The sequence below is a fragment of the Sminthopsis crassicaudata genome, chromosome 1 (genome assembly GCF_048593235.1).
Source record: "Sminthopsis crassicaudata isolate SCR6 chromosome 1, ASM4859323v1, whole genome shotgun sequence".
Taxonomy (NCBI): Eukaryota; Metazoa; Chordata; class Mammalia; order Dasyuromorphia; family Dasyuridae; genus Sminthopsis; species Sminthopsis crassicaudata.
The window spans coordinates 215,357,043-215,501,221 of NC_133617.1; positions in this window are offsets into that span (position 1 = coordinate 215,357,043).

The following is a 144,179-nucleotide window of genomic DNA, read 5'->3' on the forward strand; positions in this document are numbered from 1 at the left end:
AAAATAATTGTTAATTAGCTTTGATAGAGAAGTTTCCTTGCCAAAGTATTCCTTATATGAATAAAATCACAGGACCAGAAAAGAAAAGAAATGAAAACTTAATTTACCATATATATTCTGAAATGCTTTCTCTTAAAGAGAATGTAACTAGGCTTATATAAATCAGAGAACTAGATTTGAATCAAGAATAAGAGGTCCCAATCTAATTTTCATTCAAATGTTTCTTCTTTCAATCTATATATGACATTTATTTGTAAAAGAACATTGTTGCTATAGACATAACAATAGTTAATCAATTAATGTTCTGTATTTTTATTTCCCTAATGACAATGATTTTAGCATCTCCTACAACTGAATGTCATCCTCACACTCTGAAAATAGATTCTAGTACCTGACCTGTTAGGTCATAGTTGATCATATCTAAAATATATTTTAAAATACCATTTAAATTCATAACTATGCCTCTGCCATCGAAATATATTTTTGTAGATTAATATAAGTGCAAATGATGATTATAGAAAATGAATTTGTAGTAATCATGTAAATAGCAAAGGTATAAATATATAAATCTTAGCAATATGTGGGTATGTTTTAAATGAATTAAAACATTGTATTGATAGAAATGGGAAAAGAAACAATATTGGTTCAGGTATAATTTATCTACATTTATAACAAGGGATGTATGTATTCCCTGAATAATATGTATCTTTGTTGAGTCATTTCAGTTATATCTGACTCTCCATGAACCCACTTGAGGTTTCTTGGCAAAAATACTGGAATGGTTTGCCATTTCTTTCTCTAGCTAATTTTATAAATGGGGAACTGAGGAAAACAGGATTAAATAATTTAGTCAAGTTCACATAACCAATAAAATGTCTAAGGGTAGATTTGAATTTACTTTCTCCTGACTCCATAGACAATGTTTTTTTTTCCATCCTGATACCCATCTGCCTCATAATCACATACCTATCATTGGTGGTCTTTGAAGAAAAAAAATCCAAAACCCAAATTAAGATCAAATGAACGGGTAGGATGAGAATTTATTGCCTCTGCAAATACTCTAAACCCCATGTAAATATCCCTTGTTTCCCAATTTCAAAACCCCTGGTATTTGATTCCTTTATAGAGCTGATAGTTTTTATTTGTTTTCTCTTACACTAATTTAATAATTTTAAAAGTTTCAGGTATCCAGATATCATCATTTTTTATATCATTAAACTCAATATTGTTTCCATCCTAATTCTCACTTCCTATAATTTTTCCATTTCAAGAATGTTAAGGAGCAATGTTGGAATCATACTGAATTACATCTCAATGTGTATTTCCCTATAGAAATATTTTCTACTTATATCCTTGTGGAATTAAGCTAGTATCAGTTTTATGCATCAGGCATAATACTGGTTAACTTTTTGTGGCATTAACAGAAGTCTACCTTTCATTTATAGCACTCATTTTAAGAGGGAAAATATGTTTTTTCATCTTTATGAACTTTTACAACTGTCATGAGAAATTGCAGAATATCTATGTTCCTAAATACTTGCTCAAATGGTGATAACAGCTCTGCTCTAAGGTAGGGATTAAATAAATATTTATCTAGAACATTCCCCCCCTCAAAAATAGGGCATTAATTATCCATGTGATATTTAGAATATTTGCAAACACATAGAAAAGAATGACTTTGTAAGTGGTGATGCATATTTGTATTTGGTTGGGGTAGAGGAAAAGAATAGGAAGAAACCGCCTGTACCTTTTTTCCAGTTGTAATTTCCAAATCACTTTTATTAAAATCCCCCCTATTCTTGTCTCTGCCTAGTTTCTGGAACATACATATAGATTTCATGACAAACACACAGTGCAAGGTGAAACAGAGATGACCATTTGGCCTTTATTTCATTGTAGAATGTTCCTACAATGTTTGCTTTTGTTCTATTGTTTGCTTTTGGTTAAGAACTGAGCCCTAGAGGTTCACAGAGATATGCCCAAGAGTATGCTGTCCTTCCATCTTATCACCTGGCATCAATAACTGTATAGTGTAATTAAAAGTCAATACTAGCTTTTGGGATACAGACTCTAATGAAAGAGTCATCTGAAATTAGGACTTAAATAACGATGGGTTCAGAGACATGGAAGCTGGTATTTGCTATGCATTTTAATTTAAGAACTTTGCAGTTAATTGGAAGCTAACTAAACCCTTTGGACACATCTCAAGGCACGTTAGTGTTTTTTTCTCCCCAAGGAATCTGATAGGCCATGCAGCTTAGTACTGCCTTTTTCTATCTTAATTACCACATTGAGTTGTGCTAATATGGCTTTACTTTAGAGACATGTGTTATGATTATAACCATGGTGAGAGTTGTTTTGTCTTTTTTATCCCCTTTTGTGGGCATTGGCATCTAATTTATCCTTATAAATAAAACAGTTATGAAAAAGGTAAGTTCTGAAATTATTTTGGAAGAATAGCTATGACAAAGATGATTTAATATTTTCTGCTATAAACAACTTACTTTACAAGGAGATCAATAGAAACCTCATGTTTAATAGGTGGTTAGTTTGGTTTTTTTAGGCACCTTAAATTTTTATAGATGAGAAGTTCTGAATATAATCAAATGACTTACAAATACATCCAATATTGAATATGCAGAAACTAACAAAAAATTACATTAAAAATTAAATGAAAACCTTATTCATAGTATCAGTCACGCAAATGACATGCAAAACTTATTTTCTACAGATAGAATTACATGGGTATTCTTGGAAGAATTTTACTATGACAATCTCTCATATTCATAAGCTAATCCTTTCAAAATTGAGAGAAGTGAGACATGCTAGTCTAAATACATTTCTAAATATACTATGCCCATTTTTCCTCCTCACATTCTAGTTTAGTCTGTAACAGCTAGCTGAGACATAGTTGTAAAGAGCTTGGTCAACCATTACTTTCCAGTTTCTACTTGATCAACAAGATCAAATGAAAACTATCTGAAACTGTGCAAACAAAATTCCTAAGTTCAAAGGATTTGAAGGCTCATAGGAGTATTTACTTTAAAACAGAGATGTCAGATAAAATAAAGCTAAAATTGCCCCAGATGCATGAAAATATATCCCATTTTTAAAGTTCTACAGAAAAGACCATCTTTCATTTCAATGCTAAGCAAAGGTTTTCAGTATTTCCTAGTTATTGTTTCTAGCCTTCATTTCTTCTACTCTTCACTATTTAGTTATTCTTTTTTAAGGTTTTAGGTTTTATTTTATATGTAACTCTATTTTTATGATCAAAGGAAATATCAAGATTCAACTAGCCTTCTATATTCATCATAATTCTCTTCTCTCATATCAAATACTGAAAATTGCAGGAGAATATGACTTCGTGCTGGATTTCTGTTGTTAAGTCATGTTCATTCTTTATCCCAACCCATTTGGGGTTTTCTTAGCATAGATGATAGAGTGATTTGCCATTTACTTCCCCAGTTCATTTTATGGATGAGAAAGTGAGGGAAATGGGATAAGTGGCTAGTACAGGATCACACAATTAGGAAGAATCTGAGGCCAGATATGAATTCAGGAAGCGAAGTCTTCCTGAATTCAGGTCTAGCATTCTATGCACCATACCATCTACCTTGATTTCTATATCTTCCTAATTCTAAAAGATTGCAGATATTACTTCATTACATATGCTAATAAGGACTAGATTTAATTGATAGAGAAAACTCCCAGGTAAAGAAATTCTCTATATGAACACAGTATGTAATTTGTTTTTCTACAAATTACAGCCATAATGTAATTTTGTCTAAATCACTAAATTGGGAACTAATGCCTGGAAAGAAAAATGATTTGTCTAGAATCACACAGAAAGTCAGTAAGAGAAACATGACTTGAAACAAGGTCTTATAAAGTTCAAAGTCATCTCTCTATCCATTTCTTCACACTGCATTTCTCATGCATTAGTAAGAAAAAAATAGTTACAAATAAAATAATCCCTCCTACTATAATTTAGTACTAGTTGTTTCCCAAGTCTGGAATAGGTTTTTTGGCTGTCTTCAAGTATCATATCAAACATTATCTTCTGTAATAAGTCTTTTCCATTCTCTCTAGTTGCTAGAAATTCTTATTTAATGTTGCCTATATCTCCTTTACAAATATTTTTGAAAGTACAAATTCATGTAAATGTTATATACTAGCATTTGAATACAAACTCCTTGAGGGGAAAAAAAAAAATTGTCTTGTATATACAATACTTAATAGCGTTCTTAGCCTCCCTCTAGTAAGTATTTAATCTTTCCAGATTGAATTGTTAAGTGCACGACTTTTTGCTTTTTGTTTATTTTGTTTTATTTTTTTAAGTATTTGGCACTTTCCATTTACAATGAGCATATGTAATAATTTCCTGCTTCTGCATCATTGCATTCTACATCCAGTGTGTCCAAGATATCTTCTTCTTCATCATGGCTACATATAAAACATTTATTGTTCAAGATACATTAACTTGAATCTCTTCTTTCCCTTCAAAACGCTTTCTTTAGACTTTCTATGAGACAAAATCTCTCCTATAAACTCTCATAGCATTATTACCAGATCTAGGGACTTTTAATTTTTTTGAGAATCAGAAATGTTCTAGCATCTTTGCATGCTAATATCCCTCTAAGTAAGTTTGAAAAGTTATTTGATGAAAATTTATGCAATATATTTATTGATATTCTTTCCATAAATACTCAATTAGAAGCAATATATTTTCTATAAAAATGGAAAAATGTGCACAGTTTAAAAAGCAAACTAAAATAATTCATATTATTTAAACCTCAGAATCTTTAGTTAGATGCATACTTTCATTTCTGAGTAATTCTTAAGAGAATAAGAGATAGATCAAAAATATGTTTTGTGGAATATTCCAAAGCACAGTGGCATGTGACTTTGAAATTTGAGGACTGATAGAGTGATGCTAACCAAGTCAACACTTTTCAACCTTAAATTCAACTGCCATTTTTTAAAAAATGATGGTAAATTTGGCATATATTCACAAACACACAAAAAATATGATCATAAAATTCAGTCTTAGGCTTGTTCTGGAGTCAATAACTCAAAGAATAGAAAAATAGGAACCAGAACAAGAATCATATATTTACAAATTTTGCATGTGTCAAATTCTGTTCATATTAATTTCAGGTATGTAATAAATGAACTGAAAACAGCAAAAAAAAAGATATTTAAGAGATCACCTGATTTAAGATTAAAAAACAAATTTCAAATATGATAAAAAGAAAAAAGAAAATAATGTTATTTATTCTGCAAGACAATTATCAGTTTCTCAGTGATACAAAGTAAGGGAGAGGATAAGATCAATGATGCCTATTTTGTCAAAATGTAACATATATTTCATTACTGCATTTCATTAAAGGTCAAAATATGTATTTTTTTAACCTGTGGATTTGTCACTGTTTTAAATCTCAAAATGCTTTCCTGGATTTATTTATGAGGTAAAACTTAAAAACCATTTCATTTAGTCCTCAACTATGATCTTTTGATTTATGTGTGTGTGTGTGTATGTTATATTTAAAACCATAAGTAAGCATCATGTGTAATGGGGATAAACTGGAACCATTTCCAATAAGATGAGGGATGAAACAAGGTTGCCCACTATAACCATTACTATTCAATATTATATTAGAAATGCTACCTTTGGCAATAAGAGTTGAGGAAGAGATTAAAATAATTAGATTATGTAATAGGGAAACTAAATTATTATTCTTTGCAGAGGATATAATGGTATACTTAAAGAACCCTAGAGAATCAACTGAAAAGCTATTACAATAATCCACAACTTTAGCAAAGTTGTAGGACACAAAATAAATCCAAATAAGTCATCAGAGTTCTTATACATCCCTACCAAAATCCAACAGCAAGAGATACAAAGAGAAATTATATAATTTTAAAATTATTATAGCTTTTTATTTACAAGAAATATGCATGGGTAATTTTATAGCACTGACAATTGCCAAGCCTTTTGTTCCAATTTTCCCCTCCTTACCCTCATTTCCCTCCCCCAGATGGCAGGTTGACCAATACATGTTATATATGTTAAAGTATGAATTAAATACAACATATTTGTCCAAACAGTTATTTTGCTGTACAAAAAGAATCAGACTTTGAAATAGTGTACAATTAGCCTGTGAAGGAAGTCCAAAATGCAGGCAGAAAAAAGGGGTATTGGGAATTCTATGTTGTGGTTCATAGTCATCTTCTAGAGTTATTTCACTGGGCATAACTGGTTCAGTTCATTACTACTTTATTGGAACTGATTTGGTATAACACATTGTTGAAGATGGCCACTTCCATCAGAATTGATCATCATATATAGTATTGTTGTTGAAGTATATAATGATCTCCTGATCCTGCTCATTTCACTCAGCATCAGTTCATGTAAGTCTCTCCAGGGCTTTCTGAAATAATCCTGCTGGTCATTCTAACAGAACAATAATATTCCATAATATTCATAAACCACAATTTAATCAGCCATTCTCCAATTGATGGGCATCCACTCAGTTTTCAGTTTCTGGCCACTACAAAGAGGGCTGCCACAAACATCCTTGCCCATACAGGTCCCTTTCCCTTCTTTAAGATCTCTTTGGGATATAAGCCCAATAGTAAAACTGTTGAATCAAAGAGTATCCATAGTTTGATAACTTATTGAGCATAGTTCCAAATTGCTCTCCAGAATAGCTGGATGTATTCACAATTCCACCAACAATGTATCAATGTCCCTCTTTTTCCACATCTCCTTCAACATTCATCATTATCTTTTCCTGTCATTTTAGCCAATCTGACAAGTGTGTAGTGGTATCTCAGAGTTGTCTTAATTTGCAGAGAAATTACATTTAAAATAACTATCAGTAGTATAAAATATTTGGAAATCTATTTGCCAAGGGAAAGTCAGGAAATATATAAGCACAACAACAAAATATTTTCCACACAAATAAAATCAGATCTAAGCAAATGGAAAAAAAATCAAGTGGTCATGTATAGGTCGAGTGAATATTAAAAATGATAATACTACATAAACTAATCTATTTATTTAGTGCTATAACAATGAAACTCCCAAGAAACTATTTTACTAACCTAGACAAAATAACAACAAAATACATGTGGAAGAACAAATGGTCAAGAATCTCAAAGGAATTAAAGAAAAAAAATCAAATGACGGTGGTCTAGTTGTACCAGATCTAAAAGTATTTTTATAAATCAGTGATCATTAAAACCATTTGGTACTGGCTAAGAAATAAAGCAGTGGATTAGTGAAATAGGTTGGGTTCATAGAACAAAATAGTCAATAGCTATTGCAATCTAGTGTTTGACAAACCCAAAGACCCCAGATTTTGGGATAAGAATTCACTATTTGACAAAAACTGCTGGGAAAATTGGACACTAGTATGGCAGAAAGTAGGTATGGACCCACACCTAACACTATATGCCAAGATAAGGTCAAAATGGGCTCATAATGTAGACATAAATAATGATATTATAAATAAATTAGAAGAACATAGGATAGTTTGCATCTTAGATCTGTGGAGGATGGAGGAATTTGTGATCAAAGAAGAACTAAATATAATTATTGATTATAAAATAGATAATTTTGATTATATTAAGTTAAAATTTTTGTACAAATAAAACTAATGCAGGCAAGATTAGAAGGGAGATAATAAACTAGGAAAACATTTTTACATTCAAAGGCTCTGACAAACACTTAATTTCCAAAATATATGGAGAATTGACTCAAATTTATAAGAAATCAAGCTATTCTGTAACTTATAAATGGTCAAAGGATATGAACAGACACTTTTCAGAGGAAAAAATTGAAACTATGTTTAGTCATTTGAAAAGGTGCTCAATTACTATTGATCTAAGGAATGCAAATTAAGACAACTCTGAGATACTACATACTTCTCTGGCTAAGATGACAGAAAAAGATAATGATGGATGTTGGAGGGGATGTTGGAAAACTAGGACACTGATACAATGTTGGTGGAACTGTGAATGGATCCAAACATTCTAGAGAGCAATTTGGAACTATGCTCAATAAGTTATCAATCTGTGTATACCCTGTCTTCTAGCCGTGTTTTTACTGACATTATATCCCAAAGTGATCTTAAAGGAGGGAAAAGGACTTTTTTGTATTGGCTACAAATTGGAAACTGAATGGATGCCCATCAATTGGAGAATGACTGAATAAATTATCGTATATGAATGTAATGGAATATTATTACTCTGTATGAAATGACCAACAGGACGTTTTCACAGAGGCTTGAAGAGATTTATATGATTTGAAGCTAAGTGAAATGAGCAGAACCAGGAGATCATTATATATAGCAACAACAAGAATATATGATGATCAATTCTGATGTATGTGGTTCTTTTTGACAATGAGATGATTCAAACTAGTTCCAGTTGTTTAGTAGTGAAGATAACTAACAGTCAGAGAAAGGACTATGGAAACTAAGTGTGAACCACAATATAGCATTTTCACTATTTCTCTTATTGTTTGCTTGCATTTTTGTTTTCCTTCTCAGGATTTTTTTCCCTTCTAGATCCAATTTTTCTTCTGCAGCAAGATAACTGCCTAAATATGTAAACATATATTGGATTTAGCATATATTTTAACATATTTAACATATATTGGACTACCTGCCATCTGGAGGAGGGGGGTTAGGAGAGGAATATAGAGTACTTAAAACTTATTTCACAAAGAGATAGAAGCTCCCACACAAAATTTGAAAGTTCATGAATTTATACAGGAGAACTTTAAGAATTACAGTGTTTACTGAACATTACTACCGTAGGTCAGAGAAAAACTCTGTACTAACAGTGAGGAAAGACTATTCCTCTAGCACACTAAATCTTACAGCTACAGAGGGGTGAGGACACTCCTAACAGTTCCATGGCAGAAAAAAGGGCTTATGATCGGATGCCTAGAAAGATCTCTGAAAACAGCTGCACAAAATTTTTGAAGCTTGGGACAGTGCACCATTCACTCTGGAAATAGTCTTAAATTAACAAAGATTTAAAAGCTAAGGGTTAGGTTAGGAAAATGAGCAGACAACAAAAAAGATTCTGACTATAGAAAGTTATTATGGTGACAAGGAAAATCAAAACATATACTTAGAAGATACAAAACTCAAAGGTACTACATCCAAAATCTTCAAGAAAAATAAGAATATGTTTCAGACTATGAAAAAAGTCAAAAGGAAATCTGAAAATCAAGAAAGCAAGATGGAGGAAAATTTATGAAAAGTATTAAGAGTGGGGCAAAAGGAAACATAAAATGCTAATGGGAAAAATGCCTTAAAAGCAAAATTGTTCATCTAGGAAAGGAGGTGCAAAAAGGTCACTGAGGAAAATTGTTATGGCCCAGAACTCTGAAACAAGGATTCTTACAAGATGTTAAGTCAGTAGAATTGATGAGACAATGGTTATCTAGTTTAGCATAATGCGTAATAGTTCTCTAAGTTCAGTATGATTGATTTAATCTTACAACAAATACTGGTTTCCTAGTGATATAATGGCTGGTTTATACTCAGTTAAGAGCATATGAGCTGGGAGCCTCAGCCAGATTCATTCAGAGCAAAAGGAGACAAGTGGGCTAGAGGGTGAAACACAGATCTTTGGACTCATATTCACTTCATCTCACCACACCATGGTGGCCTATCCTCCTTCATTTTCTCCCAAGTCTCCTCTGAAGGCCAGGCCAAGGAGACAATAAAACCGTTTGGACTTTAATACCTTGTTATTCTTGTGGTAATTACCCTGCTGATACAAAGTGCCCCAAAGACCTCCAGAAAATTGAATCAAGAACACTATAGAAAATAATCCCTTAAAAATTTGAATTGATCAAATGAAAGCTAATGAATTTATGAGAAATCAACAAACAATAAAAGAAAACTTAAAAAAAACTTTTTAAAAAATGGCAAAGAACTGATCTGGAAAATAGATCCCAAAGAGATCATTTTAAAATTACTAGTATAAAGATTAGAAGGGAAGCAACAAACTGGAGAAAAATTTTTTACATCCAAAGGATCTGATAAAGGATTCATTTCTAAAATAGATAAAGAATTGACTCACATTTATAATAGGTCAAGCCATTCTCCAATTGATGAATGATCAAAAGATATAAAAAGACAATTTTCAGATGAAGAAATTGAAACTATTTGTAGCCCCATAAAAAGGTGTTCTAAATCACTGTTGATCAGAGAAATACAAATTAAGATAATCCTGAGATACCACTATACCCCTGTCAGATTGACTAAGATAACAAGAAAAGATAATGACAAATGATATAGGGCATGTGGGAAAACTGGGACACTGATACATTGTTGGTGGAGCTATGAACAGATTCAAACATTCTGGAGAGTAATTTGGAACGATGCTCAAAAACTTATCAAACTCTGCAAACCCTTTGATCCAGTAGTGTTTCTATTGGGATTATATCCCAAAGAGATCCTAAAGGAGGTAAAGAGACCCACATGTGCAAAAATTTTTGTAGCAGCCCTCTTTGTAGTGGTAAGAGACTGGAAACTGAATGGATGCCCATCAACTGGAGAATGGCTGAATAAATTATGGTATATGAATGCTATGGAATACTATTGTTCTGTAAGAAACAAACAGCAGGATGATTTCAGAGAGGCTTGGAGTGACCTATATGAACTGATACTAAATGAAATGAGCAGAACCATTGAAAAGAGATGAATTGAAAGAGATAAATAAAACTTGAAGGCATATTAGAATGTGAACCAGTATCCAATTTAAAAAAGAAAAATTAAAGACTTGTTTAGAAGAATTAAGAAAAAATTCATTTTTTGAAGTAATCAAATAAGCAAAATATCAAAATACTTTGCAATTATTAGTTATGTAATTTATGTAGTATTTTTTTTTGCCTAGTGATAACAGATTCCATGATAAATTATGATCCATTCAATGTCTTTTTTCCCCTTAGATAGAAAGTTAAATATCATTTTCTAGATATACTCAGAAAATTACATCAAAAGTATCAAGGAGAAATCTTATTGATAAAAACTCAAATGTTGGAATATTATACTTCTCAAAAAACTGGAATGTTTTTGTTTTTGTTCCCCTACAATTACAAATTGTTTTAATTAAATGTAAATATTTTATTTCATATTTTTATTAAAGCTTTTTATTTACAAAGCATATGCATGGGTAATTTTTTCAAACATTGATCCTTGCATAATCTTTCATTCTAAATTTTCTCCTCCTTCCAGCTACCCTCTTCCCTAGCTGGCAAGTAGTCCAATACATGTTAAATATATTGAAATAAACATTAGAAGATATATATATATATATATATATATATATATATATATACATATATGTATGTATATAGATAGATATACATTTACAAATATTTATATGTTTATGCTGTTATCTTAATGCATAAGAAAAATCAGATCAAGAAGGAAGACAAGAAAAAAACTCTTTCTAGGTGTAGATGGCTCTCTGTATCATTTTCTAAGTGGAACTGAGTTGAATCATCAGAACTGATCATCATATAATCTTGTTGTTGCTGTGTATAATGATCACCTGAGTCTGCTCATTTCACTTAGTGTCAATTCATGTAGGTCTCTCCAAGCCTCTTTGAAATAATCCTGCTGGTTATTTCTTACAGAACAATAGTATTCCATAGCATCCATATACCATAACTTATTCAGCCATTTTCCAATTAATAGGCATCCACTCATTTTCCAGTCTCTTGCCACTACAAAGAGGGCTGCCACAAATATTGTTGCACTTGTGGGCCTCTTTTTCTCCTTTAGGATGTCTTTGGGATATAATCCCAGTAAAAACAGTGCTAGATCAAAGAGTATGCAGAGTTTGATAAGTTTTTGAGCATAGTTCCAAATTGCTCTCCAGAATGGTTGAATTTGTTCACAGTTCCACCAACAATGTATCAGTGTCCTAGTTTTTGCACATCCCCTCCAACATTCGCCATTATTTTTTCCTGTTATCTTAGTCAATCTGACAGGTGTGTAGGAGTATCTCAGAGCTGTCTTAATTTGCATTTCTCTGATCAATAGTGATTTGGAGCACCCTTTCATATCCCTACAAATAGTTTCAATTTCTTCAGCTGAAAATTGTCTGTTCATATCCTTTGACAATTTATTAGTTGGAGAATAGCTTGATTTCTTATTAACTTGAGTCAATTCTCTATCTAATTTGGAAGTGAGCCCTGTGTCAGAACCTTTGGATATGAAAACATTTTCCCAGTTTATTGCTTCCCTTCTAATCTTGTCTGCATTGGTTTTATTTGTACAAAATCTTTTTAACTTAATATAATCAAAATTATATATTTTATGATCAATAAAGATCTCTACTTCTTTGGTCACAAATTCCTTCTTCCTCCACCAATCTGAGATGTAATCTATCCCATGTTCTTCTAATTTATTTATAATATCATTCTTTTTGTCTAGATAATGAACCCATTTTGACCTTATCTTGGTATATGGTGTTAGGTGTGGATTTGTGCCTACTTTCTGCCATACTAGTTTCCAATTTTCCCAGCAGTTTTTGTTAAATAGTGAATTATTATGCCAAAAGATGGGAACTTTGGATTTGTCAAGTACTAGATTGTTATTGTCATTAGCTATTTTGTTCTGTGAACCTAATCTATTCACCTAACCTATTCCACTGATCAACTAGTATGTTTTTTAGTCAGTACCAAATGGTTTTGATGAATGCTGCTTTATAATAAATAGCTTTAGATCTGGTACAGCTGGGCCACATTCATTTGCTTTTCTTTTCATTAATTCTTTTGAATTTCTTGACCCTTTGTTCTTCCATAAGTTTTTTGTTTTTATTTTTTTCTAATTCAGTAAAAGAGTTTCTTGGGAGTTTGATTGGTATAGCACTAAATAAATTGATCAATGTAGGGGATATTGTCATAGTTATTATATTTGCTTGACCTGTCCATGAGCACTTGATGTTTTTCCAATTTCTTAGGTCTGAATTTGTGTGGAAAGTGTTTTGTAGATTTGCTTATATAGTTCTAGACTTTCCTTTGGCAGAAAAATTTCCAAATATTTTATATTATCAACAGTTATTTTAATGAAATTTCTCTTTATATCTTTTGACATTGAATTTTGTTAGTGATGTATAAGAATGTTGATAATTTATGTTGGTATATTTTGAATCCTACAACTCTGAAAAAATTGCAGATTATTACTAATAGCTTTTCAGTAAATTCTCTGGGGTTCTCTAAGTACACCATCAAATCATCTGCAAAGAGTGATAATTTGTTTTTCTCATTACCCACTCTAATTATTTTAATCACTTTTTCTTCTCTTATTGCCAAGGCTAGCGTTTCTAATACAATATTGAAAGCTGTGGTGATAGTTGGTAACCCTGTTTCACTCCTAATCTTATTGGGAGTGGTTCTAGTTTGTCCCCATTACATATGATGCTTGCTGATGGTTTTAAATAGATACTACTGACTATTTTAAGGAAAAGTCCATTTATTCCTATACTCTCTAATGTTTTTAATAGGAATTGCTTTTGGATTTTTTCAAATGTTTTTTCTGCATCCATTGAGATGGTCATATAATTTTTGATAATTTAGTTATTGATAGTCAATTATCTTAATAGTTTTCCTGATATTGAACCAGCCTTGCATTCCTACTTAGTCATGGTGTATTATCTTGGGTATGATTATATGCTAATATCTTATTTAAGATTTTTGCATCTATATTCATTAGGGAGATTGGTCTATACTTTTCTTTCTTGATTTTCATCCTATCTGATTTAGGATGTGCAATGCACCAATTTTCAGATGAAGAAATTGAAACAATTTGTAGCCACATGGAAAAGTGCTCCAAATCACTATTGATCAGTACCATGTCTCTGTCAAAAAAGTAATTTGTTAAGAGTCTTTCATTCCCTATTTTTCCAAATAATTTATATATTATTGGAGTTAATTGTTCTTTAAATGTTTGATAGAATTCACATGTAAATTCATCTGGTCCTGGGGATTTTTTCTTAGGTAGTATAGCTTTCTTATTTCTTTTTCTAAAATGGGACTATTTAAGTAATTTATTTTCTCTTCTATTAATCTGTTATTCCAGACAATCTATATTTTTGTAGGTATTCCTCCATTTCACTTAGGTTGTCAAATTTATTGGCATAAAGTTGTGCAAAGTAACTCCTGATAATTGCTTTAGTTTCCTCTTCATTGGTCAATAATTCTCCCTTTTCTTTTTTGAGGCTAAGGATTTGATTTTCCTCTTTCCTTTTTCTAATCAAATTCACTAAAGGTTTGTCTATTGTGTTGTTTTTTTCATAAAACCAACTCAGTTTTGTTTATTAATTCAATAGTTTTTTTTTTAGTTTCAATTTTATTGATTTCTCCTTTTTTTTTTTTTTTTTTTTTTTTAATAATTTCAACCTTGGTATTTGATTGGGAGTTTTTAATTTGTTCTTTTTCTGTTTTTTTTTTTTTTTTGTTTTTGTTTTTTTTTTTTTTTTTTTTTGTTGTTGCAAGCCCAATTTATTTATCTTATCTTTTACTATTTTATGCAAGTAAATATCTAGAGATATAAAATTTCCCCTTAACACTTTGGCTGCATCCCACAGAGTTCAGTATGTTGTCTCATTATTGTCATTCTCTTGGATGAATTTATTGATTGTGTCTATGATTTGCTATTTCACTCATTCATCCTTTAGGATGAGATTCTTTAGTTTCCAATTTCTTTTTGGTCTATTTTCCCCGGACTATCTATTGAATGAAATTTTATTGCATTGTGATCTGAAAAATATACATTTACTATTTCTGCCTTTTTGCATTTGATTTTGAGGTCTTTATATGATCAATTTTTGTATACGTTCCATGAACTCCTGTGTCCATTCAATTTTCTTCAAAGATCTATCATATCTAGTTTTTGTAATATTCAATTACTTCTTTAACTTCTTATTTATTTTGTGGTTTGATTTATCTAGTTCTGAGATTGTGAGGTTGACATCTCCTTTTGCTTTCTATTTCTTCTTGGAATTCTCAACTTCTCTTTTAGGAATTTAGATGCTACACCACGTGGTGCATATGTGTTTAACATTGATATTGCTTTATTATCTATAGTACCTTTAGCAAGATATAGTTTCCTTTCTTATCTCTTTTAATCATATCAATTTTTACTTTTGCTTAATCTGAGATCAGGATGGGTATCATTGCTTTTTTTTTTTTTTTTCCTTCACCTGAAGCATTAATAGATTCTGCTCCGGACTTTTACCTTTACTCTGTATCTATCATTTTGGTTTAAATATGCTTCTTGTAAACAACATAGTATAGGATTCTGGCTTTTAATTCAGTCTGCTATCTGCTTACATTTTATGGAAGAGTTCACCCCATTCACATTTACAGTTAAAACTACTAATTCTGTATTTCCTGACATCTTATTTAACCTAAATTATACTTTTTCCCTTTCCTTTTTCCCTTTCCCTTTTCCCAGCATTTTGCTTATAAACATAACTTGCCTCAAGCAGTCCTTCCCCTGTAGAGACCCTCCCACTTTCCCCTACTTTCCCCTTTCTCCTTTCCCCTACTATTTCTCTTTTCCCTTTTATTTAGCCTAGCTCTTCCTTTTCCCCATTCCCCTCCCACTTTTCTATAAGATGACAGATATTTCTCAGTTGAAACAAATATATCTAATATTCTTTCTTTGGACCAAATCTAATGACAGTAAGATTTACACAATATGCCTCACCTTCCCTTCTTTCCCTCAGTTATAATGTTTTCTTTGCCTCTTCCTAAGATGTAATTTCCCTCATTTTATCTCCACCTTCCCTTTTTTATATTATAATCCCCTTTCCATTTCTAATTTTTTTTAATATAACAGTAAAATCACATTAAACATGTTCTTTCAATATATACCCATAACAGAAATACAGTTCTCAAGAGTTTGTTTTCTTTTTTCTTTCTTTCACTTTTATGTTTTTCTTGAGTTCTATGTTGAAGGTTAATTTTTTTTTTTTTTTTTTTGGTTTAGCTCTGGTCTTTTCATCAACAATAAATGAAATTCACCAGTTTCATTGAATGTTCATCTTTTTGCCCGAAAGAAAATGTCCAATTTACCCAGGTAATTTATTCTTGGTTGCATTTCAAATTCCTTCAACTTTAAGAATATCAGGTTCTAGCCCCTTTGATCCTTTAAAGTTGAAGCTGCTAGGTCTTGAGTAATCCTTATTATGGCTCTTTGGCATTTGAATTGTTTGTTTTTGGTTGCTTCTAATATTTTTCCTTGTTCTCATAGTTCTCAAATTAGGCACAATATTCCTTGGGGTTTTAATTTTGGGGTTTCTTTCAGGAGGTGTTCAGTAAATCCCTTCAATGGTCATTTTACTTTCTGATTTCATAATATCCAGACAGTTCTCTTTGATGATTTCCTGAAAGATAGTGCCTAGGCTTTTTTTTTTTTTCCATCATATATTTCCATGAGTCTAGTAATCCTTTGATTGCCTCTCCTAGATCTATTTTACAGGTCAGTTGTTTTCTCAATATAGGTATTTTACTTTTTTTTTCATTTTTTGGATTTGTTTGACTGATTCTTGCTGTCTCATGGATTAATTCATTTCCATTTGTTCACTTCTTAATTTTAGTGAATTATTTTCATTTACTTTTTACTTATTCTTGTATTTGTCCAATTCAATTTTTAAATGACTTGTTTTGTTCTACGGAATTTTTTCCCATTAAATAAATTCTGTTTTTTAAGGAGTTATTTTCTTTTTCTGTTTCACAAATTCTGTTTTTCTGGGAGTTGCTTTCTTTTTCCATTTTATCAAATCTATCTTTCAATGATTTACATGTGTTTTTTTTTTCCCATTTCACTAAGTCTATTTTGTAGTAAACTTTCTTCAGATAGTTTCTCTTGCCTTTTTCAAATCCCCTTGCAAATTTTTCATTTCCTTTCCCCATTTTTCTTCTAGTTCTCTTTTAATATCCTTTAAAATTTATTTTAAGAGAGCTTTATTTGATGGTAACCTGGTTATATTGCCTTTAGGGGCATCTCTGGAGACAATCTGCCTTACTCTCCTCAGGGTTTGAGATCTGTGCTTCTCTTTCTTCATAAAAGCTATCATCATTAGACTACTCTTTACTTTTTTACTCATTTTTTTTAAAGTTAAGGTCTACCTTTAGGTCAGAGGAAGTTTTCCAACTGGCCACAGCTGTGCTGGGTCAGTGTTGATTCATTCCTGATGCTGGGTGGGCGTGGCCAGGTCCTGTGAATTTCTGGTGTTTTGGGGTTCACTGTTGATCTTTTGTGTTTGTGTTGGATATTTTATAACTTCTCTGTTGATCTACTTGCTTGCAACCAGGGCATAGTGGTCAACACTGCTGCTGATTCCTCCCTATAGATTCTCTGCCATGTGGAGTCTGCCCAGCTTTTCCACGTTTGTGATCAACTGTTTGTGTTAGGCTACCTTCCTACCCTTTCCAAATGAAACAGACCTTTTCTGGTCTGTTTCCTCTCTGTAGATTCTCTTCCACATGGAGACTTTACCACCCTGGGACTCTAAGTTGTCTGCACTCAGCTGCTTACATTGGCTGCCTCCCTTTCATTTCCAATTGGAACAGATCTTTTCTGGTGATCTTTGAAATTATCTTCTGCTGATAATTTGTTGCACTCACAATATGTGTGGTTTATGCTGGTCTAGAGCTAATTCAGAGGCTGGATTTGATCATTAGTGTGAGGGTTGTAGAGAAAGAAAATTTAACATTTTCTTTCAGGCAAGAAGATGGACATTCAATGAACCTGGTGAACTCCATTTATTTTTGATGAAAAGACCAGAGCTAAACAAAAACTTTAACCTTCAAACATAGAACTCAAGAAAAGCATAAAAAGGAAAAAAGGAAACATATATTGTCTCCACCATCTTGTCTCAATAATGTTTTTTAACCCATTCCACTCTACCTTATCTTCTATCCCATATGTTGTTTTGAAATTAGCATTTTATAATTTGAAAACTTATGGCCTTATAAAAAGTAGTTTTAAATTCATTAATTTTATAACCTTTTTTTAGATTTTTCTGCATAATTAGTATTTCTTGCACCATTAGATTATGCTATTGAACAATATTGCTATTCTTGTTCTTCCTACCCTCTTTAAAGCTTCAAATTTTAAATTATTTTCATGTTGACCTTTAGAATAGTGTCAAAGTGTACAAATGTCTGCTCATACATTATACCATGACAAACTCAAGAGATCAATCCATATTCATACAAATGAAAAATCTAATTATTTGAATGAGAAAATAAATAAATGAATGAGGAAAATAAAAAAAAAATAGATGAAAACTGTAATAAGGGAAGAGAGGAAAGAGAAGGAAAATGAGATGATTTGTATGTGTGTGAAATTCATCTATTATTTCATTTCTAAATCATTATTATACCTAGAATTATGTTTTCAATAAAAATAATAGTACTCAGTAAAATTGATCAAATAGTGTTAAGGAAGGGAACATTTCCTTCTAGTATCTTTAAAAATAGACTTGTGATGATTTGTTTGATTTGTAATTGATAAATGATGTGGATTATTGATTGTTGTGCTTATTGCTTGTTATATATTTCAAATTTAGGGATAGAAGTAGGAAAGGAAGGGAGGAGATAAAGTGATATTTACAATATGTCCTCAATGAATTGCAAGAGGTCTTTAGTTAATTATAGTAATGTGGGATGTTATTAAGTTGTTGCTTCTCATAGATAAGGAAAATGTTTTAGTGAATAAGAAGTTTCTAAATTGCTGTCAAAAGAATGAAATAATCTTTGCCTATAGCCAAGAGTTACCTGGAGCAAGCCACTCAGGGTCTAATTTTTACATAGTATGTGGAAGCCCAAGAAATGGTGGCATAATGATTAATTCCATATCAGAATTTGCTTTTAGTATGCATTATCTTCAGGGCTTTGGCATCTAAAGGAAGCTATCCTTATAGTCTCCTAATGGGCAATGGTTTTCTCTTTTTCTTCACAAAATTGTTCTTTGAGGAAAGGTGAAAAAATATTTTAATCTGATACCAAAATATAACATGTTATTAAAACAAATAACTGTGCTTCGACATGGATATTTAAAATCAAAAGTACCTTGCTGATTCAAATGCTAAACTAAAATGAAAATACTTCATAAAAGCAATAAAGTAGGCTATTTAATAAGTAATACTCTTCAAAAACTGAACTTTTGGCTGACTTGAGTAAACCATCTCTTTGTTTTCTCCCTAATTAACACCCACTGATAAAGAAAATATAGTTGTTTTTTTTTTTAATTTTCCTTAGATTATATTAAGCAAATATTGGAGGTAAATTTATATGCTAAGAGCTGCACTAAATATGTTTGATTATGCAGGAAAATTTTTGTTATTCCATTCTTTAATAAAGAAAATAATTTTAAATTGCTTCCATATTCCACAGTTTGTGTTTTTACAGTAATCTGTTAAATATCTATAATGTTATTGCTTAGATTATTACAATTACAAATCTTATCCTAGCTAAATATTTCTTGAGACAGATATTGATCCAATTACTTCCCCATGTACACACAGGTAGTATAAATATACTAGTAATCCCTAAACCTAGTGTTTAAACCTAGGTCTTCCAGACTCCAAGTCAGGAATTCAGTCAGCCATTTTAAAAATAAAATAAGTGTCTCCAGTTGCTAACCATTGTGCCAAGCACTAAAGATAGCAAATAAGACAAAAGATAGTCTATGCTCTCAAGGTGGTAAAACAGAGAGATAATATCCAAACAACTATATGTACAAATATATACAGGATATATCAATTATACCTTTTTATTATAAAAATCAGAATAAGAATCCATGGGCATCATTCATTCCACTTAAGGATAAGTGAGCATATGTTTAAAATTTATTGTACTTAGTCTTTTCTTGTTTGTTGACTAGTGTATAGTGCAAAATTAATTTCTATGGCTAAGTGGGAATCTTTCTTATTAAATATGCTTTAATAATATCTTTTTTTTTCTTGTGAAATCAAGTATACTTATTTATGATTGGTATCTAAGACCATCAACAATGAAATTACAACGTAATACTTTGCTCCTCTTCTCACATTTTATAGTTTAGCCAAATTGGCCTTCTTACTGGTTCTCATACATAATATATTATCAACCCACTTTAAGAATTTTAACTCATTATTTCTCATAATTGAAATATGGCTCCTTCTCATAGCCATGTCTTGAAATCTATAATTTTCACCAAAACTCAGTTTAAGCACCAACTTCCAGAGTAAGCTTTTAATGAACTTTTAAGCCCAGCACCTAGGATCTTACATTTTCTATTTATTTCAGTCAATCACAATACATTGTGTGTGTGTCACATTATCCAAATTTGAACAATGAACACAAGATTTTTTTCAAACTTAGCTTAATTTCATTGATCAAATCACTAGAAATATCTAAATCTTTTAAAATTACTTATTTAATGATTTTAGTCACAACCAGGATGTATGAAAAACTCCATTTTACATTCTTATCTAAATATTTATATCTAGTTATTGATATACAAATTATGATTATTCTATTTATAGCAAAAAATAGGCATTTCTAGTGCAGTACTTGTGATTTGATATTTCCTTAGCATTAATGACATATATGTTGCAGAATGACTAAAGTAACTGCATCAAACTGTACTGATGTTCAGAAAACATGAATAACTACAAATGTTATTCCTGGATTTATGCCCATCAGTTCATTTTCTATCCTCAAATTTAGTAGAAAACAAAGTTGAAGAGGGTGCCAAAATACAGTTTTGTAGTGTTCCTATATATCATGTGAAGCCTCAGCATCAGATGATTTTTAGTTGATTTTCAGAGGAGTATTTACCATGGCAAACTCGATATAATGATATAAAGATTATAACTATGAGTTAAACACAGTAATCTTCTTAGACAGTACTAATAACAAAGAGATATTTTAGGTCATAGCAGTTATTTCTCATTTACTTGTAGATTATTATTCAAATTACACATATAGGCAAGGTAGTTTTAAACAAGTTACAGAAAAATCTATTTTATAGAATTCATGTTGACATCAAAAATTAGAAACTTAAAAAAAAAAGATTCATATGATGATGGCTTGGTATTTGGTCTTCAGTATTAAAAAGATGGGCCTCACTTTAATGGGTCCCAAATTTAGCTATTTTAAATATGTACTCTATAAGTTTCCATACAAGTGATAGGCCATGGAAGATCCAACTATATGGAAGTATATAGAAAATCAGAATCTCTTTTTACAGTTATTAAATCATTAACTACTTTTTCTCTGTGCTCAGACATGTGCTTTGTAATGATTTTTTGCCATTAACAAATTATCAGGTAAATTTTTTTATGGCATTTTTATCTCTCTAACCTCTGAATGTTTTTTAAATCATTTATTTTTGGTTGACTACTCACTACATTTTTATCTTGTCTGTTTCCATTTATCTTATTATCAATCCTTCTCCAAGTAATTTTGTTTAAGTATTTGGATTACATTTGGGAAAATATCACCTTTTATGTAATGTTGTCTTCTGCCTTTAATTTTATCCCTCATTGATGGAGAAAAATGCCAACTAGATTCACTTGAAAATTATTTCTGTTCCTTTATTTCATCAATTGGCTAGGAAGATATCATGCACACATTAGTTTGATTATGACAGGTATAGTAAAATGTCTATTATTATTTGTATTTACATTTATGTAGAAAATAAATTAACTTTCAAATTAAACCATATTATTAAACAAAGGATACTCAGAGAACTCATTGAAACGTGAGAACTTTGAAGTAGGAACTAGCAACTGAGAAATGCTCTTGGTATAAACTAAAACTACCACTCAGAAGTTTTGGTCTATGCTGAAAGAAAATCATGGAATATGAATTTTGCTGATCCTGGTATTTATTAAAAATGGTATATGTCAGTGTGCATATACAAAGTTTGGCATATCATATTATAAGTATTCTTTTTTTCCTAAAGAGCACTTTATATATCTAATTTCAAGAGTGAATGCAAAGCTTTTAAAATCTGTATTCTACAATCTTCAAAAGTCTTCCCAATCTACTTAAGGTTACAATATAACCAAAAGATATAGCTTTTTGGGGATATATAGAAAATACATATTTTTGGGCTGGTGTCTTCTTTTGCTTTATCTTCTTTTAAAAAAAAAAGATTTCTAAATAAAGATTGTCTTAAAAACGATGTCTATATGATTATCAATACCTATATCTATGTCTTTATTATAGTTTTCTAAAAAGAAGGATATAAGGTTTCTAATTTCCATAATTTCATATCTGAATATCGAGGGTATCAATCATGAAGACTGAATAAAAAAATGGAAGCAATAAAAAACAGATCTGAAATTATAAAGTGCTTTTCCTTTTACAGATATATATTTAAAATAAATATTACTTCTTTTCATATTTATTCAGATGGTTAGGAAATGTTGCTGTTGAAAAAGTATGTAAGAGAAAAAACAAACAAACAAACAAACAAAAAAACAACAGTAACCACTATAGTACAATTTTTGGTTGTATTTTGCATGTTAACCACAAAATTAGCTCCGTATGCCCCCCAAATAATAGTATATGTTTAGATAAAACCAATACACAAGTTTATTTATTTATTTGTTTAGCATCAGTTTATAAATCCAATCAAATGACTATAAATAGGGAAAAAATCAAATTAGGAGAGGCAAAATAGTACTTACTGAAGGTTAAAGATTTTTTTTAAACTTCTCTGTGTCAAAAATTCTATGTAATTTCAATTCCAAAAATTGCAGTTAATTCTGAGGTATTGAAATGTGCACTTACTGAGAGTACTTGCATTTAATTCCTATAGGTCTCTGTAGCTGAGTCCAGTTTGGAGCGTAATCACAATTACCAGGAAAAATAGCATTGTCAACAATTGCCTAGCTTGTGATTAGGCACTTATCTTTTGATGTTCAGTTACCTTCTGCTTGTTAACCTTGTCATGGAGGGGCACTGCAGAGAACACAGACCAAATGAAACCCAAAGTAATTACTGTAATTCAGGGAGAAATATATTCACTAGAGGCAGGCAGTTCTACCCTCACAATCAACCTCTCTGCATCTCAAGGAAAACACAAACATGGCCTGGCTCAGACAAATTAGGCATGAACAAATGTTTCACATTAAATGAGTTAAAGGACCTTGCTGAAAATTACAAGGCCTGTTTAGGGAAGCAATGAATCCCATTAAGGCAGAAATAGGTCTAAAAGAAAGAACACTGTATAGGGAAAGTCACACATATTCACAATACAGTTTCCCTAGCTAGGATTGTTCCAGTTTCAGGAACAGTTCTGAAATGCATCAAAACTGATAATGGAACTAAGACTCTATGGGAGGCATAATCAAAGAAGAGAGAAGGAAAATTATTTCACTAAAAAGAAAATAAGAAAATAAAATATTGTCATTAAATGGATTTAAGCAATTTTGGTTTTTAAATATTTGGAGGAAAAAAATTCAGTTCATGTCAAATGCAATTTTTTCTTGGACTTTCAAGATATAAATTCCAATAATATATTTTAGAGCATATGTGAACATCTATAGCTAAGCAAAGAATTATTTCCACTTTACTGTAGCTAAGTCTGGTGCATCACTATATCTGAATTGCTCTGTCTGCATGAAATACTTGGTTTTAATATGCATTATCCTTTACTCCCACTGCATTGGAAGGAGGGCTGCTGTGGGTTATTATACTTTAAACTCTAATGAGAATGGGCTCTGCTCCATTTCCCACTTTTTTGCAGTTTTGGTGGTAATGTAATTCATAGGAAATGTTATTAGGACACCATTTTTTCTGCATTTTCTAATGGTGTGCTACTCCCTGAAAAAGGGAAAAGAATTATTGAAGTACATTTAGAATGAATAAAAAAAGGAAAGATGAAAGAAATTGAGATGGAAAAAGCAGTAAAGGAGATCTATGTGGGAGGCATTCATAAATATATATTTAAATGTACACATTTTCAGAAGAATGGGAGGTTATTAGGAAGCTGAGCAATCCACCTTTTAATATAGTACTTCTAAATATTACAATATACTTGACATATTTGTCAAGACATTCATGGAGAAATCTATGCTCTGTAAAAACAAACAAAACAAAACACCAAAGAAAAAAGCCAAATAAACTAGTTTGTTAATTAATGTCATATTTCAAATGACACAAAATTAAGAGAAGCCTTCATAGAAACTCTTTCATATAATTTACATTATCATAGATGATAGAATCATAGATTGTTCCTTGTAAAGATCCTAGAGACCATCTAGGCCAAGTCCATCATATTTCCGAGTAGACTACTGATGCCCAGATAACTCAAGGCTAAAAAGATTGAATATGGAAGAGCTAAGATTAAAAATTAATTCCTATTACCCCACATTTAATATGCTTTAAATAGTACCACACTGTTCCTGACATTTACAAATAAAGAAAGGGGCAGCTAGGTGGCACAGTGGATAGAGCACCAGCCCTGAAGTCAGGAGGACCTGAGTTCAAATATGATGTCAGATACTTAACACTTCCTAGCTGTGTGACCCCTGGCAAGTCACTTAATCCCAATTGCCTGAGGGGGAAAAAAAGATAAATGTCAAAAAGACAAGTAAATATAGAGACAAACACAAGGTAGTACAGAGTTCAAAGGAACTATATGCAGGTTATAAAACCTGTCTGCCGGAGCCAGTGCATCTTTGTCAAAAATTAGAAAATTAATGATATAGAGAACTAAATTTAGAAGTTCCCTAGGGCTACCTGTGGCTGCTGTTTCTTTTGTTTTTGGAGGAGTGTCTTAATGTCTCTGTTTCTTCTCTCTACTATTGCCTGACCTTGTGGATTAAAAGGTATTCCAGTAATGTGCAATATCTTATACTGGGCACAGAATTGTGCAAAATGTTTAGAACTATATGCAGGTCCATTATCTATGCCTATTTTTTTTTTAAATTTCAGCATTAGACATAGATCTTGTCCATAACATTAAAGTGTAGGGGGCGGAGCCAAGATGGCAGAGAAGATACATGCCACTGTGTAAGCTCCTTTCTTCCCTCACAACCAACTAGATTTAATCAGCCTCAGAAATAGCATTGGACTGATAAAATCCACAAGGACTGGAAGCACAACTTACCAGCTGAAGAGAATCTGGAGTTTCAGCAGGAAAGGTCAGCTCCCAGGGGAGGAAGAAGAGAGGCCACCATAGACGGTGGGGTAGTGGCACACTGTGCCGGTCGCGCTGGGGAGGGCTCTGGGATCAGAGAATCCACTGAGATAAAAGAATCTGGCACAGGCTGTTAGCTCTTCTCTGCTTATAATACAGCAGTTCAGAGGAGAAATATAAGCCACTGTAAAATTTAAAACTAGATTGGATCTTCCTGGATCCCAGGGGTGACTCAGCAGATCTCGGCACCAGGGGTGTGGCCGACATAGGCAATCCAGACATTTACCTCAGGGTAGTTAAGAGATTTAAGAGTGGGCGGGGCGGTAACTCATAGTGCCTGGCTTGGCTGGCTGGAGGCTGTGGAATGGAAGTCCCAGAGAAGCGGAACCTTTGAACTAGGGACCGCGGTTCCTGGCAGACACTTCCAGTTTGAGCGCAGGTGCGTTTCACATCACCTGCTGCAGACATCCACGCCCCACCGGGACGCATTGGCTAGGCTTTGAGTCGCCTTTACTGTTCAGTCTCAACCTCAGGGAAGCCACTAAAACACAACGTCCTCAGGGCACAGCAGTGCTGATCAGCTCTGAGGCACTTCCAGGGAGGGGGTAGGGAACTCTCTCCAAAAGCTCTCTCTTAGCTCAGGTGCAGGGGCCGCTGCATCCATCCAGTCTGGGAGGAAGCTGGTAAAGAAATAAATAAATAATTTCCTACCCCAGGGACAGACTCCAAAAGATTTTTTAAGTATGAGCAAGAAGCCCAAAAAAACCATAGATTCCTTCTACACAGAGAAAGAGCAGGTATCCAACCCCGAGGAAGTTAACAGCAGAGAGTCAGCAACCTAAAGGGGAACGATTCCTGCCCCCCAACACATAACTCTCTCCTTGAAGAGACTATTAAAAAGTTAAGAGAGTTTGAAGAAAAATGGGGAAAGGAAAGAGAAGCTATGAAACGAGTTGGAAAAAATAAAGAATTCACAGGAGATGCAGGGAAACAAAATTAGTGAATTAGAAAAGGTAAAAAAAATCACAGGAAAGTAGGATTTCTGAATTGGAGAAGATAAAAAAGTCCCAAGAAAATAGGGTTTCTGAATTGAAAAAAGAAAATAATTCTCAAAAAAAAAATTAGGGAAATGGAAAAAAATTCAATAGAGCAAAATAACTCATTTAAAAATGAAATTGGGCATTTACAAAAAGAACTAAAAACTGTGAATGAAGAAAATAATTCCTTAAAAGTCAGGATGGAACAAATAGAAATGAATGATTCATTGAGAACCCAAGAATCAGTCAAACAAAACAAAAAAAAAAAAAAAAAAAAAAAAATGAGAAGCTGGAGAACAACGTCAAATACTTACTGGGAAAATCTATAGACCTGGAAAATAGATCTAGGAGAGATAATCTGGGGATAATTGGACTTTCCGAAAACTATGACCAAAAAAAGAGCCTAGATTCTATTTTACAGGAAATTATCAAAGAGCACTGTCCAGAGATAATAGAAACAGAGGGGAAAGTAAATGTTGAAAGAATTCATTGAACTCCTTCTGAAATAGACCCTAAAAAAAGAACACCACGGAATATTGTGGCTAAGCTGCAGAATTACCACACAAAGGAGAAAATCTTGCAAGGAGCTAGAAAAAAACAATTTAAATACCAATGTGCCACAATAAGGGTCACACAAGATCTGGCTACCTCCACATTAAAAGATAGAAGGGCCTGGAACCTGATATTCCAAAAGGCAAAAGATCAAGGATTGCAACCAAGAATAAACTATCCAGCTAAGTTTAGCATTTTTTTCCATGGAAGAAGATGGTCATTCAATGAAATAGAGGAATTCCATATGTTTCTAAGAAAAAAAACAGACTTAAACAAAAAATTTGATCTACATCCATAAGACTGAAGAGAAACAGAAAAAGGTACACAGAACCCTTGAGAACTATATCTCTGTTGTGGGTATATAGAAAGTATGCATGGATAATTTGATTTTACTGATATAAAAGAAAAAAAAAGGAGGGGGTGTAGTAAAGGGAAGCGGGTAGTATCAGAAAAAGGGGAGGGAGTGATATAAAGAGGGAAAATACATCCCAGGAAGAGGCATAGAAAATACACCATATCTGAGGGAATTTAGAGAGGGGGAGAATCATTGTGTAAATCTTACTCTCATCAGAAGAGGCTGAAACAGTAAATAATTGTCATATTTGTTTTTTAGAGAATTCTCTCTCACCACATTAAAAGGGGGGAGAGGAAAAGGGAAAAGGAAAAGGAGAATAAGGGAAGGGACGTGGAGGGAGAGGGGAGGGATACTAAAAAAAAAAAAGGGAGAGCTGTGCGTCACAAGGGGGGTCTATAAATTGAATACTGGGGAAGGGGTTCAGGGGGGTCAAGGGAAAAAGCTTAATCTGGGAATAATATAATGTCAGGAAATACAGAATTGGTAATTTCAACTGTAAATGTGAAAGGGATGAACGCTCCCATCAAATGGAGATGGATAGCAGACTGGATCAAAAATCAGAACCCTACAATATGTTGTTTACAGGAAACACACTTAAAGCAGGGAGATGCATATAGATTAAAGGTAAAAGGTTGGAGCAGAATCTATTATGCTTCAGGTAAAGCCAAAAAAGAAGAGTTAGCTAGCCTTATCTCAGATCAAGCAAAAGCAGAAGTTGATCTAATTAAAAGAGATAAGGAAGGAAACTATATCCTGCTGAAAGGTAGCATAAATAATGAAGCCATATCGATACTAAACATATATGCACCAAGTGGTATAGCATCTAACTTCCTAAAGGAAAAGTTAATAGAATTACAAGAAGAAATAGACAGTAAAACTATAATAGTGGGAGATCTCAACCTTGCACTCTCAGATTTAGACAAATCAAACCACAAAACAAATAAGAAAGAAATTTTAAAAAGTAAATAGAACATTAGAAAAACTAGGTATGATAGACCTATGGAGAAAACTGAATGGCAATAGAAAGGAATATACTTTCTTCTCAGCAGTTCATGGATCCTATACAAAAATAGACCATATATTAGGACATAAAGATCTCAAAATTAAATGTAGGAAGGAAGAAATAATAAATGCCTTCTTCTCAGACCACAATGAAATAAAAGCTACATTCAGTAAAAAGTTAGGGATAAATAGACCAAAAAGTAATTGGAAACTGAATAATCTCATCTTAAAGAATGACTGGGTGAAAGAGCAAATTATAGAAACAATTAATAATTTCACCCAAGATAATGACAATGATGAGACATCATACCAAAATCTGTGGGATGCAGCTAAAGCAGTAATAAGGGGAAATTTTATATCTTTAGAGGCTCATTTGAAGAAAACAACCTTTCCCAGTAAGATCAGGAGTGAAACAAGGTTGCCCACTATCACCATTACTATTCAATATAGTACTAGAAATGCTAGCCTCGGCAATAAGAGCCGAGAAAGAGATTCAAGGAATTAGAGCAGGAAATGAGGAAATCAAACTATCACTCTTTGCAGATGACATGATGGTATACTTAGAGAACCCCAAAGACTCTGCTAAAAAGCTATTAGAAATAATTCAGAATTTTAGCAACGTGGCAGGATACAAAATAAATCCACATAAATCCTCAGCATTCTTATATATCACCAACAAAATGCAACAGCAAGAGATACAAAGAGAAATGTCATTCCAAACAAATGTTGAGAGTATAAAGTATTTGGGAATCCATCTACCAAGAATAGTCAGGAATTATATAAGAAAAATTAGAAAACACTTGGCACAAAAATAAAGTCAGATTTAAATAATTGGAAAGACATTCAGTGCTCTTGGATAGGCCGAGCGAATATAATAAAGATGACAATACTCCCCAAACTAATCTATTTATTTAGTGCTATACCAATCAGACTCCCAAGAAACTAATTTAATGACCTAAAAAATAACAACAAAATTCATATGGAAGAATAAAAGGTCGAGAATTGCAAGGGAACTAATGAAAAAAAAGTCAGAGGAAGGTGGTCTAAGTGTACCTGATCTAAAGCTATATTATATAGCAGCAGTCACCAAAACCATTTGGTACTGGCTAAGAAATAGAACGGTAGATCAGTGGAACAGATTAGATACAAAGGACAAAAAAGGGTACATCTATAGCAATCTAATCTTTGACAAACCCAAAGATACCAACATTAGGGACAAAAATTCATTATTCGGAAGAAACTGTTGGGAAAACCGGAAATTAGTATGGCAGAAATTAGATATGGACCCACACTTAACACCATATACCAAGATAAGATCAAAATGGGTCCATGATTTAGGCATAAAGAATGAGATCATAAATAGATTAGAGGAACAGAGAATAGTCTACCTCTCAGACCTGTGGAGGAGGAAGGAATTTATGACCAGAGGAGAACTAGAGATCATTATTGATCACAAAATAGAATATTTTGATTACATCAAACTAAAAAGTTTCTGTACAAACAATACTAATGCAAAGAAGATTAGAAGGGAAGTAACAAATTGGGAAAATATTTTTAAAATTAAAGGTTCTGACAAAGGTCTCATTTCCAAAATATATAGAGAACTGACCCTGATTTATAGGAAACCAAACCATTCTGCAATTGATAAATGGTCAAGGATATGAACAGACAATTCTCAGATGATGAAATTGAAACTATTTCCACTTATATGAAAGAGTGTTCCAAATCACTACTGATCAGAGAAATGCAAATTAAGACAACTCTGAGATACCACTATACACCTGTCAGATTGGCTAAGATGACAGGAACAAATAATGATGAATGTTGGAGGGGATGTGGGAAAACTGGGACAGTGATACATTGTTGGTAGAGTTGTGAAAGAATCCAGCCATTCTGGAGAGCAATTTGGAACTATGCCCAAAAAGTTGTCAAACTGTGCATACCCTTTGACCCAGCATTGCTGTTATTGTGCTTATATCCCAAAGAAATACTAAAGAGTGGAAAGGGACCTGTATGTGCCAAAATGTTTGTGGCAGCTCTTTTTGTTGTAGCTAGAAAGTGGAAGTTATATGGATGTCCATCAATTGGAGAATGGTTGGGTAAATTGTGGTATATGAAGGTTATGGAATATTATTGCTCTGTAAGAAATGACCAGCAGGAGGAATACAGAGAGGCTTGGAGAGACTTAAATCAACTGTTGCTGAGTGAAATGAGCAGAACCAGAAGATCACTATACACTTCAACAACAATACTGTATGAGGATGCATTCTGATGGAAGTGGAAATCTTCAACATAAAGAAGATCCAACTCACTTCTAGTTGATCAATGATGGAAAGAAATAACTATATCCAGAGAAGGAACCCTGGGAAGCGAATGTAAATTGTTAGCACTACTGTCTATCTACCCAGGTTACTTATACCTTCGGAAGCTAATGATTAATGTGCAACAAGAAAATGGTATTTACACACATATATTGTATCTAGGTTATATTGTAACACATGTAAAATGTATGAGATTACCTGCCATGGGGGGAGGGAGTGGAGGGAGGGAGGGGATAATTTGGAAAAATGAATAAAAAAAAAAAGATTAAAGTGTAAAGCTTAATTTGATTCCATTAGTGAAGAAAAACAAAAAACAAAAAGAAAGAAAACATTAGCTAGGAAAGAAAGGAAGAAACAAAAAGAAAGTATTACAAATAGTGAAAATAAGAAAGGAGTGGGGAAAATTACATTTTGCTTCAGTGTCACAGTGTTTTAAAAGACAAGTTCTGCTCAGAATGAAGAGAATTAAAATGAAAATTTGCCTTCTATTCAGGATTTTACTCCACATATATTTTGTATATATGTGTGTCTGTATTGATTCACACACACGATTAATGTGTAACTGAGAAATATTTAACAAAATAAATAAACATATTTAATGCTAATATATAGCTTTTTAACTCAAAATAAATTCCATAGGGATCTTTATTTGTGGTTGGGGGTCCCTATGTCTATCTGACACCACTGTGCCAGAGTAGCGCTTTAGAAACTTTATTTTTCATCTCCAAAGTCATCCAAGTAAATAGTAAGACATATTAACACTATGCCTCTCATAATTTGGGGATAAATAGTACCAAAGAGAGAAAACTAGCACCTCTCTGACTGTAATTTATAATATTCTTATTACAATAAAATAAAGGAATTACCTACTTAGAAACTAATAGGTGTTACCAATATGGAATAAAATGTTTTGATAGAGTCAAATATTCATCTTAGATATATTGATTCACCTTAGGTAATTACTTTTCAATCAGTATGTCTAGCATACTACCCTTTGCAAGACAATCTTTTTTTTTGTTTATCAGTTTTTCTTTTCATTTATTTTATTTAAAAATCTGGATTAGAAAAAAGAAAACAAGAGAAGGAATACAAAATAATAGTAAACCAAAGAGCACATTGTCATGTGCCAAGCAGATCACCAGGAGATAGTCAAAATATATAACAGCTAATTACCAGTTCAAGAATATATATATATATATATATATATATATATATATATATATATATATATATATATATACATATATATATATGTATACATATATATATATACACACAGAGACACACTTACATATATGTATATATATTAATAAGAGAAATTATATCCATGAGTGTCCATCTTTCTTTGTTTCCTTGTGAACTATTCATTGTTCTCTGCTGTACACCTTTTAACTTTATTCTTATTTCCCTCTTTCATACATACCCAAACAAAAGTAGGCTATAGTTAAGAGAGAATTTATTTATGTATACATAAATATATACATTCATACACATTTGGCCATCAACTTACATACACACATATCTTTCCAATCTCTGATAACTTTTTTGTATATTACATTTTATTATAGCTTTTTATAAACAAAATATATGCATCAGTAAGTTTTCAACATTGACCCTTGCAAAAATATCTGTTTTAACTTTTCCCCTCCTTCCCTCCATCTCCTCCCCTAGAAGGCATTTAATCCCATACATGTTAAATATGTTAAAGTATATATTAAATACAATATATGCATATATATTTATACAGAATCTTGTTGCACAAGAAAAATTGGATTTAGAAAGAAGCTAAAAACAACCTTAGAAGAGTCCCTACTCATTTCCCAGTGTTCTTTCTCTGGGTGTAACTGGTTTTGTTCATTACTGATCAGTTGGAACTGATTTGGTTCATCTCATTTTTGAAGATGGCCATGTCCATCATAATTGCTCATCATATATTATTGTTGTTGAAGTACATAATGATCTCCTGATTCTGTTAATTTCACTTAGCATCAGTTCATATAAGTCTCTCCAAGCCTTTCTGTATTCATCCTGCTGGTATTTCTTATAGAACAATAATATTCCATAACATTCATATACCACAGTTTATTCAGCCATTCTCCAATTGGTGGGCATCCATTCAATTTCCAATTTCTAGCCACTATGAAAAGGGCTGCTACAGACATTTTTGCACATATGGGTCCCTTTCCCTTCTTCAATATCTCTTTGGAATGTAAATCTAGTAGTAAGACTGCTGGATCAAAGGGTATGCACAGTTTGATAACTGTTGTAGTATAGTTCTAAATTGCTCTCCAGAATGGTTGGATGCATTTACAATTCCACCAACAATGCATCAGTGTCCCAGTTTTCCCACATCCCTTCCAACATTTGGCTTTATATTTTCCTGTCATCTTAGTCAATCTGAGAGGTGTGTAGTGGTATCTGATAATTCTTTTTAAAAAGTTTATTTATTTTGTATTATTGAAGATTTTATTTTCAAAGTATATGCATAGATAATTTTAACATCCCCCCCATAAAACACTGTGTTCCAAAATTTTCCCCTCCCCTAGATAGCAAGTAATCAAATATATGTTAAACATGCAATTTTTCCATACACATTTCCACAATTATTTTGCTGCATAAGAAAAAATTAGATCAAAAAGAGAAAAAGGAGAAAGCAAACAAAACGCAAGCAAATAACAACAAAAAAGTAACACTTACATATTTACACAGTCCTCCCTCTCATACAGATGGCTCTCTTCATGAAAAAGCCATTGGAACAGGAACAAATCATTGTTGAAAAGAGCCACATCCATCAGAATGGATCTTCATATAATCTTGCTGTGCAATGTACAATGTTTCCCTGGGTTTGAATTACAGCATTTTTTCTTATAAACAAAGTGACCTTAGGGAAGTTACTTAATATCTATGAGTCAGTTTTTTCATCTCTAATATTTATGAATTAAATATTAATTTGTAAGTATTTCTTGCTTTGCATTTGTGATCATTAGGTATATTTCTCCTTTCTTTTGAAGCTCAAGAAATTTGAGGAATATTATATTTCCCAACATATTTTGCTAATATATTCTCAAATATATTTGCTAAGCATAATTATATATATATATATGTATATATGCATATACATGTGTTTATGTGAATATATACACATATGCATATATATATATATATTTATACTTTATCATTAAATCCTTTGTTTTGTCATGTTTTAATCTATTCACTCTTTTTCACTTACATTTTTGTATTTCATCTTCTCCTATCTTGTTTTCTGCTTTCATCTTTTTTCCTCTCCTAGCCTACCTTAGCCTGTTCTATCCAAATTACAAAATTCAGTTTTTACTAAAGCAAAGCAAAGTCTCATCTTTTCGTGCTTCTCTTCCCTTACTGATGTGAAAAAATTCTAACTATTGCCCTTTATAAGTAATAAATTTCCCCTATTAACATTCCAGTACAGAAGTGAACATAAATTCTAATAAATGTAGAGTTTTCAAAGACATAAATTCAATAATCAATGCTTTCAAAGTCTATCTGTCTATTATTCATATTTTCCTGTGGAAGTATGTGGAATCTTCATTTTATTTATATAATATAATTGAGATATTAATGATATGTGGAGGAAGTTAATTAAATTTTGATTTCCCTCTATAGAAAATTATATTTTAAAATTTGATCCACATATTTTCAATCTTTATAGTCATACATATTATATTTATGTGAGAATCATATCTAGTTTCTCTAGTGTTGGGAATCTAAGAGGTAAATCCTTAAATTCTTAAAAGGATAATATGTAATACATGGTTATGTTTTGAGCTGTGATTTACTTGTATTTTGGCTATTTTGTAGTGAATTAGCGTCCCATTTTTCTCTCATCCTCGCCAACATTTATCATTTTCTTTTGTCATACTAAACAGTCTGATAAGTGTAATGAGATACCTCAGAATTGTTTTAATTTGCATTTTTCTAACTTAAAGTGATTTATGGAACTTCTTCATATATGTATGGATAGTTTTAATTTCTTGAGCTGAAAATTGACTATTTATAATCCTATGATCACTTGTTAATTGGGGAATGGTTTTTATTTTTATAAACATGACACAGTTCTTTTATTTCAGAAATGAGATATTTACCAGAGACACTTGTAATAAGATTATTTCCCAGCTTTATGCTTTTCTTCTTAGTTTGGTTGTATTCGTTTGGTTTGTACAACACCTTTTTATTTTCACATAATCAAAATTATTTAGTTTGCATCTTGTATAATCTCTATCTCTTGTTTGACCATGAATTTTCCCATTTCCCATAGTTCTTACAGATACACTACTCTGTTTCCCTGATTTGCTTATGATGTCATACTTTATGTCTAAAACATGCACCGATTTTGACATTATCTTGATATAGTTGTGAGATGTTGGTTTATACATAACTTGTATTCCACTGTGTTCCAGTTTTATCAACAGCTTTTGGTGAAATAATGAGTTATTATCCCAACAGCTGGGGTCTTTGGTTTTATTAAACACTATGTTACTTTGGTCATTTATTCATCTTATTTTCAGTACCAAATTTATTCCACTGATCCACCAAATTCAGTCAAAAATAAACAAGAAAGAAATTAAGGGGGTAAACTGAATATTTAAAAAGTTAAATATGAGAGACCTTTGGAGAAAGTTGAATGAGAACAGAAAGAAATATAACTTTTACTCAGGAACATGACAACTTCACAAAAAATAGACTAATAGAACATTAATAGGGCATAAAATAGACTATCTAGTACCCAAATGCAATATGTAATAAATACATATTGTCCCTTTAAAATTTTAAGGATTTGCCTTTTAGATTTGACACCTCAAAAGCAAATGTAAAAAGGCAAAAATATTCTAATCCTACTTTAGCAATTTACTAGCTGTGTGGTTCTGGACATATTAATCTTTTGCAGTTTTAATTTACTCATAATACTTCCTACTTCAAAAGTGTATTGTAAAAATTTCGTGAGAAAACACATGTAAATTGATTTGGCCAACTTTGTAATGTAAAGGCCAGCTATGATGAGCATTAATATTATTACTTTCAAACATTTGAATTCTTTAAAAAAAAAATCAAGAACTCCTAAACGCTACTTTTTATGCATAGTACAGATCCTAATCCACACACATCTTCTTAACCTGAATGCTCAGTCCACATTTTACATGATCCTTCAAAAATTACCCAAGCAAGATATTAGAGACTTTTCTGCAGCTTTATCTTTGTAGCTTGTAGTTGTAAGCATCATCTTCTCATCTCATTATGGTCCCATTTCTTTTCAAATCATTAGTTTATTAAATAAATGATTTTTACCAATTCTTTAGCAATATTGGAAATGTGCTGTGGCCTTGTTCTACACACCATGCTTCATTATGTTGTCTTTTGGATCACCAGCAATTTTAATTCTTTTTTTTCAAATTTAATTTATTTGAAGAAATAGAATAAGAGAAAAGAAAAACATAAAATCAATGCAAAACAAATTGAATAAAAAAGAACATTGCTATATTCTCAGCAGAACATTAGACATTCAAAATATGCAAGAATACACATTTAAGAAAGAACATATATTTATAGTAGAAATTATATTTGAGTGTTTATCTTTTCTTTACTTCCTTGTAAATTATTCTTCTGTTCTCTGTACCATTTTTATTTTATTCTTTTTTTTCCCTTCTTTCATCTCCCTCCTCACTACATCCAAGCAGGCTACAGTTAAGAAAGGATATATATACACACACATGCACAAACATATATTTCCTTTTCATCTCACCACTCCAAAGCTACAGTTAAGAAAACAATATATCTCTGTATACATATGTAGATATATGCATACATACACACAATTGCACAAGCACATTCCCACACAGACACACATACAGATGCCAGACATATACACATGCCTTTCTTATCCCTGCTGATTCTTTCATTAAATTCTGCTCTATAACTTGGCTTACTATTATTTAACCTCACCCCACCCAGTCTTCTTCCCTCATCCCTTGCCTTCTCTCTCTCTCTCTCTCTCTCTCTCTCTCTCTCTCTCTCTCTCTCTCTCTCTCTCTCTCTCTCTCTCTCTCTCTCTCTCTATATATATATATATATATATATATATATATATATATATATATATATATATATACATACACATATAGCCTTGACTTTTGAACTCATACCTGATGTGAATAAGTATCCAGAACTACAAGCCCTGCTTCCCTTTTAATGCCTACATGTCTATTCTTCCTCTGCACCTCATTTATATTTCATGATTACTATTTTAGCCTTTACTCTGCTAATCTTTGAGCTATCCCATTGCTTTTGTAAAATATAAAGTATACATACATTTCCCTTGTAAAAAAAATGAAAACAATTTGTCCATGTTTAAATAGTTTGTCCATGCTGAGCTCCTTAAAATTGATCTTTCAAATTGGCTGTTGTACGCTGAATTTTTTATTAAGTTTGGGTATGGGTGATAGAAAATCCTGGATATCTGCAAGTTTATTGAATGTCTCTTTTTATCTGTCATTTTTTCTTAAAAGATGTTTCGCATTCTGTTCTATTTTCTCATTTTTAAATAATCTATTTTGTTATTTTTTGGTTTCTTAGCTTCACTGGCTACCCCTTGCTCAATTCTAATTTTCAAAGAGTCGTTTTTATCTTTGAGACATTGTACCTCCTTTTATAATTGGTTAACATTTTTTTTTCATACTCTTCTTGTTTTTCTTGGATGGTTGCATTTTTTTCCTTAGTCTTTTTCTCAGTATCTCTCATTTGATTTTTGAATATATTATTGATTTTTTATATAAATTCTATCTTGGAAGGGAGTCATTTCAAATTACGATTTGGAGCAAAAGGTGTTTTTTCAAGGGTTCTCTGAAGATGAACCTTGGCCTTCCTGTTTCCATAATATGTTACAATGGTGGGGTTCTTTCTTCTTTGTCAGGTCATTTTTAAAATAAGCGGTATTAGTGTAAGAATCTCTAATCATGGTGTGATGGGATGGTACCTCAAACTTCACTGTAGCTCTTAACTTTCACCAGGAACCCAAACCAAGAATTCCACCCTCCTACAAATGCTTACAGCCAGCAGTGCCCCTAATGCTTTTGCACTAACCAAGTGTTGATTTCTTCTGGACCAGGGCCATGTCTCAGCAGCTTAGCTGATGTTCCCTCTCTTCTCAGTCTCAAATCCCCATTCTACAAACAGACCAGGAAGTAAAAGTTTCTGTGGTTTCTGCTGAGAATCCAGTCACATTCAGATAGCCCAAGGGGTCCCCACTTGATGTTTCTGCAAAGCTTGCCAGATGATATTTGTACTTCAGAGAGTTTAATCCTAGGCCAGGGTTTTTCTTTGGTTCTTCTCAGTTTATATGAGAAGGACCCCTGTTCTGCCCTAAATTGTCTTGATTTTTCACCAATGTTCACTTTCAAGTACAAATTTGTTCTACACATGGTAGAAATATAGAGAGCTTGACACTTACCAACCTACTTCGAGATTTTCCCAGAGTCCTCCCACCAATAACTTTAATTCTTAAGAGACCATTGTTTAAGACTTGCAACTGTAGAGAATCACCAGGATAATATTTGTGTTTAGATATGAGTTTTTATATAAGAGATAACCTATGGATTATTAAATATTGCACTATTTTTCTCAAATTTGACCAAACATGCATTTTCTCTTGGGCATTTCTGGGTCTATTTCATTGTCTATTCATAGTACTTATAAAATATTTATATGTTAACCCTATTTTTTCAGAAATATCATTAAAGAATAGCAATAATATTGTCCTATTTCTTAAATAAACTGATATCATTAAGCCTGCCTAATTTTAATCTTTGATTTATAGACAAGTGTAAAACTGAAAGATAGATAGCTGAAGTTACATAGATTTGTAAACAGAATTACTTAATAATGATGGGGGTTGAGGTCCCTTAAAGATTTCTTTCTGATTTCCTGACCCCCATGGTTGACCTTGATTCACAAATCCTGGTCAAAAGGCACCCTTGTGAATATCCCAGCCCAGCCCCCACTATCTGCTCAGCTTTCTCAGTCCCCACAAACAGTTTCTTCCTTATCTGAAAAGCCCGCCAAGAACTTAGGGTACTGCCCACAATCTCCTTTTAGGTATAAAAGAGCTAAGCTGGACCTCTCTCTTTGCAGGAGCCCTTCCCCCCAACACATGGTATCCTTCCCACCACATAAAGGTTCCTGCCCGGCCAGTGGCCACCTTTGGCCCTGGCATCTTTCTAACTGAACTTTACTTCCAAATTCTTACAATAAACCTTTTTCTATCAATGTAGGTTTTCGGGCCTGTAAATTCATTTACAGGGGACACTGTGCCTCATGGGATTATCTTACTATCTATGCGCCCAGAAATGGGGTTCCCTCTTTCCTTTTCTCTGATCAATAATGGCCTGATGTCAATGGAGAATCATAAGATAATTGATTTTTAAGTACTTCTTAGCCATATTTTACAGATGAGAACTGAAAGATCTCTATTGGGTTATCCTTGAGAAGCTGTTCAATTAAATATCTGATATGTAAATGGAATGATATATACTTGAGTGTAGTGCTTATAAAATATGCAAAAAACAAAAGAAAGAATTGGCAACTATTTCCATTATATCATTTCGTTATAAAAAAGAGAATCTTACTGATTAGAAAAAATGGCTCTTGACTTACTTCACCAGAAGGTTTGAGTGTAATTCCACTCTGAATTATATTTTACTAAAAGTGAAGTTGCTTTAAGAAGATCAGTCTTTCTTCCTTTCTCTACCCTTTCTCCTCCAATCAACTATCCAGATGATTATTCTAAATTGTGACTATACTTTTCTCCCCAGTACTATTATAATAGTTTTGCTGCATGCATCTATAACGTTCTGTCTTGTTTTCTTAAGTTCCCCAGTTTCATTGCAAACTTAGTTCAAATCCAATCTACTATTGGAAGTATTTTCCCCCTGATTCTTTCAGCTATGATTGTTGAGGGTAAGACAATGCTTTCTCTCCATTTTCTCCACCCTATTTTGCACTTTTATACTTAGTATTGCTGACAAATAATAAGTTTTTTAAAAAAGATGTTTTGACTTGTTGATTAAATCCCAACACTTGATCCTACTTTATTTAATAGGTTCTTTGTCTAATACTTTTTTATTCTTTGCTTATATTGTAAAGCTGGTAGCCTAACAGTACAGATGTCATTTTCTCCTGATCAAGAATATTTTGCCCTGTATAATTTCTTCTTATTCTGACAATGGAAGCTTTGAAAATGGATGTTCTTAAATAGCTATTTCATGGATTAAAATCTTCTTTCACTAGAAGAATAGAATATTTGAACACTAGTTAAAATTTGTTAAATCTTTTCTCATATCTTATTTTTCTAGTATGTAGACATAACCATGGAGGAAATATGTAAATCATATTGATTGCCTCTTAATAGCATCTCCAATATTCATAGTTTACCTGAGTAAACATTGCATATTGCATAATTGTACTTTGAGTACAAGCAAATAGGATTTATTTTTAAAATATACCTTAAACTAAATCCAGAAGTGTGGTTCATTAGAATGAAGAAATACATTTCTATAAAAGGCGTTTCTTGGTCAGAGAAGTCCTTCACCAGAAATTTTCAAAATGGAAAACCAAGCACCATAAAAACTACCATATTATTTAAATCTAACTCTTAATGCTATAGGTGCTTTTACATTTTATGGTAAAATGTCCTTGCATATTTCAGTGGTGGCAAATAACATTTAAAAACTGAAAATAATTAATAACTTTGTGTTTTAATAAGTTTGTATCCATATCTCTTTGAGTACTTAGGTGAATCTGTAATGTTTGGAATATAAATAATTCCCTTGCACTGATGCTGAGTACATTCTTTTCACAAATTTTCATCCTATGTGATTCTTTTGCATATTTCCAATCAAGTCACCATTTGATTTATATTTAATATGTTAATAGTTTTAAGATTTTAAGTTTATAAAATAAATGGAACTGTTTTATCATTTAGTCCAAAACTCTCAATTTGCAATTGAGAAAATGTAGATTTAGGAAGCTTAAATACCATAATGAAGGTATCACAGGTAGTTAAAAAGCCAGGATTTGAACCAAAGTCCTCTGACATCAATGGTAGTTCTCTTTAACCTATAATTGTACTTTTTTCTCCCTTCTTAAAGCCTTTTAGGGTACTAATGATCCACTTGCCTCCTCCATATATTGCCTCTCATATCTTATAATATGATTCATCCATTTCCTTCTTCAATTATGTATATACTTAGTAATTTCTTTTATGGCATTTCTCATAAGCAAATAAATTATGATTACATGGTACAGCTCATTTTGTCTAGCATAACACTTTCCTTCTTTAAAAAAAACTTTCATTTATTATTTTAATATCTTTTTACTCCATTAAATATTTTCAAATAAATTTTAAAAATATTCATTTAAAAATTAATCTCAAATGTTCTTTCTCTTTCTTCCCCACCCTTTAAGAAGTCAAGAAATATATCAATTACACATGTATAATCATGTAAACCATATTTCTTTTTAATTTTTTATTATAGCTTTTTATTTACCAGATATATGGATGGGTAATTTTACAACATTGACAATTGCCAAACCTTTTGTTCCAATTTTTCCCCTCCTTCCCCCACCCCCTCCCACTGATGGCAGGTTGACCAATACATGTTAAATATGTTAAAGTATAAATTAAATACAATATAGTATACATGCAAGCTACATTTCAACATTAGCCAAGTTCCAAAAATAGATATAAAAAAAACACAAGAAATATAAAGAAAATTAAAAAAAGTATGCTTTAATCTATTTTCAGAATTCACTATCTCTCTCTGTGGTGGCTTATTACATTTTTATTATGAATATTTTATATCTTGGATCACTGTTTCAATCAGAAAAAACTAAGTCTATAAGGGCTTATCAGTATTACATTATTGCTGTTGCTGTGTACAATATCATACACATTTTCAACATTGTTGTTAAGTAAACTAAATGATCCTTTATTCTTTTTTCCCTAATAAATAACTTGTTTTGCTGGCATTTTTAACTATCTCATATCTGTATGTATCTATCTCTGATTGATATATACATATATTTTTGCAAGAGAGAATGTATTTATTCAGAGAAAATTCAGCAAAGGGCATTATAGAAAGGAGATTTAGTCTATTGTGCCCACAGTCTGGTTGACTGCACATAAGGAAAAGACATTAGAATCTGAACTTTTTCATTTATAATGCTAGGTAGAAATTTGGTTTGACTTTTTGTGACACTGTCATTTCTAGATTCTACTTTCTAAATAGCATTTTCGTTTGAAAATTCTGCTACTTTACTGATTTACAGCTATTATTTGTGGAACTAGAAAGACATGATTTGTGCTTACACTTAGACAAACCGATTCTCACAAAATGAAACTAATCTGAATTCTTATCCCACCTGACAAATAACTCTTTGGATAATTTAGAAAAGTTTATTTTTTTTTGATGACTTTTGCATGCGTATGCATGTATAACTTTTTAGTGGTATCCTGAAAACATTGTACAAAAGGATAAAAAAATATTAAAAAAAATCAAAAGGGAAAATATTTAATTTGAGTTCAATTTTACATATAGGGCCTTCTCCTCAAAGTACCTATGAAGTAGCAAAAAGTCTTTGAGATAGCTCCTATTTCAACTAATTTAATAGGCTACAGCATAAAGAAAAAACAATAACAACATATTTTTTATCTGCACTGCTTAATTAATTTTTGCTTCTCACCAAATTATAAGACCTCATAAATGGAATAGAGATTAGAAATTCATCCAAAAATGTCTGCTACAGCAGCCCTGAGAAGGCAATCTTTAGGCTTTTCTTGACAATTTCTAGAGAAAGAGATCCTACTACCTTCCAAAGGAATGCATCCCATTCTTGGCTACTTAGAACGATCTGTAAGCTTTTCCATTAAAGAAACTATAGCTACTATACAAGTGTGACTTTATTACCTTTCAACAATTATTCCTAATTCTAACTTTTTGAATCAACTAGAACAATTTTAACATCTCTTTGGCTTATAACTCTAGATCTGTGAAGACAGACATCAGGTTCTTCCTAAATCTTCTTTTTGACATGCTTAAAATCTTCAGCCTTTTTGATAAATCTTTGAATAACACTTTTTCCAATATGGTTCACCATCTTATTTTATCAACAACCAAAATGATTTCTATTTTAAAATATTATTATAAATAAAGAAGACTTTTTTTAAAATCTCACAAATGAAATAGTCCCTCTTTTTAAAGAACTTTCATTGTAATTGGATTTAATATAAATTCAAAGACAAGAAAATTCAGAATATATACAAAATAAATACACAATGATGAATGCCACTAATGAATCAGGATAGGATTCTTGAAAAAAATTAAACAAAACAAAATAAAATGTTTAGTTTAGCTTTGAAATCAACTTCACCTAGGCCCTAATCAATTTGTAATGATCTAAAGAACTTCTAATTTCTATGAAGATAATGATAAACAAAAGAGGGAAGTGAAAACTATCATGGTTCTATTCCACACATTTAGGATATTATGTTTGGTTTTGTCTATCACATTTTAAGACTATAACTGAATAAGAGAGCAACCTGAAGAGAAGAGAAAAGATGCTAAAGATTACTCAGATAATCTCATATGAGGATTCATTTAAGGGATTGTGGACATTTATCCCATAAAAGAAAACACTTGAGTTATATAAAATAATTATCTTCAAATACTTGGAGAGTTATAAAAAGGAGTGAAGAGTTGGAGAGGGAATAAAAGGTCTTCTTGGTCTCAGGTATTAGAAGAAGAAAAGAGAGGAAGATTAAAGCTTTATATTAAGAAAAATAAAAATAAAGAATTAAGCAAAATTTTCTAATAATTGACATTCCAAAGTGGAATGGATAGTGGAATTATTGCTGCATAATCTTTAATTTAGCACGTATAGAGGGGATCCTACTTTAGAAATAAATTAGAAAGACTGAATTTAATGTATTTCAATTATGATATTATCTGTCTCTTTTTCATGTTTGATCTAAAATAATTAGGTTTATTTTCTTTCTCTGATATTCCATAGCTATATGATATTTTGCAAAATCACAACATATTTAGAATTATAAGATTTGTTTGGGGCTCATTAATTTCAAATCTTTAATTTATAAATGAAGAAAAAGTGAAATTTCTAACTATACCATTCCAAAAAATTTGCCATTCTACATTTTCATTTTACCAGGAGTTGGCATGCTTAATCTTTAGCCCTCAGGAATCAAGTCTTTCTATATTGCTTTTTCTTTATAATATTATTGCATTATATAAAGTGTCTTCTTGATCCTTCTCATTCTGTTTTTCATTGGTTCATACAGAACTTATTTATGTTCTGTCCATTTCATCATTTTTAAGGAAATTTATATTTTAAGGAAAATTATATATATATATATATATATATATATATATATATATATATATATATATATATATGTATATATATATATCACATTCATATATTATTAGTCATTCTCCAATAGATAGGTATCCCTTTCTTTTCTTTTTTTGTTACTGCAAAAAGGCATTATTTGAATAACTTTATTACATAGGAGATACTTTTTCCTCCTCCTTGATCTTTTCATAGTTTCTGCCCAGTAGTTTCATTACTAGGTGATTTTTGAAGAATAGTTACAATTTGTTTTTTAAAATGTCTAGATCCATTCACTGATTTATCAGTACACTATTGATCCTATTTTTTTCTACAATCCCACCAGCATATATATGAATCTTATTTTGTTATTTTTGATAATCTGAGAAGTGTGAGGTAAAATCTCAAGATTGTTTCAATGTACATTTCCCTAATTTTTCTAATTCTAGTGATTTGGAGGAACTTTTCAAATGGTTTTTGATATCTTAGATTTCTTCCTTTGGAATCAACCTCTTCCTACATTTTGACTATTCCTTAGAAGAGAGATTGTTGATTATTCTTTTAAAGAAGAGCTAAACTATACCATCAATATGTTACAGAACTGAGATTTAAATTAAGGTACTAAGACACAAAATCCAGTGATCTTTCCACTACAACATAATTTCAATTGAGTTCCTGATGAAATGAAGATAATAAAAAGTAAGGAAAGCTTTTGTTCAGAGCTTGTCACTGACTGTTACTGGTAGTTGTACACTTGGAAAGCCAGTAAAGGATATAGTGACTCAGATAACTCTTTAGTATATCTTGTGGTGAAGTGTGAAATGAGACTGATTTTGGGTTTCAAAATAGCCACCACATTAATTTCAATTCTGATGGATGGATTCTGGACTCCCTTCCAACTTTTAACTTCTGAATTCCTTTTAGTAATAAATATTATATTTCTTCTAACCATCTGGAAAAAAAAGTGTAATGGTTTCTCATTATCTTTAAAATCAAGTTTATTTTCCTTAGTCTGACAAGAAAAGCTCCCTATTTTCCCTGTGAAATTAAATTTCGTATTTTTGTGTTTTATTTACTTCTCATCATGAATCTTTCCTATTAATTCCATTTGTGTTTCTGCCAGTCTTCTTGGCTTATCCTAAATTTTCCATTGTGTATCTTTTAAAATCCTCTCTACCTTCCATAATTTGATCCAAATGCCACATTTTTACAACTGGTACCCTAATATTAATCAGAAATAATCTGATTATTTTGCTCATAGCATTATTGGTTCCACTTTTACATATTTTATTGTGATTGTTTATGTGTTTGGCTCATCTTTAAAAACAATATCTTTGAATAATATAGTATTTCTCAATTTATGACACAACTGACTGAAAGCCCATGAGAGCAATGCTCAATATTTACATTTTACAGAGGGATAAGTAAATATAAATAACTTTTCCAAGATTTCACAGATTGTAACTGGTAGGGCCATGACTCAAGTCATCTTTTGGTTCCACTTATCTTGTTGTTACTTATCTTATTATATTAAATTGTTTATTCTAAGGAAGATTATAGAAACTTTTAAACATTTTTGTTATTCTGCCTATGTTTTGCTTGTATTTTAAATGCTCCATTTTTTTAAATGAATGAGTGAATTATTATGGAAGCTTCTCCTAGCATTTAAATTCTATATACAAGTCTTAACTTTAAAAGGCACATATAGGAAGAACATGGTCTTTAATCTTCTGTCAAATAATATGTTATCTCTTGATGAGGTTACAAAGATTCATCCAGTAAAGAAGACCTTATAAAATTAGTTAAGGTGTTCAAGATATTCAACTACAAAATGAAACAGAGAATAATTTGTCTTATGAGGGGAACTTAGATATTTCAGAAGAATAAGAGGAAGTAGAAATTTTTTTTAATGTATTAAAGACATTTTGGTACCTTAAACTGGATTTTCAACTATGCATGAGGAATGGTATTATCAAAAGTATGACTGTGAGAAGAAAAAAACATATTTGCAACACCATGAGTTATACTAAAATCTATAGTTGAAGCAATGGATGTGTGATAAATATGCCAGGTAAAGTAGGTATCGATTAGATTTCACAAAATTATAAATTTATGGGAATGTGTTTGAGTTTTTTTTCTATAGGTAATCAGAAGTCAATAACAGTCTTGTTAAGTAAAATTGTTAAATCATTATTGTTGTTTAAAATATTTTGTTAAGTTTTGATTGTTAGTATAAAACTATCTTTCAATATTATACCCTTTCAGGGACATGTATGTGCCAAAATATTTGTGGCAGCCCTTTTTGTAGTGGCTAGAAACTGGAAAATGAATGGATGCCCATCAATTGCAGAATGATTGGGTAAATTATAGTATATGAATTTTATGGATTATTATTGTTCTGTCAGAAATGACCAGCAGGATGTATACAGAGAGGCTTGGAGAGACTTACATGAATTGATGCTGAGTGAAATGAGCAGAACCAGGAGATCATTATACACTTCAACAACAATACTGTATGAAGATGTATTCTGATGGAAGTGGATATCTTCAACATAGAGAAGATCTAATCCAGTTCCAATTGATCAGTGATGGACAGAATGAGCTACACCCAGAGAAGGAACACTGGAAAATGAGTGTAAACTGTTTGCATTTTTTGTTTTTTTTCCCCAGGTTATTTTTACATTCTGAATCCAATTCTTCCTTTGCAACCACAACAACAACAAAAAAAATTCGGTTCTGCACATATATATTGTATCTAGGATATACTATAACATATTTAATATGTATGGGAATGCCTGCCATCGAGGGGAGGGGATGGAGGGAAGGAGAGGAATATATGGGAACAGAAGGGAGTACAAGGGATAATGTTATAAAAAATTACCTATGCATACCTACTATCAAAAAATGTTATAATTATAAAATTAATTTAAAACATTAAAAATAGAAAAAATAGATATTATGCCCTTTCAGAAATATATGGCAATATTAATTATTTTTTCATCTTTGTTTTTACCTGTCAAATATTTGTAAAAATATTTTTTGCTACTATATCCCAATTAAATCCAAAATTTGCTATCTCTGAATTGGTAAAAATTGGTAAGAATAATTGATGATTTTTCTATTAAAAATTAAAAAGTCCCAAGATGGTGTGCTTTATAAACTTGAAAATGGAATAATTATTAATACGTTGTAATGTTTTCTAGAAAAAATATATGATTTTTCTCCACATGTATAAGTGAACAAACAAAGTTTACTTAAATATGATGCTAGAAAAATGACAATATTCTTTGGTAAATTTAAATATTATTTTATAAACTTTCACCTAAAATATTTTCCTTGTTAAATATCTTAACTAAAAGCCAGTACCTATGTATTTATAATATAAGTACTTTTATAAAATAAATTTGAAAACAGTTATTAGTTATGTAAGTAAAAAACAAATGGTTAGATGTGAATTAATATTTTTCCCATTCTGAGCATTGTCACTGAAATATTTGAATATATATGAACAAAGTATATGTTGATCTCTGCAAAAAAAAAAGTGTTTTTTTATTCTAATATCAGAAATAGGAAAGATTCTGCTATTACATTAGAAGAAATATAGGCAATTATGCAGCCTGGCAAAATAACTTGATTATTAGAAGTGCAACTATAAGCTACAAACCAAAAGGCAAGTCTCATAGGTGTGCAATGTAAAAAAGACTGCATAGTGCCATTATTTTAGCCACACTTACTTATAAATAACACTATCATCAACAATTATTTTGAAGGAGGAAAAGAAAGTGATTTGAAGAAGTATCTTTGACATTATTCATTCCATTCAGGTCAATTTAATCAAAAAAGTTATTGAAAAGAAAGCTGCCAACAACAGTGTAAATGAAAAAGAAGCTGAAATATGAACAATTGAAACAAAAGTATGGTCTTTGAGCACAAAAAAAATTGAATCATTCTCTTGACATAGAGGCAAGAGAGTACTAGGGCAAAGTATTGTATACATTGTCAGAAACAATTACTGGATCAGGTGTTCTTGCTTAAATGTTTTTCTTTGTTAAAGTTCGGGACTAACTTTGAAAGGATTTTCTTTCTTTCTTTCCCCCCCCCCAGAAATGTCATGATATAAAAAGGGATAAATAAAACATGTTAAAAAATAAGTCACTCAAATATTCAACTGCTATTTGTATTTATAAGGACTTGTATGTTGTTTCTAGAACAAGATACTTTGCAAGCCTGGATAAGCCTTGAAATTAAATCCTTCAGCATTTGAAAACTCTGCCTCTGTGTAAGATTATGGATATTTTACTGCTCATTATTGTATATGCAACTTAACTTTTTGATTTGTAAATCCACATATATATATGTATATATATATATATATTATTTACTAGTAAAAACTTAAAATTCATACTCACTAATTACATATTTAACACAATTACAAGCTGCACCCAACTTCTGACTGTTGTGATGTCAACAAGATAGATAGATTGATAGATAAATAGACAGATAGATAGGCAAATAGGCAGGAATTAGGCAGACAGTGCTATTGTGAATTTGATTCTTATTATTAGAAAGTGATTCTTCAAGTGGAAATGAGGATAATATGAAGAAATAATTTTCATTGTTTTAGATTTCATGGTAGATGAAGGGAAAACCAGTAATTTGACATACACCAATTTTTGGGAAATTTGGGTTGCTATTAAGTCCCCAAAGAACATATAAGATCTCAGGGACAAAATTCTATAGGAGAGTCATCTATTAAGGGTAAAAAAAATAGGGATTGGGGGAAGAAAGTCTGAAGACACAGACAAAAGATTGAATTAAGGAAGAAAAAGGAAATAAATATAAAGATACATGAAACACCTAAATATTTTAAGTTTCAATCTACTGTTGAGAGCAATATGTCCTTCAATGAAAGCTTGCTTGGGATCATGCCTAATGTCTCCTATGGGCACCAGAGCAATCATTTCCATTTGTACCAGATCAGGACACCTTTTCCTTCCTGTTGCAACTCAGTCTCCCACCTGGGATTTGAAGAAACTGCTGTGCAAGAAAAGCAATCTTTCCTTAGATACTAGCTATCCATCTCCTGCTGCAGCTTTTCTTTGAGGATAAAGAAGTGGTGCCTTCTATGTATTAATGACTTTGACTTCCTGTAGGTGATTATCCACATTTCACTCCACACTCCTTATCACAATTTTTCATTCTCTTTCTCCTAAACTCTTTCACATCAGTTTCACAAAAGCTGCACCCAGACTTCTCACTGTGCCTTCTTGAACTGTTTCCTCCAATCAATGTTCAAAAAAGGAACTCACAATTCCAAAAAAAAAAAAAAAAAGAAGAAGAAGAAGCTGTTTAAGTATAGGAATAACCATGAAAAAAAAATGGAAGTATAGGCTGTATAGCAAGGAGGCAAGCAGGGTTAAAGTTTGTTCATCAAGAAAAAAAAAAATCATATAAAATTAGGGGAAAATCATAGATAATAAAATCATTCCACAAAATATTTACAATGTCTCTCCTAATAGTTTTATATGCAAGATTCAGAGATATGGGCATGATGATAGTATATTTAAAATAATTTGTAACTGATTGAATAACTGGATTAAAAGGTGCTGGTTGATGGATAGATGTCAAACTAAAAAGAGTTCTCTCTAATACAATCTCTATACTCAAAACTCTCTGCAAGGTTCTGTTCTGGTTATATTCAGTTGTACAAACAGATAGATAGGGTGTGCATGTGTGTGTGTATATATATGTCTATATATATGTCTATATATATATATATATACACACACACACATATATACACATGTGCATAATACATACATGTCAACTCATCATAATGTACACATTCATATGTATATTGCATTTCAAATATACATCTATATGTGTGCACCATTCATATAGATATACATTCACACAGGTGTTCTTCACATATATTGTACACTTATATCTGTCTATATATACATATACATATCCTTGGCTCCTTCTTAAAAATATACATAGATATACAGGCTTGTGTATGTATACATACATACATACATATGCATATATAAAGAATGCATATCTTTATAAACACACATACACGTGTGTGGGTGGTTGGATATAGATATGTGGGTATAATTTATGAATATTAGGAGGATAGGAGGGATGTCTAAGGCAGTCAACATTAGAAAAAAAATCCACATATATAGAATGCAGTTAGCTCCTGATTAGTGAGAATAATAAATACTCAAAGTAGTCACATTATTCAAATTCACACTTTGTATTTCCATTGGGCTAACACCACTTACCATATTTTTAAATAGTTATAATTTTATGTAGTTTGAATTTATATACATGACTACTTTGGTGGATTACTATTAATAATCAGCATAAAATCAATACTGATTTTCCACTCTGTCTTTACCCTCCCTAATGAGAATCTGGTTTAATAAAACACTCAATTTAAGCGCCACTTCTACATAAAGCCCATCCTTAATTTTTTCAGTAACTTCTTCCACTTCCCTAATTGCTGTTTATTATCTAGCTAACTTGTCTATCTCTGTGTCCATGTTTTTCCCCTACTAGTAGTAAAGTTCTTGAGGGAAGGAACTATTTCATTTGTGGATGTGTGAATTTGTGTGTGTGAGTGTGTATGTGTTATAGTATAGTGTTTGGCACCTAGTAGTCATTTAACAAATATTTATTTCATTAATTAAAAAAAAAACTCCAAACACTATTGTGAGATAAAATGAATTTGTTTATTAATATTAAAATGAAAAAAATGTTATAACCAAAATCAGGAAGGCAAAGTTAGGAGACTGCCACAATGAGGCAACTAAGCTGAAAAAGATAAATATCTAAAACATAAAATACAAAATACATTCATATAGAGTAAATAAGCTAAACTCATAAGAAGAAATTGGACAAACTAATTCTTCCCACAGAAGGTCACTAAAAACAAATGCAAACTCATTTGAATTTTTATAATCAATTGAAATGCAAAATGTCACTGTTACTTATACTTTCTAACTAAAAAGACTTTATGGTACTTGTACCTGAGATATGGTTGAAATATTAATGCAATATTAAATTATGAAAATAATTGTGAAGATATTGAAATATAGGCAATTGTATATATATATATATATATATATATATATATATATATATATATATATATATGTATATGTGTGTATATATATATATATGTTTATACAATTTTGTATTATACAAAGAAAGAAAATTAGATATCAACAGAACTCCTAAAAATTATATAACACAAGAGAACACTTTTACATTGATTTTTAGTATTCCTTTATGTTAACATAATTTTAAATAAATTGTTATAAAGACAATCAATTAACAAAAATTATTTACAACCAAGAAGCTTATATTATACCCAATGGAGGAAAATTAAGTCATTATTATTAAAATCAATGTTGTCAATATTTGATGCTTTACCAAGAATATTGTTTAAATGACACCACATTCAAATAAATTTTTAAAAAGCACTGGGAATGAAAAAAAAAATTAGAATATGCCTAATTAAACTGTATTTGTCAATACAAAAACCCAAGAGACAACACCACCAGCAAAATATCTACTGCAAAAATTATTTTAAAATTATCAGAATATGAAAAAGCACATGAAATCACCAGCAATTTTTTCTCTCTTTATACTTGTGTACATATATATAAACATAGATATAGATAGATAGATACATACATACATAAAAACAACTAAGTTTATAAATATCTATAAATTATCTCTCTAAATAACATAGCCAAAATATGAAAACTTAGAGAAAATACAATTGAAAGTACTAACAATTCATATAAAATATTTCTATAGCTACTTTCAGACAAAAATATCTATATTTTGTTATATGAATTTATAGGGTTTTCTTTTGATCATTTAAAATATATTTTTCTAAATGTGTATATTTCCACTGGTATTTCAAAGTTCTTATTCCAACCAAATTTTTTTATTAAATTTTGATTTCAGTATGATAGTGAATTTCTAAACATATAAAAATACTTTTTTTTCTGAATATCAGATGTTCAATGTAATTTTTTAGAGAACTTCAAAATTTTTATAGATACCATCTTCAAGAATTGATTATATTGGGGCAGTTAGGTGGGACAGTGGATAGATCACCAGCCATGAAGTCAGGAGGACCTGAGTTCAAATGTGACCTCAGACACTTAACATTTCCTAGATGTGTGACCCTAGGCAAGTCACTTAACCTCAATTCCCTCCGGGGAAAAATAATTGATTGTATTTGACCTTCTTATTTTAAAAAAAATATTTTTTCTTGGCATAGATAAAAATTATTGGTGTCACATTTTAAAGATATATTTTTTGCTTGCATTTTAATGAATAATGTTCTTGCATTTCTCTATCCTTGGGATTATTTGTGTATTTATTATGTGTTAATAAGCCTTGAGAAGAAAATTAAGTCAAAGATTATGTGATAATCAATTCAGATGATATAAATATTAGCAGTTTTTGGACATAATTACCAAATAAATAATTAATTGTATTGGATGTCTGTTGAAATGTTTGATGCACATAGATGTGACTTTAAAAATTAGACCTCTTAAATTTAACTGGTATAGGGAAGTATTTGTTCAATTTACAATTGTAGGGAGTTGCCTTTCTAACTAAATGTATTAAAAAGTGTCTATACAATGTATTCTTCATATTATCTTCATGAATATATATCTGATGGCATATATCTGATATGACTGCTAGTATTTTTATTTTAAGGGTATACTGTCTTCAATTAAGAAAGTTGAGATCAGGTGAAAAGTTGGTATGTGTCTAATTTTGTTGTGAAATAATACAGGGGTGTCATGATGGCTTTCAAATTCTCAATCATAGATCTATATTCATGATCCAGCTTTTTTTTTTCCTTCAGCACTGACTGCACATAAGCATTTTTAGCAGGTGGAGTATTGGAGCTTCTAGGCCACTTAAGACCATCAACCTAAGATTTAGGAGGATCTAAGTTGAAATTCATTCTCAGACATTTATTAGCTATGTGACCAAGTCATTTAACCAGTTTGGTTCAGTTTCCTCATCTGTAAAATGAGACAGAGAAGGAAATAACAAATCACTCCAATATTTTTGCTAAGAATATCCCATTTCGGGGTTACAGTCAGATGTAACTGGAACTATTGAACAAAAACAAACAATAAAAAATGCAGTTTCTATTTTTTTCTGATTTTACTAGCTTTATTATACAACATGAACATAAAACTGCACTTACAGTTATCCCTCAAATCAAATTGATCACCATGGTAATTCTGAGTAGGATCAGTATATACACTTGTTCTACCCTATTGTATTTAAATTTAATTACAATTAAAATAACTAGTATGCTAAACTATTCTTTGGTATCTGAAGAGCCTCATTTGTACCCTCATATTTCAGAATTATTTTGAAAACTTCACAGTTATTATTTTTGGTCTTAGATCTATTAAGATTCTATTGTACCACAACATAGTGAACAATTTTTTACTTTGCTCTTTACTACACTCAACTGATGATGGTTTGGTCTTTCTGAAGATAGTGGTAGTAGTAGCAATAGTAGCAGTAGTAGTAGCAGCAGCAGCAACAGCAACATGAGTAATAGGAAGAGAAGGAGGAGAAGGGGTAGTAATGGTAGTGGTGGTGAATTTTGGGGATATATCCCCCAAGCCCCTCTAAATATTTTAAATAATGACTATGAATTAAATCTAGAGGAGCAGTACCCACAAAAAGATGGAGTGAAACAAATTTAGCCCAAGACAACTTGAAAGGTTGGCAAGAAATGTCTATTGCACCTGCGTGACAAAGGAGCATAATCTAGCACAGTCCCAGTCCCAGCAAACCAGGAGTGAAAATTGGAAATAAATTAATTGTTATTATTAGCATTAGCTATTTCCAATTTATCAACCCAGAGAGGATAAGGCAGTCAATCAGTCAGAAGGAGAGTACAAATATCTTTGCTAGTATTGAGAAAGGATTCTGTTGCTTTGCTCATATTTGGATCCCAGTCACAATCTTGCTGGTAGTCCCTGGATGATGAGGTACACTAGCCAGAGAAGAAAAGAGTAATTGTGATCCCTCACAGGCCAGAGCATAGAACAAGAAATTGCTGAGCACTCTCCATAGACCATGCCATTATGGAAGAACCAAAAAAAAGTAATGGGTTGCTTATACCTATCCCAGACCTACATGGGACATCATAACTACATGAATTTAATTTGAGTAAATCTGTGAACATATTTGTATTCACTAACAACCCATGAGACTTGAATTTTGATTCGTTTTTTTATTAATTTTAAATTATAACATTTTTGACAGTACATATGCATAGGTAATTATTTACATTATCCATTGTACTCCCTTCTGTTCCAAATTTTTCCCCTCCTTCCCTCCACCCCCTCCCCTAGATGGCAGGCATTCCCACACATATTAAATATGTTATAGTATATCCTAGATACAATATATATGTGCAGAACCGAATTTTGTTGTTGTTGCAAAGGAAGAATTGGATTCAGAAGGTAAAAATAATCTGGGGAGAAAAACAAAAAATGCTAACAGTTTACACTCATTTCCCAGTGTTTCTTTTCTGGGTGTAGCTGATTCTGTCCATCATTGATCAATTGGAATTGGATTAGCTCTTTTCTGTGTTGAAGATATCCACTTCCATCACAATACATCTGCATACAGTATCATTGTTGAAGTGTATAATGATCTCCCAGTTTTGCTCTTTTACTCAGCATGAGTTTATGTAAGTCTTTCCAAGCCTCTCTGTATTCATCCTGTTGGTCATTTCTTACAGAACAATAAAATTCCATAACATTAATATACCATAACTTACCCAACCATTCTGCAATTAATGGGCATCTGTTCACTTTCCAGTTTATAGCCACTACAAAAAGAGCTGCCACAAACATTTTGGCACATACAGGTTCCTTTCCCTTTAGTATTTCCTTGGGATATAAGCCCAGTAGTAGCACTACTGGATCAAAGGGTATGCACAGTTTGATAACTTTTTGGGCATAATTCCAGATTGCTCTCCAGAATGGTTGGATTCTTTCATAACTCCACCAACAATGCATCAATGTCCCAGTTTTCCCACAGTCCCTCCGACATTCATCATTATTTGTTTCTGTCATCTTAGCCAATCTGACAGTTGTGCAGTGATATCTCAAAGTTGTCTTAATTTGCATTTCTCTGATCAATAGTGATTTGGAACACGCTTTCATATGAGTGGAAATAGTTTCAATTTCATCATCTGAAAATTGTCTGTTCATATCCTTTGACCATTTATCAATTGGAGAATGGCTTGATTTCTTATAAATTAAAGTCAATTCTCTGTATATTTTCGAAATGAGGCCTTGATCAGAACCTTTAACTGTAAAAATGTTTTCCCAATTTGTTACTTCCCTTCTAATCTTGTTTGCATTAGTTTTGTTTGTACAAAAGAATTTTGATTCTTTAATGGCTCTGTGGTTTCATTTCTTCCAACCAAAAATGTCCAAAATCTTTCATACTTTAAATAGCAATTTATATCCTTCCATAAATCTCCTATAAATGGGAAATCCACTTAATATGCTGGAAAGATTGAAGGAAAGAAATGAAAAAAAAAAAAAAGACATGAATGCTATCTTTTAAAAGATTGATATGTTGTTAAACACATTAGAACACTAGAATACAGTTGAAAGTGAAGTAGTAAATTATAAATGAGGTGTATGTATGTAGCATATTCTCATATCTTCAAAATTAAATATTAAAAACTGAAAAACAATTAGTATCATCCAGATATAAAACTGAGAAAAACTAAGGTTTAGAGGACTAAGTGACTACTGGTAATACTAGGTAAGGGAATGAAGAATGAACTACCATTCAGTAATTACACTGCAATGTTATCATCTCAATTTTATATTGAATAAATTTTTAAGAACTAAGCAAGGGATGGTATTTTTCTCTCAGCAAAAGTTAAACTTATGAAGAGGTAAAGGAGCTCAATTCTACCTAATCAAGGAAGCCTATAATTTAAATGAAGAAGAGCTTATCAAACATTTTTTTTTCATATTACATATTGTAATGTTTGAAATAAGTAGCTTCTTGACATAACGTGATGTCATAATACATTTTACAAATAAATAAGTACAAAATTCTTAGCAAGGAAGCATATTTCTAAAAAAATACAATATAATTTAAAATGTGACATGAGTAATAATATAGAAAATGAAAGATTTAGAGATATGTCACAAATTGTACAATATAGAATCATGGAATGTACAGGTCATGTCTAAACTCCATAGCAACTTCTAATTACCCTTCAAAAACTAATGTCCTATCTGTAGTAGTTATTGGCTCCTAAGGATTAGAAAATGTATGCTTAAATGAGAAAAAAAGATGCATAATTCTAAATAAATGAGATCAGGAATAACTCAATTATTTTATTCAGGGATAAATGGAGAAAGAATCAGGAAAACAAATCAGATGTCCTGTAATTGAATATGAGTTTGTATGTGTATAAATGTATATGCATGTGTGTGTGTGTGTGTATATATATACATGTGTGTATACTTATGCTTTTTTTTCTTTTAAATTTAAAATTATTCATTCCTATCAATAATCAATATATAAATCTTTAGAAAAAGTGAAATTTTTAAAAATGTTAATTTGATGAAAGCAAAAACTATCCAAAGACTCCCACCAAAGATTTTGATCATTTAATTGGCTCATTAAAAAAAAAAAAAAAAAAAAAAACAAGCATACAAACTGATTTTCTGCAAAAAAGCAATAAGCTCTGAGTTATACTGGAAACCCATATCTTGTATGTAGAAGTAGATATACTATACTAAGGAGTGAGGAAAGTGTTAAACACCTGGAATGATTTCATTTAAATTCGTCAAGAAGAAAAACTTCTGTGGAAGCTAGCGAAATTCCATAATGTTCAAATATTCTTGTATGTTAAGAGTTATAAAAACAATACCTATTTTTTGGTAAAAATAATATTTCCTTACTTCTCTTTTTCTTTTATTCTATCTGAGGCATCAATTAAAAGAGTATAGATTTACCTAATTTTGGTTTTCATTTTTCATTTTTATTCAGAAAACAGTTATTAAATAACTAATATATTTAACATATCTATCAGGAACTAAGTCAGCAAAGACAAAATAAAAGTCTTCCTTTGTTCAACGATCTCACTGGAATTCAAGGATAAGTAAGAAACCTGCCTGTCTAATGTGGATTTCTAGATAGTGCAAGTTGCCAAAATCCTCTTCCACTTTGATCTGTGATAGAATAGAAGGATGTATGATTGGAAGAAAGAGAACTTTGGTTTGAATTCAAGCTTCAATATTTATTCATAACCTTGGATCAATAACTTTACTTAGGTCTAGATTCTTTTTGATAAAAGGATCTCACCAGTTTTGGAGATAAGAACTTGCTATCTGGCAAAAGCTGCTGGGAAAATTGGAAACTAATATAGTAGAAACTAGGCACTGACCCACATCTAACACTGTATAACAAGATAAGGTTCAAATGAGTTCTTGATCTAGGTATTGAATGATATTATAAGCAAAATAGAAGACACAGAAGAACATATGTGGAGGAAGGAATTTTTGACCAAAGAAAAACTACAGGTCTTTACTAGAAAAATAGATAATTTTGATTATATAAATTAAAAAAAATGTACAAACAAAACTAATGCAGAAAAGATTAGAAGGGAACAATTAATTAGGGAAACATTTTTACATTATTCTAGGCTTCTGATAAAGACCTCATTTCTTTTTTCTTTTTTTTTTATTCATTTTTCCAAATTATCCCCTCCCTCCCTCCACTCCCTCCCCCCGATGGCAGGTAATCCCATACATTTTACATGTGTTACAATATAATCTAGATACAATATATGTGTGTAAATACCATTTTCTTGTTACACATTAATTATTAGCTTCCGAAGATATAAGTAACCTGGGTAGATAGACAGTAGTGTTAACAATTTACATTTGCTTCCCAGTGGTATATTATTCTCTGTGGTATATATTCTCTGGGTATAGTTATTTCTGTCCATCATTGATCGACTGGAAGTGAGTTGGATCTTCTTTATGTTGAAGATTTCCACTTCCATCAGAATACATCCTCATACAGTATTGTTGTTGAAGTGTACAGTGATCTTCTGGTTCTGCTCATTTCACTCAGCAACAGTTGATGTATGTCTCTCCAAGCCTCTCTGTATTTCTCCTGCTGGTCATTTCTTACAGAGCAATAATATTCCATAACCTTCATATACCACAATTTACCCAACCATTCTCCAATTGATGGACATCCATTCAACTTCCACTTTCTAGCTACAACAAAAAGAGCTGCCACAAACATTTTGGCACATACAGGTCCCTTTCCACTCTTTAGTATTTCTTTGGGATATAATCCCAATAACAGCAATGCTGGGTCAAAGGGTAAAGACCTCATTTCTAAAATAAATACAGAATTGACTCAAATTCATAAGAATTCAAGCCATTTTCCAATTGATAAATGATCAAGGGATATGAACAGACAATTTTCAGATGAAGAATTTGAAACCATTTCTAGTCATATGAAAAGGTGCTCTAAATCTCTATTGATCAAAGAAATGCAAATTACTACAACTCTGAGGTACAAATGTCTTGAGGTACAAGAAGCTACTTATTTCGCCTCTCAGAATGGCGAAAATGACAGAAAAGATAATGAGGAATGTTGGAGGGGATGTGGGAAAACTGGAACAGTAATGCATTGTAGGTGGGATTGTGAACAGATTCAACAATTCTAAAGAGCAATTTGGAACTGTACACAAAGAGTTATCAAACTCTGCAGACCATTTGATCCAGCAGTGTTTCTACTAGGCTTATATCCCAAAGAGATTATAAAGGAGGGAAAAGGACCCACGTGTATAAAAATGTTTGTGGCAGCCTTTTTTGTAGTGGCAAAAAAACTGGAAACTGAATGGATGTCCAATAGTAGGAGAATGGATGAATAAGTTATGATTTATGAATGTTATGGAATATTATTGTTCTCTAAGAAATGATCAGCAGGATAATGATCAGAGGCCTGGACAAACTTACATGAACTTATGTGAAGTAAAATGAGCAGAATCAGGAGATCATTGTACACAGCAACAAGTTTATATAATGGTAAATTTTGATGAATGTGGCTCAATTCAACAATGAGATGATTCAAAGCATTTTCAATGATCTTGTGATAAAAAGACCCTCTACACTCAGAGAAAGCACTGTGGGAACTGAGTATGGTTCACAACATAGCATTTTCACTCTTATTGTTGTTTTTTGCTTGCATTTTATTTTCTTTCTCATTTTTTCCTGTTTGATTTGATTTTTCTTTGCATCAAGATAATTGTATAAATATGTATGCATATATTGGATTTAATATATATTTCTATCATGTTTAACATACATTGGACAGCTTGTCATCTAGGGGAGGGAGTGGAAGAAGGGGGTGGATTTGGACCATAATGTTTTGCAAGAATTGATTTGAGAAATTATCCATGTATATGTTTTGAAAATAAAAACTTTAATAAAAAAAAGAATCAGTGGTCTCCAAATTTCCTTTCAACTCAAAATTTGAAATTTTATAATGTGAGTGCAGTGCTTGATACATTAGGAAAGAAATGCTTATTCTTTCATTCATCTTTGACAATATTTTTGTTCCTAAGCTTGTTTGTCCTCCAACCTAATTTAATTAATTATTTATTTTATGATTTGAATCTTCCAGAATCATATTTTATTAATCAAGTTTGTCAATAAATGGTTTAAATGTGAGTAAATTCATTTAATATTATTTTAAGGATATATAACAGATTATGTTTTTAAAGCAACATAACAGAAGATACAGTTTTTATATTTGCCACCTCATTCAGTTTTCTATAAAAGGCTCTCATTAATCAATTTAAAAACTAACAACAACTAGATAAGGTTAAGTGCCCAAGTCCTAAACAAGAAAGTCAAAATTCAAATCCTACCATTGACATTTACTTTCTGTGTGGCAGCATTGTTTAGCTTATTTCATCCTGTCTTGACCTGTAAAATGATAACAATATATATCCTAATTCATAGCTTTACTGTGAGGGTTAAATCAAAATTTATTCAATGCATTTTCCAAATTTCAATATGCTAAAAAAAATAACATAAGTGACGAACATTAGGGTCAGCTTTGTGTCAGGTTGTAATGCTACTACTTTATATCATATAAAACCTTTAGAATTGGGGTTTTAATTTTGCCTTTGACTCTTACTAGTGAATAGCACTGGGCGGGGGTTGCTATGTCTCTCTTAGTCTCAGTTTTCCTATTTGTGTAAAGTGAAAAACAAAACAAACAAAAAAGACTTATCTTGACAGAGTTGTTATAATTAAATAAGATATATAAAAAGTTCTTTTCACACCTTAAAGATGTGTGTATACACCCATATATGTACATATTTATTCATGTATTTTCTCATTTATTTATTTGGCACCTATTTATTTTTCTTTTCATGAGACAGGATTTATTGGTCCAGGTAGCTGTCAGGGAGTAACTCCCTTTAGCAATTTGCAGTTAAGCATTTTGTCTGACAGAATCTTCTTTTTTCTTTCTTTCTTTTTTTTTTTTTTTGGTTTGTTTTTTGTCTCTCTTAAAATTTTATATCTGTGGATCAATTGGTATTGCACAAAGCTTATTAAATTATGTGGGTTATGACTCCATGACTTCATATGGAATCATGAAATTATGATTTATTATCAGTAAATGTTTGATTTGTAAATCACCTTTACGATTTCATATAGCTATGTACTTGGGCCCACGTAAAAATGTATCTGGATGAAAATTGATTGTAAGTGGGAAAGTTTAACAATTCTAAAATGAGAAATAATTTCTTTCTTTAGTGGTCCATTATATTTTCAGAGTACAATGTAATTTTCAAGAATGTTTTGAAGGACTTTATTAAAAAAGAGATGTTAATTTTGCTCTCTTTGCACACAGAGGAATCAATGAATTGTCAAGCATCTTTTTTTTTTTTTTTTTAATGTTGCACATGTACAAACATTTCTAACATTTTCATATGAGGTATGTTGGGAAAGAAAAATAAGAATAATAGGAAAAACCCATGAAAAATAAACTAACAAAACAAAAAGATGAAAATTGCATGCTTCAATCCACATTGTCTCCATAGTTCTTTCTCTAGATGAGGATGACATTTCCCGTCCAAAGTCTATTGGGATTGTCTTAGATCACTGTATTGCTAAGAGCAAAGTCTATCATAGTGGACCATTACACAATCATGCTGTTACTGTGTACAATATTTCTATGGTTCTGCTCACTTCACTCATTATCAGTTCATGTTGTTTCCAAGATCTTCTAATATCAGCATGTTCATCATTTTTCATGCAACAATAGTATTCTCTTACATTATATACCATAATATAGTCAGCTATTCCCCAATTAATGAGCATCCACTCAATTTCCACCATGAAAAGAACTGCTACAAATATTTTTGCACATGTGGTACCTTTTCCCTTTTTTATGGTCTCTTTCTAGAAAGTAGTGGCAAAAGGGAATGCACAATTTTATAGCCATTTAGAAATAATTTCAAGTTACTCTCCACAATGCCTGGATCAGTTCTGATGTGCAGTCTGAGTTTCCTGATGGAAATGAAATGTTAAGTGCTATACCCAGCATTCTACAACCATGGTGGGTCTTTGCCTGCAGGAGCAGAAACCAAATTTCCTGTATGCAAAAGCCTTCATAACCTAACTCTCTTCTATCTGCCCACTCTTCTTATATTTTATGCACTGTTTGTACTCATTGATTCCATGGTATTGTACTGTTTACTGTTCCATGAACAAGACAGTTTATGTCTTATTTCTGGTTATTTTCTCCAGCTATTCCCTATGCCTGCAATACCTTGCTCTATGTCCTCATATTTCCCTAACGACATTTCTGGCTTCCATTAAGCCTCAACTGAAACTCTGTCTTTCTAGCCACTCTTAATTTTACTGCTTTCGCTCCATCAATTATTTTCTCTTTTTCTTGTGTACAACTTTTTTGTACATATTTCTTTGTTAGTCCTCTCTCTCATTAGATTGTAAGCTCCTTAAAGGCAAGAACTATCCTTTTCTTTTTTTTTTGTATCCCCAACACAGTATCTGATTCATAGTATGATGCATAATAAATGTTTCTTGATTTATTAACTCACATGATAGCGTTTTAATTAACGTTATTTTAAAGTCAACCAAATTCTCCATATGAAAATATTTATCAATTGAGTCTCTATAATTTATCTGGAGGCCATGGCTGAACACTATGACTAATGATAATATTAGAAAAAAGTGTTTTGCTTGTCACCTCCTGAAACTGTCTGGAGAATTTTTTTTTTCTTCTCTATTAAATAGTTTCAATAACATATCCAAAAGGTTACTGAATCTTGTCTAGAATGACTAAAACATCATTGCAGATCAATAGTTAATGTTTGATATCCATTCTGTAATAAGTATCAGAAACTTAGCTGAAAAAAGCTACTACCCTGAGCCATTCAGAAAATGGCTAAGAGCCAGTAAAGCACTTAGAGAAGACTATTTGCAATCTGGGACTATGAAGACACTTTATGCATTTTAAAAAGTGAAAAATCTTCTGCCTGTTATATACACAGGTGCACACACACACACGCACACACACACACACACACACACACACACACACCCTCATATTTGATGATAGTATTTCAACAATGGGAGTAATGTTTTTAATAATTCAATCTTCTTTTTGACCCAAATATTGTTATGTTAATATTTTAACAGTTTTTGTTTGAGTTTTGGCTCTCTATTGTGCTATGTTTAACCCCATTGACAAAACAAAAAGATATATATACATGGAACATTAGTGAAATAATATAATACAAAATCCAATGGCTAGTCTACTCTGGATACTAGAGTATACAAAACCATGAGTGTCTTTTGCTATTGTCTTAATGCAAATTAAAGGTCAAAATGAGAATGCTATTTTGAGTTATTTCAAATCAAATTGGAATGGAAAGAGTGAAATAAAATCTCTACATTTTGATGTGTTTGTGTGTGTTTATCGGTGTATCTATCTTAGGTGATGGAGGTATTATTGATTCATTGCTATATATTTTTTAAATTAGGGAATAAGAGTAACATTTACAATTTTAACATACACCAAGCCAAGAAAAGTTCTATAAATCAAACTGGATTGGTGGAATTAACTCCAAAAGAATAAGTCCAAAGAGAAATAGACTTGTTCTGGTTGTCTTCAAAATTTTAAAAAAATTAGAAGAAATTAGTGAGTTAGAAAGAGATAAAATATCTCTAATAAGAAGAATTACACACAAGTGGAATGGGTTGTTTCAGAAGGTAATATATTCCTCTCTAGTTAAGTTTATATGATTATTTGGTGAACATGTTAGGATTGCATTCAGTTGTCTCCAAGATAAAGATCTGTCAAACCAGAAATGTTATCCTTCAGTGATAATTAACGTAAATTACAATTATAAGCACTCATTAAAATGAGAATGGCAGAATTTATTTCAAAACAATTTAAAGGAGTATTCTTTTTTATAATGTATTTATTTATTTAAAACAAATACAGAATTTAAAAAAAAAGAAAAAGGGGAAAAAACTATTTACATATGTATAGCAGAGCATGAAAGAACTGAGCTATGTAACAATACATTTCCATTTCAAGAAAGCATATATAATAATAAAATATATTGTATTCAGAACTGTCCATCTTTGCTTCATTGTAGTTTTCTTTTGTTCTCTGCTGTGTAATTCTTACTTTATTCTCCCCCCCCTTTCCTCCTGCCCATCTCCCCCAAACAGGCTATAGTTTGTGCTTAATAGATTTATGGTCTCACACACCCACACATAGATATACACACATATACATACACATGTATACATATATACACATACATCTAAAACAGTACTAATATGGCTAATATATAATGTGGATTTCTCTCTTTTGATAGACTCTTTTTAAAGTCTGACTTTAAGACCAATGACTACTATTTCTACTTTTACTTTTTTTTCCTCTAATAAATTCCACTGCTGATCATTGTTATTGTGTTTGTGTATATTCCTTGTTTTCTATTCTTGCTAACTCTTCTACTTTATTTCTACACAACAGCTTGCCTTGCTATTTCTTAACTTCCCTCAATCCAAGGATTTTTCCCATATCCTCACCTCTCACCTTTTCCCTCCCTCTTTAATGCATTCCTATTACTCCATGCATATTCCCTCTTTTATTTCTTTATAAATTTTTGAAAGTTTTATACCATTCTGGATATATTCCAACATACACACACACACATATACACATATATATATGTATATATGCATATATATATATATGAACATACATACACATAGAGAGAGGGAAAGTGGTAGAATTCTCTCTTTAATCCATTCCCAATGTAAGTAGGATTTCAAAACTTCCAATCCTCCTTCCACATATAATTACTCTGTGTCAGTTCTTGCTCTTGCACCTTTTTCATATAACATAACTACTGTTTTTGTATATTTTCTTTTACTTAGACAATTGGGATTAAGTGATTTTCCCAGGATCACACAGCTAGGACTTCTATTACTTTTATTATGTCTGAGGCCGGATTTGAATTCGGGTCCTCTTGACCTCAAGGTCAGTACTCTATCCACTCCATCATCTAACTGCTCCTATAACTACTGTTTTACTTTTTTCTATATATTTTTACTTTTAAGTATCTCATTACACTTAATGATACAACAGTCTTTCTTTTAAAATATGAAATTACTAATGAAAATATTAGGCATATATTTATATTTCCACATATATAAAATTAGCAGTTTGTCCTGTTCCTTGTAATTAGTTTTTAATCTTGACTCTTATATGTTAAATTTTCTTTTATTTCTTTTTTTTAAAAAAACAACATTGTTTATGGATCATGTTGGGAGAGAAAAATCAGAGCAAAAGGGAAAAATCCCATGGGAGAGAAGAAAAAAAAAAAAAAAGAAAGAAAAAAAGAAATGAACATAGTATGTGTTGATTAACATTCAGTCTCCTTATTTCTTTCTCTGGATACAGATGGCATTTTCTGTCTAAAATCTATTGGAATTGATTGGGCCACTGAATTACTGAGAAGATACAACCTTTTTCATAGTTGATCATCACAAATTCTTGTTGTTATTGTGTGCAATGTACTTCTGATTCTGCTTGTTTCACTCAGCATCAGTTTGTAAAACTCTTTCCAGGACTTTCTAAAATCATATTGGTAATCATTTTTATAGAACAATAATATTCCATTTCCTTCAGGTACCACAACTTTAGGAATTCCCCAATTGATGACCATTGACTCCCTTTCCAGTTATTTGCACAAAATGAACTGCTACAAACATTTTTGCACATGTGAGTCCTTTTGCCTCCTTTATGATTGCCTTGGGACACAGAACTAATGACACAGCTTTTTAGTCCTTTGGGCATAGCTCCAGATTGCTCTCTAAAATGGTTAGATTTTTTTCACAAATCCACTAACAATTCATTAGTGGTCCAATTTTCCCACATCCCCACCAACAATGATCATTATTGTTTCCTATCATCTTAACCAATCTGAGAAGTGTGAGGTGGTACCTCAGAGTTGTTTTAATTTGTATTTTTCTAATTTTTTAAAATATTTTATAAATTATTTTAATTGTAACATCTGAAATATTGTCTGTTCATATCCTTTTACCATTTTTCAATTGGGGAATTAGTATTCTTATGAATTTGTCACAGTTCTTCATATATTTTGTACTTCTCTTTTAGTCTTTTTTTCTGTTGCTTTAGTTTGTGCAAAACCTTTTAAATTTAATGCAATCAAAGTTGTTCATTTTGCCTTTCATATTATTCTCTCATTCTTCTTTGGTCACAAATTCCTCTCTTCTCCAAAGATCTGATAGGTAAATTTTCCTTTGTTCTTCTAATTTGTTTAAGGTATTGTCCTGTATGCCCAAATCATGTTCTTTTTTGCACTAGGCCTATGCTGAGTTTTTGACATCATTTTCTAATTTTCCCAGCAATTAGTGAGTTCTTCTTCCAGAAGCTACAGTTTGGGGGCTTATGTGAATGCTTTATTGCTATAGGCCTTGATTATTGTACCATGTGTATCTAATCTATTCCATTAATTCATCATTCTATTTCTTATCAAGTACCAAATATTCTGATTACTGCTGCTTTATAATATACATTTAGGTTTGGTAATGTTAAGGCATCATCTTTGGATTTTTTATTCATTAATTCCCTTGGTATTCTTGACCTTTTGTTCTTCCAGATAAATTTTGTTAATTCTCTAGTTCTGTAAAATAAGGTTTTGAAAGTTAGAAAAGTATTCAGCCTACCCATGAGCACTGAATCACTTCATTGTTGACAAGAGCCAAGTTCTTCAGAATTGATTATTGTATATTCCTGGTTCTGCTTCTTTCACATAACATTAGTTCATATAAGTCTCTCAGGCCCCTCTGAAATTTTCTTCCTGATTGTTTCTCACAGAACAATAATATTCCATAATATTCATATATCAAAATTTATTCAGTCATGATGGACAGTTTCCTTTGCCCTAAAAGTAAATCTCAACTTTAAAAAAAAAGTGAGTAAAATAGCAAAATGAACATTGACCATAGATAGATGTTAAGAGAACAGATTTCAAACCTTGAGGAGAATAAAAACAGATTGTTTCCAGATGAAGCCCCAAAGGGTAATATAAATTGGCCCCCATTAAACAAGGCTTTCCCAGAAGAAATTAAAAAGTATCTTAATGGAGAGCTAGAAAAAAAATGCAAATAGAAGGGTTTGGACAAGGAAACAAAAAAACTGATGAAAATTCACTACAAAGTAGACTTAATGAAATAGAAAAAGCTTATAACTCATTAAAAGGTAGATTTGACAAAATGGGGAAAGAAAACAACTCTCTGAAAAACAGAATTTATGAAATGGAAAAAATATTAAACAACACAACTCATTTAAAACTTTAATTGGACAAATACAAAAAGTTAAAGAACAAAATAATTCACTAAAAATCAGAACTGAACAAATGGAAACAAATGACTCAATGAGACATCAAGAATCAGTCATGCAAAACCAAAAAATTGAAAAAAAAAAATAGAATAAAAAGTAAAACACCTACTTGCAAAAACAACTGACCTAGAAAACATATTTAGGATAGACAATCTAACGATTATGGGACTTCCTGAAAACCATGATGAAAAACAAAGGCTAGATGCTATTTTTCAGGAAATTATCAAAGATAACTTGCCGGATGTCCTAGAATCAAAGGGTAATAGCCATTGAAAGAATTCACCAAACACCTCCTGAAAGAGACCTCAAAATTAAAACTCCAAGGAATATTGTGGCTGAATTTCAGAACTATTGGAATCAGGAAACATATTACAAGCAGCCAGAATTAAAAAAAAAAAAAAAAAAAAAAAAAAAACATTCACATACTGAGGATCCACAAGGATTACCCAGGATTTAGCAGCTTACATTTTAAAGGATTCAATGGCCTAGATTCTGATATTCTGAAAGGCAAAGGAACTTGGAATGCAGCCAAGAATGAACCATCTTGCTAAACTGAGCTTTTTTCTTTCAGGGAAGATGATGGACATTTAATGAAATAGGTGAATTACATTTATTTCTGATGCAAAGACAAAAGCTAAACAAAAAATCTGACCTCCAAATATAGAACTCAAGAGAAGCATAGAAAGGTAAAAAGGAAAGGACTCTTGAGAACTATATTTCTGTTCTGGGTATACATAAAGAGTGCGTGCATAATTTGATTTTATTGTTATGATATAAAAAAGGAAACTAGAGATGGAAAGGGGATTGTACCATAAAAAATGGAAAGGGGAGGTAAAATGAGTGAAATTACATCTCAGGAAAAGGCAAAAATAATCTATTACAATTGAGGGGAAAAAAGAGAGGGGGATGAACATTGCATGAATCTTACTCTTATCAGATTTGGCCGAAAGAAAGAATATTAGACATATTTGTTTTCACATAGAAACTTCTCTCACCTTTTAGAAAATTGGGAAGGGAAAGGGGAAAAGGGAAGGGATAGGCTAAATAAAAAGGAAAACAGAAATAGTGAGAGGAAACAGAAGAACAATTAATGAAATAACTACAAAATTGTTTTGATCTTTTAAAATTACTTTATTTTCAATTTGTGGAATAAAACAAGAATTTCTATAATCTAGTATAATAAAATGATGATTGTACATGAAACTGCATATGTAATACATACAAGTTGCTATGATTTTCAATTATACAACAAAATTATTGTGGAAATTTTTTCCCTTTTTTTTTTTTTTTTTTCCTCTCCGTTTGACCCTAGATATGGATAGGTCCATGGGTGTATATATATATCAGAGAGCATATAAGCTGGGACAAACTCAGAGTAAGAGCCAGAGAATAAAAACAGACTAGAGGTGGGAGCTCAAGCTCTTAGAGCAAAGGAGAGAGCCAGATTCATTCCATCATTATCAGCCTAGTGGTGGCTGGTCTATCCTCCTGCTCCCCCCACTGAGACCAAGGCCAGTCAGAAAGGCATCAAGAAAGCTAGCTGGGCCCCAGGCAAAGAAATTAGATTGTGAAAGAGATAATAAAATCAAATTAACAAAAAAAAAAATATGATCATCTCAATAAATGCAGAAAAAGCATTTGATAAAATACAACATCCATTCCCACTAAAAACACTTGAGAGTATAGGAATAAATGGACTATTCCTTAAAGTAGTCAGGAGCACATATTTAAAACCGTCAATAATGGACGTCAGTAATGGAATTAAACTGGAATCTTTCCCAGTAAGATCAGGAGTGAAACAAGGTTGCCTACTATCACCATTACCATTCAATATTGTATTAGAAATGCTAGCCTCAGCAATAAGAGTGGAGAAAGAGATTAAAGGAATAAGAGTGGGTAATGAGGAAATCACACTATCATTCTTTACAGATGATATGATGGTATACTTAGAGAATCCCAGAGATTCTAATAAAAAAGTTATTAGAGATAATTCACAATTTTAGCAAAGTTGCTAGATACATGATGAATCCACATAAATCCTCAGTATTTTTATACATCACCAACAAAATAAAACAGAAAGAGATACAAATAGAAATTCCATTCAAAACAACTGTAGTGAGTATAAAATATTTGGGAATACATCTACCCAAGAAAGGCAGGAATTATATGAGCAAAATTACAAAACACTTGCCACAAAAATAAAGTCAGATTTAAATAATTGGAAAGACATTCAGTGCTCGTGGATAGGCCGAGCGGATATAATAAAGATGACAATACTCCCCAAACTAATCTACTTATTTAGTGCTATACCAATTACACTCCCAAGAAACTATTTTTGTTTCTTTTCTATTTTTTTTATTTAATTTTTATTTTATTTTATAATTATAACTTTTTTTTTTTTGACAGTACACATGCATGGTTAATTTTTTACAACATTATTCCTTGCACTTACTTCTGTTCAGATTTTTTCCCTTCCTTCCCCAACCCCTCCCCCAGATGGCAGGCAGTCTTATACATGTTAAATATATTACAATATATTCTAGATACAATATATGTGTGTAGAACCAAATTTCTTGTTGCACAGGAAGAATTGGATTCAGAAGGTAAAAATAACAGTTTACACTCATTTCCCAGAGTTCCTTTTCTGTATGTAGCTGATTCTGTCCATCATTAATTAATTGGAATTGGATTAGCTCTTCTCTATGTTGAAGAATACATCCTTGTACAGTATCATTGTTGAAGTATATAATGATCTTCTGGTTCTGCTCGTTTCACTTAGCATCAGTTGATGTATGTCTCTCAAAGCCTCTCTGTATTTCTCCTGTTGGTCATTTCTTACAGAAAATAATATTCCATAACATTCATATACCATAATTTACCCAACCATTCTCCAATTGATGGACATCCATTCATCTTCCAGCTTCTAGCCACTATGAAAAGGGCTGCCACAAACATTTTGGCACATAACAGGTCCCTTTCCCTTCTTTAGTATTTCCTTGGGATATAAGCCCAGTAGTAGTATGGCTGGGTCAAAGGGTATGCACATTTTGATAACATTTTGGGCATAATTCCAGATTGCTCTCCAGAATGGTTGGATTCTTTCACAACTCCACTAACAATGCATCAGTGTCCCAGTTTTCCCACAGCCCCTCCAACATTCATTGTTATTTGTTCCTGTCATATTAGCCAATCTGACAGGTGTGTAATGATATCTCAGAGTTGTCTTAATTTGCATTTCTCTGATCAATAGTGATTTGGAACACTCTTTCATATGAGTGGAAATAGTTTTAATTTCATCATCTGAAAATTGTCTGTTCATATCCTTTGATCATTTATCAATTGGAGAATGGCTTGATGCAAGAAACTATTTTAATGACCTAGAAAAAAATAACAACAAAATTCATATGGAAGAATAAAAGGTCGAGAATTGCAAGGGAACTAATGAAAAAAAAAAACTCAGAGGAAGGTGGTCTAAGTGTACCTGATCTAAAGCTATATTATATAGCAGCAGTCACCAAAACCATTTGATACTGGCTAAGAAATAGACCGGTAGATCAGTGGAACAGATTAGATACAAAGGACAAAAAAGGGTACATCTATAGCAATCTAACCTTGACAAACCCAAAGATACCAACATTACGGATAAAAATTCATTATTTGGAAAAAACTGTTGGGAAAACTGGAAATTGGTATGGCAGAAATTAGATATGGACCCACACTTAACACCATATACTAAGATAAGATCAAAATGGGTCCATGATTTAGGCATAAAGAATGAGATCATAAATAGATTAGAGGAACAGAGGATAGTCTACCTCTCAGACCTATGGAGGAGGAAGGAATTTATGTCCAGAGGAGAACTAGAGATCATTATTGATCACAAAAGAGCAGATTTTGATTACATCAAACTAAATAGTTTCTGTACAAACAATACTAATGTAAACAAGGTTAGAAGGGAAGTAACAAATTGGGAAAATATTTTTAAAGTTAAAGGTTCTGACAAAGGTCTCATTTCCAAAATATATAGAGCACTGACCCTAATTTATAAGAAATCAAACCATTCTCCAATTGATAAATGGTCAAAGGATATGAACAGACAATTCTAAGATGACGAAATTGAAACTATAGCCACTCATATGAAAGAGTGTTCCAAATCACTACTGATCAGAGAAATGCAAATTAAGACAACTCTGAGATACCACTACACACCTGTCAGATTGGCTAAGATGACAGGAACAAATAATGAAGAATGTTGGAGGGAATGTGGGAAAAGTGGGACACTGATACATTGTTGGTGGAGTTATGAAAGAATCCAGCCATTCTGGAGAGCAATTTGGAACTATGCCCAAAAAGCTATCAAACTGTGCATACACTTTGACCCAGAATTGCTGTGTTTGGGCTTATATCCCAAAGAAATACTAAAGAGTGGAAAGGGACCTGTATGTGCCAAAATGTTTGTGGCAGCCCTTTTCATAGTGGCTAGAAGCTGGAAGATGAATGGATGTCCATCAATTGGAGAATGGTTGGGTAAATTATGGTATATGAACGCTATGGAATATTATTTCTCTGTAAGAAATGACCAGCAGGAGGAATACAGAGAGGCTTGGAGAGACTTACATCAACTGATGCTGAGTGAAAAGAACAGAACCAGAATATCGCTATACACTTCAATGCTGTATGAAGAGGTATTCTGATGGAAGTGGATATCTTCAACATAAAGAAGATCCAACTCACTTTCAGTTGATCAATGATGGACAGAAATAACTACATCCAGAGAAGGAACACTGGGAAGTGAATGTAAATTGTTAGCACTAATGTCTATCTACCCAAGTTACTTATACCTTCGGAATCTAATACTTAATGTGCAACAAGAAAATCGTATTTACATACATATATTGTATCTAGGTTATACTGTAACACATATAAAATGTATGGGATTGCCTGTCATCAGGGGGAGGGAGAAGAGGAAGGGGGGGATAATTTGGAAAAATGAATACAAGGGATAATATTATAAAAAATTTACTCATGCATATAAACTGTGGGAAAAAATCTAAATAAATTTAAAAAAAGAAGAAAAAAAAAGATGTGGATAATGTCTAATAGCTTTTTAGTTTAATCTTTGGGGTTCTGTATGTATACCATCAGCAAGCACTTACTCTAATTCCATTAATGTTTTTCTCCACTCTTATTGCCAAATCTAACATTTGTAATACAATATTGAATAGTAATGGTGATAGTGGACAACCTTACTTCACCCCTGATCTTAATGGGAATGGTTGCAATCTTTCCCCATTACATATGATGCTTATTAATGGTTTTAAATAGATGCTACTGATTATTTTAAGAAAAAAGTCCATTTATTCCTATACTTCAAGTGTTTTTAATAGAAATGGATGTTGGATTTTATCAAATGCTTTTTCTTTATATATTGAGATGATCATATTATTTTTGTTAATTTGATTATTAATATGGCCAATTATACATAGTTTTCCTAATATTGAACCAGCCCTGCATTCCTGGTATAAATCCTACTTGATCATGATGTATTATCCTGGGGATGATTTTCTGTAATCTTTTTGCTAATATGTTACTTAAGATTTTAGCATCAATATCCATTAGGGAGGTTGGTCTATAGTTTTCTTTCTCTGTTTTCAACATACCTGGTTTGGGTATCAGTATCATGTCTGTGTCATAAAAGGAATTTGGCAGGACTCCTTCAATCCCTATTTTTTCAAATAGTTTATATAACATTGGAGCTAATCGTTCTTTGAATGTTTGGAAGAATTCACCTGTAAATCCATCTGGTCCTGTAGATTTTTTTTTAGGGAGTTGATTAATAGCTTGCTCTATTTCTTTTTCTGAAATGGGACTATTTATTTTGCCTCTGTTAATCTGGAAAGCCTATATTTTTGTAGGTAGTCTTCCATTTCACTTAGGTTATCAAATTTATTGGCATAAAGTTGGGCAAAATAACTCATTATTTCTCTAATTTCTTCCTCATTGGTGGACAGTTCCCCATTTTCATTTTTAAGACTAAAAATTTGATTTTCCTCTCTCCTTTTTCTAATCAGATTTACCAAAGGTTTATCTATTTTATTGTTTTTTTTTCATAATACCAACTCTTAGTTTTATTTATTAGTTCAATAGTATTTTCACTTTCAATATTATTAATTTCTCCTTTTAATTTTAGAATTTCAAGTTTTAGTGTTTGATTGACAGTTTTTTAATTTGTTTTTTTTTCTAACTTTTTAAGTTGCAAGCCCAATTCATTGATCTTTTCTTTCTCTATTTTCTTTAAGTAAACCTCCAAAAGATTTAAAATTTCCCCTTATTACTGCTTTTGCTTCATCCCATAAATTTTGGTATGATGTCTCATCATTGTCATTATATTAAGTAAAATTATTAATTGTTTTTTATAATTTGCTGTTTCACTCAATCATTCTTTAAGATGAGATTAGTTTCCAATTATTTTTTGATCTATTTACCCCTAATTTTTTCTTGAATGTAGTTTTTATTGCATCATGATCTGAAAAGAAAGCATTTACTATTTCTTCCTTCCTGCATTTAATTTTGAGATCTTTATGTTCTAATATATGGTAAATTTTTGTATATGTTCCATGAACTGTTGAGAAGAAAGTATAGTTTTTTCTGTCAACGTTCAATTTTAACCAAAGATCTATCATAATTATTTTCCTAATATTTTATTTACCTCTTTAATTTCTTTCTTATTTGGTTTGTGGTTTGATTTATCTAATTCTGAGAGTGCCAGGCTGAGATCTCCCATTATTATAGTTTTGTTGTCTATTTCTTCTTGCAACTCTCTTTACTTCTCCTTTAGGAATTTAGATGCTATACCACTTGGTGCATATATATTTAGTATTGAAATTGCTTCATTGTCTATGCTACCCTTTAGCTAGATATAGTTTCCTTCCTTATGTCTTTTAATTAGATCAATTTTTGCTTTTGCTTGATCTGAAATAATGATGGCTACCCCTATTTTTTTACTTCACTTGAAGCATAATAGATTCTGCTCCAGTCTTTTACCTTTACTCTGTATGTATCTTCCTGCTTTAAATGTGTTTCCTGTAAACAACATATTATAGGGTTCTGACTTTTATTCCAATCTGCTATCTCTGCTTTATGGGAGAGTTCATCCCATTCACATTTACTGTTAAAATTAATAATTCTGTATTTCCTGCCATCATATTATCCCCTGATTATGCTTTTTTCCCTTAACCCCCAATTCCCTTCCCCACTATTAAACTTATGAGCCTCACTTGTGTCATGCAGCCCTCCCTTTTTAGTATCCTTCCCCATCCATTTAAATCCCTTTCCCTTTCTTGTTCCCTTTTCTTATCACTCTTTTCCTTTTCCCTTTTCCTCTCCCCCTTTTTAATGAGGTGAGAAAGAATTTTATGTAAAACTAATATGTCAATTATTTTCTCTTTGAGCCAATTCTGATGGGAGTAAGATTCACACAATGTTTCTGGCCCTCTCTAACTTCCCTCAAATATGATAGGTTTTATTTGCCTCTTTGTGGGATGTAGTTTTCCTCTTTTATCTCCCCTTTCCCCTTTTTCTGACACTATCTCCTTTACATTCCTATATCCCCCCCCGTCTTTTGTTATATCCTTAAAATCAAATTATACATGTAGTCTTAATATATATCCACACCAGAAATAGTTCTCAAGAGTTCCTTTTACCTTTTTCTACTTTTCTTGAGTCCTACTATGGGAGATCAATTTTTTTGTTTTGATCTGGTTTTTTTCCTTAGAAACATATGGAATTCATCTGTTTCATTAAATGTTCATCTTCTTTCATGGAAGAAAATGCTCAACTTAGCTGGGTAGTTTATTCTTCGCTGTATTCCAAGTTATTTTTCCTTTCAGAATATCAGATTCCAGTCCCTTTGATCCTTTAATGTAGAGGCAGCCAGATCTTGAGTGACCCTTATTGTAGGACCTTGGTATTTGAATTGTTTTTTCCTGGCTACTTGTAATATTTTTTTTTTCCTTAGTCTGATAGTTCTGAAATTTGGCCACAATGTTCTGTGAAGTTTTTTTTTTGTTTTTTTTTAGGGTCTTTTCCAGAAAGTTTTCTATGAATTCTTTCAATGCCGATTTTACCTTCTGATTCTATTATCTCTGGGCAGTTCTCTTTGATGATTTCCTGTAAAATAGTATCTAGGTTCTTTTTTTCATCATAATTTTTGGGAAGTCCAATAATCCTCAGATTGTTTTTCCTAGATCTATTTTCTAGGTCTGTTATTTTGACAAGTAGATAGCTTACATTTTTTCTCCAAATTTTCATTTATTTGGTTTTGCTTGACTGATTCTTGGTATCTCAATGAATCATTCCTTTCAACTTGTTCAGTTCTGATTTTTAATGAGTTTTTTCTTCATTAGCTTTTTTTACTTCTTTTTGTTTATGTCCAGTTGAGTTTTTAAATGAGTTGTTTTGCTCTATGGAATTTTTTTTTCCATTTCACTAAATTTGTTTTTAATTGAGTTATTTTCTTTTTCCAATTCTCAAATCCTACTTTCCTGTGATTTCTTTACCTTTTCCAACTCCCTAATTCTTTTTACCTGCACTTTCTGTGAATTCTTTATTTTTTCTAATTCACATTTCAGGAAGTTTTTATTCTCTAGCATAGTTTCTCTTTCCTTTCCCCATTTTTCTTCTAATTCTCTCTTCAGATTTTTAACAGTTTCTTCTAGGAGATCATTATTTGGGATATTGTCTGGAGGTTGTCTGCTATTAGTCTTTTCAGGTTTGGAAACCTGCTCTTTTTCTGCATAGAAGCTGTCAATTATTTTCTTCATTGTTTTGCTCATTTTTTTTTTCTTAAGCCTTCAGTGTCTGCCTTCAGTGCAAGGGAAATTACCAGCTTCCTCTGCAGAGCAAGGATGGGTTTATGAACAGTATCTGTCCTCTCAATGGGCTTCAATGAATGGCTGAGCTGCAGGAGGGCTCTGGGAAGAGCTCCACAGGGAAGTGATTATGCCTGAGTATCATGGGCAGGGCTATGTAAGTGCCCTGTGGAAGAGCCCTGCAGTGAGGATTAGTGACTGCCTTGGGGCTAGAGGTTAAGAAGCAAAGGTATCATTGCCCCCCACCCCCAACAAAAGCCCTCTTTGAGTATTCCCAGTCATCCTGTTCCTCACTGCATTGGAAGTGCCTCTGCCTGGGGAGCACAGTCGGGCTAGGGAAATTCCACTACCCCCTGCAAGCTGCTGAGGGCTGTGCTCCTGATGTGTGTGACTGACCCCCCAACATGAGCCCTTTGCTGCAGAATGTCTCGAATAGCTGTGTGATGGTCTGAGTTGAGTTGCTTCAGGTCCTGGGTGGGCGCAGCCAGATACTCTCAGGCTCTGGCATCCCTCAGAGTACCCACTACCCCAGGCTCCAACTTCTCTGCTGGTCCCCTAGTCAGCCACCAAACCAAAGCAGTCAGGCTACAGCAGAGAACTCTGTATAAACCTTCCAAACTCAGAGGCCATCCTGCTCCCATTTCTTTCCCTGCCCTGTGCTGGTCTGCTCCCGCCACCTCAAGTCAAACCTTTTCTGGCAATATTACTGATTATCTTCCTCTGGTGGGTTTTTGTATTTCCAATCTTCGTGGGTTTTACCTGTCAAGTGCTGTTTTTGAGGCTGAATTAAATAGTTGGTAGAAAGGGAATTAGAGAGCTTAGAAAGTTTTGTCTGGCTTCTCCACCATCTTGGCTCCACCCCCCACACCTGACTTCTTATGGTGACTACTCTACTGAAAAGAAGGCTGCTCCAAGACCTCCAGACAACCAACCATGAACAATACAAAATATAACTTTAAAAATAGGAACTTAATCACAAAAATAACTAATTATAATTCCAGAGGGCTCAGATAAATCCTACTTCTAGATACTTGATAGACTCGGTACAATTTGAGATGTGTGCATGTATTGGTATATATGTGTGAATGTTTGTATTTTGAGACATAGGCATAAGCATATATACATGTCTCAAAATATACTACACAGTCTGAGACAATGAGTGTTGGATTATTAAAATGGATATTGTAATATTTCTGCCAGTGATTCTGATGATGATGTATGGTTTTAGTCAACTTATCATGGCTAAAGGTGGAAGTGAGGAAGGCATGTGGCTCCCCATTATGGTAATGGAGATATTTCTCAGTTTTCAGACTTGTTTTACAGAAGGAGGATAATGAACATTAGGATTTCAGGAAAGCATGGGAAGACATGAATGTATGTAAAATAAAGAAGTAAGTCGAACTGGGAAAGCAATATGTAAAATGAACACAACAGTGTAAAAGGACAAATTACAACAATAGCAAAAAGCAATGAATGCTGCATAAACATAATGACCAAACTTAGCCATGGAGAAAAGTTGAAAAAATATTCCTAGATAAAGTTTAAAAATAAACTGAGCTAAATCTAAAACTTCAGATGAGAATTATCCCTTTCAAGTATCCATTGACAAAGAACATATACTTTGTCCTAATGATACTACTCCAAAAAAATTCACAACTTTGCTGTTCAAATTGCTTTAAGATACATTGTTTTAAGTATCATGTTTTATTTCCTTTTTTAGAAATATGGTTTATTTCCACATTTCCATATATAAAACATATGTTTTATGTTATCACATCAATTGTAATTAGACTTTGATCTTTACCTTACTTTTTTTTTTTCTTTTTTCTTTTTTCTTTTCTTTTTTTCTTTCTTTTTTGGATCTTATATATCTTTTTATTAACTTCAGGACCTTTTGCCAAAAAAAAAAAAAATCTGAATGTCTGGAAATTCACTGTTTTTGTTTTTTTTCTCACTCAGAATTATCTTTAACTTTGCTGGGTATAATATTTTTTACCACAACCCTGTTATTTGCCCTTTGATATGTAGTATTGCATGAACCTTAATTTTATCCACTGCTAGGTCTTGTGGGATTCTAATTGTCACTCCAATGCATGTAAATAGATTTTTTTTATTCTTGTTGCTTATATTTTCTCCTTGACATGAATATTTTGTATATGATATTCAGGCAGGTTTTTCTTGTAGTGTCTCTTTCAGATGGTATCAGGTAATTTTTTTTTTTATTTATATATTTCTACTTTCCCTCTTGATCTAACCATTCAAAACAATTTTATTTAATTATTTATTGTATTATTGTACCAAGATTTTTTTTCTTTGTAGCTTTCAATTTGTCTGATTATTGTTATGTTTTTTTTCTTTTTTTACTATAGAGAACATACTCACACCAAGATGTTAACTCAATGGAATTGATGAGATAATGGTTCTTTAGCTCATGTACATCTAGTATGATATAATGATATAATCACTCTAGTTTGATAAAATGATATAATCACTTCAGTAATTCTAATAGGGTATTTAAGGGCTGAGAGAACTGGGAACAAAGTCTGACAAAGTGAACAGACTGTGAAGGAGACAATAAAGACTTTAAACACTACTCCTGCTGTTCCTTATGATGACTATCTTGCTGAGATGAAGGTTTGTCTGGAAGTCCTCCAGAAAGCTAGCTTGGACATTACATTTTTCTTTTATTTATTTTTAGAACACATTGCTTTATGAATCATGTTGGGAGAGAAAAATCAGAGCAAAAGGGAAATATTTATATATTTATATGCAGTTATGTGTACAATATATTCCTAGTTCTGTTTGATTCACTTCATGTAAATCTTTCCAGACATTTCCAAAATCAGCTTGTTCCTCATTTTTTATAGAACAATAACATTTCATTGCCTTCATATAGCACAATTTATTTAACCATTCCTTAATTGATGGGCATATACTAATTTTTCAATTCTTTCCTTTCCAACTCTTCCCTGCTAGAAATATATCTGCACATGTGGGTCTAATTCCCTTTTTTTATGATTTCCTTGGGATACAGACCAAGTGGTAGCAATGTTATGTCAAATGGTATGCCCAGTTTCACAGATCTCTTGGGCATAGTTTCAGATTGCTCTCCAGAACAGTTGGATTATTTCACAACTCCACCAAACAATGCATTAGAGTTCTCCTCCAACATTTATTATTATCTTTTTTTGTCATTTAGTCAATTGGAGAGGTATGAGGTGGTACCTCAGAGTTGTTTTAACTGTCATTGTTCTCGTCAATATTGACTTAGACCATTGAATGCCTTTTTAAAAAAATAGTTTCATACAAAGAGAAAGTTGCTGAATAATCAGCTTGGGATTTGACACTTGAATTATTAAAAACATTCACCTTATAACAACTCAAAATAAATATCACCCATGATAACAATCTTAAATTAGATTGTTCATAATTGTATGTACCTAACAGTGAAAGTAAGCAGGAAACTACATGACACAATGGATAGAATGACAATTCTGGAGTAAAAAAGACTCATTTCCCTGAGTTTAAACATGATCTCAGATACTAATAAGCTATGTAAAAATAGGCAAGTAACTCAATCCTATTTGTCTAAGTTTCCTATCTGTAAAGTAAGTTGGATAGGAAAATGGTGAACTACTGCAGTATATTTTACAAAGAAAAACCTCAACTGAGGTCATGAAGAGTGGGACATCATGAAATGAACAAAAAACAAATAGAGGGATGTATGGAGAAGCAATTTCATGGAGCACCATTTGGAAGTCACTGATTATTCAGATAATCTTGTTTAATAAGAAGCAAGGCTTCCCTAATATTACTCTGATCTACAGTACTTTACTAGAAATCATTGCTACCAATGTCCTTCAATATCATTACAGGCTATCCCCAAACTGAGTAATTGATAACAAGTCACATTAATTTTATAATATATTCATTAACTGAAGTAATCACTCTACAAAAACCTGACATTTTTTCTCCACATTTTGTCACAATATGATAAATGTACTAAACTAGAAAAATGTCTAGTCTGTCATGATGGATACCTGGAGCAAATTAACTTTTTATTTAGCCCATATTCCCTCTGTGTTTATAAATCTAAATTTGCCAGCTTTCAATACTCAAATTTCTTATTTGCCCTGCTACAAAGCTACAAAATGGCTTTTCTGAAATACAACATATAACACAATACAGTGCAAAATTCAAGTACCTAATAAAATGGAAGTTACATGGCAAAAAGAACAGTGAATGTCACTGAATTATCCCTATTTCTTTGGTAGTTTCATGGTCTCTGTATATGCTTTGTGATGCTAGATAAGCCCCCTTCTTGAGACATATGTAATCATTGTAATAAAGATCTTTTTAAATTTGCACACTAGTCTGGAGACAGGGAAAAATACTTACAGTGCAGAATAGCTTGTGATCAGATTTCTTGACCATTATGACAGGAATAAGTTATTTCCAATCTGAGGTGAATATAAAATCCTCTTCTGTGTTTCCTAACCAGATGGTTATTAAAGGTTGAAATCTTCATGGCTACAAGATAATATGACAAGTTTCTTCTTGGTAATATTGCTAAATACCCACTTTCCATACTATTGACTCTATTATATAGGCCTTCAGCTCCTAGATTCCAGAAGAGGAAAGGCAAAGAGTTAAACCTGAAATAAAAGAAGAATAGATTCTAAGGAAATACAGCAGCCATTTAATCTAACTCCTGACCAATATAGTAGTTCTTTTTTCAATGTTTCTGACAAATGGTTATCTAAACCAATAATTATTTATTTAGAAACTATTTTCCCCAGTTACTGAAAATGCAGAGAGAAAACAAAATAGTGCCTAACTTCAAATAACTTGTGTTTTCCAAAGGTTTAGATAAATTCAAGAGCAAGAGAACACCAGATAAACTTGTAAATAGATGGAATTGTGCACTTTAATCCTTTCAAAAGTTTCCAATCAATCAACAATCATTGTGCATTTGTTCCATATTTCTAGGCCACATGACCAATAAGTTTAAATATTAGACAATTAGAAAAATGACAAAAGAGGTATTATATGTCAGATAAAGAAAAAAAAGTGTAACTGAATCCATAAATTAAGAAAGTGGAAATCTCATCACCTGAAAAATCTTACAAATTAATGCTGACAAATGACGTCCTTAAGGATTCACTCAGAACTATTTCAACAACCTCAAAACAATGGAAGGCAAACGCAAATTAATGTCTAGAACAAAAAGAAAAGTTCTTCCTGCTTGTCTACACACTACTAGATCATTTTAGTATTTGTCCAGGTTTCTCTCTCTCTCTCATATCCACTAATGTATAATCTGAGTCTAATTATCCATGTGGAATGCCCTAGATTAGATGTCCTCTAGATTACAGAAATATTATACAGAATTCACTTTTTAGTTTCACACAAACATAAAAAGCCACAGATAGTTCCTTAACACACACACACACACACACACACACACACACACACACATGAAAGAAAAGGGAGAAAACAAAGGGAGGAACTTCTGGCAGAGCTTGAATGATTGTTTGTTATTAGAATTGATGGAAGGAGAAATAATGCTTCCCATTTTAAATTATATTTATTAGGGCATCTAGGTGATGCAGTGGATAGAACACCAACCTTGAAGTCAGGAGGACCTGAGCTAAAATATGTCCTCAGACACTTAACACTTCCTAGCTGTGTGACCCTAGACAAGACACTGAACCCCAATGGCCTCAGGAAAAACAAATTAATTAATTAATTAATTATAGTTATTGTTATTTTTAAATAAATGTTATTTTTATTGATTTAAGGAAATACATTTTCAAGTATTTTAATAGAAAGCTTTTTCAGTATCTCATTGATATAATCTTTTACTTAAACTTTTATTATTGATGTACTCAAATATGTTAATAATTTTTCTTATGTTAAACCATCTCTGCATTCTTTTTGACCCCATAAAGTTTAATTTAGTAATATGTTGTTATCTGTTTTCTTTTAGCTAGTGTGTTATTAAAGAACTTACATCCATATCCATATCCATTAATGAAATATCTATTTTTATTCTTCATAGTCTTGGTATTATGTTATGTTTCATAAAAAAATGATCAAATTATTTTTACCTATTATTCAAAATTATCTATTAAATATTAGAAATAGTTGACCTTTTAAGGTTCAACATGTTTTCCTTGGCAAATTTATCTGTTCTTGGTGCTTATTTCTTAGGAAGCTCATTTATGACATGTTTAATTTATTTTTTCTAAAACTATGTTGATTTAGATATTTTCTTCTGCTTCTAATTCAATCTGCTTTCTAATCCTCTCATTTTTTTCCTTAAATTATTAAATTTATTGGCATATAATTGAGCAAATTTACACTTCATAATTGCTTTAAAAACATTTTTAATTGTGATATATTCACTCATTTCATCTTTATACCGGTAATTTAGTTTTCTACTCTTTTTTATAAATTCAGATTAGATGCTTGCTTATCTTTGTCCTTTTCCTCCAATATGCTTTTATTTTCTAATTAAATTATTTTTCCTCTCAATATTTTTAATCCCACTTTTAATTTTCAGTATTTCTAATTTATGTAATGGAGAGAAGCTATTTGCATTCCCAGTAAGATGGGAGTGAAACAAGGATGTCCATTATCACCATTATGATTCAACATTGTACTAAAAATTCTGGCTTAAGCAACAAGAAAACAAAAAGTAATTAAAGGAATTAGAGTAGGCAATGAGGAAATAAAACTATCATTCTTTGAAGATAGGATAATATACTTAGAGAATCCTAGAAAATCATCCAAAACCTGCTCAAAAAAATTTCACAACTTTAGCAAAGTTGCAAGATATAAAACAACAATTTTGTGGGGGTGTGGGTTAAGGAACTATCTGTTATTTTTTATGTTTGTGTGAGACTAGAAAGTGAATTCTATATAGTATTCCTGAAATTTAGAGGACATCTAACCTAGGTCATTCTACATGGATGAATAGACTCAGATTATATATTAGTGTATATGAGAGAGAGACAGACAAAACAGGACAAAACTAAAACATCAACATTTCTAAATATTACTGACAAAGCCAATCAGCAAGAGATACAGAAAGAAATTCCATTTAAAAATAACTGTAGACAAAATAAAATATTTGAGAGTCTGCTTGTCAAGACAAATCCAAGAACTACATAAACACATTTACAAAACACTTCTCAAACAAATAAAGTTAGATCTAAACAATTGAAAAAATACCAATTATTCATGGCTGAACTAATATGATAAAAATGGTAATTCTGCCAAAATTGGACTATCTGTTCACTGTCATACAAATCAAACTGCCCAAAATTATTTTAAAGAACTAGTGCCAAATCTAAATCTATATTATAAAGCAACAGGTGGCTAAAAATAGAGTGGTGGATCAGTGGAAGAGATTACATACACATGAAACATTAATCAAGGTCTATAATATTTGTGAAACCCCCAAATTCCAGCTTTGGAATAAGAACTTACTATTTGATAAAAATTGTTTAGAGAACTGAAAAAAGATATGGCAGAAACTCATCATAGATCTATATCTCACACCCTATAGGAAAATAAAGTCAAAATGGGTGTATGCTTTGGACATAAAAGATGATACTGTAAACAATATAGGAGAGCAAAAGACAATTTACCTATCTGATCTCTCTGGAGAAGGAAGGAATTTATTACCAAAGAAAGACTAGAGAATATTTATGAAAGGCAAAATGGCCAACTTTGATTATATTAAAATTTTTTGGTGGGTCAAATAAAATCAACAGAAAAGGGAATTAAAAAGCGGGGAAAAAATCTTTACAGCCACTGTTTCTGATAAAGGTCTCATTTCTAAAATATACAAAGAACTGTGTCAAATTTATAAGAATGCAAATCATTCCCCAATTGATAAAGGATCAACGGATATGAACAGACAATTTTCAGATGACACAATTAAAGCTATTTATAGTCATATGAAAAATGCTCTAAATTACTGTTAATTAGAGAAATGCCAATTAAAACAATCCTGAGGTACTACCTTATACCTCTTAGATTGACTAAGATGACAGAAAAAGATAATGATAAATGTGGAGGGGTTATGGGAAAACTGGGATAATAATGCATTGTTGGTGGAATTGTGAAATGATTCAACTATTTTGGAGAGCATTCTGAAACTATGTCCAAAGGCTATCAAACTGTGCATTATACTTTGACCCAGAAGCAGTGCCACTATTGAATCTATATTCCAAAGAAATCATAAAAAAGGGAAAAGGACTCATGTGTGCAAAAATATTTGTGCAAACTCTTTTGTTGTAGCAAAGAATTAGAAAATAAGTAGATGATCATCAATTGGGGAATGGCTGAATAAATTGTGGTATATGGAGATAATAGAATATTGTTTTTCTGTAAAAATGATGAAGAAGCTGATTTTAGAAAGGCCTGGAAAGATTTACATGAACTGATGCTGCGTGAAACAAGAAGAACCAGGAATACATCATACACAATAACAGCAAAAATGTACTATGATCAGTGGAATGTGGAATTAATATGATGAAAGACTTAATTCTTGCCAGTGGTTCAATGATTCAAAGCAATTTCAATAGAGTTTGGACAGAAGATGCCATCTGAACCCAGAAAAAGAACTATGGAGATTGAATATAAATCAAGTCATGCTGTATACACTTATTTTTTCTTTTATTTTTTCTCCCACGATTTTTCTCTTGTGCTCTGATTTATCACTCCCAACATGATTCATAAAGCAATGTATATTAAAAATAAATAAATTTTTAAAAGTATTTCCTATTTCCTATTTATTTGGTGTTTTTAGCATGTCTTTTTTCTAGTTTTTTTTTTGTTTGTTTTTGTTTGGCAATCCAATTTATTAGTCTAGTCTTTCTTTTTTATTGACTTAAGTGATTAAGTAGATAATTTACCCCCAATAATTTATTTTGCAATATCCCATATGTTTTAAAATATTGTTTCAAGTTGTCATTCTCTTTAGTGAAATTATTGATTTTTTTTTCTATGATGTTTTCTTTTACTCATTTTACCCACTCATTTTTTTTTAATGTAGGAAAGATTTATTTTACATTTTTCCAAAAATGAGTGCATAGATGAGTAGACACAACTTTGAAACTCCAAACACAGCATTGTCTTTCTACTCCTAAAACACAAGTTCCTCCCCTAATTCTCCAATAATTGGAAGTTACAGAAATTACAGGACATGAATCACCATCCTTTATTATATAGCCAGTCCTTGCTCCCAAGGAGCTTACATTCTAATAAGAAGGAAGGTAACAGAGGAGGACTAAAGACAAAGAACAAAAGATTCCTTTAAAATTTCAGGCCAGCGGAGCCAAGATGGCAGAGAAGAAAAACACAACTCTGTGAACGTCCTTATTCCCTCACAACCAATTAGATAAATCAGCCTCAGAAATAGCACTGGACTGATAGATACCACAAGGACTGGAAGCACGACTTAGCAGCTGAAGAGAATCTGGAGTTTCAACAGAAAAGGTCTGTTCCCAGGGGAGGAAGAAGAGAGGCCAGCACAGACGGCTGGGTGCTAGCATACTGCAAGTATCTCGCTGGGAGGGGCTCTGGGATTAGAGAAGCCACTGAGATAAAGGAATATGGCAGAGGCTGTTAGCTCTTCTCTGCTTATAATATAGCAGTTCAGAAGAGAAATCTAAACTACTTTAAAAATTCAGATAAATTAGATCTTCCCAGATCCCGGGGGTGACTCAGCTTGCAACTTAGTTGGGCTTGCAACTTAAAAAGCTAGAAAAAGACCAAATTAAAAACCCCCAACCAAAAATTAAACTTGAAATACAAAAATTAAAAGCAGAAATCAATAATATTGAAAGTAAAAAAAAAACTATTGAATTAATAAATTGAATTAATAAATAAAACCAAGAGTTGGTTTTATGAAAAAGCCAGATAAACCTTTGGTAAATTTGATCAGAAAAAAGAAAGAGGAAAATCAAATTGTTAGTCTTACAAATGAAAAGGGGGATCTTTCCACCAATGAAGAGGAAATTAGAGAAATAATGAGTTACTTTGCCCAACTTTATGCCAATGAATTTGACAACTTAAGTGAAATGGATGACTTCCTCCAAAAATATAGGCTCCCTAGATTAACAGAAGAGGAGATAAATTGCTTAAATTGACCCATTTCAGAAAAAGAAATAGAACAAGCTATTAATCAACTCCCCAGGAAAACATCCCCAGGACCAGATGGATTCACATGTGAATTCTACCAAACATTTAAAGAACAATTAGCCCCAATGTTATATAAATTATTTGAAAAAATAGTGGATGAAGGAGTCCTACCAAACTCGTTTTATGACACAGACATGGTACTGATACCTAAACCAAGTAGGATGAAAACTGAGAAAGAAAAGTATAGACCAATTTCCTTAATGAATATTGATGCTAAAATCTTAAATAAGATATTAGCAAAAAGACTTCAGAAAATCATCTCCAGGATAATACATTATTTTCAAGTAGGATTTATTCCAGGAATGCAGGGCTGGTTTAATATTAGGAAAACTATTAGTATAATGTACCATATTAATAATCAAATTAATAAGAATCATATGATCATCTCAATAGATTCAGAAAAAGCATTTGACAAAATCCAACATCCATTCCTACTAAAAACTCTTGAGAGTATAGGAATAAATGGACTATTCCTTAGAATAATCAGGAGCATATATTTAAGACCTTCAGTAAGCATAATATGCAATAGCAATAAACTACAACCTTTCCCAGTAAGATCAGGAGTGAAACAAGGTTGCCCACTATCACCATTACTATTCAATATAGTACTAGAAACGCTAGCCTCGGCAATAAGAGCCGAGAAAGAAATTCAAGGAATTAGAGTAGGAAATGAGGAAATCAAACTATCACTTTTTGCAGATGACATGATGGTATACTTAGAGAACCCCAAAGACTCTGCTAAAAAGCTATTAGAAATAATCAAAATTTCAGCAAAGTGGCAGGATACAAAATAAATCCACATAAATCCTCAGCATTCTTATATATCACCAACAAAATGCAACAGGAAGAGATACAAAGAGAAATTCCATTCCAAACAAATGTTGAGAGTATAAAGTATTTGGGAATCCATCTACCAAAGAATAGTCAGGATTTATATGAGAAAAATTAGAAAACACTTGGCACAAAAATAAAGTCAGATTTAAATAATTGGAAAGACATTCAGTGCTCTTGGATAGGCCGTGCAAATATAATAAAGATGACAATACTCCCCAAACTAATCTATTTATTTAGTGCTATACCAATCAGACTCCCATGAAACTATTTCAATGACCTAGAAAAAATAGCAAAAAAATTCATATGGAAGAATAAAAGGTCGAGAATTGCAAGGGAACTAATGAAAAAAAAAAAACTCAGAGGAAGGTGGTATAAGTGTGCCTGATCTAAAGCTATATTATATAGCAGCAGTCACCAAAACCATTTGGTAATGGCTAAGAAATAGAACGGTAGATTAGTGGAACAGATTAGATACAAAGGACAAAAAAGGGTACATCTATAGCAATCTAATCTTTGACAAACCCAAAGATACCAACATTAGGGATAAAAATTCATTATTTGGAAAAAACTGTTGGGAAAACTGGAAATTAATATGGCAGAAATTTGATATGGATCCACACTTAACACCATATACCAAGATAAGATCAAAATGGGTCCATGATTTAGGCATAAAGAGTGAGATAATAAATAGATTAGAGGAACAGAGGATAGTCTACCTCTTAGACTTGTGGAGGAGGAAGGAATTTATGACCAGAGGAGAACTAGAGATCATTATTGATCACAAAATAGAAGATTTTGATTACATCAAACTGAATAGTTTCTGTACAAACAATACTAATGCAAACAAGATTAGAAGGGAAGTAACAAATTGGGAAAATATTTTTAAAAGCAAAGGTTCTGACAAGGGTCTCATTTCCAAAATATATAGAGAACTGACCCTAATTTATAAGAAATCAAACCATTCTCCAATTGATAAATGGTCAAAGAATATGAATAGATAATTCTCAGATGAAGAAATTGAAACTATATCCACTCATATGAAAGAGTGTTACAAATCACTACTGATCAGAGAAATGCAAATTAAGACAACTCTGAGATACCACTACACACCTGTCAGATTGTCTAAGATGACAGGAACAAATAATGATGAATGTTGGAGGGGATGTGGGAAAACTGGGACACTGATACATTGTTGGTGGAGTTGTGAAAGAATCCAGCCATTCTGGAGAGCAATTTGGAACTATGCCCAAAGAGTTATCAAACTGTGCATACCCTTTGACCCAGCTACTGGGCTTATATCCCAAAGAAATACTAAAGAGTGGAAAGGGACCTGTATGTGCCAAAATGTTTGTGGCAGCTCTTTTTGTTGTAGCTAGAAACTGGAAGATTAATGGATGTCCATCAGTTGGAGAATGGTTGGGTAATTTATGGTATATGAAGGTTATGGAATATTATTGCTCTGTAAGAAATGACCAGCAGGAGGAATACAGAGAGGGTTGGAGAGACTTAAATCAACTGATGCTGAGTGAAATGAGCAGAACCAGAAGATCACTGTACACTTCAACAACAATACTGTATGAGGATGTATTCTGATGGAAGTGGAAATCTTCAACATAAAGAAGAGCCAACTCACTTCCAGTTGATCAATGATGGACAGAGGTAGCTACATCCAGAGAAGAAACACTGGGAAGTGATTGTAAATTGTTAGCACTAATATCTGTATGCCCAGATTACATGTACCTTCGGAATCTAATCCTTATTGTGCAACAAGAAAATGGTATTTACACACATGTACTGTATCTAGGTTATATTGTAACACATGTAAAATGTATGGGATTGCCTGTCATGGTGGGAGGGAATAGAGGAAGGGGGGGATAATTTGAAAAAATTAATACAAGGGATAATATTATAAAATATATATATAATAATAAAAAAATAATTTTAAAAATTAAAAAAATAAAATAAAAATAAATAAATAAATAAAATTTCAGGCCAGCAACCCTGATTACAAAAGCCAGTCCCTGCCCTGAAGGAGCTTACATTCTTTTGTGATAAGATAACTTCCATTCTTGATTATTCCTTGATGTCCTCATAGTTTCAATTTTCTAATTTAAGTTTCATTTCTCCAATTTAATTTTCATAACTGTGTAAACAAAATGCCCATTCATTTCTTATTCTAGCTAGAGTAAAGTAGATATAATTTTAACCTCTATCTCTAACAGTTACTATATCTGGGACTTTAGGAAAATTACTTAACCTCTTTGTGATTGGAAGAAATTGTATAGAACTATATAATACAGATATATCGCTAATTTACATCAGTGGGTGAATTTTTCAGTCTATAATTCCCTACTTCCAATGAAATCACCTGACCAAATTCAGTCTTTATCCTCTTTCCTCAGATTTTTTTTTCTAGTAAATTAATTCATTTTAATACACATTGATTTATGAATCATGTTGGGAGAAATAATCAGTGAAAAAGCGAAAAACAATGGGGATACAGAAAAACAGAAAGAAGAAGCATGTTTTGATTTATTATTTTTTTCAGATTAGATTGTTTAGTCAGAAGCAGTATAGGTTCTATGGAAATATAGCAGTGATTTTAGGGGACTTCTGGCAATCTGATTCCAAAATCCTCTGGGTTTACCCCACACACACACACCCAATCTAGGAATGCTGTTGTTCTGACAATCAGTCTAATTCAATCAGATAGCTTCTGGTCTCAGGTTAGTCCCACAGATCAAATTCCTGAGACAATAGTGAATGAAACACTCCTCAGTTCATTGCCTAGTGTCAGATAATCTGTTGGTTAGTGATAACCAAATTTCAGAGATCACTCCTTCCTACCTATGGGCTACAGAATTAGTATATCAATGATAAGCAGCTGGATAAATGTGTCTCTTTGCTAATTTCATTTGAAATTCAGCCTGCTTGTAGCACATTACAATTAGGAATAAATTTTGCCCCTTGACTTGGAATGGGTTCAAGCCTGCAAATTCTTTTGAGACATCTTGTGACACTGGGCCTGTGACCCCAAACTTTTGGGATTCCTTTCCCAACCTCAAAATGTAATAGTCTGGTATGGAGAAAGTGTCAACCTCCCCTGGCTTGATTCCCCCTTGTCAAGGAAAGCTTCCCATTTTCTTCTGCAAAATCCTATAGCAGGTCACTCCAAGGTGCTGGGAGAAGGTATCTCTGGGTTGTCATGAACTCCATACTCAGCAAGTTCTCTGAGACTGGGGAGACCCAGACTGGGAAATTCTTGTAATTTTCATCAAAGTTTACTAGAAACTTTGCCATTTTTTCACTTTCTCTGGGACAGGATAGCTTTTGGCAAAAATTTTGGCAAAATTTTAAGGCTTTTTGCAAAAATGGAACAGTTTGTCTTTCATGTCATTTTGTCTGTGTTGGTGTCTTTGTGTAGATTGTGTTATGTCTGTTTGGCAAGCTAGATTTTGTTACCTGAAAAGATTCAAAATGCAACCAGCACACACACACACACACACACACACACACACACACACACACACACACACACACAAATGCCCCTATGCTGTAGTTAGAATGCTGGGAAAATTTCTTTAAAAGCCTAACTTTTTTTCTTTGGATTTCAGTTCTGGCTAAACTGGGGCTACACAAAAAGTTAGATAATTAAAATTCATATAACACCCTTACAGACTTCTCAAAAAGTTTGAAAGCAAAACATTTTATCAAATCCACAAAATTTTGAAAGCAATGATTAAGAAGTTTAGCAATTAGTAATTTTAAGATTTCAAGAAAAATTCCTGAAACATTGGGAATAATTCCAGGAATTTATCCCATTCTGAAAGAAAAGAAAAGGAAAAAAAAAAAAAAAAAAAAAAAAAAGCAAAACCAAACCAAAAAAAAAAAAAAAAAAAAAAAAAAAACAAAACAAAAAAAAAAAAACAAATGAACCAGGTAAATAACAATTTTTTTTGGTATTCCTTCCTTTACTCCCATCTTGAGTGGAGTCCCCTTTCCGTTCCTTTGAGAAAGCACCCCAGAAGGAATTAAGTGATCCTCTCCACTCCACTCCCTGCAGTGTTTCTCAGTTGTGAGAATTGCTAACAAGATAATATAGATCTCAAATCTCTCTGTTTTCTAATCCTTCTCATATCAGATTAAAATTCAAATTCTGCCCACCTATAGAAATAGGGGAAACAGCAGTAGAACCCCACACAATCTTGCCCAAACACCTATCCATCCTGGAATGGGGAGAGAGTGTAAGTCAGGCTCCATGGTCAGCATTCTCTGAGCCCTGGCACCTGAAATTATCATCAAAGAGAAATCTTGGCACAAGTGATCCTAGCTTTCAGCAGGTTCTTTTCAGGAACTTCCTGGGAAGAATATGAGTAGCCCTATAATACCCAGCATAGCAGATTGAGGTGAGAAACCCACTCAGCCTCTGAATTCCCCAAGGCCACCATTCTGTATTTCACTTATGGATATGTATTAGCTATGTAATTTATGGCAAATTGTTTTACCTTTACCCAATTTTCTTATTTGTAAAGAGAAATAATAGTTGTTGTGAAGACTACATGATTGCAAACATATTTAACATAAAATGTGTTATATAACTGTTAACTAATTTATTAGATAATTGCTTATATTTGATAACTTTGTTTTGGTTTGTTTTGTTTTTTGATGTGACTAAGAGATAAATCATTTCTATGTGTGCATATAAAGTAATTCAGGAATTTGTTTTTGATATGATAGTAATTAAAGCTCACTAAAGGGACCTATTTGCACTGATAGTGTTAATAGGAGATTTTGGAATATTAGAACAGAAAAACCATTTGCTACTACTTTAAAACTTTAGCTATCTAGAGTTAGATTTTTGAGAGTCCTATCAGTAAAAATCGGCATTTTAACCCTTTTCTTGTATCACAAAAGAAAAGAGATCTATCTAGATTGGAACATAACCAAATATCAACTAAGTATGGTCTAGGACATTTCATCAGAATCTAGAGAATCTCATTAGCTGAAGTTGTCAATTTAAAATTCTGTTCTATCTCAATTTTAAGAATTGTCTTGTTTTCTCCCTAAAACAAGAGGGAAACTTATTTAAGGGAATAGAAATTACAGCTAAGACTATTTGGCTATTACTTAGGAAAATTCTAAAATTGTTAACTAATTTACCTGGAGTTATTGTCATCATGATAAGTCATATCAATTTATCTCCAAGTATGAGATGACAATACCTTTTCCCCCTTCAGAGTGGGGGAAGGTATCAAACAGCAAAGCCCAGAAAAACACTAAGAATAGTTGGGGTGAGCAACAGCAAGCTCAGCCCCTTCCCTGGGATTTCAGTCAAATCCTCTTAATTTGTCAGCTTGTCAGTTTTCTTAAAACCATCAGGGAAAGCAAGGTCATCAGCCCTGAGAGCTGAACCTGTTTAGGATTTATAATTTGTAAACAAGGAATATATTTACTAAGAATCTGTAAGTTTTTATAATGATTGATCCTTTTCACCAGAATAAGTTTAAACATATAAAACATGTTAAACAAAATCTCATAAGTGTATAAGTCCTGATAATCTTTTAAAATAATGTATTTACTCCTTAGCTTTGATTGGTAGAATTTGCTACTAGAGGAGATAAAGCAAATAATCCTATCTCTCCCTGAATCTGCCTCAAAGAAACAGCTACTCATTTTCCTGGGCATTGTGGATTTCTACAGAATTTGAATACCTAATTTTAGGATTATTGTCAAGCCCCTCTATGATCCTATTCAAGGCCATGACACACTTCCCCTTGACTGGGGTTCTGATCACACCAAAGCTTTTAAGACCTGAAAGCTAAATTGGCTTCTGCCCCATCCTAGCCCTACCTAACTTAGAAAAGCCAAGTCCTGGTGTGGCTCTTGGATCTGATCCCAGAACATCCCCTACTTCTCAAAGAAACTGGACTCAGTGTCATTAAGGTGGCCCTTTTGCCTTAGAGCAGTGACTGCTATGGCCCTTCTAATTAAGGAAGTCTCTAAACTTGTCCTAGGTCAGCCATTGAAGGTTTTACTCCCCAGAGTATTTTGGAAGCCAAAAGTCATCAATGACTTGCTAGTGGAAGGCTTATATCAGGCTCTCCTGCTATTCATCCTGACTTGATTCTTAAATGTGTAACACTCTTAACCCTGACACTCTGCTCTTTGACATCACTGAGTTGGATCACATTATAACCCAAATGGTGAATATTTTAAGATGGTCCAGTTTTCTTGAATAATGGGGAAAAGAAAGCAGGTTATTCTGTGATGACCCTCAATAACATTTTGGAGCCTAAGCCACAAGCTAAACTCATTGCCCTTACTAGGGTCTCTGGAATTGGGAAAAGGAATAAGAGTGAACATCTATACTGACTCCAAATATACTTTTCATATTTTGCACACTCATGGAACTACTGGAAAAAAAGGGGACTTTTGACAGCAAAAATTCTCCTATTAAATATGCAAGGGAAACAGGCTTGCAGATTAAGCTACCCTTGCTGCTTCCCATTTTCTCCTGACCATGGCACCTTTAATTCCCCAGCTCCCTGACTCCTATAGCTTCCTATAGATGGTTTCTGAAGAAAAGAGACACATCCTGTGTCCTTCTGGATGGTTTTAAACCCCCTCAGGCTAGCTTCTAATCACAGAAACAAGCCAGTAGGAACTTCTTTCTGGACTGTACAGTCTTTGCAGGATGACAATGATCTAGTTTTTGCTTCTCAAATAACTCAAAAGGACTGAGGCATTTAACATTAGCTTTCTTTCTTTTTTGTTATTTTCTACTTTTGCTAGATGTACTTTTTTTAGCAAAAGATGAGATGAGAGCTTTGAGCTTAGTATTTTCTCTCCAGCTCTCTTGGTCACTCTGTGACCCCCCACCAGTGGGGAGATAACTTCTTAGCCTTTTTTCAGGTTAGGGAACTCCATGGGCAGTGGGGGCATTCAGGATTGTTGGTTGTGCCCTCAGTATCCTCAAGGAACCCAACCTGATGCATTATTTGCAAAGACCCCATTGCCAAATATTACCAACCCCACCCTGGATGCCACCCCATATGTACTAGCAAACTCCACCTCCCAGAGAAATAGCTTTAATCTGACTATCCTGTTTTCTTGACAGAAAGGTTCTCTTATCCACATAATGTTTGTAGAATATTATTCCAAATTTATTCTGGTAAACTTCTCATAATGTGTAATGTCAGAGAAACTGAGCAAGATAGAGATTAGAGAGTATTTAATAATATATTAAATGGGAGAGATTTATTGGGACCAAATGGATCCATGTTTGGTCCCAGGGCTGAATAAGACTCTCCAAGAATCCAGCAGTGAATGTCTGATACAAGATTGTTTTATAGGGTTACAAGAATGATGGCATAATGGGGGGGGTATCTGGATGGGGATGACCTAATTGGAGGAGGAACCTAGGATGAGGATGACATAATGGAGGATGGCACCTAGGATGACATAATGGACAGAGGTACTGGAAAGGCTCCTGATATTCTAAATATGTCTAAAATGGATAAAGACTTTTATCCCATCAAACATTAAGAGGGAATGGTTATTACCTGAGGAAGAGTAACTGAATAGGACAATTAGGGAAACTGGGTCAGGACATTAAAAGGGAACTGTGGCACAACAAATGCTTCTGAAGAAGGGACCCCAAACTCTAAAACTCCTTCAACTCTGCCTCATGAGGGACCCCAAACAAGGGACACAAGATAAACAGCTTCATTCTGTTATCTAGGTGGGGTTAGTTTAGTCCTGAGCTAAAAGAATTCCAACCAATTCAATTAAAGATCTTTTATTCAATTCAGCCCCACCCATTAATTCTGGCCCCATGGAGCAAGCCTATCTTGTAGCCAAAGATAAATAGAGCCAACTTGGGGCTCAATCATTGCAGAGGTCCTGACATGCCAGGCAATGCCAGGCAATGCCATGCTATGCTATGCTTGTTCTGCCAAAGAAACTTCTTCCCACTGGAATAATATTCTCTTCCGGTGTTCTCTTCTCTTTATCCTCCCCTATTCTCCTAATGAGACTTTATGCTTCTCTGTTAGGATATCTAACCTTACTTCCCAATGTCTATAATAAACCTCTTTTATCAGTCTAGCCTTTTCCAATTTGTAAATTCCTTTACAGAGAATCTTTAAGCCACCAGAAAGAGGATTCCCCAAAACTCCCTACTGTTGTGCTGAATCCTAAGGAGGTGTAGGGGAGCCAAACTTCTCCATTTGGTTTCCTGAACTCCAAACCTGCCACTAGACCTTATCATTTAACTCCCTGACCACCAGAAACTCTAATCTCATTTTACTTCCCTAAATCTAGATCTTATCATTTGGTTCCCTAAAAGGGAACCTCAAAACCCAAACCTCATCACTTCTACACCAACTTCCCTGAAGTTTCTTCATGACCTCCTTAGAACTAACATTCTGAATCCCGATATCAGCCAGTGAAACTTTTCTATAGCCTACACCAAACTATTCACTTGACTAAAAAAAAAAAATATGCTCTCCAATTCTTTGTGAAACCTATTTTCATTGGTCACAAACTAGGAGAAACAATTAAACAGATCTATTAAATATGTCCTGTTTGTGCCCAAGTAATTCAGAAAGGGCTGCTAAACCCCCTATCCTGAAGCCTATCTGGAGGAGGGGTCCATACTTAGGGAAAGAATGGCAGGTGGAATTTACACATATGCCCCCTCTTAGGCTTCAAACTGACTATTGGTTTTTGTTGTCATCTTACTAATTGTGTAAAATCATTCCCTTGTAAGATGAAAAGACTCAGAGTTTTTTTGCTAAAGAACATCAAACTCATTTAAGATGAATTATTATCTCCACTTCGTATATCATCTTCTCTACCCAATGATTAACACCTTTTAAACATTATGGTGCTTGTACCTGAGGTGCTCCTTTCAATGTGTATAAGGCCACTTCTTCAAACACTGCCTCCATCTCTTCAAGGAGACAAAAGTGGGGATTTTGGAGAAGCTATTTTTTAATATTTGTCTGAGGAAAAACTGTTTGGATGAGAGGCATTTGGGTTAGCCTCATCTCCCTCTCCACCCAGCCTTTCTCTGGATAGGAGTCTTGACTCTTGTCCCTACTAACTCCCTTTTTAATTTTTTTAGTTTTTTGGGGGTTTTTTTGGCTCATATTTGGGCCCTGCATTTTAACCTACTTGTGAGATTTGTTTCCTGTAGGCTCCAAGCTATGAAATTCCAGTTATTTGTTCACTGCTCAATACATAGCTGACTGATAATCTTGTCAGCAAGAACCAAATTCTAGAGATCACTTCTTCTTACCTATGGGCTATAGAATTAGCATGTCAATAATAGAACTCTGCATAAATGTGCTTTTTTGCTCCTGTTTCTTTGCTAATTTCTTTTGAATTTCAGCCAGCTTGTAATAGTGTTGCAATGACAATAAACTTTGGTCTTTGACTTGGAATGGGATTTGAGCTTGCAAATTCTTTTGAGACCTCTTGTTGTGCCACAGTTCTCTTTTAATTTCCTGATCCACCCCTAATTGTCCTATTCAGTTACTCTGCCTTAGGTTATAACCATTCCTTCTTAGGTTTCTTTAGACATCATTAGAATATCAGAAGCTTCTTCACTACTTCCCTCCATTATACCTGCCTCCATTATGTTATCCTCATTCTTGGTACCTCCCCCATTATGTCATCTTTCTTATTACTCTATAAAATCCTGTATTCAATATTCAGGGCTGGATTCTTGGAGACAATAGTCTAATTCAGCCCTGAGACCAACCATGGATCCATTTGGTACCTGTATATCTCTCCATTTAATAAATTCTGTATTGAATATTTCGTAATCTCTATTTTGCTCAGTTTCTTCAGCATTACATTTTGGAGCTCCCCAGTGAGATAATAGAAAATGAGCAGGATTAGAAATAAGAGACTTTCTGGCCTCTGCCTTGGGCCTGAGTGACTGTGGATCTGAATTCTTGGCCTCAAGAGGCCAGGACCCCTGGATTTTTTTTTTTCCAGAGCCTCTGGAAAAGAGAACAGTTTTCAACTACAACAGCCTGATGGTAGACACCCTAATTTAGGCCACAGGAGAGTAAGTCTGTCTGGGTATCTTTTGGGGTGCCACCTTTCTGTTTGTATAAGACCTATATAAGGTCTTATACTTGTTCTGTCTGTATGCTAACATTTGGATTCCCAGAATTACAAAATGCTGACAGGCATAAATTCTGGGAGTAGAGTCTTCTGGACACAGGGGACTCTACCTGGTGTCTAAGACACATCTGGTTCTGGTTGCCAGTTGGCACAACTCTTGGCATTCCAGAGTATAAATCTGGGTGTCTTTTTTTAAAACACCATCTGGCTAAAAAAAATAAATAAATAAATAAACAAACAAACAAACAAAAAGGCTCTGTTTGGATTATGGGAGGGAAAACTGGAGCTGACAACCTTCCTCAGGGCTATTCTTTCTAGATAGCCCCTGCTCTGTGTTAAATGTTGTGACTGCACAGTCTATGTATGTTCTGTGTTCTGTGTGATTTGTTTGTCTGTTTTTTTTAATTTAAGAGCTTTGTTAAGTTCAAGAACAATGATCAATGTTGCAACTGTACTTAGTATAATTCTGAACTCCAGCTGGAGAAAACATTTGATTAGGAATTTTAGGATAATTTTAAATTGTGAAAAAAAAAAAAAAAAATTACGGTTGCCTATGCTGGCTAGATTTCCTTATCTTTAAGTATAAGAACATAAAAGAACAATAGCTTATTAAAGAAGTTCTTTTAACTTGCCCGAAAGGGGTCATGTACCTCTAATTAGGTAAAGTATGTAGCAAAAAAAATCTGTCTTCTAAAGGCTTCAACTCTGTCCAATTTGGGGCTTAGGAGAAGTCCATTGAGAATAATGGCCACGTGGGCCAGAGGAAGATAAAGAAAAACTATGCTGCCTATTTGGAGGTTGAATGGAGGTAGGGGCGATGGCAGCCATGTAGAATACTTTCCTTTCCCCCTCCCTATAAACTGTGTGCCAGCCATTTTATATCAAGTTGTAGCCAGCTGGTTCTTGGCTAAAAGGAGCAAACTGATTTATATAAATATAAGGTTATGTTAAATATCTGTTTAGGATTTATCAGAAACTTTGGTTAATGGAATTTGTTATTGGAGGTAAAATTTCTTGGGTTTATAGTTAATATGTCACTGCATTTTTCCCCCTCCTGTAACTGATTTCAATAATCAGAGCAATGGTCAATAAGAAACTATTAATGCAATTCAATTATGTCATACCTTGCTATTGCCAATCTGGTTATATGTTATACCTGGTTATTTGTAATCATTATACCCTAAATATTTGAGCAAATAAGTATTTAGTGTGGTCATCTATCAGTTACTAGATATTGTGTCTGGATATCCAAGTATTTTTTATGGTTTATAGCTAATGAGAGGCCACATCTTGTAGCAGTCCTTATGCAACAGTCTCTCTATCTCAGACTGTTCTAACTTTTCTTTGTTAAATTTATTTTTGTTTCTAGATTTGGTCAAATTACAGACCTAGACTGAGTTTTGATTGTCAGCACTCCACATTACACCCATCCTCCTCCCTGGACAAAGAATCTCAACCTATTTTCAGCAGGTAGCAGTTTTTGAGAAAACCATTGCCTCTGCTCCTGATGTAATTTGGACTGATATGGGGAGTGGTAAAGTGGCTGAATTGTTAAAACTATTACTGTGTTTGAGACTTGCGATGGAAACTGTTAAACTTGTGTAACTATTGCTGTTAGGTTTGAGGGATTTTTAGTCAGTTATGTATATGTATAGGAATTTTGATTCTCTTGGGATTTATATGTGGAATGGTTATTTGATAATGACTTTCTGTTAAAAAAAAAAAAAAAAGTTAGGAAGACATAGGAAATTGGGGAAACTGGTGCATTTTCTTAGGCACTTCTGCCTTACCCCCTATCTTACTAGTTCAGATTTAATTGGAAGTCCTTTAAACAGTCCTTTACTCCTTGATTAAATTTACTAGACTGATTTGCTGATTATACGTTAACTTTGAAATCCTTTATTTTGTTGAATTGCCCTGGCAGACTCAGTTTTTGGGATTATTTTTGAGAAACAACCAGAAATCGGATACCTGTCCTGGGACTGGCAGTCTCTCTGATCTGTTTCTCCACTCCTGTAACTCCAGTTCCTTAATTAGTATTTCAATATATTTAAAAGAACCTTACAGTTTTATATCAGGCTTCTAAAAGTTTGGGGTTTGCATAATCTTCATAGAAATCTGATCCTTTCTGCAGCCCTGTCTGTTCCTCTGGGTGGGGAAAGATGGAGCTACTCCAAGCTACACCCTTCTCCCCTGGAGAGGGTTGCCCCTCTGAATGGGCAACATGACTGCCTTCAGTCATGCTACTATTTCTCTGTAAGCAGAGGATGAGTCAAATGCACCAAAGACCACACACCTAACTTACAGTGAACTGTCCATATGCTCCCCAACTTGACATGATTGCAATGGGGAGCCTTTGAGTATTGCTGATTAACTTTGAAGTTATCAGGGAGATATTTGTCCTTGTCATAAGTACTTGTATTATTCTAGCTTTATTTTTATTTTTATTTGGTCTATTTACTTCACATAGGGTTGGTCAAAATTATAGTGCTAAGATCTTCTAGAGAAGGGTAATTAAATGATTTGAATAGTCAGAAGAGAGAGTGTGGAATGTTGTTCCACAGTTCTCTTTTAATATCCTGACCCAGTTCCCCTAAGTGTCCTATTCAGTTATTCTGCCTTGGGTTATAACCATTCCTTCTTAATGTTAGAATAAAGGTCTTATCTCTTAGACTTTAGGGCTATAGTCATTCTCTCTTAATGTTTGATGGGATAAAGGTCTTTATCTATTTTAGAAATCATTAGAATATCAGGAGCTTCTCCAGTACCTCTCTCCATTATGCCTGCCTTCATTATGTCATCCTCATCCTGGGATCCTCCCCCCCAATTAGGTCATCCTCATCCAGGTACCTCCCCATTATAGCATTGTTCTTGTTACCTTATAAAATAATGCTGTATCTGATATTCATGGCTCGATTCTTTGAGATCATAATCTCTTTCAGCCTTGGGACCAACCATGGATCCATTTGGTCCCAGTAAATCTCTCCATTTAATAAATTCTGTATTGAATACTCTCTAATCTCTATCTTGCTCAATTTCTCTGGCATTACATGTGACACCAGTCTGTAACCCCCAACTTTAAAAACTTTTCAAGACTTTACTAATTGTTTATGATACTTTTGTATTACTCCAGTTTTCTTTTTCAATTCTTTCTTCTATCTTGCTTTTATGATTTTTATAAAATCCTTAGGGAGAAGTAGAATGGTGTTAATTATGTCACACAAAGAGGTTTAAAAAACCTACTATTGGAGGACAAGTTGGGAAAGGGGCCAACGAGAATTATTTGTACCATACCTTCATCCGTCCTGAATCAGAGAGGGAATTATATACACAAACAATTGGATATATAAATCTATCTTACCCAACAAGGAAGTAGGAGGGGAAGAACATAAAAAGAGTGAGCTGGGGACTGATAGTAACAAAAGCAGGGAAGGCTATACATTGGAGCAAAGTGCTATTGAGGAGAGAAAGGGTGAAAGGAAAAAGAAAACAAATAGAATGTAGAATAAGATAGAGGGAAATACACAGGTAGCAATGAATGAGAATTGGTTGTACTCTTCCATAAAAAGGGAGCAGATAACAGAGTGGATCAAAAACAGAATCTTACTCTCTCTCTCTCTCTGTCTGTCTTTCTCTTTATATATATATATATATATTTTTTTTTTTAAATTTTAATTTTTTAAAAATTTTTTTTCCCTTACAATATATTGTTAACAGCAAACGCATGAAGCAGAGAGACACGCAGAGAATGAAGATAGAGCTGGAGTAGAATTTATTATATTTTAACTGAAGTAAAAAAAAATTTGGTTAGCAATCCTAATTTCAGAGAAAGCAAAAACCAAAATAGACCAATTTAAATAAGAAAAGAAAGGAAGCTACATCTTGATAAAAGGTACTATCGATAACAAACCACTATTTATATTACCAATATATGTTTCAAAGCCATCCAAATTCTTAAAGGAAGAGTTAAGTGAATTACAGAAAGAAATAGCAAAACTATGCTAGCAAGGAATCCCAGTTGCCCCCCCTTAGAACTCAATAAATTCAAATAATAATAAAAAGAAAAAATCTGAAGGGGTTAATACAATATTAGGGAAAAAAAAAAAAACTTTCCACAAAACCAAATTCTAAAAAGGGAATGTACTTTTTTCTTAGCAGCACAGGGCACTTACTCAAAAATAGACCATGTTCAAGGAACCAAATGGAGAGGTTAGACTCCGTATGCCCCCTTGGGATTCAGTGTATGGATAGAGTTTTGGGGAACCCCCTTATGATGGCACAGATTCTCTGTAAAATAATTTACAAACATGAAAACCTAGATTGATAAAAGAGGTTTATTATAGGCATTGGAAAGTAAAGTTTCTAGTAGAGAAATCCTGACAGAGAGGCATAGAGAAATCCTGGCAGAGAGGCATAAAGTCTTGTTAGAGAAATAGGTGAGGATAAAGAGAGGGTAGCACTGTAAAAGAACATTAATCCAGTGGTCAGAGGTTTCCCTGGCACAGCATGGCATTGCCTAGCATGGCATATCATGGCATGGCATGTCAGGTTCTCTGCAACGAAGTGAGTTCCAAGTTGAAGTTTTTATAAGTAAATCTGAGATGGAAGTTTCACTTGAATGAGATTTCCTCAATGCTGTCACTGCCTCCAGGCCTACATGAGACAACTTACTGCAAGTGGTTGAGCCAACAATAGGGGTTGAAAATCTTGGAACTGAATGATTCAAGTAGTCCCACCAAATTAACAGAATGAAGCTGTTTATCTTGTTTCTCTAGGACAGGGTACAATAGACACAGAGTTCAAAGAAAATTTCTTTTTAAGTAGTTTAGAGTTTTAGGGGTCCCTTCTTCACAATTATTCTCAGCCAAGTTGCCCCTAAAACATTCTGGCTTCTTGTGTTACTATATTTATCAGGCTTTTACTCATCGCTTCACATCCACAGCCACGGTCAGAGCTCATATCTGGTCAGAATTTGCAGACTTAACTTCTGGAAATAGCAAAGGAACCTTTAATCTTCCCTCACTCAACTTTCTACATTTTTTTTAATAAGGATTAAATTTCATGGGGGGCAGCTAGGTGGTGCAGTGGATAGAGCACCAGCCTTGAATTCAGGAGAACCCAAGTTCAAATTTGACCTCAGACACTTAACACTGCCTAGCTGTGTGACCCTGGGCAAGTCACATAACCCCAGCCTCAGGGAAAAAAGAAAAAAAAAAAAAAAAGATTAAATTTCATGGAGTGAAAGTTCCCAAAGATGTAAGGTAAAAGTTCCTAAGGTAAAATTTCTGAAGCCATCAATGATGGGGAATTTGAACTGAAATTTCTTGAGCCCTACTCTGCTTCCCTCAAGCCTATTTTTTCTAATTCAATAGGCATGTCTTAGAGATATTTACATTTCACAGAGACCAAAATTCAGACCCTGGAGTCTTCTATGAGGTTATCTCAAATTGCTTTAGGAGGATAATTGCAAACATCCTTTTATTTTTGCTGCTCCATGTTCATTTCATGGAAATTTTCTGTCTGTGGAAAAAATCTGGAGAGTCTGGAATTTTCTGATCTACTCCACCATCTTCCCAGAATCCTTCTAAGTCATACCATCCTGCTAATGATTTCAATAAATTCCTGGTTTCATTTTTTTATTATTTTATTTTTCCTAATTATACATGTATATTAACTTTTTAAACACATTTTTTAATGAATCAAATTGGGAGAGGAAAATATCAGAAGAAAAGGGAAAAATGACAGAAGACAAAAAAGGAAAAAAGGGAAACATGGCATATATTGATTTACATTACATTCCATAGTTCTTTTTCTGTTTGCAGGTGGTGGTTTCTATCCAGTTGGTTGGGATTGCCTTCGATTATGGAAACACTGAGAAAAAACAAATCTTTCGTAGTTGATCATGTCATAATTTTGCTGTTATTGTGTACAATACATTCCTGGTTCTGCTTATATGCTTTTTTTTTTTTTTTTTTTTTTTTTGTTTGTTTGTTTGTTTGTTTTTCATCCTGTCTCTCCTTAGTAGTACTTTGTTTCTAAGGCACCCCACTCTCTACCCACCTTCCCTTATATCATTTCTGTTCCTTTCTCTTAACTCTATATCCTAGTGTTTCTGACATACCTTTTATCCATGTCCTTTCTTTTCTTTTACCTTTCTCTTAGTATCTTCTATAGGGAAAGATAAATTTCTATACTCAACTGAGAGATTATATTATTTCTTCTTTGAGCCAAAAATGAGCTTAAGATTCAGAAAATGCATATTCCTCTCCCTTTTTTCCCTCTATTGTAATAGTTCTTTTGTGCCTGTTCATGTGACATATTTTATCCCATTTTATTTCCCCTTTCTTCTTCTTGTAAAATTCTTTTTTTTAACCCCATTTACCTGAAAATGTATTTTTCATTGATATGATCATATCAGAGTTCTTTCATATCCACCACCTCCATCCATGTATAGCCTCTTTAATTGTCTCAATAATGGATACAGTTTTCAAGAGTTACAGATAGAATTTTTTTCCCCATCTAGTGATATAAACAGTTTTATCTTAAACACTACATATATTTTTTCACTCCCCATTTTATGTGTCTCTTGAGTCCTATGTTTGAAGAGCAAATATTCTGTTTAATTCTTTTTTTTTCAATAGAAATGATTAAAAGCCTCTGTCTTCATTGAAGATCCATCTCTTCTCCTTAATGATGATGCTCAATGGTGCCAGGTAGTTAATTATTGGTTGGAACTCTAGTTCCTTTGCCTTTCTGTATGTAGTATTCCAGGAAGTCTGATATTTTATTGTAGAAGCTACCAGATCCTAGGTAATCCTACCTGTTGATCCTTAATACTTGAATTATTTTTGTCTGACAGCTTGAAGTATTTTTCCCTTGTGATTATAGTTCTGGAGTTTGGCAACAATGTTCCTTGGTGTTTTTCTTGGGGGATCTCTTTTTGGAAGTGAAGAATGGATTCTTTAATTTCCTCCTCTGCTTCTAGTATATCAGGGCAGTTTTCCTTGATAATTTCTTGAAGAATGCTATACAGGCTCATTTTTGGTCATGGTTTTCACATAGACTGATAATTTTTAAGTTGTCTCTTTTGGATCTATTTTCCAGGTTGGTTGTTTTTCCAATGAGGTTGTCACGATAAAAGCTTTCTATATTTAAGGTACTTTTCTGATTTTTGCTGATTTTCTTTCTTTCACTTCTTTTCTTTCTTCTTTTGTGCCTGTTATTGTCAAGATCTACTTCTGGTGTAACAAGGGCATTCTTCTCACTTCTTGTACAGCTCTGAGCCTTGGTTTTCAAGTTTAGAGGCCCCTTGTATTTGGTGATTTGCTTACAGCAAGAAGTAACCTTACCTGCTCTTCCCATGAAACAACCTTGTTTCTCTAGCTGACAATTTGCCTTCTGAGATGGGACTGGAAACTATATTCCACTAATGAGCCAGGACTGGGGGTCTCAGTTGCTGCTCTGATGTGATTAAGACCATCACTGTTGTAACAGTCTGAACTGAACTGAACATCCCTTTCATCCCAGTGAATTTGAAATTTTAAAGTCTTTCCAATACATCTTGAGCTGGAAATAGGTTTGACTCTTTCAGACTCTGTTCACAGACTAGTTTCCTGTGATTTCTGAGGGAAACTGGGAGAGCTTAAGCAGCTTCTTGGCTTCATTCCTCCACCATGATGTCACCCCAGAACTCTTTTCAGGTATTTCTGAAACCATCCTGCTAATCATTTCTTATAACACAATAGGATTCCATCACAATCATATAACACAACTTGTTCAGTCTTTCCCCAAATGATGGCTGTCACTTCAATTGCCAATTATTTACTATCTTAAAAGGAATTGCTTTAAGCATTTTATATAATTAGATACTTTTGGGCATTTTGATTTCCTTGGGATGCAGACTTTGTAGTGATGTTATGGGTCTTTGAGCATAGCTTCAAATTTTTCTTCTGAATGATTATACTAGACCTCCACTTAGCTAAGAGTTATTTGTTGCCCCAATTTTCCCATGTGGTCTGCAGCATTTATCAGTTGATTTTTCATATTATTGTCATATCTGACAAGTGTGAGATAATATCGCAACGCTGTCTCAATTAGCATTTCTCTAGTGGTCCTTTAGAATGTTTTTATGTGAATTTTTATAGCTTTGATTTCTTCTTCTGGAAGCTGAGTATTTGTATCAATTTATCACTTATCTAATTTACAAATTTTACTCAATATATTTCAGAAATGAGGCCTTTAAGAGAAAATTTTCTATATTTTTCCAAGTTTCCTGTTTTATTTCTAATTTGGTATGATTCATTTTTCTTTTTTGCAGAACTTTTTCTCACAAGTTCATATAATCAAAATTATTCATTACATGATCCCTAAATCTTTACAATTTATGCTCTCCAACTCATCACAAATTCTTGCCTCATGCATAGATCTCATAGATACATTTTTACATGCTCCCCTATTTTACTTATGATATCAATCTTTATGTTTAAATCATTTATTTAGTTTGACTTTTTATCTGTTGTATATGCTGTAAGATACTTGATTATGCCTGCCTTCTGTTATATTGTTCTCAGGTTTTACCAAAAGATTTTGGCAAGTGTTTAATTCTTACTTCAGAAGCTTGAAACTTTAGGTTCATCAAGCACTAGATTATGATGATATATACTGCTATTTATTGTGGAAGTAATCTATTTCACTTATCTGCCACTAAATATTTTATTTTCAGATTGTTTTAATGGTTATCACTTTGTAATGTAATTAATTTATGTGCAGAAATTTAAAATAGTTTCATTTAATATAATAATACTGGACATAACTTATGAGCCCTGTACATTTAATTGTCACATTAAAATCAAAGTTCAATGAACCAAGGCATTGTGTTAGTAGTGTTTTTTTTTTTTTTTTCTTCTTAGTGACTGCCTTTTGTGAAGTTTTTTTTTTTTTTTTCTGTAAGTTAGATTTCCTGCTAAAATTATTTAGCGATGATTCAGTTTTTTGATAATATATTTTTTTCATAAAGAGAATAGTAGATTGGTAAATAAAGACATTACATATATATCTGAGAGAATAACTTAATGAATTACCATTTCATAAATGTTTGGTGTCAGTGCAAATCACAATTTCCAAATCAGTAAGAATTGCAAGGGACATAAATGGAAATTAAAGAGAAGCTAACCCATAACAGATGTTACCAAGACTTTTTTTTTCCCAACTCAGAACATAATAAACATATGGAATGGCCTATCAGGCACGATTGCTGAGGCAAAACACAAGGATCATTCAAGAAACAATTAGATGCTGTTCTAAAGAAATGGAATACTTAAAAAGGGATGAGCCCTGGTGGGGCTATAGTTCTGATGGGCAAATAGCTCCAGCTAAACCATTTTATGTTCCTATATTCATTTGAATGTAAATATCACTACAATAGAGCTTATTTCTAGGTTTAGGAATGCTGTAGAGACTTTTTTTCTTTAAAGAAAAGAAAGCAAGAATTTTTATAGTTTTCCACATCTATAATGAAAAAGGCCCACACATTGTGACTTTGTATTCACTGTCTTTAAAGTTGAAAAAAAAAAAAAAAACTATTCCTTCCTATCTAGACATCTCTGCTATGGGATGTATTTGATTGAGTCAAGAGGGATATGTTCTGAAGAAAATAGAAAGATTATGGACATACACATGGGAATCAACAGGTTTTTTAAAAGTATTCTGGATATTGTTTTAAAGAAAATTTAGATGACTTTTAAAGTGTCAATTCTTAAAGTCTGTCCTTATATATAATTTTATCGAAACAATTAAAATAGTTCTATCATTAAAACATAAGTACTATACTTTTTGTAAAAGAAAGACATGCTTTATGTAGTACAATATGGATTCAATAAAATTAGGAAGTTCATTGAGAAAAATGGAGAGAAATATGATTTGGGAGATGAGGACATGAAAACCATATTTTAAAATGGTACTTTTAAACAACTAGATTGTTCAGACTAAGAAAAGCAATTGCATAAGGGAAGGGAAATAGGAATGAAAGTTTTCCTTGAGTACTTGAAAGGAGGCAGAATTGTAAAAAGAAAAAAAAATAATAATAGAAATTTCATAGTGGAAGACATTTATACAAAATGAAGAAAAAAATTGAACACATATTATTGAGAAAAGAATTATAGGCTATTAAATTCATCCTTATTCAAAAATCATCATTGTAAAAGTAAATAATAATTTGTTGGGTATATAACAGAGAAAACATTATGCGTAGTTACAAAATAAGATGAAACCTTTTCCAACTCTAAGATTTTGTGTATTCTGGACATCACAGCATCATAAATTCACCAGGAATATAAAATTATTTTAAAAATAGCACACCAGTATTCATATAAAGCCACTTGTGTGCCATTCCAAAAGTTTGGTTTTTAGCAAATTACACTAAGCAGTGTTGCTTTGCCATTTTGTATTAGTCAATATTGCATTAATATACAATGATATAGTATGAGTGAGAAAGCAGATTTTCCTTAGGAAAAAAAATGTAATTTGAGTGTACATTTTGATGCATGTCTATGTATATATATGTTTGCACGCACCCATACACATATATTTTTTTCAGTGCTGTTCCATAAATGAAATGCAATTCTATAATGGAAAAACATTATTTTTAAAATTTCATTTTTAAAGCTTTTTATTTTCTAAACATGCATAGATAATTTTTAGCATTCATCCTTGCAAAGCCTTGTGTTCTAATTTTCCCTTCTTTCCCTCCACCCCTTGCCCTAGATGATTGATAATCCAATGTATAATAAAATGCAATTCTTATAAACATATTTCCACAAATATCATGCTGCACAAGAAAAATCAGATCAAAAAGGAAAAAAAATGAGAAAGAAAACAAAATGCAAGCAAAGAACAACAAAATAGTGAAAATACTATGTTGTGATCCATACTAAGTCCCCACAGTTGTCTCTCTGGGTGCAGATAACTCTGTCCATCACAGGACTATTGGACTGAATCTACTTGCTTTTGAAAAGTGCCATGCCCATCAGGATTGATCTTTGCATTATCTTGCTGTGTTCAGTGTTCTCATGGTTCTACACACTTCACTTAGCATCAGTTCATGTTAAATCTCTCCAGGCCCTTTTGAAATCATCCTGCTAATATTGTTTTGTAGAACAATAATATTCCAAAACATTTATATACCATAACTTATTTGGCCATTCTTCAACTGATAGGCATTCACTCATTTTCCAGTTCATTGTCATTAAAAAAGGCCTGCTATAAACATTTGTGGATATGTGTGTCTTTTTCTCTTTTTTATGATTTTTTTTTGCAATATAAGCCCAGTGAACACACTGATGGATCAAAGGTATGTACAGTTTAATAACACTTTGGGTATAATTCCAAATTGCTCCCCAGAATGTATTAGGTTTCAATTTTCTCACATCTCCTCCAACATTCATCATTATCTTTTCCTGTCATTTAGCCAATCTGAAAGGTGGGAAGTAGAATTTAAGAATTGTCTTAATTTAAATTTCTCTCTTCAATAGTGATTTAGAGCATTTTTTCATATGCTATAAATGATTTTAATTTCTGCATCTGAAAATTGGAGAATGACTTGAATTCTTATAAACTTGAGTCAGTTCTCTAGATGTTTCATAAGTGAAGCTTTAAAAAAAAAAAACCCTTGCATGTAAAATTTTTTCCCAGTTTATTGCTTCCCTTTTAATCTTATCTGCATTGGTTTTGTTTGAATAAAAACTTTTTAACTTAATATAATCAAAATTATACACTTCGCATTCCATAATATACTCTCATTCTTTGGCCACAAATTCATTCTTTCTTCAAAGATCTGAGAGGCAGATGATCCTTTGATATTTTAATTTGCTTATAGTATCAATCTTTATGTCTAAATTATAAACCCATTTCAGCATTATTTTGAAATAGAATATTAGGTATTGATCAATATCTATTTTCTGCCATACTAATTTCCAATTTTTCCAGCAATTTTTGTCAAATAGTGAGGGTTTATCCCAGAAGCTGGGGTCTTTAGATTTAACAAACACTAGATTACTAGAGTCATTGAATATTGTTTTGTGAACCTTATCTATTCCACTGATTGACTATTCTATTTCTTAGCTAATACCAAATAGTTTTGATGATCACTGCTTTATAATATATATTTTAGGTCTGCTGCAACTAGGCCACTTTCATTTGCATTTTTTTTTCATTAATTCCCTAAAAATTATTGACTTTTTCTCTTTCTAGATGAAATTTATTATTACTTTTTCTAGCTCCATAAAACAATTTCTTGGGAATTTGTTATGCCATTGAATAAGTAAATTAATTTAGGTAGTGTCATCATTTTTATATTAGTTAAGCTTACCCATGAGGACTTGATATTTTTCCAATTGATTAGATCTGACTTTCTTTGGAAAGTATTTTTTAATTCTGTTCATATAATTCCTGACTTTTCTTTGATAGGTAGATTCCCAAATATTTTATATTATCTACATTTATTTAAAATGGAATTTCTCTTTGCATTTTTTGCTGCTGTATTTTTTTTGGTAATATATAAAAATGCTAATGATTAATGTGCATGTATTTTGTATCTTGCAACCTTGCTAAAGTTGTGCATTGTTTCTAGTACTTTTTAAGTTGATTCTCTAGGATTCTCTAAATATACTATCAGATAATCTGCAAAGATTGATAATATTTTTACCTACTCTAAATCTTTCAGTTTCTTTTTCTTCTAATTTTGCTAAAGCTAATATTAGTAATACAACTTTGAATAATAATGATGATAATGGGCAACTTTGTTTCAATTTTGATCTTATTGTGAATGTTTCTAGTTTAACCCAAATACATATAATGCTTGTTGATGGGTTTAGACAGATGCTACTTATCATCTTGAGAAAATTTCACTTATTCCTATGAAGAATTTTTAAAAATATGGAATACGGGGGGCGGAGCCAAGATGGCGGAGAAGAAACACACTACTCAGTGAACGTCCTCACTCCCTCACAACCAATTAGATAAATTAAGTCTCAAAATTAGCTCAGGACTGATAGATACCACAAGGACTGGAAGCACGACTTACCAGCTGAAGAGAATCTGGAGTTTCAACAGGAAAGGTCAGTTCTCAGGGGAGGAATAAGAAAGACCAGCACAGACGGTGGGGTAGGGGCACACTGCGCCCATTGCGCTGGGAGGGGCTCTGGGATCAGAGAAACCACTGAGGTAAAGGAATCTGGCACAGGCTGTTAGCTCTTCTCTGCTAATTATTTAGCAGTTCAGAAGAGAAAGCCAAAATATTTTAAAACTCAGATTAGATTTCCCCCCCCCCCCCCCCACCCTGGGGCAGACTCGGCACCAGGGGGTGTGGCCTCAGCTACCTCCTGAGAATAGTTAAGAGACTGACAAGTGGGTGGATACGGCCCAAGGCAACACACACTGCCTAGCTTAGCTGGAGGGAGTGGAACTCAGCTCCAGGAAGTCCCAGAGAAGCGGAACCTTTGAACTAGGGACCGCGGTTTCTGGCAGACACTTCCAGTTTGAGCGCAGGGGCTTCTCACGTCACCTGCTGCAGACGTCCACTCCCCACCCGGACACATAGGCTGAGCTTCTTGCTGTCTTCACTATTCTACGCCCTCAAAGCACAGCAGTGCTAATCACCTCTGAGGCACTTCCAGGGAGGGGGTGGGGAACTCTCTCCCAGAGCTCTCTCTTAGCGCGGGCGCGGGGGCCGCTGCATCCATCCGGTCTGGGAGGAAGCTGGTAAAGAAGTAAATAATTTCCTACCCCAGGGACAGACCCCAAAACATTTTTTAAGTATGAGCAAAAAAGCTAGAAAAACTATAGATTCCTTCTATACAGAGAAAGAGCGGGTATCCAACCCCGAGGAAGTTAACAGCAAAGATTCAGAAGATAACAACCTAAAGGGGAACGATTCCTGCCCCCCATCACATAACTCTCTCCTAGAAGAAGCTCTTAAGAAATTGAGGGAGATTGAAGAAAAATGGGGCAAGGAAAGGGAAGTTATGATAGAAAATAACAACGTCCTGAAATTGGAGTTGGAAAAAATAAAGAATTCACAGGAGATGCAGGGAAACAAAATTAGTGAATTAGAAAAGGTTAAAAAAACACAGGAAAGTAGGATTTCTGAATTGGAAAAGATAAAAAAGTCTCAAGAAAATAGAATTTCTGAATTGGAAAAAGAAAATAATTCTCAAAAAAAAAAAATTAGGGAAATGGAAAAAAATTCAATAGAGCAAAATAATTCATTTAAAAACGAAATTGGGCATTTACAAAAAGAACTAAAAACTGTGAAAGAAGAAAATAACTCCTTAAAAGTCAGGATGGAACAAATAGAAATGAATGATTCACAGAGAACCCAAGAATCAGTCAAACAAAACAAAAAAAATGAGAAGCTGGAGAACAACGTCAAATACTTACTGGGAAAATCTATAGACCTGGAAAATAGATCTAGGAGAGATAATCTGCGGATTATTGGACTTCCAGAAAACTATGACCAAAAAAAGAGCCTAGATTCTATTTTACAGGAAATTATCAAAGAGAACTGTCCAGAGATAATAGAAACAGAAGGGAAAGTAGATGTGGAAAGAATTCATCGAACTCCTTCTGAAATAGACCCTAAAAAAAGAACACCACGGAATATTGTGGCTAAGCTGCAGAATTACCACACAAAGGAGAAAATCCTGCAAGCAGCTAGAAAAAAACAATTTAAATACCAAGGTGCCACAATAAGGGTCACCCAAGATCTGGCTGCCTCCACATTAAAAGATAGAAGGGCCTGGAACCTGATATTCCGTAAGGCAAAAGATCAAGGACTGCAACCAAGAATGAACTACCCAGCTAAGTTTAGCATCTTTTTCCACGGAAGAAGATGGTCATTCAATGAAACAGAGGAATTCTATATGTTTCTAAGAAAAAAACCAGACTTAAACAAAAAATTTGATCTACATCCACAAGACTGAAGAGAAACAGAAAAAGGTACACAGAACCCTTGAGAACTGTAACTCTGTTGTGGGTATATAAAAAATACTCAAGGATAATTTGATTTTACTGATATAAAAGAAAAAAAGGGGGGTGTAGTAAAGGGAAGGAGGTCGGTTCAGAAAAAGGGGAAGGAGTGATAAAAAGAGGGAAACTACATCCCAGGAAGAGACATAGAAAATACACCATATCTGAGGGAACTTAGTGAGGGGGAGAATCATTGTGTGAATCTTACTCTCATCAGAAGAGGCTCAAAGAGTAAATAATTAACATTTTGTTTTTCAGAGAATTTTCTCTCACCTCATTAAAAGGGGGGAGAGGAAAAGGGAAAAGGAAAAGGGGAATAAGTGAAGGGACTTGGAGGGAGGGGGGAGGGATCCTAAAAAAAAAAAAAGAGGGAGGGTTGCGCGTCACAAGGGGGGTCTGTAAATTAAATATCGGGGAGGGGGATCAGGGGGGTCAAGGGAAAAAAGCATAATCTGGGGATAATACGATGGCAGGAAATACAGAATTAGTAATTTTAACTGTAAATGTAAATGGGATGAACGATCCCATCAAACGGAGACGGATAGTAGATTGGATCAAAAAGCAGAACCCTACAATATGTTGCCTACAGGAAACACACTTAAAGCAGGGAGATACATACAGAGTAAAGGTAAAAGGTTGGAACAGAGCCTATTATGCTTCAGGTAAAGCCAAAAAAGCAGGGGTAGCTATCCTTATCTCAGATCAAGCAAAAGCAGAAGTAGATCTCGTTAAAAAAGATAAGGAAGGAAACTATATCCTGCTGAAAGGTAGCATAAATAATGAAGCCATATCAATACTAAACATATATGCACCAAGTGGTATAGCATCTAACTTTCTAAAGGAAAAGTTAAGAGAACTGCAAGAAGAAATAGACAGTAAAACTATAATAGTGGGAGATCTCAACCTTGCACTCTCAGATTTAGACAAATCAAACCACAAAACAAACAAGAAAGAAATTAAAAAAGTAAATAGAACATTAGAAAAACTAGGTATGATAGACCTTTGGAGAAAACTGAATGGCAATAGGAAGGAATATACTTTCTTCTCAGCAGTTCATGGATCCTATACAAAAATTGACCATATACTAGGACATAAAGATCTCAAAATTAAATGTAGGAAGGCAGAAATAATAAATGCCTTCTTCTCAGATCACAATGCAATAAAAGCTACATTCAGTAAAAAGTTAGGGGTAAATAGACCAAAAAGTAATTGGAAACTGAATAATCTCATCTTAAAGAATGACTGGGTGAAAGAGCAAATTATAGAAACAATTAACAATTTCACCCAAGATAATGATAATGATGAGACATCATATCAAAATCTTTGGGATGCAGCTAAAGCGGTAATAAGGGGAAATTTTATATCTTTAGAGGCTTATTTGAAGAAAATTGAGAAAGAGAAGATTAACGAATTGGGCTTACAACTTAAAAGGCTAGAAAAAGACCAAATTATAAACCCCCAACCAAAAATTAAACTCGAAATACAAAAATTAAAAGGAGAAATCAATAAAATTGAAAGTAAAAAAACTATTGAATTAATAAATAAAACCAAGAGTTGGTTTTATGAAAAAGCCAATAAAATAGATAAACCTTTGGTAAATTTGATCAAAAAAAAGAAAGAGGAAAATCAAATTGATAGTCTTACAAATGAAAAGGGGGATCTTTCCACCAATGAAGAGGAAATTAGAGAAATAATAAGGAGTTACTTTGCCCAACTTTATGCCAATAAATTTGATAACTTAAGTGAAATGGATGACTTCCTCCAAAAATATAGGCTCCCTAGATTAACAGAGGAGGAGATAAATTGCTTAAATAGTCCCATTTCAGAAAAAGAAATAGAACAAGCTATTAATCAACTCCCCAGGAAAAAATCCCCAGGGCCAGATGGATTCACATGTGAATTCTACCAAACATTTAAAGAACAATTAGCCCCAATGTTATATAAATTATTTGAAAAAATAGGGGATGAAGGAGTCCTACCAAATTCCTTTTATGACACAGACATGGTACTGATACCTAAACCTGGTAGATCGAAAACTGAGAAAGAAAATTATAGACCAATCTCCTTAATGAATATTGATGCTAAAATCTTAAATAAGATATTAGCAAAAAGACTTCAGAAAATCATCTCCAAGATAATACACTATGATCAAGTAGGATTTATTCCAGGAATGCAGGGCTGGTTTAATATTAGGAAAACTATTAATATAATTGACCATATTAATAATCAAATTAATAAGAACCATATGATCATCTCAATAGATGCAGAAAAAGCATTTGACAAAATCCAACATCCATTCCTACTAAAAACTCTTGAGAGTATAGGAATAAACGGATTATTCCTTAGAATAATCAGGAGTATATATTTAAGACCGTCAGTAAGCATAATATGCAATAGAAATAAACTGCAACCTTTCCCAGTAAGATCAGGAGTGAAACAAGGCTGCCCACTATCACCATTACTATTCAATATAGTACTAGAAACGCTAGCCTCGGCAATAAGAGCCGAGAAAGAGATTCAAGGAATTAGAGTAGGAAATGAGGAAATTAAACTATCACTTTTTGCAGATGACATGATGGTATACTTAGAGAACCCCAAAGACTCTGCTAAAAAGCTACTAGAAATAATTCAAAATTTCAGCAAAGTGGCAGGATACAAAATAAATCCACATAAATCCTCGGCATTTTTATATATCACTAACAAAATGCAACAGCAAGAGATACAAAGAGAAATTCCATTCCAAACAAATGTTGATAGTATAAAATATTTGGGAATCCATCTACCAAAGAAAAGTCAGGAATTATATGAGAAAAATTACAAAACACTTGCCACAAAAATAAAATCAGATTTAAATAATTGGAAAGACATTCAGTGCTCTTGGATAGGCCGAGCGAATATAATAAAGATGACAATACTCCCCAAACTAATCTATTTATTTAGTGCTATACCAATCAGACTCCCAAGAAACTATTTTAATGACCTAGAAAAAATAACAACAAAATTCATATGGAAGAATAAAAGGTCAAGAATTGCAAGGGAACTAATGAAAAAAAACTCAGAGGAAGGTGGTCTAAGTGTACCTGATCTAAAGCTATATTATATAGCAGCAGTCACCAAAACCATTTGGTATTGGCTACGAAATAGACCGGTAGATCAGTGGAACAGATTAGATACAAAGGACAAAAAAGGGTACATCTATAGCAATCTAATCTTTGACAAACCCAAAGATTCCAACATTAGGGATAAAAATTCATTATTCGGAAAAAACTGTTGGGAAAACTGGAAATTAGTATGGCAGAAATTAGATATGGATCCACACTTAACACCATATACCAAGATAAGATCAAAATGGGTCCATGATTTAGGCATAAAGAGGGAGATAATAAATAGATTAGAGGAACAGAGGATAATCTACCTCTCAGACTTGTGGAGGAGGAAGGAATTTATGACCAGAGGAGAACTAGAGATCATTATTGATCACAAAATAGAAGATTTTGATTACATCAAACTAAAAAGTTTCTGTACAAATAATACTAATGCAAACAAGATTAGAAGGGAAGTAACAAATTGGGAAAATATTTTTAAAAACAAAGGTTCTGACAAAGGTCTCATTTCCAAAATATATAGAGAACTGACCATAATTTATAAGAAACCAAACCATTCTCCAATTGATAAATGGTCAAAGGATATGAACAGACAATTCTCAGAGGAAGAAATTGAAACTATATCCACTCACATGAAAGAGTGTTCCAAATCACTACTGATCAGAGAAATGCAAATTAAGACCACTCTGAGATACCACTACACACCTGTCAGATTGGCTAAGATGACAGGAACAAATAATGACAAATGTTGGAGGGGATGTGGGGAAATTGGGACACTAATGCATTGCTGGTGGAGTTGTGAAAGAATCCAGCCATTCTGGAGAGCAATCTGGAATTATGCCCAAAAAGTTATCAAACTGTGCATACCCTTTGACCCAGCAGCGCTACTACTGGGATTATATCCCAAAGAAATACTAAAGAGCGGAAAGAGACATATATGTGCCAAAATGTTTGTGGCAGCTCTTTTTGTTGTAGCTAGAAACTGGAAGATGAATGGATGTCCATCAGTTGGAGAATGGTTGGGTAAATTGTGGTATATGAAAGTTATGGAATATTATTGCTCAGTAAGAAATGACCAGCAGGAGGAATACAGAGAGGGTTGGAGAGACTTAAATCAACTGATGCTGAGTGAAATGAGCAGAACCAGAAGATCACTGTATACTTCAACAACGATAATGTATGAGGATGTATTCTGATGGAAGTGGAAATCTTCAACATAAAGAAGATCCAACTCACTTCCAGTTGATCAATGATGGACAGAGGTAGATACACCCAGAGAAGAAACACTGGGAGGGGAATGTAAATTGTTAGCACTAATATCTGTCTGCCCAGGTTGCATATACCTTCGGATTCTAATGTTTATTGTGCAACAAGAAAATGATATTCACACACATGTATTTTACTTAGACTATATTGTAACACATGTAAAATGTATGGTATTGCCTGTCGTCGGGGGGAGGGAATAAGGGAGGGGGGGTAATTTGGAAAAATGAATACAAGGGATAATATTATAAAATATATATATATATATATATATATATATATAATAAAAAAAAATTAAAAAAAAAAAAAAAAAAAAAAAAAAAAAAAAAAAAAAAATATGGAATACATATATATTTCAAAATATCAAGGATATTGTTTAACTTATATTGGATTTCTTGCTGTTGAAGAGAGGAAGAAAAACATTGAAGCACTAGATTTTTTAGGAGTGAACATTGAAAGCTATTTTTGCATATATTTTTTTTAAAAAAATATTATAAAAATGTACCATGATAAAAATAAATACTTACATGCACCACTTGCAAGGATAAGAGTAAAATCTTGATGTATTAAAAATGGATCATTAGATTTTTGTTATATATAACTGTGATTTTCAAATATATATTGAAAGGCTTCTCAAAATGGAGAACTAATTACAAGGAAGCCACCTGCCTTTGAAAATTTACTTTTTGTCTTTAACTATAGTATGATCCTAGAAAATAATCATGGATTAATTAATTTTAACCAGCAATTAGATGTTTCTTAATTACAATTCAGAATATATGTAGCATGGTAAAAAGCTAGATTCCACTTCAACAATCAAATAACAGTACAAGTGGGAAAGCAACATTTTCTTGTAGTTACACCTCTTAAAAACTAGGAGGCTATATACTCATTTCAGATGAGAAAAGTTTAATAAGAGATGTTCCTTATGATTTAGCCAAAATTATTACAATACATTATATTGGTGATTTATATTTTTAGATTACATTTAAAATTCTCTTCTACATTGAGTCATTACTTATCACACACACACACACACACACACAATCAGATCCAATGGAACATGTCTCTATATATATATATATATATATATATATATATATATATATATATATATATATATATATATATATATATATATATATATATATTTTTTTTTTTGTTTTTGTTTTTGTTTTCTACTCATTTTTCCTCTACATAAATTCACATAAATCTTTACATTTCTCTGTATTTCTAGTATGTCTTTTCTTTTTTTCTTGACAAGATTACATCATATTTGCCATTGAATTGAATTGAATGCCATGTCATTCTCATTATTTTCCAATTATTTCCAAACACTTTATTTTTCATTCTTTGCTACCACAATGAGAAGTAATAGGACTACATCATCCATAACAAAGAATAATTACAATAATAATAAGATGAAATTCAGACATTATTCTTTATCCTTACAATTACTAGTGTAATCCCTCTCATATTTATAAATTCATTCATAAATATAGCCATGTATGTCTATCTGGCTGCACATGCATATTCAGACAGATATACACATAATACATGTGTGTGCATGTTCATGTGTATTTATACATGTGCGCACACACACACACACACACACATATATATATATATATATATATCACTTTACAATTTTTGATGAAAATTGGTTTCAATGTTCCTTTTCTATGTGAGGAGTAGGGCTGATGAATGCTAAGAGGACAATAATACTTTTCTTTTTGCTTCCAGCTTCACAAGAGAACATTTATTTCATACTCTCTTCAAGTTCCAAAAGTGAAAGAAAGAAATTGGGAAGAAGCCAATATGTAATTTCCATGATTTGAGGTGAAATTTTAGTGTTGATTTAAAATGTATTTCCCTTACTTTTGAAATAGGGTTAAATTTAGACACATACTTGGAATTCCTTTTAAATTATTTTTTTGTATCTTTTGACCATTTGTATTTTGGTGAATACCTCCTGGTATTTCAGTAATCCCCTATACAGAAAGACAACAGACCTGGAAAACAGATCCAGGAGAGACAATTTGAGAATAATCGGACTCCCTGAAAAATGGGAGGAAAAAAAGAGCTTGGACACCATTTTCGAGGAAATTATCAAAGAGAACTGCCCAGACATTCTGGAAACAGAGGGTAAAATAGACATTGAAAAAATTCATCGATCACCTACTGAAAGGGACCCTAAAATCAAAACGCCAAGAAATATAGTGGCCAAGTTCAAGAACCATCAGACAAAGGAAAAGATATTGGAAGCTGCTAGAAAAAATTAATTCAGATATGGAGGATCCACAATAAGGATAACCCAGGATCTAGCAGCGTCCACATTAAAAGAACTCAGGGCCTGGAACATGATATCCCGAAAGGCTAAGGAACTTGGTATGCAGCCAAGAATAACTTACCCAGCAAGAATGAGCATCGTTTTCCAGGGAAGAAGATGGACATTTAACGAAACAAATGAATTCCATCTATTTTTGATGAAAAAAACAGACCTACATAAAAGGTTTGATCTTCAATTACAGAACTCAAGGGATTTCTAAAAAGGTAAAAGGAAATCTTGAGAACTATACTTCTGTCAAAAAATATGTAAAGAACATAAGTACAATTTGTCTTAGAAGCTAGAGGTGGAAAGGAAATTATATCATAAAAAAGTGTAAAGGGGTGGTACTACATCTCATGAACGAGGCAAAGGTAATCTATTATATCTGAGAGAAAGAAAGGAGGGAGATGAACATAACGTGTATCAATAGACATATTCGATATATGGTGAAACTTCTTCCACTTCATTGAAAAGTGAAAGGGTAGGAGTAAGCTAAGGGGAAGGGAATACAGAAATTTCAAGGAAAAGGAGTAAAATAAGGGGAGGATCTTTAAGGTGGGGGAGGGATCCTAAAAAGGCAGGGCTGTGAAAAGCAAGTGGTGTTCACCAGTTTAATAAAGGGTAGGAGGGTAAAAGGGAAGGAAAGGGGAAAAGCATAAGCAGGGGTTAATAGGATGGCAAGCAATATAGAATTAGTCCTTCTAACCATAAATGTGAATGGGGCAAACTGCCTCATAAAGAGGAAGCAGTTAGCAGACTGGATTAAAAGTCAGAATCCTACTCTATGTTGTTTACAGGAAACACACCTGAAAAAGGGTGAGACATTCAAACTAAAAGTGAAAGGGTGGAGCAGAATCTATTATGCTTCAGGCAAAACCAAAAAAGCAGGAGTAGCCATCCTCATCTCAGATCAAGCAAAAACAAAAATTGATCTAATTAAAAGAGATAAGGAAGGGCATTATATCCTGCTAAAGGGCAGCATGAATAATGAAGCAGTATCAATAGTAAACATATATGCACCAAGTGGTGCAGCATCTAAATTCTTAAAAGAGAAATTAAGAGAGCTGCAAGAGGATATAGATAGCAAAACTATAATAGTGGGAGATCTCAACCTTGCACTCTCAGAATTAGATAAATCAAACCACAAAATAAATAAGAAAGAAGTCAAAGAGGTAAATAGAATACTAGAAAAGTTTGATATGATAGATCTTTGGCGAAAGCTAAATGGAGACAGAAAGGAATATACTTTCTTCTCAGTAGTTCATGGAACCTACACAAAAACTGATCATATACTAGGGCATAAAAACCTCAAAATCAAATGCAGTAAGGCAGAAATAGTAAATGAATCCTTTTCAGACCATAATGCAATCAAAATAACATTTAATAAAAAGCCAGGGGAAAATAGACCAAAAAATAATTGGAAACTAAATAATCTTATACTAAAGAATGATTGGGTAAAACAACAAATCATAGACATAATTAATAACTTCACCCAAGAAAATGACAATAATGAGACATCATACCAAAATGTGTGGGATACAGCCAAAGCAGTAATAAGGAGAAGTTTTATATCTCTACAGGCCTACTTGCATAAAATAGAGAAAGAGAGGGCCAACGAATTGGGCTTACAGCTAAAATTGCTAGAAAAGGAACAAATTAAAAACCCCCAGACAAACACAAAACTTGAAATTCAAAAAATAAAAGGTGAGATTAATAAAATTGAAAGTAAAAAAACTATTGAATTAATTAATAAAACTAAGAGTTGGTTTTATGAAAAAACCAACAAAATAGACAAACCCTTAGTAAACCTGATTAAAAAAAGGAAAGAGAAAAAGCAAATTGATAGTCTTGAAAATGAAAAGGGTGAACTCACCACTAATGAAGAGGAAATCAGAACAATAGTTAGGAGCTACTTTTCTCAACTTTATGCCGATAAAGTTGATAACTTAAATGAAATGGAAGAATACCTTCAAAAATATAGCTTGCCCAGATTAACAGAGGAAGAAGTAAGTAGTCTAAATAGTCACATCTCAGAAAAAGAAATAGACCAAGCTATTAACCAACTTCCTAAGAAAAAGTCCCCAGGACCAGATGGATTTACAGGTGAATTCTACCAAACATTTAAAGAACAACTAACTCCAATGCTATATAAACTATTTGAAAAAATAGGGATTGAAGGAGTCCTACCAAATTCCTTCTATGACACAGACATGGTACTGATACCTAAACCAGGTAGATCGAAAACTAAGAAAGAAAACTATAGACCAATTTCCTTAATGAATATTGATGCTAAAATCTTAAATAAGATATTAGCAAATAGACTTCAGAAAATCATCCCCAGGATAATACACTATGACCAAATGGGATTTATAGCAGGAATGCAGGGCTGGTTTAATATTAGGAAAACTATTAGTATAATGGACCATATTAATAATCAAATTAATAAAAACCATATGATCATCTCAATAGATTCAGAAAAAGCATTTGACAAAATCCAACATCCATTCCTACTAAAAATTCTTGAGAGTATAGGAATAAATGGACTATTCCTTAAAATAATAAGGAGCATATATTTAAAACCTTCAGTAAACATCATATGTAATGGTGATAAACTAAAACCTTTCCCTGTAAGATCAGGAGTGAAACAAGGTTGCCCACTATCACCATTACTATTCAATATAGTACTAGAAACTATAGCCTCAGCAATAAGAGCCGAGAAAGAGATTCAAGGAATTAGAGTAGGAAATGAAGAAATCAAATTATCACTTTTCGCAGATGACATGATGGTATACTTAGAGAATCCCAAAGACTCTGCTAAAAAGCTATTAGAAATAATTCAGAATTTTAGCAAAGTAGCAGGATACAAAATAAATCCACATAAATCCTCAGGAATTTACCAACACAATCCAACAGCAAGAGAAATTCCATTCAAAATAACAGTCGATAGTATAAAATATTTGAGAATATATCTACCAAAAGAGTGTCGGGAATTATATGAGCAAAATTACAAAACACTTGCCACAAAAATAAAGTCAGATTTAAATAATTGGAAAGACATTCAGTGTTCTTGGATAGGCCGAGCGAATATAATAAAGATGACAATACTCCCCAAACTAATCTATTTATTTAGTGCTATACCAATCAGACTCCCAAGAAACTATTTTAATGACCTAGAAAAAATAACAACAAAATTCATATGGAAGAATAAAAGGTCGAGAATTGCAAGGGAACTAATGAAACAAAAAATTAAGTGAAGGTGGTCTAGCTGTACCTGATTTAAAGCTATATTATAAAGCAACAGTCACCAAAACCATTTGGTATTGGCTAAGAAATAGACTAGTTGATCAGTGGCATAGGTTAGGTTCACAGGGCAAGATAGTGAATAAAAATAGCAATCTAATCTTTGACAAACCCAAACATCCCAAATTTTGGGATAAGAATTCATTATTTGACAAAAACTGTTGGGAAAACTGGAAATTAATATGGCAGAAACTAGGCATGGACCCACATTTAATACCACATACTAAGCTTAGATCAAAATGGTCCAAGATTTAGGCATAAAGAATGAAATCATAAATAAATTGGAGGAACATGGGATGGTTTACCTCTCAGACTTGTGGAAGAGGAAGGAGTTTGTTTCCAAGGGAGAACTAGAGACCATTATTGATCACAAAATAGAACATTTTGATTACACCAAATTAAAAAGTTTCTGCACAAACAAAACTAATGCAAACAAGATTAGAAGGGAAGTTACAAATTGGGAAAAAATTTTTACAGTTAAAGGTTCTGATAAAGGCCTCATCTCCAAAATATACAGAGAATTGACTTTAATTTATAAGAAATCAAGCCATTCTCCAATTGATAAATGGTCAAAGGATATGAACAGACAATTTTCAGATGATGAAATTAAAACTATTTCCACTCATATGAAAGAGTGTTCCAAATCACTATTGATCAGAGAAATGCAAATTAAGACAACTCTGAGGTATCATTACACACGTGTCAGATTGGCTAGGATGACAGGAACAAATAACGATGAATGTTGGAGGGGCTGTGGGAAAACTGGGACACTGATGCATTGTTGGTGGAGTTGTGAAAGAATCCAACCATTCTGGAGAGCAATCTGGAATTATGCCCAAAAAGTTATCAAAAAGTGCATACCCTTTGACCCAGCCATACTACTACTGGGCTTATACCCCAAGGAACTACTACTAAAGAAGGGAAAGGGACCTGTATGTGCCAAAATGTTTGTGGCAGCCCTTTTCATAGTGGCTAGAAGTTGGAAGATGAATGGATGTCCATCAATTGGAGAATGGTTGGGTAAACTATGGTATATGAATGTTATGGAATATTATTGTTCTATAAGAAATGACCAAAAGGAGAAAAACAGAGAGGCTTGGAGAGACTTACATCAACTGATGCTGAGTGAAACGAGCAGAACCAGAAGATCACTATACACTTCAACAATGATACTGTATGAGGATGTATGCTGATGGAAGTGGATTTCTTCAACATAGAGAAGAGCTAATCCAATTCCAATTGATTAATGATGGGACAGAATCAGCTACATCCAGAAAAGGAACACTGGGAAATGAGTGTAAACTGTTGTTTTTACCTTCTGAATCCAATTCTTCCTGTGCAACAAAAAAATTCGGTTCTACACACATATATTGTATCTAGAATATACTGTAATATATTTAACATATATAAGACTGCTTGCCATCTGGGGGAGGGGGTTTGGGGAGGAAGGGAAAAAAATCTGAATAGAAGTAAGTGCAAGGGATAATGTTGTAAAAAATTACCCATTATTGTACAGTTAAGCAAACTAAGGCAGAATTTAAGAGAATTACCAAATATGCAGAAAAAGTTTGAGGCAAGATATGAAATGCCTATCCATTATACTATCTAGCTGTTCACATGAACAACTTTTATTTAGCCAAGAGATACCTCAGAAAAGTAAAACTCCCCATGACAGGAGCAAACTCAAAGACATTTTAGCATAAACTGGCAGAGTTTATATTCCACAGGCAAGAGTTCAAGGACCCAAGGTAATCTTCAAATATTTTAAGTGCAAAGGTGGGCATGCTATAATCCATGTTGAATCAGCAGAGAAAAATAATTGAGCATAATTGGGGGGGGAAATGAAAAAAATTAAATTCACATTTTGTAGTATACAAAGCCTTAGGGATGGATTAGATGAGATGGGTTTCTAAAGTTATTTCTAATCTCATGATTTGTACATGCTCATTGATTTTGTTTTATCTTGGTTTTTTTTTTAATTAAAGATGTTAATATAAAGTTAATGGAGGCTACATGAGTAAATCAAGTCTTTATTTTTTAATATGTTATATTTACTTGACTATATAATGAGCAAAGAAACAAACATACAGAAAGATACTATGGAAATTTAAATATAGTCACTTAAATAAGAGGGAAACATTTAAAATATTTCCTACTTTTTTTTTATGCTTAGGGCTTATGTTGTTACATTTTATTTTCTTCTCTTACTGCTCATACTTAGCCTAGTTTTTTAAAATAAATTACAAATTTCATATTGAATTAGCAGATTGTCTTTAAAATACATAAAGAAAATTGTTGGAAACAGACAATTTTTCAGATACAGAAATTGAAACTATTTCTAGTCATATGAAAAGGTACTCCAAATCACTATTGATCAGAGAGATGCAAATTATGACTACTCTGAAATAATACTACATACCTCTCAGATTGTCTAAAATGACAGGAAAAGATAATGACAAATTTTGGAGGGGATTTGAGAAAACTGGGACACTGATATATTGTTGGGTGCAACTCCAACCATTTTAGAGAGCAATTTGGAACTAAGCTCAAAAAGTTATCAAACTGGGCATACCCTTTGATCTAGGAGTGTTTCTACTGGACTTATATTCCCATAGAGATCTTAAAGGGGGGAAAGGGACCCACATGTGCAAAAATGTTTGTGATAGACCTTTTTGCAGTGGCAAGAAACTAGAAACTAAATGGATGTCCATCAATTGTAGAATGGATGAATAAAGTATTGTATATGAATGTTATGGAATATTATGGTTCTGTAAGAAAAGACAAACAGGATGATTTATTTCAGAGAGGCCTGGAGAGACCTACATGAATTAATGCTAAGTGAAATGAGTAGAACCAGGAGATAATCATATATGACAACAAGAAGACTATACAATGATCTGTTCTGATAGACTGGGGTCTTCTCAACAATGAGACAATTCAAGCCAGTTCCAATTGTCCAGTGATGAAGAGAGCCATCTACACCCAGAGAGTAGACTGTGAGAACTGAGTGTGGACCACAACATAGCATTTTTACTCTTTGTCTTGTTGTTTGCTTGCATTTTATTTTCTTTCTCAGGTTTTTTTGTTTTGTTTTGTATTGTTTTTTGTTTTTTGTTATTTTTTTCATGATCCAATTTTTCTTCTTCTGCAGCAAGATAGCTGTATAAATATGTATAATATATTGGATAAAACATATATTTTAACATATTTAAAATATATTGGACTACCTCCTTCCCCCCAATCCTTCCCCTAGTTGGAGAAGGGTTGGGGAAAGGAGGTTTGGAACAGAAGTTTTTGCAAGGGACAGTGTTGAAAAATTACACATGCATATGTTTTGTAAATAAAAAGCTTTAATTAAAAAAATTCACAATAAAATAAAAAACAAAACAAAATAAAACAAATATATATATATATATATAAAGTCAATATAAAGAAACAAATTCTTCAGTAGTTTTTCCTTAATATATTCTTAAAAATAAGCAATTATTAAGTATCTACTATACACCAGGTAAAACACTGGCCTTCCCTCTAGTATTCAATCATTTTCAGTCATGCCCAACTCTCCTTGTCCATATTAGGAGAACACCAGCCCTGAAATCAGGAGGACCTGAGCTCAAATCTGCCTGGGTGATCCTGGGTAAATAACTTAAGCCCAATTGCCTCAGGAGAAGAAAAAAAAAAAAAAAAAAACAACTCAGTGCTTGCCTTTTTTTCCATCTCACTTTACAAACAAGGTAGACTGACTTGCCCAAAGTCATACAGCTAGTAATTGAAACTTCCTGACTCCCAGTCCAGCACTTTATCCCCTAAGGCACTTAGCTATCTGATTCCCTTTAGCAATATTTTCTATCAACTACCATGTATAAATGAGTATAACATATGTAAAGTACACTTAATTTGATGTTTGTAATTTTATAGTATCATATGAAAACTACACAATTAATTTTTCTTCATGAGCATAATGTCAAAGGTGGGAGGAGTGTCATTGATAAATGATATATTAAACAATTGAAAATGAAAAAAAAAAAAACAAAAAACATGTTTCCTATTAGATGTATCCTTCAAGATTGGTGATAATAGTCTCATTTTCCAAAAATAATGTACTTCACTTTTCATGAGAAATACCTTAAGAAAATCTAAAAGGCTCTCCTTTACACATCATTTTATCTTTTTTTTTTTTGTTTGTTATAGAATAGTTATAATTGGTAATAAATCAATGAGACAGAACTTTTAAAAACAGCTTACTATCTCAATAATGAACAAGAAACTGTTAGGACTAAGAATAGCTTCTACCTTTGTAACTTCTGATCATTTTCAGAATATATGATATTGGTCAGTATATAGGACACACTTTTCTTTTTAATCTGTTGTTATAAAGGGTCTTTGACTCTATATTTAATCTCTTAAGTCAAGATCATATAATTTAAGAAAATAATTACAAATGCATATAGAGCACACATAATTTTTTAGTAGTTCTCATAAAAGGATGACTTTTCTCAGACAGTTCACAGACTATAATATGTTGTTTATTTTGGGTTAATTTCAAAAGTTGCATAAGTTTTTTAAGGTTACTAAAATGTTTGATGGTATTTCAACATATATGCATGTATTACTTTTGGATTGAGATTTAAGTTATAATATGAATTGTAAAACAGAAACTTTAAATTATGCTACCATTGCAAAAATAGGAAAATAAAAATCATAATGTTTTTTATAATACTTTTAAGGTTTGCATAATGAGTTACTCAGAACCAATTATCACATAGTTCCATGGAATAATATAATATACAACTTATATTAATAATAATTCAACCAACAAATGGATTGAAAAAACCTCCAAATGTTGAGAACAGAAGTGATAAGAATGAGGAGGCTTATAATAATTCTAACAGCCACTCTCTTGTCTTTGATCAATTGCTTTTTGGATACCTGAGAGTAGCCTCATTAGTAAAGGAAAAAGAGAATCATTAAGATACTTCAAAACTTCCTGCAGTTCATATATATATATATGGTTGATCCTGCCAGTAGCATATGCTTGTCTCAAAAAAAAAAAAAAAAAAAAAAATATATATATATATATATATATATATATATATATATATATATATATATTCCTTCGTTCTTTGTATAAGGCTTGGCAGTTATACAAATATAAATGTATAAATGTGTGTATGTGTATGTATGCAAAGAAAGAAAGGGAAATATGCACATGTCTATACATATATACCTGCACATAACATGTATTTCTATGTGTATGTATAATAGCTTTGAGATATTTTTCCTACAGATTTATATTTGTTGTTTGTTTGTTTACTTGTTTTTGGTTTTTTGCTTGCTTAATTTTATGAGATTTTTTTCCTCCATAAATAGAAACTAGTAATCAGGGATAGATACATTTAAAATGAAATCTCCTTGTAAAAATTAAGGAAAAGGTGTTATCCAAATCAAATTACAGACTATTTCATCCAAATATCTCATAACAAAAACTCACAATTTTATATATATATATATATATATATATATATATATATATATATATATATATATATATATATATATATACGTATATATATATATACATACATATACATATATATATATACATACATATACATACATACATACATACATATATATATATATATATACATATATATATATACATATATATATATATATGTATATATATATGTATATATATATATATTTCTGTGTGCCAAGGGAAACTGCTGTCTTCTCAGAAATCAGCCTGAGTCAGGATCACCTAAAATCTTTATTCTTGGTCTCTTGTGGTCACTGTCAGGAGATTAGCTTTAGCAATCTCCACACCACCTTCCTCTCTCCCACTGCCAGGAGAATTCCTCAATTTCCTCCTCCTACTCCACCCACACATGTCACTTCCCCTTCTTTGTCCCACCAATCAAGTCAGCACAGAATAGCTGGGGGAAGGGTCAACCTTCAAACATGTAAATAGAGAATTGTCCAATTGGCAGTCTCACGTGCTCCATTATCCAAGTGCATTTGCTCAGTTCTAGCCCTTTACATCTCCCGCTTTCTTTTATTTTAGAACACAGGTGGTCACAACATCCCTGACTTTTCAGGGAGGTGAGAACCCTAAAAAGGAGGTGATCACCCCCCCAACTTCTCAGGAGGTGAGATGAAAGCTCTAAAAAAGAGATAATCACACCCTCCCTAACATCTCAGGAAGGGAGATGAAAAGCACCAAAGGGAAGAAGGGATTTGCTAGTGGGTTTTTGGGTTGAAGGGTCTTATTAGAGACAAGTATGCACAAACCCATCAACATGGGAGTTATTACACAAGTACATAGCAATAACACAGAGGTTATTAGTGATGACTCTCCCCACAGTCAGTGCAGGCACACAATGTGGTGTAACAAACATGAATTGCACATGCAAGTAGTGATATAACAAACAATATAAATCAACATGGTTTTGTAAAAGATTTCTAGAAGTCTAGAAGGAGGGTATGTAAACATTAGTCACACATATGCCTTCTTCAGTAACCAAGAGATAGATTAAAACCAATCTATTGTCCATTGCCTCACATGTTAGGGAATCCAATGATCCCCACAAGTTTTTGAAGTCCCACAACAGTCTTTTTGTATGTTAGGGAATCCAATGATCCCTACAGGTTTTGAAGTCCTGCAACAGTCTTATGATGCCTCAGAGAATCCAATGATTCCTGAGGACTTTCAAGTCCTAGAATAGTCTTACGATGTCTCAGAGAATGCAACGATTCCTGAGGGCTTTCAAGTCCTACAATAGTCTTATGATGTCTCAGAGAATCCAGTGATTCCTGAGGATTTTCAAGTCCAACAATTTTTGATGTCCATTAGTCAAATGCCATAACTGCCAGGTTCTTTCTGTAGTGGGCACAGTCAGCAATGGAACCACCTAATGTTTCTTGGGTCTTCTCCTTCATTTCAAGTGTGTGCTCCATCTCTCTCTGATGGACAAGACGAATACAGCTCGTTGGCACCCATCTGATTCCTTCTCCATCTGTGGAGATACAAGCAAACCTTCTCCCCCAAGCAGTTAACCTATCTGGTCCCTTCCATTTACCACTTTCTGGGTCTCTCCATATGACCTGGTGATTATCTAAAGACAGTTGAGCTGCTCGCTCCGAACACCATCCTTCCAGTGGGTTATAAAACCTGTCTGCCAGAGCCAGTGCATCTTTGTCAAAAATTAAAAAAAAAATTAATGGTATAGGGAATTAAATTTAGAAGTTCTCTAGGGTTCTCCATGGGTCCCCCTTTCTGTTGCTTTTGGAGGAGTGTCTTAAAATCTCTGTTTCTTCTCTCTAATATTGCCTGCCTTTGAGGATTAAATGGTATGCCAGTAGTATGTAAAATCTTATACTGTGCACAAAAGTGTGCAAAATGTTTAGAAGCATATGCAGGTCCATTGTCTGTTTTTATTGCTTGTGGCACATCCATAATTACAAATGCTTGTATAAGGAATTCAGTGACCACTTGGGATGTCTCTTTTGCTGCTGGCATTGCAAAAGTGAATCCTGAAAAAGTATCTACCACAATGTGGATAAAAGATAGATGGCCAAAAGATTTATAATGAGTCACATACATTTGCCAAAATTCATTAGGTCTCAAACCATGAAGGTTCTTCCCTGGAGGGAGTGTAGGAGCATGGAAAGGAAAGCAAGCTGTACAGGCTTTTACTATGCTCCTAGCTTTTTCTCTTGTTATTCCAAATTGTAAACGTAAAGCTTGGGCAGCCTGATGATATTTAGAATGAGATTCTTGTGCTTCTTGAAGTAAAGGAGTATTGGCCAACATGGTTAAAAGGCTATCTGCCTTTGAATTACCATCAAAAATAGGACCTGAAAGTCCACTATGGGAGTGGACATGCAAAATATAAATCTTACTTGGATGCTTTTTCACTCGCTCTTGAAGTTCCTTAAAGAGCTGATATATATTGGAGGCTACAAATTTTATTTGGGCTTTGACAATTCTTTGTACCACACCTACTGAATAGGCTGAATCAGATATTATATTTATATATCCTGGATAATGACAAATAACTAGAATGATTGCATACAATTCATTTTGCTGAGTGGACTGAAAAAGAGTTCTGATTACTCTCTTTATAGTTAAGTCACGAGAGTATACAGCACAAATATTATGTTTGGATGCATCTGTAAAGATAGTTGGTCCTTTAAGAGGAACTTTAGAAACCTTTTCTTCAAGAATCCATTGCCAATTATGTAACAGTCTGGTTGTCTTTAATGGAGACCCATGTGTAAAATTTGGAGCCATGGCTAATAAAATTTGCCACACTGGGATGGTTTCACAGTACCCATTAATTTGTACATTAGTATAAAAGGTATATCTCTTGTCAGGTCTTATCCCAGATAATGGTACTGCTCGCTTAATGGCCTTTAATAAAATTCTAGCCACATGCACTGGGTAAGGAATAAGGCTTTGTTCTGGTTGTGCTGGGAGGTTCACCCACTCTATCACACTGTCTCCTTTATGAAGGACTGCTGTGGGTGCCTCTTGTGTAGCAAAAATTGATATTTCCAAGGGTTTTTGAGTGACTCTTTCAACCACATTGGATAAAACCAGTTCAACTTGTCTCGAAGATTGTATTGGGAGAAGAGGAAAGGGAGTATGTAATGGGTTAAATTACATTAAAAGAAGATGTGCTAAAGACCTATTAAGATAGAGGGAGGGAACAGAAGGAGATGAACATTGTGATAGAAGACAAGGCAGGTAGAGGACAGAGTGGGCTATATTTTTATGAAAGTTTTTTATTTAAAAAACCTATGCATGGGTAATTTTTCTACACTGACCCTTGCAAAACTTTCTGTTCCAACATATATGTTAAATCCAATATATGTGTGTGTGTGCATGTGTGTGTGTGTATACACAGACACACATGCATACACACAGTTACCTTGCTGCAGAAGAAAAATCGGATCTAGAGAGAAAGAAAAAAAAAATTAAAAGGAAAACAAAAATGCAAGCAAATAGAAACATTAACAGAAAAAATGGAAATGCTATGTTATGGCCAACACTCATTTCCTATTGTTCTTTCTCTGAGTATAGCTGATTCTCTTCTGTACTAAACAATTGAATCACCTCATTGATAAAAAAGAGCCACATCCATTAGAGTTGATCATCTTATACTCTTGTTGTTGCCCTGTATAATGATCTCCTGGTTCTGCTTATTTCACTTAGCATCATTAATGTAAGTCTCTCCCGGCCTCTCTGAAATCATCCTTCTGGTCCTTTCTTACAGAACAGTAATATTCCATAACCTTCACACATTATAATGTATTCATCCTTCTCCAATTGATGGGAATCCATTCAGTTTCCATTTTCTTGCCACTACAAAAAGGGCTGCCACAAACATTTTCATACTTGTATGTCCCTTTCCCTCCTTTAAGATGCATTTGGGATATAAGTTCAGTAATGACACTGAAGGATGAAAGGGTATGCACACTTTGATAACTTTTTGAGCATAGTTTTAAATCGCTCTACAGAGTGATTGGATCCCTTCACAGTTCCACCAACAATGTATCAGTGTCCCAGTTTTCCCATATCCCCTCCAACATTCAACATTATCTTTTCCTGTCATCTTAGCCAACCTGAGAGGTGTGTAGTGCTATCTCAGAGTTGTCTTGATTTGCATTTCTCTTATCAATACCGATTTGGAGAACCTTTTCATAGGACCAGAAATAGTTTCAATTTCTTCATCTGAAAATTGTTTGTTCATTTCCTTGATCATTTATCAATTTGAGAATGGCTTGAATTCTGATAGATTTGAAACAATTCTTGGTATATTTTAGAAATGAAGCCTTTATTAGAACCTTTAAATGTAAAAATGTTTTCTCAGTTTATTGCTTCCCTTCTAATATTGTTTGCAATAGTTTTGTTTGTAGAAAAAGTTATTAACTTAATATAATCAAAATTATTTTGTGATTAATAATGATCTCTAATTCTTCTTTGGTTGCAAATTCCTTCCTCCTCCACTGAGAGGTAAACTCCTATCTGAGAGGTAAATTATCCTGTGTATTTTTAATTTGTTTATAATATCATTCTTTATGTCTAAATCATGAACCCATTTTGATCTTATCTTGGTATAAGATGTTAGCAGTGGATGAATGCCTAGTTTTTGCCATATAGTTTCCAATATTCCAAGCAATTTTTATCAAATACTGACTTCTTATCCCAGAAGCTCGGGGTCTTTGATTTTGTCAAATACTAGATTACTATAATCATTGACTATTTTATCCTGTGAACCTAACCTATGACACTGATGACTGTTGCTTTTAATATACTTTTTGAGGACAGGGTGAGTTATAAAGAAAACATTATTTAGGAGGAACAGGATGGAAAGAGAGGAAAAATTATATATAACGTTGAAAATAGGATAAAGGGAAATCCAGAACTGATAATTGTAACTGTGAATGTGAATAGGATGAACTCTTCTATAAATTAAAAGCAAATAACAGAGTACATTAAAAAACAGAATCCTGAAATATGTTTTTTTTTTTTGTTTTTGTTTTTTGTTTTTTTTACAAAAAATACAGTTGAAATAGATACATACATATAGAGTAAGGATAAAAGACCGGGCAGAATTTATTATTCTTCAGTTAAAGGGAAAAAAAAAAAAAAAAGACAGAGGTAGCAATTTTAATCTTAGATAAAACCAAAGTAAAAATAGATCTAATTAAAAGAGATAAGGAAGGAAACTACCATAAGCAATACAATAGTATCAATACTAAATGCATAAGTGCCAAGTGGTAAAAACATCTGAATTCTTAGAGATTTTTTGCCTGCTACAGGAAGAGACTATGTTAGTGCGGAACCTCAAACTTCCTCTCTCAAAATTAGACAAGTATAATGGCACAGTAAACAAGAAAGAAACTAGGGAGATTAATGTAATCCTACACAACTGGTAAGATAAATCTCTGGAGGAAGCTGCCTGGAGACAGAAGGGAACACAACTTTTTCTCATCAATATCTGGAACATACACAAAAATTGTTATTTTTGTTGCTTTAGAACTAGTGGCTGTTTTACTTCATTCTCAAAGAGGAATAAAATGGGACCATTATGTATATATATCAGCTAACTGAGCAAAACAATTCCTTGAAAGTTACAATTGGGAAATTGGAAGCTAATGATGATATGAGACATCCCAAATTAATCAAATTGAACGAAAGATAAAATACAATAAAATATAAAATGTCTCATTGAAAAATCTTCAGAAGTGAAAAATAGATCTAGGAAAGATAATATCAAAGATTTGTGACTGTATCAAAATCATAATCAAAAGGAATACCTGGACATCATCTTTCAAGAAATTATTAAGGAAAACTGTCCTTATATCCTAGAATCAGAGGCAAAATAGACATTGAAAGAATTGACAAAACATTTCAGGAGAGAAATACCAAAATAAAATTAAAGAAAATTAAAAATCTTAAATTTCAATGAAAATTATAGCCAAATTTCAGAACTCTCAAATCAAGAAAAAAACCAAAAACATATTGCAAGCTATCAGAGAGAAACAATTCAAGTAACAGGGAGCCACAATTAGGATTACACAAAATTTAGCAGCTTCAACATTATAATGACTGAAGGCCAAGAAACAATATATTTTGGAAAGCGAAACAGCTAGAACTACAACCAAAACAAATCATTTACTAGCAAAATTAAGTATAATACTCCAAAGGAGAAAATTAGCATTCAGTGAAATAGGATTTTAATCTTTCATAAGGAGAAGGCCAGAATTGGACAAAAAAAAAAAAAAAAATTATCTCCATTTTCAAATCTCAAGTCTAAAAGGAGAAAAAGTGAAAAGGAAACATAAGATATTCAATAGAGCTGAACTCTTTTGTCTCTATATGAGAAAATTATATTTGTTTTAGTTATATGTATGTATATAACACTAGGAGAGAACCAGGCCCACTTCTGCCACTGGCATTTTTTCATTCATTCTCCTTGGAATGTAGTGTTTGCCAACTGTTTGACATATATTCTGCTGAGCCTAAGGAAAAAGAGATGGGCCTGGGCCAAAGATTCTAGGGGAAGAAATAATCTCTTGTTATGATTTCATCTGGGAACAATGTGACTACTTGTGATACCCCAAGCTTTCTAGCACAGATGACGCTACATTTACTTTTAGTTTAAGGGGAACCTTCCCAAAGTCACTTACAAGGCTATAACCTTTGCCAAGGTACTATTTATGTTTGGCACCTTTCTCATTGTCATACGTGTTCTTTTGTTAGCTGGATATATCAGTGCAGCTGCTTTCAGAGACCATTTGCAGATTTATAAAGAAGTAATTATATCTATATGAATATACATATATATATATGAGAATATAAATATACTCATAAATATAAATATAATATATGCAAATATACAACATAATAAGAATTTGATGAGGAAATGACCAAATGATGGTTTGCTTGGAAAAAGACTGAATCTCCCAAATTTAAATTGAACATTTTTATGTTTTTCAAAGTAGCCTAGTATTATCCATATAGTTTGTGTCAAATAGAAAATGCAATGTAAATCAGCTTCATTTGGTTAAATAGTATTATTTGAAGAACTCCAAATAACTCAAATCATTCACCTATTTCTTCTATTGTGGTCCAGTAGAACATTTGTTGATAAAACTAAATGTAATCAAATTAGCAATATTGACTCAAAGTGGAATTAATATAGATAATCAGTTACATATGAAAATATATCTTACCCTATAAGAAAGTCGGGGGAAGAATATTAAATAAAGCAGCAGGGCATGAGGCAAATGACAATAGAGAGAGTAGATTAGAGGAGGCAGTAGATAGAAGCCAAACACTACCAAAGAAGAAAATGGTGAAAGGAGAAAGAAAAAGCTAATAGTAAGAAAACTAGGATGGAGGGAAATACATAGTTAGTAATCATAATTGTATGTGCATGGAATGAAGTCTCCTATAAAACAGAAGTACTTAGCTGAATGGATCAAAAACCAGAATCCTCCAATATGTTACTTACAAGAAACACTTGAAGCAGGGACATACATGCAGTGTAAAAAGGTAAAAATAGAGCAGAATCTATTATACTTCAGTTGAAAGAAAAGAAAAAAAAAAAAAAAGATATAATAATCCTGCTCTTAGACCAATCAAAAGCAAAATTTGGTATAGTTAAAAGAGATAAGGAAGAAAAATGTTTTGTTTTTGTTTTTGTTTTTTTTTTAATCAAAATGTATGATATAAGATGAAGCAATATTTATACTAAACATAGTATTCAAATTCTTAATGGGGAAGGAGAGCAGAGAAGGAATAGTATATTCAGGACCGAACAAGAGAGCATTGTGAAATGTAAAATAGATAATTGTGACACTGATTCATTTTTGGTAGAGTTTTAAACTAATCCAACCATTCTGGAAAGCAATTTGCAACTACAGCTAAAGGGCAACAAAATTGTGTATCTACTGTGATCCAGCAATAGCACTACTAGGTCTATATTCCAAAGAGGTCATTAAAAAGGGGGAAAAGACCTACATGTAAAAAAATTTCTGTAGCAGTCCTGTGCTGTTGTATATAAATTTAATGGAATACTATTGTACAATAAGAAATGATGAATACACAGATATCAGGAAAAATAAAACTTGAAAAGACTTGTTTAAACTTATGCAAAGGGAAATGGAACAAAACTAGGAAAACATGATGCACAGTATCAGCAGCAACTGTGCACAGTGGTGAACTGTATGTGACCTAACTCTTCTCAATAATACAATGATTCAATACAGATAACAAAGAACTCATAAAGGAAATGTTATCCATACCCAGACAAAGAACTAACAGCCTCTGAATGTCAATCAAGGCATACATTTTTTCACTTAACATAATTCTTTTGTCTTTTTTTTTTAATCTGTTTATTTCTTTACAACTATAATATGAAAATGTTTTTTCATGATAACCCATGGATAATCAATATTAAGTTGCCTACAATTTTAGGGAAAGGGAAGGGAAAAGAGGAAGGGGAAAAAATTGGAACACAAATCTTGTAAAGTTGAAGCTAAAAATTGCCTTGACATATATTTGGAGGAGAAAGGATAAAATAATATTTTAAAAGTGTTACTTATTCTTTTAACTCATCTTCCTTTTGTTCCTTAAGTGTTACTTATTCTTTTAACTCATCTTCCTTTTGTTCCTTATTTTCATCAGAAAATATAAGGGAAGCATTCTAAAAATGAAGAAAACTAAGGAACAAAAGAAAAAAGATCAATGAAAGAATAAGGGAAAAGCTGTTCCCAAGCTACTTTTCCAGCTTGGTTTTAAAGCTAACACATTATTGTGAGTTTTAGAAAAATAAACAAAATAGATAAAATTAGACAATACTCTCTACTAATAGAATGACCATGATTTTAACCTTTATGGAATGGGTGAAATATAACAAAATAATCCATGGGATGCAAGAGCTGCTATAGCCTGCCATTTAAAAATATGAACCTTAAGATATACTAACCAAGTGCCTCATAGCTATAGTCTTCACCATTTGAGGAATGCCATATTAATACATAAAGAAATAGAAAGGGGAAGCCAACATTCAGCAACTTCATAGATGTTAGATGCATAAATTAAATGAAGCATATAATTTCAACCATTTCAATTTGAATTTGTAGATGAGACACCAAATTAAAGATTCAAAGCAAATTTGGAAGCTGAATCAGCCCAACCTGATAACTAGATAAACAATATTGTTGATCTAGTAATAGATAATAATATAATCAAGATCAGCATGTTACAGTGGATGGAGCCTTGGGCTTGGAGCCAGAATAAATAATAATATAACCTTCAATTTGATAAGGTTCACAATTTCTCTTGATCAAACATAACATAAAATAATTCACCTATTTCAAAAATGAAAGATATAACAAACAATTAGTGCAGACTTGTAGATAGATTCAAAAAAATCTATAGACATTTTAAGTGATTTAGTAGTGCTTTATACTTGATAAAATCTGTATAAGCAGTCAAAAATAAAATATGGGAGTGGTTATTTCTCATTATTGAGTTAACCCCATTATCAGCCTTGATGTTATACCTCATAACTAATCATTGCATCTCTGATTGAAGAATAGGACCAAGAATTGCAAAACTAATTTTTTTTCCAAAACTATTTAAAGAGAGAATTTAGCTCAAACATTTATTTTTCTTCTAATGTCACTATTTTGAGAGTTATCTAATTTACTTCTCTGCAATATCCTTATTATTTTCAGGCTTCTTTTGCAACATGAAGTCTGGAGTCTGGAGCCTGAAGTCTTCTCTGAGAGCTGTGGCTGAGAGAGTGTTCTGCCTCTAACTCTCCCTTAAATACCTTAGTATGATTACATTACTACTACACACTGAGCTAGGGTAACCATTACATTACCATACTAAGTACTAAGTGTATGCTTAGCTGTAAGTACCTTAACTGACCTAGATTTAAATAACCCTTTTCAGAGTTCCAGCCCTCTACAGTTTTTTAATAGAATAACAGAATAGTGACATAACAATCATATACCATAATTCATTCACTCATTCCCCAACTGAAGTGTATCCACTCAGATCCAATTATTTGCCACCAAAAAAAAAAGACTGCTACAAACATTTTTGAAAATGTGGGTCCTTTTCATTTTTTTAATGATCTCTTGGAGATATAGACACACTGCTAGAACAAAGGTTATGCACACTTTGGTAGCCATTGGGTATAGTTCCAAATTGCTCTCCAGAATGATTGGTTCACCTCACAACTCCACCAACAATGCATTAGTGTACCAGTTTTCCTATATCTTTTCCAACATTTCTCATTATCTTTTCCTGTCATTTTAGTCAATCTGAGAATTATGTAGTGGCACCTTAGTGTTATCTTAATTTCTAATTATCTGTTCATAGTGGCAGATAAAATTTTTAATGTGAGTAGAAATGGTTTTAATGTCTTGATCTGAAAATTGTCTGTTCATACTTTTTAACCATTTATCAATTGAAGAACAGTTTGTATTCTTATGAATTTGAATCAGTTTTCTATATATTTTGGAAAAGAGACATATATCAGAATACTTGGATCTAAAATCTCCCCCTCAGTTATTTTCTTCCCTTCTAATTTTGTCTGCACTGGTTTTATTTGTACACAAAAATTTAACTTAATATAATCAAAATTATCCATTTTACATTTAATAATGTTCTCATGTTCTTCTTTGAACTTATTTTTTTTCCTTTTCTACAGATCTGACAGGTGGATTATACCTTGGTCTCCTAATTTGCTTAGAGTATCCTCCTTTATGTCTAACCTATGAAGCCATTTTTCTCTTGTCTTGTTATAGGGTGTTATATGTTGGTCTGTGCCTAGTTTTTACCATACTACTTTCCAATTTTCCCAGCAAGTTTTGTCAAAAAGTGAGTTATAATCCTAGAACCTGGAGTTTTTGTTTTTATCAAACATTAGATGATTATAATCATTGACTATTGTTTCTTGTGAACCTAATTGGTTACACTGATCAACTATTCTATTTCTGATCAAGTACAAATGGTTTGGAGGACCGCTACTTTATATTATAATTTACATGTGGTAGAGCTGGAGACTTGGTTCTTTTAAACAATGAGGTGATTCAGAGTTATAAACTTGTGATGAAGAGTCAATTGTATTGAGAGAAAGTACTATGGAGATTGAATGTGAATCATGCCATAGTTATTTTCACCTTTTTTGTTGTTGTTATTGTTTGCTTGTTTTTTTTTTTTTTTTTTTTTTTACATCATTTCTCCTTCTGATTTGACTTTTTTATGCAGCATGATAAATGTGGAAATGTATTTAGAAAAATTGCACTTGTTTAATTAATCTGTCTGTATTGGATTATTTGTTATCTAGGGGAAGAGGGAGCTAGCAATGCAGGGAGATAAATTTAAAATACACTGCTTTGCAAGGATGAAAGTTGAAAACTATCTCTGAATGCATTCTGAAAAATAAAAAAGCTATTATTGCAAAAAATAGAACAGGATGGATGATAGATGTCTATCAGTAGGTAAATAAGCTGAAAAACATGGCAAACTATTAATAAATACTATCAGAAATTTTTGAAAGAAAGAAAGCATGAATACTATAGGACTGATATTTACTATCTAATATTTCACATTCATTAATAGCTAATATTTCACTTTTCTAAGGAAATAGAGGTTCTAAATATATCTAATGAAAATAATTTTAATTCATGAAGAAGACAAACAAAAATACTAATAGAGACATGACAAATAAATATCTTACTATGTATATGGTTATCAAAAAAAAGCACACATTTTAAAAATAAAAACAAGTCTTTCCAGGCTAAACATATTTTCTTTATTCACAGATTATTAGACATATAGATCAGGGGATTTCTGTAGAATTAGGAAATATAGCTTTTAGTACATTTTTAAAAGCTTCATTATGCTATTTTGAGACAAATGGAGTAACATGAGCTATCTAATTATATATTTTGGGAGATTAAAAATTGTTTCAATGTGGGCTGAGCCAAGATGGCAGGGAAGATACACACAAATTTGTATGCTCCCTTCTACCATCAATAACATTTAGTTAAATCAGCCTCAAAAATAACGCTGGACTGATAAAAATCACAAGGAATAGAAGCACAACTTACCAGGCAAAGAGATTCTGGAATTTTAATAGAAAAGGTCGGTTCTGAGGGAAGGAAAAAAAAAAAAAAAAAGATCAGCACAGACAGTGTTGGATTGGGGCTAGTACACTGTGCCAAATGGGCTGGAGAAAACTCTGGTATCAGAGAAGCCACTGAGATAGAAGAATCTGGCATAGGCTGATAGCTCTACTCTGCTTTTTAAAATAGCAGATCAGAAGAGAAATCAAAGCCATGTTAAAGAAATAGCCAGATAATATAATCACCCTAAACCAGAAGCGACCTAACAGATCTTAGCCTGGCTGTGCAGCTGCCTTCTGCTGCTGTCTGAGGCTTTTCCTTAGGGCAGTTAAGAACCTGAACAGAGGTGGACACAGCTCAGGGCAGTCTCTAATCCACATAGTGCTGGGCTCAGCCTGAGATAGTGGGATTCTCCTTGCAGGGAAACTCCAGGAGTAGCAGTAGTCCCATATTAGCAGAAGCTTCAAAGCAGGAACTGTGCTCTCCAGACAGACACTTCTGGTTTGAGCACAGGGGCTTTTCCCTTCAGCTGCTAATATCCATGGCCCAACAGGAGGCTTTGGCTGGGGTTTGTGTTGCTTTTACTGTTCAGTCTCTAGTCTCAGGGCAGTCTCTACACCACACAGCAAGGGTCCTTCACTGGGCACTCATCGCAATGCAGTCGTGCTAAATATCTCTAAGTCACTTCTGGGGGGGAGGGGAACTCTATCCCAGAGATCTCTCTTAGTTCAGACACAGGAGCAAACCTATCCCTGTCTGGGAGGAAGCTGATAAATAAATAAATTTCCTACCCAAAGGGCAGACCCCACACAGATTTTTAACAATGAATAAGAAGCTGAAGAGAACAATTGACACCTTCTATATAGAGAAAGAGCAGTTATCCCACCTTGAAGAGGCTAAGAGCAGAGAGTCTACAAATAACACCCTAAAGGGGAATGATACCTGCCCTCCATCACATAACTCTCTCCTAGAAGAGACTATTAAAAAGTTAAGAGAGTTTGAAGAAAAATGGGGAAAGGAAAGAGAAGCTATGATAGAGAATAACAACGTCCTGAAATTTGAGTTGGAAAAACATAAAGAATTCACAGGAGGTGCAGGAAAACAAAATTTGTGAATTAGAAAAGGTTAAAAAATCACAGGAAAGTAGGATTTGTGAATTGGAAAAAGAAAATAATTCAATAAAAAAAATTAGTTAAATGGAAAAAAAATTCAACAGAGCAAAATAATTCATTTAAAAACTCAATTGGGCATATACAAAATGAACTAAAAAATGTGAATGAAGAAAATAACTCATTAAAAATCAGGACTGAACAAATAGAAATGAATGATTCATTGAGAATCCAAGAATCAGTCAAACAAAACAAAACAAAACAAAACAAAAAAAAAAAAAAAAAAAAAAGAAAGAAAGAAAGAAAGAAAGAAAAGCTGGAAAATGACGTCAAATACTTACTGGGAAAATCTATAGACCTGGAAAGTAGATCTAGGAGAGATAATCTGAGGATCATTGGACTTCCCGAAAACTATGATCAAAAAAAAAGAGCCTAGATTTTATTTTACAGGAAATCATCAAAGAGAACTGTCCAGAGATAATAGGAACAGAAGGGAAAATAGGCATTGAAAGAATTCAGCAAACACCTTCTGAAAAAGACCCAAAAAAAGAACTCCACGGAACATTGTGGCTAAGTTGCAGAACTACTAAACTAAGGAAAAAATATTGCAAGTAGCTAAGAAAAACCAATTCAAATATCAAAGTGCCAAAGTAAGGTCAAGACCTGGCTGCCTCCACATTAAAGGATCGAAGGGCCTGGAACCTAATATTCCAAAAGGCAAAAGAACAAGGATTGCAACCAAGAATAAACTACCCAGCTAAGTTTAGAATTTTCTTCCATGGAAGAAGAAGGTCATTTAATGAAACAGAGGAATTCCATTTGTTTCTAAGAAAAAAACCGGACTTAAACAAAAAATTTGATCTACATTCACAAGACTGGAGAGAAGGAGAAAAAAGGTAAAAAGAACTCTGGAGAACTGTATCTCTGTTGTGGATATACAGAAAGTCCACACAGATAACTTGATTTTACTGATATAATATTTTAAAAAATGGAAGTAGTAAAGAGAAGTGAATAGTATCAGAAAAAGGGGTAGGAGTGATAAAAAGAGGGAAACAAAATCCCACGAAGAGGTATAGAAAATCTACCACATCTGAGGGAATTTAAAGAGGGGGAGAATCATTGTGTGAATCTTACTCTCATCAGAGTAGGCTCAAAGAGTAAATAATTGACATTTGTTTTTCAGAGAATTCTCACTTACCTCATTAAAAGAGGGGAGAGGTAAAGGGAAAAGGAAAAGGGGAATAAGGGAAGGGTACAAGAAAGGGGAAGGGACTTAAAAGGAGGGGGGAGTGATACTAAAAAGGGAGGGCTGAATGTCACAAGTGGGGTCTATAAATTAAATACTGGGGAAGGGGCTCAGGGGGGTTAAGGGAGAAACAAAAGCATAATCAGAGGATAATATGATGGCAGGAAATACAGAATTAGTAATTTTAACTGTAAATGTGAATGGGATGAACTCTCCCAATAAATGGTGGTGGATAGCAGACTGGATTAAAAGTCAGAACCCTACAATATATTGTTTACAGGAAACACTTAAAGCAGGGTGATACATACAGAGTAAAGATAAAAGGTTGGAGTAGAATCTATTAAGCTTCAGGTAAAGACAAAAAAGCAGGGGTTGCCATCCTTATCTCAGATCAAGCAAAAGCAGAAATTATCTATTAAAAGAGATAAGGAAAGAAACTATATCCTACTAAAAGGTAGCATAGACAATGAAGCTATATCAATACTAAACATATATGCACCAAGTGGTATAGCATCTAACTTCCTAAAGGAAAAGTTAAGAGAGTTGAAAGAAGAAATAGACAGCAAAACTATAATAGTGGGAGATCTCAACCTTGCAAACTCAGAGTTAGATAAACCAAAACACAAAATAAGAAAGAAATTAAGTAGGTAAATAGAACATTAGAAAAACTAGGTATGATAGACCTTTGGAGAAAAATGAATGGTGATAGAAAGGAATATACTTTCTCCTCAGCAATTCATGGAACCTATACAAAAATTGACCATATATTAGGACATAAAGATCTCAAAATTAAATGCAGGAAGGCAGAAATACTAAATGCCTTCTTCTCAGATCACAATGCAATAACAACTACATTCAGTAAAAAGTTAGGGATAAATAGACCAAAAAGTAATTGGAAACTGAATAATCTCTTTTTAAAAAATGAGTGGATGAAAAAGCAAATTATAGAAACAATAATTTCACCCAAGATAATGACAATGATGAGACGTCATATCACAATTTGTGGGATGCAGCTAAAGTGATAATAAGGGGAAATTTTATATCTTTAGAGGCTTATTTGAATAAAATAGAGAAAGAGAAGATTAATGAATTGGGCCTGCAACTTAAAAAGCTAGAAAAAGACCAAATTAAAAAAAACTTAAGCAAAAACTAAACTTGAAATACTAAAATTAAAAGTAGAAATCAATAATATTGAAAGTAAAAAAACAACAAAAACAACTATTGAATTAATAAATAAAACCAAGAGTTGGTTTTACGAAAAAGCCAATAAAATAGATAAACCTTTGGTAAATCTGATCAGAAAAAGGAAAGAGGAAAATCAAAGTGTTAGTCTTAACAATGAAAAGAGGGATCTTTCCACTAATGAAGAGGAAATTAGAGAAATAATAAGGAGTTACTTTGCCAACTTTATGACAATAAATTTGATAACTTAAGTGAAATGGATTACTACCTCCAAAAATATAGGCTTCCTAGATTAACAGAGGAGGAGGTAAACTATTTAAACAGTCCCATTTCAGAAAAAAAAAAATAGAACAAGGTATTAATCATCTCCCCAGGAAAAAATCCCCAGGACCAGATGGATTTATATGAGAATTCTACCAAACATTTAAAGAACAATTAGCCCCAATGTTTTATAAACTATTTGAAAAAAATAGGGTATGAAGGAGTCCTTCCAAACATCTTTTATGACACAGACATGGTACCTAAACCAGGTAAGTTGATAACTCAGAAAGGAAACTATAGACCAATCTCCTTTCTGAATATTCATGCTAAAATCTTAAATAAGATATGAGCAAAAAGACTTCAGAAAATAATCCCCAGGATAATATACTATGATCAAGTAGGATTTATACCAGGAATGCAGGGCTGGTTTAATATTAGCAAAAATATTAGTATAATTGACTATATTAATAATCAAATTAATAAAAACCATATATTCATCTCAATAGATGCAGAAAAAAGCATTTGATAAAATACATCATCCATTCCTACAAAAATGCTTGAGAATATAGGAATAAATGGACTATTCCTTAAAATAGTCAGGAGCAAATATTTAAGAATATCAGTAAGCATAATATGAAATTGAGATAAACTGGAACCTTTCCCAGTAAGATCAGGAGTGAAACAAGGTTGTTCACTATCCCCATTAC